This window comes from Cyprinus carpio, chromosome A19 (assembly GCF_018340385.1).
Source record: "Cyprinus carpio isolate SPL01 chromosome A19, ASM1834038v1, whole genome shotgun sequence".
Classification (NCBI taxonomy): Eukaryota; Metazoa; Chordata; class Actinopteri; order Cypriniformes; family Cyprinidae; genus Cyprinus; species Cyprinus carpio.
In genome coordinates this window covers 22,162,801-22,279,344 of record NC_056590.1, presented here as the reverse complement: position 1 = coordinate 22,279,344, position 116,544 = coordinate 22,162,801, and the positions used below count along the sequence as shown (strand labels likewise).

General features: G+C 37.5%; 8 protein-coding genes and 1 pseudogene across 22 annotated transcripts; 2 read left to right on the top strand and 7 right to left on the bottom strand.

Annotated features, from left to right (window-relative positions):
- The first annotated feature begins 7,359 nt into the window (after positions 1–7,359).
- Positions 7,360–18,196, top strand: LOC109085790 (protein FAM83H-like). Its single transcript, XM_042777073.1, has 6 exons — positions 7,360–7,771; positions 10,496–10,965; positions 11,551–11,715; positions 11,801–11,925; positions 12,022–14,809; positions 16,897–18,196. The coding sequence occupies exons 2-6, from the start codon at positions 10,516–10,518 to the stop codon at positions 16,915–16,917; spliced, it is 3,549 nt and encodes a 1,182-aa protein (XP_042633007.1). The 5' UTR covers positions 7,360–7,771; positions 10,496–10,515; the 3' UTR covers positions 16,918–18,196.
- Positions 18,135–21,279, bottom strand: LOC109085793 (synaptonemal complex central element protein 1-like). 2 transcript variants are annotated; one of them, XM_042777074.1, is made up of 10 exons: positions 20,703–21,263; positions 20,546–20,593; positions 20,320–20,379; positions 20,156–20,230; positions 20,004–20,051; positions 19,850–19,904; positions 19,464–19,553; positions 19,104–19,167; positions 18,907–18,973; positions 18,135–18,475 (listed from the first exon to the last, which is right to left on the bottom strand). In XM_042777074.1, the coding sequence occupies exons 1-10, from the start codon at positions 20,716–20,718 to the stop codon at positions 18,378–18,380; spliced, it is 621 nt and encodes a 206-aa protein (XP_042633008.1). In that variant the 5' UTR covers positions 20,719–21,263; the 3' UTR covers positions 18,135–18,377. The 2 variants fall into 2 exon arrangements, with proteins under 2 accessions (XP_042633008.1, XP_042633009.1); XM_042777075.1 differs by lacking the exon at positions 19,464–19,553 and having other exon boundaries at positions 20,703–21,279.
- A 15,106-nt stretch (positions 21,280–36,385) lies between these two features.
- Positions 36,386–42,572, bottom strand: LOC109111751 (CD164 sialomucin-like 2 protein). Of its 3 annotated transcripts, XM_019124751.2 has the most exons (8): positions 42,160–42,572; positions 41,847–41,929; positions 39,479–39,580; positions 38,780–38,884; positions 37,432–37,509; positions 37,307–37,339; positions 37,073–37,223; positions 36,386–36,904 (listed from the first exon to the last, which is right to left on the bottom strand). In XM_019124751.2, exons 3-8 carry the CDS (start codon positions 39,552–39,554, stop codon positions 36,889–36,891), a joined length of 459 nt encoding a protein of 152 aa, XP_018980296.1. In that variant the 5' UTR covers positions 39,555–39,580; positions 41,847–41,929; positions 42,160–42,572; the 3' UTR covers positions 36,386–36,888. The 3 variants fall into 3 exon arrangements, with proteins under 3 accessions (XP_018980296.1, XP_042633006.1, XP_042633005.1); XM_042777072.1 differs by lacking the exon at positions 37,307–37,339; XM_042777071.1 differs by lacking the exons at positions 41,847–41,929; positions 42,160–42,572 and adding an exon at positions 39,898–39,979.
- Positions 42,573–42,588: 16 nt separating this feature from the next.
- LOC109111754 (G-protein coupled receptor 12-like) lies at positions 42,589–45,797 on the top strand. Its single transcript, XM_042777070.1, has 2 exons — positions 42,589–42,797; positions 44,233–45,797. Exon 2 carries the CDS (start codon positions 44,235–44,237, stop codon positions 45,198–45,200), a length of 966 nt encoding a protein of 321 aa, XP_042633004.1. The 5' UTR covers positions 42,589–42,797; positions 44,233–44,234; the 3' UTR covers positions 45,201–45,797.
- Positions 45,798–49,304: 3,507 nt separating this feature from the next.
- On the bottom strand, positions 49,305–57,486 carry LOC109112303 (wiskott-Aldrich syndrome protein family member 2-like). 2 transcript variants are annotated; one of them, XM_042777068.1, is made up of 9 exons: positions 57,319–57,486; positions 56,353–56,510; positions 56,139–56,273; positions 55,037–55,190; positions 54,749–54,866; positions 54,513–54,637; positions 53,327–53,497; positions 52,779–53,236; positions 49,305–50,262 (listed from the first exon to the last, which is right to left on the bottom strand). In XM_042777068.1, the coding sequence occupies exons 2-9, from the start codon at positions 56,483–56,485 to the stop codon at positions 50,105–50,107; spliced, it is 1,452 nt and encodes a 483-aa protein (XP_042633002.1). In that variant the 5' UTR covers positions 56,486–56,510; positions 57,319–57,486; the 3' UTR covers positions 49,305–50,104. The 2 variants fall into 2 exon arrangements, with proteins under 2 accessions (XP_042633002.1, XP_042633003.1); XM_042777069.1 differs by lacking the exon at positions 57,319–57,486 and adding an exon at positions 57,056–57,227.
- A 704-nt stretch (positions 57,487–58,190) lies between these two features.
- Positions 58,191–62,435, bottom strand: LOC109111759 (annotated as a pseudogene).
- A 1,197-nt stretch (positions 62,436–63,632) lies between these two features.
- On the bottom strand, positions 63,633–86,813 carry LOC109111765 (AT-hook DNA-binding motif-containing protein 1-like). 5 transcript variants are annotated; one of them, XM_042777065.1, is made up of 6 exons: positions 86,036–86,813; positions 83,622–83,707; positions 70,484–70,579; positions 69,773–69,807; positions 65,172–69,600; positions 63,633–65,051 (listed from the first exon to the last, which is right to left on the bottom strand). In XM_042777065.1, the coding sequence occupies exon 5, from the start codon at positions 69,427–69,429 to the stop codon at positions 65,200–65,202; it is 4,230 nt and encodes a 1,409-aa protein (XP_042632999.1). In that variant the 5' UTR covers positions 69,430–69,600; positions 69,773–69,807; positions 70,484–70,579; positions 83,622–83,707; positions 86,036–86,813; the 3' UTR covers positions 63,633–65,051; positions 65,172–65,199. The 5 variants fall into 5 exon arrangements, with proteins under 5 accessions (XP_042632999.1, XP_042632998.1, XP_042633001.1 ...); XM_042777064.1 differs by lacking the exon at positions 70,484–70,579 and having other exon boundaries at positions 86,036–86,259; positions 86,383–86,813; XM_042777067.1 differs by lacking the exon at positions 86,036–86,813 and adding an exon at positions 84,914–85,148.
- A 1,221-nt stretch (positions 86,814–88,034) lies between these two features.
- LOC109060483 (proto-oncogene tyrosine-protein kinase Yrk-like) lies at positions 88,035–108,124 on the bottom strand. Of its 7 annotated transcripts, XM_042777062.1 has the most exons (14): positions 107,590–108,124; positions 98,527–98,563; positions 97,269–97,530; positions 97,075–97,177; positions 96,787–96,885; positions 96,594–96,697; positions 95,615–95,764; positions 94,003–94,167; positions 93,218–93,373; positions 92,458–92,637; positions 91,861–91,937; positions 91,032–91,185; positions 90,624–90,755; positions 88,035–90,264 (listed from the first exon to the last, which is right to left on the bottom strand). In XM_042777062.1, the coding sequence occupies exons 3-14, from the start codon at positions 97,477–97,479 to the stop codon at positions 90,056–90,058; spliced, it is 1,740 nt and encodes a 579-aa protein (XP_042632996.1). In that variant the 5' UTR covers positions 97,480–97,530; positions 98,527–98,563; positions 107,590–108,124; the 3' UTR covers positions 88,035–90,055. The 7 variants fall into 7 exon arrangements, with proteins under 7 accessions (XP_042632996.1, XP_042632993.1, XP_042632994.1 ...); XM_042777059.1 differs by lacking the exon at positions 93,218–93,373 and having other exon boundaries at positions 97,269–97,537; positions 107,590–108,123; XM_042777060.1 differs by lacking the exon at positions 93,218–93,373 and having other exon boundaries at positions 98,527–98,559; positions 107,590–108,123.
- A 458-nt stretch (positions 108,125–108,582) lies between these two features.
- LOC109060482 (sestrin-2-like) lies at positions 108,583–114,013 on the bottom strand. The gene is made up of 10 exons (XM_019077658.2): positions 113,858–114,013; positions 113,251–113,319; positions 112,411–112,596; positions 112,116–112,298; positions 111,537–111,746; positions 111,289–111,430; positions 110,856–110,968; positions 110,007–110,197; positions 109,608–109,752; positions 108,583–109,178 (listed from the first exon to the last, which is right to left on the bottom strand). Exons 1-10 carry the CDS (start codon positions 113,861–113,863, stop codon positions 109,092–109,094), a joined length of 1,332 nt encoding a protein of 443 aa, XP_018933203.1. The 5' UTR covers positions 113,864–114,013; the 3' UTR covers positions 108,583–109,091.
- Positions 114,014–116,544: the final 2,531 nt, after the last annotated feature.

The following is a 116,544-nucleotide window of genomic DNA, read 5'->3' as shown; positions in this document are numbered from 1 at the left end:
ATTTTAGATTTTTAGGTTTTGTAGCTCTTGTGCTGTGCTGAAAATCCTTTACCTAATTTTGGTAAAATAATGGCAGGCCTCTCATTATACTATTATATTTTCACAAAATCTTGGATTCAATCTTTTTGTCAAATGTTTTCTTTCAATTACCACAGGTTTTGTATTTCTTTTTGGAACGAACTGGCTGTAGGCCTCATTGATCAGATCTTATACACCTCAGTTTTTGAGTGGGAAAAAAATTAGTTCACACAAAAATGTATGATAATCTCAGATCAAGCCTACGATCAATCAGTTTAAAAAAGATATAAAAAACTTGCACTAAATGACAGAAAAAAACTGATAAAAATGATTAAATACGATATTTGGTAGTATATATTTGGTAATATAACATAATGAGAAATTTACAAGCAATTTTTTTTTTGTAGACCAGTCATTTTTGAACTGTAGCAAGGTGGGAAAAAGATCATAAAAAGTAAAAAAAATTGTCAATTTTTGGGTAAGTTGTTATACCTTGTGTGAACAATGTCTGTAAATTTGAGTCCAATTTGATAACATAACCTAGCACTTTCAGGAAAAAGAAAATCCTCTCCAGGTCAAAAAACTGGAAGATAACATTAGGGTTAAATTATAAAAATAAATACATAAATATAATAATAATAATAAAAAAAACTACTTGTTTAAGGAACAAAATTTACACTGCTGGAAACATATCACACCTATCACAGTCAAGTGAAACTGGAAAACTGAAAGTGAATAAAGTGTTTCTATAAAGATGAATGTTGAGTGTGAATGAGTGTGAGAGTGTTCAACGGATAGATTGGAAATTTGCATACGCCATATTTGTGGTATAAGTAAAGGTTTTTTTTGCCATGTGATTTGTGTGACCTTAAGTGAATGTAGGGAAGGTTATGTAGACAGAGGAAAAGAAGAAAAGTATGCTGCTGGTGTGTATGTGCGTATGAGGAATGAGCATGTCCTAGGCGTGGTGTATGTCTCTGAGTTGCGCTGGCACATTCTTCGGAGGGCCGCACCCTTTCTCGCACACCTGAGTTGCTAAGTTCAGTCAAATACAGACACGCTTACAACATTCAGATATATCAATCTCACAATCATAAACCTGAAGAAGGGGACATGAAACTGTTCTCACACAAATAAAAAGCAAAAAATCTTCACAGAATTCAGAGAAAACTTCCTCACACTGATAAAGGTGAAAGTCTGGCAAAATGAGGATGTGTTTAAGTCTTTTCCTTTCTAGGGTGGGGCAAATTCCTCTGAATTTCCGTGCAGAGACCTTTGGAGGGGCATGTGCTCAAAGTATAAAAGGGGCACATGGAACAAGGCTTTAAATAGGGCTGTGCTCAAAATATCAATACAACAATATACTGTGATGCAATCCTTGATGATACGTGTATCGATACGGATGCTTCTGTATCAATACCGTGACGTAGTTTTGGAAAAGAAACACAGAACAGAAAAGACCAGTTTAAAAATAAAAATAAAAATTCTTTGCACCTCTTCACAACTCTGGAATTAGAAGCTGATTTGTATTATTGATATTATTATTATTGTTGCTTTATTATAATTATTATTATTATTATTGTTGTTGTTGTTCTTGTTGCTGAGTTTACAGGGTATGGTGGTTTTGCTGTTGTAAACACTACTGTTGCTGTCGTAGAATTCTATTCTAATCCTGTTCTGAATTTATTCATTTTCTGAATGATAATAAAAATAGGATTGTTAAGTATGATTCAGAGGATGAGAAAATCAGTAAGCCTGTTTTACCAGTGTTGTGATAATTATATTAAGGCGATAGGTTTTTTTAAATAAATACTGTTATAATAGTCAGACTTGTAACCTGAAGGTTGCGGGTTTGAGTCTCAGGTCCGCCAGGAATTGTCGGCAGGAAGAGTGAATGACCAGCACTCTCTTCCACCTTCAATACAACGACTGAGTTAAGACCTTTGAGCAAGGCACTGAACCCCCAACTGCTTTCCAAGCGCCGCAGTAATTTGTCTGCCCACTGCTCCGGTTGTGTGTTCACGGTGTGCGTGTTTTCACTACTGTGTGTGTGCTCTTGGGTGGGTTACATGCAGAGCACATATTCTGAGTATGTTCAGTATTCCCAATCAAACTGCAAGCATGAAAGAGAACAGCCACCTTTGTTTATATTGCTGTGTGTAGAACTACGTTAGCTGCATTTTTAATATTTATTAATTATTTAATTTTAATAAAATGCAAATTCGTCCCCCGCACTTTCTTCAGGCAGGTGTGTTCACGTAGAGGTTTTCAAGGGCCAGTGTAAATAAATCTTGATTTATATTCAAAGAGACAGGATATGCATGACCTGATGTTTTATTCGCATCCAGAATGAGGTGATGTGAACATCATGGAGGGCTGAACACTCTCATGCAGTGTCTGATTCATTCATACTCGAAGCCGGAGGAGGCTCTCGAGCAGAAAGTCCAAAACAGACTCATAGAGGTAGTAACTTATGATGTGCCAGGAAAGCCCTAAGCATCCATTGCTGTGGGCAAACTAACATCTGCTGTAGCTGAGCTGAAAGCTGAATGCTTTGACTGATGAAACGTGAAGACAATAAACACTTAATTGCGAATAATTTATGTTTTATGTGTGTTTTTCAAGTCATCTCCAGGTAATAAAGAAAGTATATGAATAATGCAGTGCTATATATGTATATATATATATATACATATATATATATATACATATATACATATATATATATATATATATATATATAATCCGTGAGCCGTGTCCCGGGCACCTATCAGCGTCGCCCTGACAACGAAGGAGATTCACCTGCACGCAATCACCGCGGGCTGATCGGTCCCAGCTGAAGAGGATGAGGAGAGGACTATAAAAGCTGCGCTCGAAGATGACACAGGGAGAGAGGATCTCCAGACGACAAGCCAACTAATGTTGTGTCTCTTATCCTTCCAGAAAGCTGCTGACCGACCAGCCCGCCACCCGAGCACCGGACACCGAATCCCCTTGCACTCAGCCGGCCGGCGAACAGGATCACACAGCTCCGAGGACGAGCACCTGACACCTCTGGCACCTTCACGGTTATATCTGTTTGTCAATAAATACACCCTCCGGGGCTTCAATTTTCACTTCAACCTGTCGTGTGATTCTTCAGCCCGCTACAATATATATATATATATATATATATTTGGAACTTCTTAGGTCAATTGGCAACATGATTGGATGTAAAAAGAACCTCTCAGAGTGGCAGTGTCTCTCAGAAGTCAAGATGGGCAGAGGATCATCAATTCCCCCAATGCTGCGGCGAAAAATAGTGGAGCAATATCAGAAAGGAGTTTCTCAGAGAAAAATTGCAAAGAGTTTGAAGTTATCATCATCTACAGTGCATAATATCATCCAAAGATTCAGAGAATTTGGAACAATCTCTGTGCGTAAGGGTCAAAGCCTGAAAACCATACTGGATGCCGTGATCTTCGGGCCCTTAGACGGCACTGCATCACATACAGGAATACTACTGTAATGGAAATCACAACATGGGCTCAGGAATACTTCCAGAAAACATTGTCGGTGAACACAATCCACCGTGCCATTCTCAGTTCAGAAGCCTGCATCTCTGATGGTATGGGGTTGCATGAGTGCGTGTGGCATGGGCAGCTTACACATCTGGAAAGGCACCATCAATGCTGAAAGGTATATCCAAGTTCTAGAACAACATATGCTCATATCCAGACGTTGTCTCTTTCAGGGAAGACCTTGCATTTTCATACATGACAATGCCAGACCACATACTGCATCAATTACAACATCATAGCTGTGTAGAAGAAGGATCCGGGTACTGAAATGGTCAACCTGCAGTCCAGATCTTTCACCCATAGAAAACATTTGGCGCATCATATGAGGAAGATGCGACAAAGAAGACCTAAGACAGTTGAGCAACTAGAAGCCTGTATTAGACAAGAATGGGACAACATTCCTATTCCTAAACTTGAGCAACTTGTCTCCTCAGTCCCCAGACGTTTGCAGACTGTTATAAAAAGAAGAGGGGATGCCACACAATGGTAAACATGGCCTTGTCCCAACTTTATTGAGAAGTTGATGCCATGAAATCAACTTATTTTTCCCTTAAAATGATACATTTTCTCAGTTTAAACATTTGATATGTCATCTATGTTGTACTCTGAATAAAATATTGAAATTTGAAACTTCCACATCATTGCGTTCTGTTTTTATTCACAATTTGTACAGTGTCCCAACTTTTTTGGAATCAGGTTTGTGTGTGTGTGTGTGTATATATACACAGTCATAGCTAAAAATATTGGCACCCTTGGTAAATCATGGGGTGGATCAGTGATTGTTTGGGCTGCAATATCATGGCTTTCCCTAGGCCCAATACTTGTGTTAGATGAGCGCGTCACTGCCAACGACTACTGAACCATTCTGGAGGACCATGTGCACCCAATGGTTCAAACATTGTACCCTGAAGGTGGTGCCGTGTATCAGGATGATAATGCACCAATACACACAGCAAGACTGATGACAGAGTGGTTTGATGAACATGAAAGTGAAGTTGAACATCTCCCATGGCCTGCACAGTCACCAGATATGAATATTATTGAACCACTTTGGAGTGTTTTGGAGGACTGAGTAAGGAAACGTTTTCCTCCACCAGCATCACGCAGAGACCTGGCCACTGTACTGCAAGAAGAATGGCTCAAAATCCATCTGGCCACTGTGCAGGACTTGTATGTGTCATTCCCAAGACAAATTTATGCCGTATTGGCTGCAAAAGGAGGCCCTACACCATACTAATAAATTAATCTGGTCTAAAACCAGGTGTTTCAGTTTTATTGTCCAACCCCTGTAGATAGATAGATAGATAGCTTTTAATATATATATATATATATATATATAGATACATATATATATTTTATAGATATATATATCTATAAAATCTGAAATGATGGCAACGCCTCTTGCTGCAGCTAACATTACTTTCACAGGCTACATACAGCAATTTAAACAAGTGAAAGTGAAGTGTGGCCTAGTATGGTGACCCATACTCAAAAGTTATGCTCTGCATTTAACCCATTCAAGGGACCTGAGACTTGAACCTGCAACCTTCAGGTTACAAGTTTGACTTTCTGACCATTAGGCCACAACTGCCCCAAAGAGCTGCTGAGTTGGACGCTGTGCATGCTCTCTCCACATCATTCTTGTACACTGTAAAAAATAAGTAGTTCAGAAAACTTAAAAAAGTAAGGCAACTTGATGCAGTAAGACAATAGATTTTTAGTTCTGCTCAATAAATATACTTTGTTGAGCCAATGTAAATTTGTTTGTTCATGCAAATGCTGATTGTCTTATTTTACTAAAAGAAAAATTCTTGTCACATGTTTGTTTACAAATGACAGACGTGAAAGGATAAGTTAGTCTAATAAGCAGACAACATTGTATTTTTTTGTAAAACAACTTAAAATACCAAGATATCCAATAAATGGACATACCATACTCTAGGGCTCAAAACTAGACACACAAACCTCAAGAATGTTAAAAATGTTAAAAAGATGACCTCTTTACATCACAGTACAACAAATAACTAACAATAATTATAAAACAATAACAAAAAAGTTTAAATTAAGGCAGCAAACAGGAAAACAATAATGCTATAACAGTAACTGCATAATTTATTCATGCTGCAATGCATCCGGGGAACTCACAAAGCCTCAACATTTCAACAATATTAAATTCTTTGTTCGGACAACTGTGTTTAACTAGTTGGGGCAACATTTGGGGTAATTTTGTTAGTCTGACAAGGATTTTTATGTAGTTTCAAGAAAATAGTAATTTTTAGTATTTGAGACTCAAATTGCATTTGTTTTCAGTGTAAAATAATAATAATTTAATATTAAAAGTAATTTACTAAAGGTGTCTGAACATGAGGTCATCAGGTGAAAGGTCATCATGTGGATCATTTTATTAACTGCTAAATTATTATTCTTTAATTTAAATAATGCTTAGATGGGGCAGGCCTTCACAAATGGAAATTGCCTTTATAAAAGGGCACTTTGGGGATCAAGGGGAAAAGGGGCAGGTGCTCAAGCACCCCCCCCCCACACGTGACTGCATGCATATGTACTGTGCTCTTACTTTTACAAAATGCAATACATTTGCATCTAATCATTTAGCAGACACTTTTATCCAATGTGACTTACAAATGAGAACAATAGAAGCAATCAGACCAACGAGAGAACAACAACAGTATACAAGTGCCATGACAAGTCTCACTTAGTCTAGCGCAGTACACGTAGCTGTTTTTTTTTAAAAGAATAGAATAGAATAGAATAGAATAGAATAGAACAGAATAGAATAGAAAAGGTAATTGTAGTATTAGTTCCAGTTAAGTCACCAATAATCATTATAGCCTCATAAAGTATGTAGTGCATTGCTCTTGGAATGTCTTGAGCTTGCATAACAAATTGTACTTTGGTCTCACTTAAAAATAAATTTGTAACTAAAATATATTAAACTGTAGTCTATTTATTTTGAAATGCTGATATGTGGGCCGTTAAAAAATGGGTGACATTTACAATCTGAAAATGTGATTTATTAAATATATAGGATATATAAATTTAATTTTCGATTTTTTTATGTTATTTTTGAATAGTTCACTGAGGAAGGCTAAGTGCCAAAATATAATATGGAAAAAAAGAGGGGAAATGACTGGATATTTGATGTAAGGAAAAATCCTGTAATAAAAACAACCCATATTAACTTTTAATATGATTTTAAGACGGCTCTTGTTGGTAGTTGTTGTTTACACCTAGTATGTGCACAGCCACTTGTTCTGATGTGATCTTTAGAGACACGTTATTCTACAGAAATAGAGAGTTTTAAAACATTAACTATTAATGAATTTATCTTCTATACCATATAAAAAAAAGTGATCATGACCTGGGTGCGCCTTTGTCCTATGAGTAACAATCCACCATCTGTCTGTCTGTCTGTCTGTCTGCTGGCTGTGGAAAGAGGAAGAGAAGGGTGAGCTGGGATATGGAGTGCGCAAGGGGTGTGGGGAAGTCGTGGCCTAATGGTTAGAGAGTTTGACTCCTAACCCTAAGGTTGTGGGTTCGAGTCTCGGGCCGGCAATACCACGACTGAGGTGCCCTTGAGCAAGGTACCGAACACCCGCAGCATAAATGGCTGCCCACTGCTCCGTGTGTGTTCACAGGGTGTGTGTGTTCACTGCTGTGTGGGTTAAATGCAGAGCACGAATTCTGAGTATGGGTCACCATACTTGGCACGTCACTTTCACTTTAAGTGGAGCTCCACGGAGCAAATTTCTACCTGATTTGCCGTTTATGCAAACAGATCAACTGCAACAAAGCCTGCTGTAAAAGCCTCCGTTCTTTCTCTGCAGTGTATTCGGCTTTATCGTTGTCCGTTTTTGTGTGTGAGCGGTGACGCCGGAGATGGCTGGGAGGAGTTTCACAACTGAAATTCAAAGGGTTCAAAGTCGTTCATCACGAACCGAGCGCTGTTATCTTAACGGGGGTGAGACGCTCGGGCGGGCAGGACTCGGCCGAACGCGAACAGGTTTCTCCAGGGCTGGTTTTCGCCTTGAAGCTGAATAGCTTTGGGTGGGGTTTCGCCGACACCAGAAATGTACCACGGATGCGTTCGCTGAGCAGGGGGTGAAAATAACCGACTTTATCGGAACGGAAAAAAGTTTCTTTACCGGCGACTCCAAGTAACTCCAAACGTAAAGGTAAGAACGAGCGCAGGAGTCTCAGCTTTCAAAAAGACGAGTTTGAACGAGCATATGAACGTTGACAGTGCAGAAAGGTCTTGTAGACACACTCTACGAGAGCTGAAAGCTATTTTTATTCTTAAACGTTGTTTGCACCTTTATCTGATAAGAGACTCTACATACTATAGCAGCCCATTTGAAAGCCCTTTGAAGTAAACATGAACACAACTGAGAATTACGTATATAACTTGTTTGAACAGTCGTTCTGAAGATGATGGAGTTAAGTTTTGACAGCTGTGTGAAAATTATGGCAGTTTTCTTTTTATAAACTTTCTTAAAACTATAAGTAGCATATTATAAGTATTTTATTAGAGTATACGCCAACTATTGATGTTTGAAATGTTATGGGTCAGTGTCTTGGGTGCAAGTTTGGGTAAATCTAGCATGATTTTCATGTAGGTCTGAGATAATTATAGCCTATATATATATATATATATATATATATATATATATATATATATATATATATATATATATATATAGCTATATAAACCTGTTGGTGGTCTTTAGATCGACAAACGTTGGACACTTCAGGGAATATTCATTATTCATTCATTTGTGTTGGATATTGAGAAAAAATGGATGTTGCAAAGTGATTATGTACAGCATGCCAGGATTAGGAAAGCACATACCAGTAAACCTATTTTTCCATATTATGGCCAAAAAAAAAAGTTTAATTGAATTTAGGCATAACAACATTATTATATACACTATGGAAAATAGATACATAGAGATTAGCAAATTTTACATTTAACAGTGTTATTAAATGTTTAGTATTTCCAAAATATGAATGTAAGTGAGGATTAGGTGATGGAAAAGTTAATCTAAATGGAAAAATGGAGGAAATGAGTATGCACAATTAAATATACAACATCGGGTGATGTCAATAAATAAATAAATAAATAAGTCAGCAAAATACACAACATGACATAAAACAAAGTCAGTGTTCAAATATAGATGTTTATATAAATTCAGTATTTATGAAATTATACTTTATTCTGCCTGTGAATATTACATACAATTTGTTGCAGCTGCAAATGTAAAAGAATTTCACAATGAGCCACATAATCATAAAAAAGTCAAGGGGTTCATTTAAAAAAAAAAAAATTGGTTATGCAAAAAACTCTGTTTGCTGAAAATAATTAAGACTATTGCAAAAATTAAGCAACAGAAACACTGACTGCCTGTTATATGTCAGTCTCACTGCGTGTTGTTAAGGTTATCCCAGGAATGTAAAGCATTTTCTGCCTAGGTCTTTTCTAGTAATGTTCTTGTTCTTTAATTTAAAAAGAATGTATGTACATGAGCGATGTCTGTGCAGACATGTGTATAAATACATATCTTCTCAAAAAGTAAAACTGATTTATATAACTATTGGCACTTGCAGTGTAGATCCGCAGGTATAAAGTTTCTCTGCTCTGGCTTAATGTAATTTCATAAAATGTCTCTTAGTTGTTTTTTTTCACATTGTGCCACCCATTTGTGAGACCAATACAAATAAGCTTGAATTATTATTATCAATCAATCATTGTAGTAATAGATTTCAATAAAGATTAAAGGCTTAAAGTTCAGTCTTAATAAACAGACATTAACAGAGAAGCAGTGCATTGTCTGGTAATCTTGGTTGAATCCACTCCAAACATGATTTACTGGTCTGGGTGTCAACTCTCAGAAGAAAACATGCTGACAGTGCAGGTTTCAGATTAGATGAAAAAACAGATCATAATCAAGACTTGTTATGAGTAGATATGAATATTGTTAAACATTTGCTAAAAGAAATGTTATCGGATTGTATATCTATCTGTCTATCTATCTCTGTATATCTATTTTTTTTTGAGAGAGATGTAATCCGATAATGCTTCTGTTAGCGAAAGTTTAAGAATCTCTTGTTCAAATGGGAGTTTACATTATGTGATGGACATGTTATGAATCAGAATGCTCAAAGTCTGATTCTAATGTGCATAGTTAACTCAGCGAGTATCTTTCACAAGTGCATCAGCAAAACACTCCATTCTTTGATTCAATCACATATTTCTTGAGTTTTTCCCTTTCGGTTGATGTCTTTTTGCTTCCCCCTCTTGCCCACAATGAGTCACTCACCAACAGGCTGACAATGTTTCCATGGCGATATCTAAAATATAAACAAATGTACACAAGAGCCCACAACCTTCAAAAACCTTCATACTGGGGCCTTACCTTGCTAAGGGGTCATTGTCTGGAAGATAACAGAACAGTTAGGAATTTATGTACACAATGAGTCAAACAGCTAGTTTTTCAGTGGGTCAATCTATACTAGCATGCAGTAGTGCATTTTTTGGGTTACAATAATATTTCAAAATACACTTGTTGACTGATTGGTGATTTAACATCTGTGTTATGCAACATATAACATGAAAATTTAAAACACTGGCTTGACATGTAGAATTTGTGTATGGTAAATTATAAAAATAAAATAAAAATACAGTGTGCTATTTTATATTTGTTATTGTATCCTGATATTAAAAATCTTTTTTTTCTTTCTTTTTCTTACATAAAAAACAACTAAAAAAACTAAAATATAAACACTTTCTGAAAGAATTATTATTGATAAAAATAATGAAAAAAAAAAGAACAAAATTTTAGTTTACATATGCTGTTTTGATTATTCCACATGCTTATTTACTGTAAAATTTTGTTTCTCAGGTTGTTTTCCCTGCTCCAACATGACCCACCGCTCACAGAGTTCTTCATTTGGCGACGACCCCCGGGATCCCAATTACTTGCGTCCACATTACAAAGAAGAGTATCGCATGGCTATTGATGCCCTGGTGGAGAAGGACGTTGAGGGCTATTACAACTTTTTACAAAGTGCTAATGTAGTTGACTTTTTATCAAGGTCAGAGATTGAGCATATTAAAAGCAATGTGCAATCACCACAGAGTGCTGGAAATGTACCAGAACTGCCATATCGAGAAATAGATCAGGATGGGTCTTCTGACACCTATTGGCCACTGCATTCTGACTTGGATGCACCAGGACTAGACCTTGGTTGGCCTCTGCAGCAACATTGTTTTGTGGGGCCCACAGAGGTCACAATGTTGGTAAACCCTTCTGACCCTGAGCGACTTAGCATTAAGCAGCAGGCACGGCAGCTCATCAAAAAAGCTCACCAGGTTAGTGCTTTCAAATTTATAAATGTTGTCAGGCTGGAATCAAGAATATGAAAGGTCCACTCAGTAATCATTTTCCTCAGGAAAAACATTTTACCTAAAAATATGTTTAAAATGACGTACACACATGAAATGAAGACTATGACCAGCCAAATACTACTAATTTAATGTCAGTATTGCTCATGAAATAAATGAATCCGAGCAGGCTGCGAATAGGGCATTTCTGCAATGGTTTAAATGAAAACATGTGAGTGAGGCTACTGTACATCAATGCTGATCATGATAGTACAAAGTCCAAGACCACTGTGTTATTGGTTACTGCAACAAACAAAAATTACTGATCATTTTTGTGCCATAATTGCATGTCATGGAAAATCTGATTTTTAGTCAGCATCAGTTGGTTCATCATCTAATCTTCAGTTGTTTTTTCTTTCTTACAAACTTTATTTGTATTTAAATAAGTATCAAAGAAAGCAAGTCTATAATTAAAGTACATTGTAACTAAACTAGTTTTAAATGTCAACTCTCATGCACAGCTTGAGGTCTATCTGTATTGCTATTTTCATGTTTATTTCCTCTTTCTAACAGGTAATTGCAGTAGTAATGGATATTTTCACAGATGTTGATATATTTGCTGATCTTTTGGATGCTGCAGCACGTCATGTGCCTGTCTACATTCTGCTGGATGAACAAAATGCCCATCATTTTGTTAACATGGTGGCAAGCTGTAAAGTTAACCTGGATATGATCCATGTAAGTTCAATTTGCCTCAACTAACCCAAGTTTTAATTTGAATTTTAAGAAAAAGCAGGCTTAATGGTGACTTCACTGGTTACAGATGATGCGGGTACGGACAGTGGCAGGCATTACCTATTTCTGCCGCACAGGAAAATCATTTAAAGGTCAAGTGATGGACCGTTTTCTTCTGACAGACTGCAGAGCAGTGATCAGTGGAAACTATAGGTGAGCTCAGTGATAGATAAGAATTCAACTCTAATGCATGCCCAATTGAATGTGACACAGATGACACAGAACATATTTCTTTCTCTCTTTCTCCAGCTTTATGTGGTCTTTTGAGAAGATCCACCGCTGCATTGCCCATTTGTTCCTTGGAGAACTAGTTGCCACATTTGATGAAGAGTTTCGTATCTTGTTTGCTCAGTCTCAGCCTCTTGTTATTGAAAATGCCCTTGTACCCATGCCACAAGACAGAACAAGTAGTTACCTTGGCAACCAGTTTGGCTTAAAAAGGATTTCTTCACTAAGGAATCCCAGAGAATATCTTCGCCAGCCTGAACTTACTGGTTACCCATTTGGGGATCGTCCTGACACCACACTACCTTTTCGGCGGGATGACCCATTCCGCCATACACTTGAAACAAGTGCAGGTCCTATGCAGGTCGCAAAATATGCAACACAGCAGTTCAGGATGCAACAGTCATTCTTGGATCCAGGACACTCAATGCTAGCCTCCAGGCAGCTGGAAATGAATGCCTTTAAGAGGCACAGCTACGCCGAGGGCACCCGTGAGACCTATGCCTCCTCCCGTCAGTACATGAAACAGCGCGTAATGAACAACTTGGAAGAGACGGAATCACATTACCAGCGAGAACAACATTACTATCATAGTGAAGGCAAGGGACTGGATTCTGAGCGCGGGCACAATGACCGCCTTAACTATGGCATGTACCAGACAGATCAACACTCTGATCCTGGATATCCTCCTGAACTTGAAGCACCAGGAAATCTGAATGTTTTATCCTCTGACGACCTCAAAAGTGATTCAGAAAAACATTACATCTCAGGAGGGGGACGCTACGGTCCACAAACCCACAAGAGGCCTGCTGCGGGCCACGCATATGCCTGTCAGAGTTCGCCGACTCAGCTACATCCTCCAGACCACAAGCAGTTGTTCTCCACTGGAGAGCAAGTACAGCAGTCCCAGGACCCCACTGTGAAGCAGGGATTGCGGAGCTGGAGAATCAACTCTTATCTCAGCACTTATGAAGATGCAGGAGAGGAGGGCCTGCATCAGCCAATGGGACCAGATGCTTTTGATGAGCCACATCAACAACCTGACAGCAGACTTTATAGCTCAGAGGGACCAGGTCTTCATTTAAGAGAGCGTCCAAATATCCCAACTAAGTCAAACCTTGACTTGCGGCCACGTTTTGGTAAACCCATCATACAAGATAGGAATCAAGTGAAAGATATTAGCTCTGAATTGGGTCCCACAAATACTGACACATTAAAGCCAGCCATTTCGGGTTCATCACTAGCATCTTCAACAGACAATGAGAAGGAGCCAGAACCTAGGGAACCAAGGGAAATCAGCATTACCAAGCATGAGTCGTTCCGATCTCGAATTAACCCAATGCTACAAAGGAGCTCAAGACTAAGGTCTTCTTTAATCTTCAGCTCCTCAAAGCTGGAGCAACACAGCTCCTCTCAAACCAAGTCTGGTGGGGAGTTACAGGAGGAGAAAGATGAGAGTGAGCCTATTCGATACTCATCTATTGTGGCAGAGATTCTGGAAAAGAGGAAATCGCTGTCTAGAGAGCCGTTTGACTGGAATAAGCATAAAAAAGCAGATGAAAAAGATGTTAAAAATGCATCAACAAGAGATCTGACTACGATCAGGGACGCCAATGAGAAGCCCATCAAAGAAAAGGAGCAACCTGAGAAACATGACAGCCCTGAACCTGAGGACAACAAAGTTACACAGCCAACAGAGCCTTCGAGATCTCAGCAAACAACTTCTTCCCTAAGTATGAATGATCCAGCAAGCAGACTTCAGTACTTCAAAGATTTGGCAGAAAAGAGAAAGAGCTCAAAATTAGAGTTAGATTTGGGTACTAAAAGTCGAGAAGCAGACATGAAAAAGCTAGACCTCTCTGATTCAGCAAAGAAAGTTCCAAATGTGCTTGTTACTTCAGAGGAGTCCACTGTAAAGACACAAGAGCCATCAATTACGCTAACAGATCCTGTACCACAGCGCCTGGTGATTGCAACAAAACCATCTGAAGTCTGTGTGGACAGGCCGCTCACAAACAGCAAAACAGAGAGCACAGCTGATGCATCAAAGAAAGAGCCGACTAAGGAACCAACTAAGTCACTTCGGCCTTTCCCTACACCTAAGTTTTTAAAACCATTCAAAGCCTCTCAATCTTCTCATCGTCGTGTCTCATGTGGCGAGGACATTCTTACAGATGCAACAGATGCTGAAAAGAGCGAGTTTAAGAAGTCTCGCAGCTTTAGCTCATCGGGTATCAGCCGTGCAGAGTCCAGAGAAAGCCTGAGCTCCCTAAACCTTGGGAACTCTGATGGCAAAGATACAAAGGCCCTTGATTTCCTCAAGAAACAAACACAGAGATTAAAGGGTTTCCTTGGGTCAAAGGGAGAAAAGAAGCACTCAGGAGTCTCCAACTCTCAAGAGGACAAGTCAATGAAAACAGTCCCTGAGGTGCAAGAAGAGCCCTCAGACAAAGAGAAACCATCTGAATCCATATCATCTTTAACCACAGTAGAGAACACCAAACCCAATGCTAATCCGACTCCATCACGCTACCAGTCCTCTACCTCAAATGTGATATTCAGCAGCAACCTCAGGGATGACACCAAAGTGATCCTAGAGCAAATCTCAGCAAATAGCCAGAAGAATAGACAGCAGGCTGAAGAGTCTGGGAAAGGTGAGGGGGGCAAGAAAGAAGACATTTCCAGTTCATCCTTCCAATTTCAAAACCGGAGCCTGGTCAGCCGAACTACAGTAAATCTACAGGAGAGGGACAGTCTGCTGAAGAGAATAGAGAGTATGCGCAAAGAAAAGAAGGTCTACAGTCGTTTTGAGGTACTTTATCATAACCAAGTATTGCTGGGACCAGGGAAGTGTAGAGAAGGCAGAGCAAAGTCTGATTAGATCAATCACATGAGATCCTTGTACAATATTTATAGTGAACTTATATCTTATTTCTGCTTCTATCTTATAAATGAAGTATATTAGGGGTGTGACGAGACACTTATCTCACTAGACGAGACGAGACGAGACGAGACACAAGACTGGGTTCAAGAGAACGAGATGATACAAGATGAGATTTTTAGACTTTTTTAAAGAAATCCTCGATGAAATATATAGGGAAAAATAGTATTTTATTCAACTGAAAAACACAAAATGCAAAAAATTTAGGTGCATTTTGAAATCAAATTGAACTTTATGAAATTAAAACATCTATTTTAATACATTTTATGCAGCAATAAACAACACGTAAACACTGCAGGTTTTGCCACAAACTCCACTGACAGGCAAGTAATTGCACAAAAATTATAAATAGTATAAATATAATAAATAATAAACAACACAAATATCCCTTTAAAGTGGAAGTGAAGCAGTCAGTCAAGTTTATTATTTAGTAAACTGATTTCCACTTTAATAAAAATATATATATATATTAAACACGATTAATGTATCCATTTAAAAGAATAAAACAGTGATTCCCAAACTGGGGGGGCACAGTATAATTAGGGCACTATGAAATCCATTTGATCCATTTGATGAAATCCTGTTTTTTTTTATTCTTTTTTTTCCGTTTTAATTGTTCTGTATTGTTATTTAATTGAAATTTTTAAAATTAACCCCTTTTTAATAGTTAAATTAAATTTTATTAATTAAAAAGCATGTCTAATTAATTAAAATCATGAAACGTATACATTTTCACATCATTTTATTAAAAGTTTAACAAAAATTATGTTTAGGAAAATATGATTTTTTTTTTTTTTTACTGTATTGTTTTAGCATGTCTTGAATGTATAAACAACTTAATTGATTAATATTATTTTTCAAAGTAGCCTTCTGATTTTTCCCCCTCAGAAATTCTGTGTTGTTTATTTACATTTTTCTGGTTATCAAATGAAGGCATAAAACATTAATTTAATTTATCATTTATCTTTTAATTACTGGAAATTAAGCAAACTTTATTTTTTTTTAAATGAAAACATGGAAGAAATGTTGTGTGATTAATCCTTAAAAAATAATGTTTGTTTCATTTTAGTTGTAGTAGAAGTAGTAGTATACCTTTACAGCTCTGCGTATGTGCTAGTTTTACTCAAATCAAATGTAAATTGCTCATAAAGTGAGCAGTCCTGGAGATGTTGTTCATGTTTTTCTGTCCTCATTTATTGAGACGACAGACGCTGAAATCACCAGAGTCAGGTGCGCTTCTGTGTGTAACGTTAGTAAGTTAAATGAAACCTTGCGTCTGCGCCATTCATTAATAGAGACATGCGGCTTTATATTTACAGATACATATCGTGATTTGATTTAAGTGTCCTAACCTACTTTTGATTGATTAATTAATTCAAAGTTTGACAAATTCCATGACATTCCGCGTTAAACTGTGAATTCTGTTTTAATGACTGGATAAAGACTACACTGCGTAATTTTACTGCTTATCATGCGTCCACTTGCCTGATGTGAACATAAAATATCTTACATACCACCACTGGTGAAAGGGCCAGTGTAATTGAAATATATTTGAACGGTCTGGGCGAGGATATTGTCACGTTCTCGCGAGACACATCGGATCTCGTCACACCCCTAAAGTATATAAATTCTGAGCAAAGCATGTAATGTAGCATTTCATGCCCAGGTATATTTATTGACAAATTATATTTTTACTTTTACATGTTTATTTATTATTTGACTTTATGTCCTTTTGTGGTATGCCTAGAATTTAAAAATCTCTTTAAATTTCAACATATTAATTCAGTGTCATTATATGCCATGACATTTAAGTATCAGTTTGTCCAATCTATTTGTTTTAATTTATGGTAGAAATAAATGAAATAGACTATCACAGAATCTCCTGTACAATTTGTAGGTTGATGGATAAGAGATTAGTAGGATGTTTCACTCACATATCTGTCACTCTACTTCAACAGATGGGGAATAACCTGGGATAACAAAATATGGATGAAGGTGGCCAATGTTCTTCACAGAGAACTGTAAAAAGAACCTGAAACCCTACAAAAAAATTGTACCAAACATCCACAGTACTCCTGTGAACAAACAAAGAGGAGCAAATAAGTCGCTTCACATAGAAGCATCTACTAAATGACTAGTAATCTACATGGTCCATGGATCTCATACAAACAGACCACGAAAATAGCTCAACCTCAAACATGAGGATTCTTGCTGCAGCAGGAATATTCCTTGCTCTGTGCCAATCTGAGCCCACAGATGATTCACTTTGCCCTTATAAGGCATTACGGCATACCTCATAACAGTAATCACACACCAACCCTGCAGAACATAGAAACGCAAATCAGGACAAAGAGGGTTCAGACTTCGAGGATTTTCTCACCTTTATCTTTTTCTACCTGACCTTATAGTTATATATGATGTGTATGTACAAGTGAACACAATTTCCAACTTCCAAAGGAAATGAACAAGTCTGGGCAGAAGCTGAGATATGCTACACTGAAGGCACCAAAACACACCCTCTTTAAAGTACACCACACAAATGCCCCAGGATATGTCAATGCTGAAATTATGCTTTGGGGGTGACCGTGCCAATGGATCACAGGCATAAAGGAAACCAGAGATGGTTGGTATACAACGCTTGTACATTTGAAGGCAAAGAACACAGAAACTATGGAACCTGAAACTGTCAAGAGATGACTGGAAAGTATGTATGGGATGTCTGAAAATAAAAGGAAGCCTGTTCATTCACTTTTTTCCTCTTATCAACAGTGTGCTATCAAGAAAGTAGATTGAAAGCTGAGAAAGTGATGTAAGGCATGGAGTTTGAATTAATTTTATTTCACTGGGAATCGGAACTTGCAGCATAATGGTTTCAGACATTCTACACGTACATTCCTGCATGAACTGTGTTGTCAGGAGAAACTGTAAAATATTAGGCTGATAAAGATATTCTCAGGACTGGGCTTTAGCCTGTATTTTGTCAATGCAAAATTTAAGATAGAACGGTATTACTGAACACCAAAGATTTCCCAGAGTTCCCTGCTGGATGTGTCATAGGACTGATTTATGGAAACTGGAAGCTGATCTAATGAGGAATATCTGATCCAGAAGTATGATGGAATTCAATTTTGATAGTGTCATCAGTACTTTTTTTGTTTTGTTTTGTTTATAAATGCAAATTTGGGGGAATTTAGACTTGTTTACAAACTTTTTTTATTGTGACTTAGAAATTCTAAATAAACGGTTTAAAAACTTTTATATTCAAGGTACAAGTTGATTTGATTAACAGCATTTGTTCACAAGTATTTGTTGGTAACAAGTTAAATTAGAACAATGGAACAGAATGGAAAGGAATATATACGCTGCTTCTTTGTAATAGTCATATTTGTTGGAAGAAATTAGATACTCAGCTCAAGTTTGCAAAATCTGTTTGAGATATTCATGGTGCATTTTCACAAGTGTCCATGCACATCTCTGCATTCTGGGTGCAGCTTAACCCGCCCAGAAGCTTGGTCAACTGCTCCAGCTTCTGTTGTTCTGTAGGGATGGACACACAAACACAAATGAAAGTATCACATTACTCTGATAATGATGTTGGTCTCTTGTTTAAGGGCTGTCCGTCGAATGTTACAAGTTCAGTTCTAGATCCGACACTTGGGTATGAGGTTAGATTCCTGTGTCATCCCATCAGTGCCTTAGGATGTTTTAAAATTGGCTGAATTCAGAATAGCTTATTACACTTAATATGTCTGCCATAAATTTATTCAGCAGAGTAGCAATGCCAATATGCTATTCCGAATTCAGCGACTGCATAATTGACCGGCCAAATGACTGGACTAATTTGACTTTTACATCTGAATGAATCCAGAACGCATCAAATGTCACACTAAACACGCAACTACACACTGGTTGTACTGGAGAGGACCATAAATCCTAAGCAATGGCAAAAAATTAATAATAAAACATACCAGCCTTCAGCAGCTGCTCAGTGGTATACTCTGCAGACTGTATTTCTGCTGGAAGTCTTTGTGGAGTCTGGATAAAGAGAAGAAAAAGAAAAAAAACAAGAGATAAAAGCTATTATCAAATGCTATAGTTCTACAATGAACAAATAAAGAAAGCTCAATTGTTTTTAGTTTAATATCCATTCTCACAGGCCACTTACAAAGACATTGGACAGGTTTTTATGCTGCTCCATTAATTGCTGAAGCTGATTCTCAAACTTCATCCTAAAATTAAATTAGTTAAAAATCTGTTAGAATTTCAAAAGCAGTCTCTCTTACCAATAAAATATGCTCTTATATTTTAGAATGGTCAATTATTCCTGATACCATCAGTAATGGCTTGTGCTGCTGAACTTGTTTTGGCATTTCAGTTTGAATGAGGGCATTTCAATAAATGTTCTGGCGATACATGGAATGCAATTATAAGAAATGACACAGCATCTCACGTCTATTTTCTAATATCTAAAGAGACAACAACTATTAAACTATTTCCCTTCGCTGTTAAAAACAGTAAGTCATACCGACTCTTTCTGTGCTTTAGTTTGGTCTCCTGGATCTGAAAGCAGTACTGCTTTACTGCTTCCTCTTTCTGATGGTTCAGCTCAAGCTGCCTACAGAGTTACAAGTTAGATCATAAATCAAATAAAATGATGCCGTCTAGTTCATCTCACAAACATTTGTGTTAACATTAAGTAATAAAAATGACAAAACGCTGCTCTCAACGTCATCCTATTTTAATATGATTTGTGTAAGGTATTGAGTGAATACACACCCTTTTACCAGACTCACTGACCTAAGACTAAAGCTCAGAGTTTTGGTGACTCGTGGGATTCAGCTTCCATATGAAGTGCAGAAGTTCAGTGTCTAAATACCCATAAGTGTTGTATGGATATCCATGTATGCTTACCTTTGTGCCTCCAGCTGGAGGTCCTCACATTTGAGCTGCAGAGATCTGTTTAACTCTTTATGACAAGATTATGTGTGTTAACACTGTAAATATATCTGATTACACAGCTTACATGTAATTTATGGGCTCATTGTTTGGTTTTAGACTAGAGTACCTTCCTTTTCATTCAGCGTCCCCTCCAGCTGTAGGGCTTCAGCAGTTACTGCAGCAAAATAAGTACACTGATCTTCACTGTTTTACTCTCATTGGTACTGTGTGAATCATACTCATTTACACCAATTGAGGGTAATGTGAGTATACACATACATGCATCTTCCTCCTCCTTCCTAGCACATCTGAGGAGCATAGTTTCCTTCACTTCATCTTCAAGGTTTTTCTTGGCTGAAATCAATATACGGGTGTTAATTTTTGCTTTATAAAATGTGTTGATTTACACTCTGATTGAGTGACTGATTTTCAGTCTAATTGACCTTGTTGCAGCTTCCTGAGTTTGATTAACAGGTCCGCTGGTTTCGGTTCTGCCCGCCTGCCTATAAAAAGACCAAATGTTGTGTAAGACATACAAAGGCATTCAATCCCATTGAGTGGACAGAGATAAAAGATCTGGTTTATGGGTAAGGCCATCACCATGTAATGAGGAAAATTGTAAATTAAAAAATAATGAATATATTAGCTTGTTAATGAATCATGTCATACCTGGGCTTTCTGGAGTCTTTATAATATCCTTAATGTTGAATGATGACTCTGTACAAAATAATTATCAAGCTGCAGTACTCGAAAATCAAACTCAACCTGTTTAACTTAGCTTACTAGCCAACTCTAAAACAAACAGGCAAACAAAACAACAACCCACCAAGTATCACACTCATTACGACGCCAGTTGATAAACTGTACTATATTTATGATATATATCTAGATTTGTGAGGTAAATATATCGAGGGGGATGTGTTCGGTTTTACGCGGTTCTTTTGAAGTCAGTTGGCAGGTCGCGCACGTTCAACTGCTGTTCACGCGCATGTGTCTTTTGAACAAACTGGTACTCTTCTCGTAAAAACCCGTTTGATTTAAATGTCTGTGTAATAGAAATTATGTGCTGAATTAAGTTTTGATTCATTTGAAAAATAAATAAATATTGATTTAGCAATAATTATAGAATTTACTTCACTTCAGTCTTTACTTCACGTAACTTCGTTTGGTTGGTTGTAAAATGGTCATTTGGCGCGATCAGCTGGTAAAACATGGTACTGCGAAAATAAATAAATAAAAGACACCGTGGAAAATGGTACTTTTCCTAAATTCTTCCAATACCTGGTTTGCAAAACAAAAGCTGCACTAAACAAGCTGGACTACTCACCACTGCAGCCTTTTCTAGTAAATAAATATTTGGCCTACAAAATCTGGTACATTATCACACAATTCAGATTATAGGTTTGTGAAAAGAATTTTATTAAAGAAATAAAATTAAATTCAACATTGTTGAAGCCTCCCTAAATGAATAACAACTTGATCACAATGTTTCTTGTAAAATCAGAAATATATGCATATCTGTTTGTATCTCTGGTTGACCTCAGTTGTGACACAGGACAGTATACTAGAAAGACCTGTTGTTCAATACTAATCCAAAGTTAATGTTACTGATTGCAAGTTAACAGATATATATATTCACTGGTTACACAATCCCTGTAACAGAGAATATTTATGTCTGTGAAGTGACACACAGCAATGCTATTTGCTATTTTGAATCATTTGAATTATCAAAAAAGTGCTATTTGTCACTGACTCTTTAAGACTCATTCTCATCAGTACTGCATGTAACTTGCACACTCAGAACGATCACTTCTGTCTTTGTTTTGCCTCGTCACAATCCATTGTTGTTACTGCAAGACCAGTCCTGCAGTGGGCAATCAGCATACGTGACAGTGACCACCTCATCCACTGGACCACAGTCCTTAGGTCTGAGAGAAGGCTCGACAGTTTTAATAACTTGAGACGTGTCAAACTGCTCTGAGTATGCATAATGAGCAGGATTCGTGAACTGATCCTCATACATATAGGTGTGAATGCACATTTGAACTTCAGAAAGTGTGTTAGTTGCTAAAGGCATTACATCATTGTCTGTGCATGTGGTCGTAGGGCTTTGGTCTTCAATCTCAGGTGCCACTGTGGTTGTGTCTCTTAAAGATGTTCTCTCAATGACAACAGGTCCCTCCTGCAGTGACAGGCTTACCTTAAACACAGGCTCATTTACTTTGTTTGTGCATATTGCTTTCTTAGGATGACTCTTCTTCATTTTTTTGGACATCTGATTGTTTGGAGGACCATCAGGAGATATAAAAGGCCATGCATCAGAAGGGTGCAGCAAAGACTCTGCTGGACATTTAAGAGTCTGACTGTGTCCTTGAGAAACAAAAGAAAATCCATCAATATCTGCCTGTAACATCCTTAAAACAAAATACATTTACTTCAGGAGAAATATTACATAAAATAATAAAACTTTTTAGAAAAAAAAAATCAAAAGGCATTTTTCTTTATCTTGTTGGTGTGAAAATACAGACCCTACCCTTGAATGAGCACCTTTCCCCTTACAATTTCTTGTTTAGAACAAAGTAGCTGTTTTCCATTTTATTTCTCTAATTTAATAAAACCCTAAAATTCAGTTTTCAGTCTTGATGCAAAAATGAGATTCAGTCAGATGTGTTGATGCAGATGAACTAAAATTTATTAAGAATTTCTTCCAATAAGTAAAATAAAGCATAAATGATAATGAAAGATTATATTTACTGAGATGACAGTAGATGAGATGCCTACCATTTTGTTAACACAAAGGCACAAATATATATATATATATTTTTATATATACCACCACACACCATGTCTTATCCCACTGGCAATTGTGTAAACCACAAATTTCTTGTTAGATTTATACTTAAAGAAAAATATTATTTACCAATGGAGTAAAACAATTTTAGACTTAATACACAATATATTTTCTGAAATGTATTCTTAAGAAAACAGAGACAGATTAAAAACTTTCTTTCAAGTAAGATTGAATTTTACCAAAATACTAAAGAAAACTAAAGAAATTATTTCGATTCAGAACATAAAAAGGATAAACTCTATACACATATACTCACCAGTTGTGTTGTTTTAGAAGGTGGCAGCAATGACTCTGCAGGACGTTTAAGAGTCTGACTGGGACCTTGAGATAAAGATGAAAATCTATCAATATCTGCCTGTAATCATTTTAATCATCATCATGTTTTGCTTTGTTTTCCAGTATAAATATCAAAATATCCTTGAAACAAAGTGCATTTACTTCAGGAGTAATACTACATAAAATAATAAAACATTTAGAAAAAATTATAAGGCACTCAATATCCTGTTGTGTTATTTACTATTTTTTCTTTAACTTGTTGGTGTCAATTACAATCATTACCCATGAGCACCTTTCAATCATTACAATGAGCACCTTTCCCCTTTTTAAGATTATTTGTTTAGGGCAAAGTAGCAGTTTTCTATTTTATTTTTCTATGTTAAAGAGGCTATGTAGGAATTTTCATGTATTCATCACTATTTTATTGCCAATGTGAGAACAGATTGTTACTTAAAAGGGTCATATGATGCGATTTAAATTTTTCCTTTCTCTTTGGAGTGTTTCAAGCTCTTGGTGCATAAAGAAGATCTGTAAAGTTGCAAAGACTAAAGTCTCAAACCCAAAGAGATATTCTTTATAAAAGTGAAGAGTCAACCACTCCTACCTAAAAAGGCTCGTTCTAACACGCCCCCACATCTCTACGTTACTGTGTGGGAAGATTTGCATAATGCCACCCAAATGTTCACGCAAAGAAAGAAGGTGCAACTTTTATTCTCTCTGTAGTATTGTTGTTGCCGCCGCTGCCATGTTGAGGAGATGCTGTGTTTCATTGTGAAAGTGAAACTATGTTTGGCCTTCCAAAAGAGGACGATATCCACTTTGTCATGCCTAGAGCAGATCCGTGCTGGTCGCTGAGGAAATGCATCAGCTTCGCGCTGTGGATTGCCCGATCGGCTTTTACCATGGATGAAGCAGAATCCAGCCCGGGGTCGTCTCATGTGTCCTTCATCGAATCCGCCGGCCGTGCCATTCTCAAGCCGGCCTCCGCTCACTCAAGCTCGCTGTGTGTGACGCTGTGTTTCGTTGTGAAAGCGAAACTACTTTGTTTGGCCATCCAAAAGAGGACACAACTAGAAATCAGTGGTTAAGTTGTATTTACACTGTTCCAGAACAGTTCAACCCAAATATTCAGATATGCATTTTATGGAGGACTGTTTCCTGATCCTGGGAGAGTAGGCTACAATTGTTCTGTCTCACAGACTGTAAGTAAGTTTTTTATATTTAAAGAATTTGCCACTGATGATTCAAACTCGAGTTTTGAGCAGTGTAGAGTAGCACTTGTTGTTTATCGTTTCTCCGATCATGATTTTATGTTTACACAGTGCGATACAACGCAACGCGTAAAAAGACAGTATAAGTCATTATAATCAGTAATTATGTCCCCACTGGATGCAACAAATGCCTCGTTTGTAATGGGTTTTATTGTTTTTGTCTCAGCGCTCCAGTGTTCTGACCGGGACACGGCATGACAGTATGGTAAGGGGCATAACATTTCTGTCACGTGCTTGAGGGATTCGGCCAATCACAATGCACTGGATAGCTGGCCAATCACAGCACACCTCACTTTTCAGACCTTTGTAAAAATCGATGTGTTCCAGAAAGGCAGGGCATAGAGGAGAAACAATAATGTAATTTATGTGGAAAATGTTTTTTTTTTTTACTTTAAACAGCATAAACGCATTTCATTACACCAAATACACCAAATAATTTTCTTGTTAGCAGCATCACATGACCCCTTTAAAAAACAAGACCTTTCCCAACATTCTAGGTTGTCTAAGAAAGCCTGTAGACTCTCTCTGTTGCTCTCTCTTTCTTTGTGTATATATATATATATATATATACACACACACACACACACACATACATACATATTTTCTCACAACTCTTTATCTTTTCTGACCCACTTCAGGTCTTAAAGTCTCTACTGATCTGACAAGTTGAATTGGGTTTGTTAGATGAGGGAGACAGTGCTGGGGTTTTGAAAACCAGTTGTTCTTAAATGTGACTCATATATGGCAGCTTTAATCACTTTTTTGGTAACTTCATGACTTAACTGAAGACATAACTACAACATTGCATGCTCATAGTTTCTTTCATGCTTTAATATTAAATGATACAAGATATAGAGTGTTCCGCGCTGCCGCATTTGTGCCTGCAATTGAAAAGCACGTGCTACCAGCACAGGATAATGGTTGACAGAACAGGAAAATTGGTTTTTACTGACATATGGCCTGGCAACATCTCATCTGACCGCAGTTCACTGTTGTTCTACTGAATCTCCCTCGTCACCTGCTTGTTTGACTAGCACCTGGTGGTGAGGCCAAGTTGGAGTGTGGGCCTGAAAAGTCACAAATTTGATGTGGTCGTAAAGATATTCTGTCTAAATACTGTACATGGAATTCTTGTCAAGAAAAAAAGAGACAGAAGCGGCAGTTGTAAGTGGGGTGGCCAACCCTAGCTCCACCTATGTGTTAATTGCGTTAAATATTCTTAATGTGTTTAAAAGATACTAGAAGGTGAATGCTAAAAATGCCACCAAAAAAGAAAGAGGAAATCTAAGATACAAAGAAATCCCTTGAGTTTTTGTCAAAGGAAATTGCAACTGCAACTTTTTCGAAGCAGCAAAAAAATTACAATGGATTTAATGAGTGAAATAAAAGAACTTTAAAAACAAAATGAGGAGAAGGATAAGAAGATTGCTAGCTTGGAGTACCGCGTGACAGACCTGGAGCAGTATACCCGCATGAATGACATTGTTGTCAGCGGCTTGGAGATCAGACCCAGGTCTTACGCCAAAGCGGCATCAGGGGTTGGAGTGTGGGGATCTCTGTTATAGATATGTGATCTGTGTTGAGAAAGGTGTGTGTTTTTTTTTTCAGTGGAGGGGTATCAATATCCAACACAGACATTGAGTCATGTGATCCTTTACCCAGGAAAAATAAAAACGACAAACCTGTTACAATAACTAGTTTTAACAAAAGGAAAAACAAAATTGTTCTGCTTAGACATGGGAAAAAACTCAGGGGTACAGATGTTTATATAAATGAGCATTTAACAAAAACATAGCAAGAAGGGCTCACCTGCTAAGGAAGCAGAATAAAATCCAGTCAACCTGGACAATAAATTGTAAGGTGTACCTAAAGCTTAATGGGGCACTGGAGGAGGCCAGAGTGCTGACTGTAAGATATATCGAGGAGCTGGATAAGTACCAGTGATTTAGGAACATGCAAAATTCTAAGGTAAAGAACATGTATATATCAATGTATGTGATCAACGTGAACTAAAATGTATATGGACACTATAGTAGAGCTTGACTGTTCAAACTTGATAACTGCTGGAAATGAGTGACCATGAATGTGAAGATTGGAACTTTAAAACATTTAACTGATCATAATTGACATGATTTTGAACAAGATATTGACCCTGAAAATAATTTTCTTAACAATATAAATAACAACTGTTGTTATTACTCTGAAGATCAATTTAATATGAACTTAAAATTTGTGCATGGAATGTCAATTATTCAATTTAATAGCAGAAGCTTATATGCAAATTTTCAAAACATTGAAGAATACTTAAGTCGTCTAAACAAACCATTCCACGTGATAGCCATATCTGAGACCTGGCTTAGTAATGAGAAGGGAGTGGATTGCGAGTTGAATGAATATGAACTGAATTACATTAATAGAGAGAATAAAAAAGGAGGTACAGTGGCGTTGTATGTGGACAGGAGATTAAATTATACAATTTTGAAAAATATGACTAATATTGATGATGAAATGGAGATTATAACAGTAAAAATTATTCTGGAAAAAAATAAAAATTGAATTATAAGTTATGTATATAGAGCTCCTGGTTCCAATATTGAAATATTTAAGAATGGTATGGAAAGGATATTTGCTAAGAAATATTATAAAGATGTGTTTATATGTGGGGATTTTAATTTAGATCTTTTAAGTCCCAACAACCATAAACTGATTGATGAGTTTGATTTAATGTTTAGTATGAGTTTTATTCCACTAATAACTAAACCAATCATAATAATATCTTAATATCTTAAAATTATTTAAATTATTGTGTTAAAGTATGGGGCAACACCTACAAAACCACCCTACAAACACTAAGTACAATTCAAAAAAGAGCATTTAGGATAAAGTAGGATATTATGAGCATACTAATTTATTGTTTTTAAAATCTCATACTTTAAAGTTTAATGATCTGGTAGAATTTAAAACTCCACAAATAGTTTATAAAGCAAAAGTAAAACAGTTGCCTAGAAATATACAACAATTATTCACAGATAGACAGGGGTGTTATAATTTGATGTGCTTTAAATATGAGACAGCAAAATGCACGGACAAAACTCCAAAGTATGTGTATTTCGATTTGTGGGGTGATATCATGGAATTGATTAAACGGATGTATCAAAGAAAGTGTTAATATGTTGCAATTTAAAAGAAGTTATAAAAGATTTATTTTTGATAAATACAGAAGTGGGGGGTGAGAGTGAGAATTTCAACATTGTTGTTAATGCTGCTTGATTTTGTTTCTGTTTGTCTTGTTTATCTTAATAGATAGATAAAGTAGGATGTAATTTGAAGTAGTATTTCTGTATTATTCAAAATGGTATGTATTATGGCTGATTGTGATTTGGTATTGGTAATTACTGAGGGTAGGATAATAAGCTTAGGGCTTCTGCCTACACTTTTTTTTATTTCGAACAGGTTGAATATATGTAAAAGAAAGGGGAAAAGAAAAAAATTGTATTTGTTGATTTGTTTTTGTTTTGTTTTTTGATTGGTAGTCATTTGTATATTTATTATGTGTTTTTTTTCCTTTTGTATTTTTAATAGTTCGAAATAGAAATTTATAAAGAAATTAAATAAAATGAAAACTGATTTTTTTTTTAATTAAAAGTAATATTTACAGCACTATATATATGTACAAACATATATATATATACATACATACATATATATATGATATATATATATATATATACATATATATATATATATATATATATACATATATATATCTATATATATATATACTATATATATATATATATATACATATACATATAGATATATATATACATATACGTATATATATATATATATACAATATATGTATATATATATATCCATATACATATATATATATATATATACATATATGTATATATATACATATATATATAATATATATATATATATACACATATATATATATATATATATATATACATATATATATGTGTATATATATATATATATATATATATATATATATATTAGGGCTGTCAAATGATTAATCACTTTTAATTGAATTAAGTTTTATAGTTTTGTTTTCATAATATATGTTTTTATACTGTTTATTTTTATTTTGTTTGTATGAATACAAAATAAAAGTTGTTCATATAATATGTGTATATTGTGTTTATTTATTTAATATATTTATATAATATAAAATATAAGAATATAAATATATAAATGTATATACATGTAAATATTTTCTAAATATATAATTATGTGTGTGTGTATTTATATATACATAATAAATATACCCTGTACACATACATATATTATGTAAACAAAACTTTTATTTTGGATGTGATTAATCGTGATTAATCATTTGACAGCCCTAATATATATATATATATATATATATATATATATATATATATATATATATATATATATATATATATATATATATATATATATATATGTATACACACACATATATATGGGCTAGCCCGCATTTTTACGGTATTGCGCATCATAACCAATCACAAACTACTCCATTGACTTTATGAATGCAATGGCCACTCAGAAGCGTTCAGATGAGTCATCGCTGAAACGCTGGAGTTCGCTCTCAAGTCGGTCTCTGAATACTGCATCACTGAAGATGGCGTTTTGGGGTTATCCCTTTCTTCCTTGAATATACTTACTTAATAATTCATGCAGGAATTAGTTCGCCAAAGGTGGTTGGTTTGTTGTGAGAAGAGGATGGTTGCTCAGCAGTATTTTATGGCGCCACTGAATGCCAGTGCCTCAGAATTTTCTCCTTCAGCTACAGCTCGCCGTTGAGGTACGTTCATTCAGGGGACGGTGCCTGAATTGATGCTCCACTGCAGCATTCTGGAAAGTATGACATTTCTTTCAGATGCCTTTCGGACCGTGGTGCTCCTGCCTGGGCGATGCCCACTCAGAAGCAGCACTGTGTGAGTCCATCTGCCCTCAATAACAGCAGTGGACCTTATGGACTCCAGTGATGAGCTCAAGCCAACAAAGCATCCACATTCCTTTCGCCCATCCCTTCAGGAAGCCTGGCTCTACCCGTGTGGTAGAGCTACAAGCTGAGCGCGGAGACTGCAGCTAGGGTTCTCATACTGGCACAGGTCCCACATGGCCCTTGATCTCAACACAAGCAGCCCCCGCCTAGAGCGGCGATCTGCCATGTACAAGGCACAAATCACTTCAACTCCTCATTCACATGATATAAACAGCCCCGTCTCACTGCAGTGGTCTACCGTGTACAGAAGACAAAATGCCTGGCACTTAAATTATATAAACAACACCCTGTTCCAGTGCAGTGGTCTGTCATGTACAGAAGTCAAAAGTCCTAGCATTCACACAATATAAACAGCCCCTGTCACAGTGCAGTAGTCTATCATGTACAGAAGACGAAATGCCAGGCACTTACATGATATAAACAGCCCCTGTCTGAGTGCAGCAGTCAGTCGTGTACGGAAGAAAAAATTCCCTCCACACAACATAAGCATCCCTCTGTCCCAAAGCAGCACTCTGCACTGTTCAGACTCAAGGCATGGTCTGCTGTGTACAGAAGCAAAGTAGCCCCCTGCCTCAGAGAAGCGGTTTACAATACACAAATCTCAGTGCTGTGACCTGCTATGCACAGATAAAGAAGCGTTTCAGTCAGTCACTCACTCATAAGCAATAAGTAGCCCCCACTGGTCTGCCTTAAGCATTGAGCTTTGACCACTCACTCACTCTCTCATAATATGCAGCTCCCCGCCTCAGAGCAGTGATCGGTCATGTATAGAGTACAAAGCATTCCAGTCACCCACACGCTCATGCAATATAAACAGCCCCCTGTCTCGAAGCTGCGGTCTGTCCTGTATAAAATGCTCCAGCCACTCGATTCCGTTGAGGTTGTGTGTTGAACAACAGCTTTGCCACTGTTCTCTCATATGGGTGTAAAGTATTGCTTACACTATCCATAATGCATGCTGGTGCGGCTGCTGTTCATCACCTCCTGTGATAAGCACCGGCGGCGCAGCTGTTGTTTATGTGGGTGTGTAGTGCTGAGTACATTAGCTACTGTGCATGCTGCCGCTGCCATTGTTCATCAGTTTCTATATTAGCACTGGCTGTGCTGCTGCTTTTGTTGAGGAGGTGTTTGTGAGGAAATTGCTGTAGCTGAATAAACAGAAGATTTAACTGCTTTTATTGATTCAACGTGACTAACAAACACAGGACTACGACAATATATGGTTAATCTGAGTTTTTTTTTTTTTTATTTTTATTTTTATTAAGTTTTTTATAATGCAATGCTAATCAACATAGACTTTATTTATCACTGCTTAGAATACCATGAAATATTGCATGCCTTATCATGTGTAAGAAGCCACATCATCTCACAGAAGGATTTATTTCAAACACTCGGCTCCAGACCAAGGCCGATTGATGGTTGTTTTGTCTAATAAACTAATAACTAATCTGTGTTCCTCATGGGCACATAACCAATCTGTGGGAGCCAGAATTCTTGCTGGTTGGTAGGGGGTCAAATACTTATTTCACTCACTGAAATGCAAATCAATTTCTAACCTTTATATAATGTGTTTTTTTTTCTGGATTTTTTGGTTGATATTCTGTCTCTATCTGTTAAAATAAACCCACTGTAAAAGATACAGACCCTTCATTTTTTTGTAAGTGGGCAAACTTACAAAATCAGCAGGGGATCAAATAAATATTTGCCCTCACTGTACATACTCATACTCACCTGTGGTGTTGTTAGTTCTTTCCTTGAAAGACATCAGACCAGATTTCCACCCCACTTCAGGTCCACAGTTCAACACATTCATGTCTTTTTGATAAAGAAATGATGCATATAATAAATTATATAGTTAGACAGGTTTGGCCCTCACTCATGAAGTATAACAATTATGTATTGTGCTTTCATCTGCTGTACTTACACCAATGATAATCCTTGTGCACTACTTCACTTATGAGACATGCAGACAACCTCATCACCTTTAGAACAACATAAAGTTACCATGCACCTCTGCACAATCACATCTAATTTCCATTAGACTATGAAAATAACAGTAGATTATTTAGATGAATGTAGGTAGTACCTTTATATGTCCTCTTCCATCCTCTTTCTCCAGCTGGATAGCAATATTCTCAAGCATCTCATTTGTGTTGCAGTGTTTACGCTTTTTGGTTAAGAGCTGAGGATGGAGAGCTTTCTGCCAACATGAAGATATTCGCAAGAGCATTAATATAGTGAAATAGCAACAGAAATATGGTGCCAGTCTGAAGCATAAAATCGTAATCAACACAGAATAATTTGCACTGAAAATTAAAGGTGCTGTGAGCAACTTCACATGTAATTCTACCAAACTGCTGCTTCTTAGTGAGTGAATACAAAAATATTTTTGTGCAAATGGTGTTTGTACAGATAAGGAGAGTTCACTAATTTAGCTGCTGTCAGAGAGTAAGTTTCACAACCTAAAGAGACACTTACTAAGTAGTTTTGCTGGTGATCACCGCCAGTCAGATGGCTGAATATTTTTTTCTTCTTCAGCTTCAAAGAACACAGCTGACAAAGGTAACAGCATGGAGGTGGATTCCCATCCACACTCTGGCACTTGATAATTGCTTGTAGACCTGTGACAAACATGCTCACACACAGTTTGGTGCAGTGAATTTAAATCAGTGTATCATCTTTGAATGTGATTACTCACCGATAAGAGGCTTTCGACCATTGTAGTTTTCTAGAAAATCTTCTATTGATTGAAATTGATCAGAATGACTTGGAGTCTGACTAAGAGGAGACTGGGCAATTGGGCTTTGTGTGAACAGAAAGGTGTTTTCTCCTGCTAAGGTGTCTGACTGAGCCTCCTCTGTAAATATAAATGAGAATTACACAAAAACCAAGTAGAATGGTATTGTAAATTATCTGCTAATTAAAAATATGTGCAATATTTAACATATTTGGCTCTGTTCAGTAATATCAAAGACAATAACATTTATGTGTATCTATCAAAGTGTTCAAGTATGATTGAATCCCAACAAGTCTCTAGATAAAGGAGCATAATTGATGGAGTATCTAGATGTTCTAACCTCAAATATGAAAAACTTAACATCAGATTTGCTTAAAGGTGTTATAGCATCCACATGTACTATGGAAGGGTCCATGCAAGCATAAGACAATTGTGTAGGGTTTCTACATTCTTCAATAAAGAGTAAATTAATGCATTAAATCTAAACAAAATTGTTAAGCATAATTTTAAAACAATATTATAAGTTAAGATATTTTATTAAGGCATAATTGTTGTAAAAAGTAAATAATATATTTTCATATTTCCTTACATAATTTTGATATTTAATTATATAATTTAATATTTTATATATTTAATAAAGACACTTAATGTAAAAAGTAAATAATATATGAATGCTGCCCATGATGTGGTTTCTGATTCGGCCTTTATTCTCAAAAAAGACATCACAGAGATAATGCAAATCACATTGAAAATCATTCAAAACAGGTTCACACAAAAAGTGCTCTGTTTTCTGATTGTGCATTTTAGATGTTGGAACCCTCTCTTATGATGGGTTTGTGGCTCTGTATGAACGTATGGAACTGTACAACTGACTGTAGCACCCTGGAATGCAATACAGTACAATTTTTACCAAGAGGTCAAATATGATAAAATATAATTGCAGGAGTGTGCTAGAAACTGTGATAGAACAAACCTGGGCTGCTGGCAGCAAACATAACTGGACTGCTGAGAAGACAATGAGCAAAAATCCTCTGAAACAACTAGAGGGCAAAAGAGAGAGAAAAAAAGATAGTATCTATACGGGCTAAACTTACAAACTATCCACAGGTATGTTTAGAATAGCATACTAACATCCTAGATTTACTATATATATATGCAGTGTACTGTATACTGAGTGGAATATGCCAATTTTCTATCACCAATGAGGTCGTCTGGCAATGTCTTTGAATAAAATCTTTGATAATATGTACTGTTTTAATATTTTTACAGTGAAGTACAGAATATGATGTAAGCACTAACTAGTTTTCCATTGCGAACGTAAGGTAAGATATGTCAACTTTTGCAAGGTGTGAGTGCAACCGTCAAAAATAACTGCAACCCATCGTTATCTATTCATTCTTACTCATAAGTTAACTATTAAAGTTTTAGTTAATTAACAGAGAGAAAATGGCTATAAACCAACATGACAGCAAACCGCATGGGTGTGAAAATGGATGTAAGCAAACATGAATGAAGAATTTTTTAAGTGTTTTTTGATGTTTGATTTGATGTTTGATATCTAAGCAGCACGTGTGATAAGCTTGTTTATTACTTCCGATAAAATGAACTCAACAAACAAAAATGGTTAAGAAGTTGTTTTTCAAAGGGTTAAAGTGATAGGTTGCTTGCCTACCTGTATTTTTCTCTTTAGTGAGGTGTAATGCTTGCTGCGTGGTTTGGAGGTCTGTACAGAGTCATGAATATTAATTAACACGTCAGCAAAGCATCATGAATATTCATACATAGAAATGTTCATAAATCCAGTTTCCTGAAATTAAACTAAGAATGAGGAAGCTGCGCTTCTGTAGACTTTCAAGAGCTAAAAAGGGGAGTATTTAAAAATTAAAACGTGAACGAATTTGAATATTCTAAGGGGGAAAAACAACGAAATACAAACAATGGCCGAACTCTTTGTCTATATTTAGCCTATATAGACCTATGTAAGATACAATATCATTATTTCTTGTCTTTTTAATCTTATGCATTGTCTTTACATTTCACATTAATAAGCACGTTTATTGCTCATTTAATGTGTTTTGCTGTGAGATCTTCTTCCCCTTCAAGGCCGAGGAAGTGATAAATATCCAAAGTACTGTGTTGTCTCTCTGAAGGCCAACGTGACCTTCTCAGCCTCTCTTCTTGGCTTAAGTACAAGAATGTACCTAAATGCGTGTTTGTGTTCCTCATCTAAAAAAATTTATGTTAAGGTAAATGTTTCTACCAAAATATATTATTATATAATCTAAAGTTATTCACAGTCTTTTTACATGCATTTATTCATGCCATTTTTTATTGGAGAGGTGAATGGGGGTCTGGCCAAAGGGAGGAATGCTTTTGAACCCCACACATATAAAGTCCAACTATGCAGGCAGGTCAATAGTTCAGTCCACTAACACATATACATTCTTACAACTCTTTCAGATTTGTCAGCTTGATTGGTTTCTTCATACTACATTAATGACGAGAATGTTTTTTATAAAGTCTGCATGGAAGTGTTGTTCTCCATTTTATGTCTATGTTTTGATTCACTCCTTTTTAGCTGGTGGATGTCTGTCCTGATCACAGTCAACCCTGAATCGGAAAGATACTACTATGTTGAGAATAGAAACAGAAAACTGATTGTAAGCTATTTTAAGTATGTGACAAGCAACAAAATAATTTCCTAGTCTCTCATGCACAACAGTGAGTACTTTAACTGCAGACCAGTCAGTCTGGGCATGACTTTGAGGTTGGCGGGCATCAAATCAGCAACATTCCAGTTTTCATCCTCAAACAAGCCCCAAACAAGCCAGAAAATGGGCTTGTTAAATGCCCAAACAAACACTAATAAAACTCCTGAAACAGCTTTCACTCCACCTCATTTGTGCTATTAGTTGTGAATTTGATTGGGTGCTTTTTTATTTGAGTGGCAGTAGAGTAGATGTCGAGAGTGAATGCTGGATTTGGTGGCCTCATATGAACTTTTTGATGAATTCTCAGGAAGTGTTACTCCTGAAAGCAGTACGACTTGTTGATGTCCAAGAATGCTGTAGTTAATGTAAACAATGGCACCTTTGAGGAAACTGCTTGATTGTTAGTCCTGAAAGCAGTACGACTTGTTGATGTCCAAGAATGCTGTAGTTAATGTAAACTGTACGACCTCACTCGTATATTTCGTACGATTTGGCTAGACCCCATGACGGGTAGGTTTAGGGGCGGGGTTTGGTGTAGGTCATTCGTACAAATTCATACGAATGTGCAACTCGTAAAATACGTACGATTTGTACGAGTATGGTCGTACGAATTCGTACGAATTTGCCACCTCGTAAAATATGTACGAATTGCCGTGAGATCGGGCTTGATAATTCTTATTTACTTTTATTCTCTGATCATATGCATATTTTTTATTTATGTGTTTAGGAGTTTTATTAATGGTTCAAATATATATTTTCCTTCTCTTGTTTCTTTAAGACCAGACACAGAGGCTTTGACCTTGAATGTTATCTGAGCGAGATAATGAAGAGTTACTCCTCACTTTTCGCTGCACCTGGTGTTTAATTTTATCTTTCTCATTATAGTCAGAATATCCATTTGTTCACTGCATACCATATTTTCATAATAAAGTCACTGTATCATATATTCACTGTATTCCTTATATCTTTCATAAATCTTTTACAGACAATATTATCAGTTAATCGTTATATTTTAAGGATATAAACACATGTTTTTTAATGCTATAAGGATATGTTATATCCTTAAGAGATACTCCTGCTTGTATCTCCATACACAGTACAGTCAATATTTTTCTGTTATATGTCCATGTATATATTGTTTTTAGAATGTTTATCCTGTTTACTTGAATATGTCCTTATACTGGTTCACAGAGTATAAGTTTTATGACCTAGCAAGGTTAAAAGCTTAAGAGGAAGTTGATGCTCAGGTTTTTTTTTTCAGTGGAGATATTTCATTACATGCCCATTTCTTAAATGGTATTAATACTCAATCACTTAATTCAGTACTTTGTTTGACTGATGAAAAACATTGTCACAAGGACCTGAAGTGTCTGCAAGAATGTTTCAACTTTGAAACGTTGCAAGAAAACTACAGGAAAAAAAGTATTTTGTAAGATTGAGGTAGGCTGGGGAAAATTATGTTGAAAGTTGATTAAAGAGAAAATGATGGACCCTTTAAGATACTGTCAAAAGCACAAAATATGTTCATTCTTGTAAATGGTTTATTAAGAATGCATCCTCCAGGCCCAGAGAGGTTTAGGTTGTTAGAAATGTCGTTCTACTGACATCTACAGGGTTAACGCTGTATAACAATCCAGAATGTAATTACTTTATTGCTTCAATTTTCATTCAAACTCAATGCTACACGAGTCTAGGTAACTATCTACAAAAGATAGCATTTAATAAAAAGCAGATAAAACGGCATGCAATTATTCAAAATATTCAACAATCTTTCAAATCAAATTAACAAACAGAAACAGAGCCAAACCAGATATTTAAATTACCTTAAGCAGTTAAGAACTCACTCCACAAGAGACAATTATATACCCGTGCTCAAATGTGAATAATTCTGTATACACCACATGTCTATATCATTTGCTTTTCACATTTCTCTCTTCTGTACACAAAAATATTTTTTATCATTCAAGAACATGTGATTTTACCAAAGCAGTTAACAGGCTAATAAGGTGTTAGGACAAGCAAAAAGAAAAAACAGTGTCTACAGAGTTCTCCCCAATGCAGTATACATTATTTTGAGTATCTGCTTTCCTTTGTATTGTTTCATAATTTTCTCTCCCATTCTTGACTCATTCATGACTCACTGAGGTTGATCACTGTAAGAGAAGGGGACAAAACAGTTAAACATTTAATGATCTACACATACAGAATTAATCCCTCTGCATCTACGTGCCCTTGTTGTTCCTACATACTGCATTAAATATTGAAGACCAACATTCATCAAGAAAAAGCTCACATTCAGTTAATAAATTATTATTACTCACATAGTTTCATAAGAGCTGTCTTTCGTTTTTAGGAACCGCATGGCAAAAAAAGCCCCAGCCTGCAACACCAGTACCAGGATGATTCCTCCAATGAAGCTGGACAGGTCAAATGATGCTTGAGAGAAATCAGGGCCTGATCCAGGGGTTGTATCTGTTGTGTTATGAAAGAAAATGAAAAAGAGACAACAAAAATAGGCATAATAGGATTTATATAGTGGAAATCAAATGCCTCACCTTTGCCGCCACCATCAGCAGATCCACCATCTGCTACAATAAACAAATACACACACACACACACACATTCGTTTGCATACACACACAACACACATTCATTTGCAAGTACACACATTTTTACTCACTTTGGCACATGCCAGTCTCATTGTAGACAGAGCAGCCTCCAGAGTCTTCAGTGTCAGACATGCACCTTGTGTCATTTCCTGAAAATGAAATAGATAATACTGACATTCAGTCACCGTTAGGTAAGGGAATTTATCTGCTTTATTAAATGGCTCTCTGGAACACTTGATTCTGATCAGTAGAGGTCAATAATAAGGCCAATAGACCATAGTCTGGGTAGATGCCAAAACATTAAAGCGATATTGTGAAGAATAGACTTGCAGTCTTTACAATTGCCCACATTTGTATAAAAATCATTGCTAAATCACGTCATTTTCACAATGACTTTCAAAACAATGACTGAAAGTTTTTTCTTCATAAAGACGTTTCGTCAGCTGAAACAACAACAACAACAACAACACACACACACACACACACAAAAAAAACAATATGCTGGTAAGCAACAGTACGACTACAACCTTCTTTCCCTCATTGTTGTTTTATGTTGTTAATCATACACACACTGGTTTGTTGAACAACTATTTTTACCATTTACAGCACTTGTTTAATAGGCAACTGATGCCATCTCACATCTCAGTAATGGGCTGCATACATAATTTGAAACACAGTAGGCGAAAAAACAGTATGTGATAAGTATAAAGTAGTATAAGTAAAACAGTAGGCGAAAAGTTCCCGGATGACCTTCTACTTCTAGCGAGATTTTACTGTTGCATGAGGCCACAAGAGAGGATATGTAAATGGAAGTGAAGTGACACAACTGGTAGGTAACATGACAATGAAACCATAATGAATTTAGGATTTCAATTATATAAAATAATATAAACTTAAATCAATATTTGACAAGTAAAATGCGCTATAATGTCATTCAATCTTTGTGTTCTAAACATCATGTTGATTGTTTATTTTAGTGTGTGAAGCAAAGTGAGCATGTAAACCTAGTTGTATTTTAGATATGGGTTTAAAAGAGCAAGAGAGAATGGGTTACAGAGTTGGTTGCCTTGGCAACAGAGCATGAATAGACTAAACCATGCTGCTTCTTGTTGAACATCTCTCTCTCTCTCTCTCTCTCTCTCTCTCTCTCTCTCTCTCTTCATGTCTCATCACATAATTCTAGGAGGGTGGATAATGGTGTTGAATTATTTACTAAGACTGATGTCTGTGTGGAGGGCAGCTGTAACTGCGCGTGTGCTTGTGTTTGAATAATTCACTGGGCTGTTCCTGAGATCGCTCTCCGTGGCTAGGATCACATGTCCTTCAGTGAGATCCTCTGTAAGTGTGTGTGCGCACAAACAACAGAGACATTGCACAGGAGAATACATTTAAACTCATATGCTACATGTGTTCTTTTACCGTCATTACAACTTTGCCACACACATCGTGTCAGGTTGAGGGCCGAGTCTCCGTTGATGCAGCCATTACAAGAGTCAAACTGAGAACAGTCCCCAGTGGATGAATCTGTCAGTCCATCGAGAGATAAAAAGTGTCAGCTTATATTCTCACCTGCTCACATGACACTTACATACGTCTGAGAGAGAAAGCTAGAAATGTTATTAATTAAATGAAAGATGAATCACATTGTAAAAGAAAGACATTTTGTGCTGTTCTGAATTGATACAGATGAATCTCTTAATAAATTTAAGAGTTGTTCGGCAGCACTCAAATGCAAAAGAACAAAACAGCTTTACCACAAGACCTGCTTTTCTAACTAATGCTGACTTTTTTTCAGACTTGACAAATTTGACTCTAAAGACATGCTTTAATACAAGAACTGATTTATCAAAACTCACACATAAAATATTTAGGTTGATGATTAAAAGTTTTTAAATAACTAAAAAAAAATTTATGAGCTAAAATCATTAAATAGAATGATTAAAATAACAAAAAAGAAAAGCTGCAATTGAATATGACTGAGAGACATCAGAGCAAGATTTTTAGGCCAGAATAATTTGCAGAATGTTAACATTTTAGTTAAAAAATAGCTAAAACATTTTTTTTTAAGATTAAGATACTTAAGCAATGATATACAAGTTCATTGTTGTTGACACTTACCCGAGGTTTGTGAATTGGTTATAATAACCTGCATTAGCAGTACAGTCCCACAGAGCGCAGCCCACACACACCTCATCCTCAAAAAATCGTCAGTAATCCCACCTGTAATTAACACAAACTGTGAGCACAGTGCTCAAAGCTCCTCATTTAGAAAAAACAATGTGGATTTAAATATCAATAAAATGACCACATATGAATGAAACACTATTTAGCTCTGAAACAGTCTAACAATCTTAACTTGTTCTAGTCAGACTTACTCTGCTAAACACTGACCCCAATAATGCATCTAAAGTTTGATACAAGCACTAGAAGCCAACAAATTGAAAATGAAACACTTAATAAACTGAGCAACAACTTAAGTTTGCTTCAGAAAGCTTAAAACTAGTAACTTAAAGAGTAGAAATCATAAACACACATGCCTGTCAAGCTAATATCCAGTCCTAAATGTCTGTGTCCTCCAGACGAAAGGTCGTTGTGAACTGTGAGGAGTGTGTGTGTGTGTTGACGTCATGCCCTCTGATTCAGTGAGACTGGAAGGTGTGTAATGTGAGACAGGTAACATGGCAACCAAATGGCAAATGACCATGTCTTGATATCCACACCATTGAAGATATTCTGCCTTTTAATAAGCAGACTGCAGAAATTTGTCACACCTCACTTCCAGCAGATGCTGTTCTCCTGAGCCACACCAGACCATTATAAACAGTCACCAGCATGTCCATACTGGTTCTTTCTGTTTGACTGTCTCTATGGTGGGCCAGAAAAGGTTTTGAGATAAAGCATTGTAGTGTAATAGGCTAAAATGCTGTGTGTATGCCATGTTTTAAATATATTTTAAATACACAAAAATTGTTATATTGCTAATGTAGGTTTTTAAAATATATTTGCATAAATATATTAGTTACTCATATTTCCTAATTTATTTTTTGCCCATTTTGGCCATGTGATTTCTTGTATATTTTCACATAAAATATATGACTATATTTACACAATCAAACAGAAATAAAAAAATATATACATTTTGTTTTTACCCAAAATGCATTTAGAAAATTTAAATGTATTTTCTTGCCCACTAAAGTACATTTTGTAATATTTTGGCATTTGAAGGTTTAAACGAAAGCTGTGCTTTGTTCAACACAATTATTGTACATTTGAAATATATTTTAGCCAGGAATAGTTACATAACAAGTTCTCCTTTCTCTATCCCTCAAGTCTTCTGCATCCTCGCCCTCCTGGATGCTCATTTTTTAAATTGTAATTAAAAGTCACAGCATAATAAAATGAGCAGAGGAGGCGATGATATAAGGTACGTATATGTGTAGGTGTGGGAATGCATGCTTATGTAGGAGGAAGCAGTCACCACTATCGTTGCCACATCTGGGATCAGTGCAAATCAGATCAGCATTTGCTTTTACAATAAATTCAGTGCCTACCCACTGTTCAATTAAAACCCACTGTAAATCTCCCTAACCCACACCATCACTCCTGTTTTGTAATGTCTCACGACACACAGACAGATCAATAGGTAGTGGCAAACCATGTGAATAGAGAGAGAGAGTGGGCGTCCTCGTCTATGGAGAACTAGGTGCAGAGAGATAAAGCCGCGCATGCGCTCTGCAGATATTAGGTAACTAGGAGAAATTCCGCAGTATACCCCCCACCACATGCACACACAGACTTCCCGCCAAATAGAAGCTCAAGGAGATACAACAGTGAAATGTTAAACAGTGTCTCTGGTCTTATTTCTAAACATCCTTTTCAAATGATTTTCTCATTGAAATAATCCCACAGAATCAAACATACTGAACCCCAGAAATTAGCTTATGCTATATATTTGATTGGTGGACACATGAAGTGCATCAGGTAAATAGTGTTTTATAGTATAACAAAATATACAAAATGACAAAATATATTTATACAGGTTATCAGGGATGGATAAAATAAACACTCAAAGGGCACCAGCTGGTAATCCTGGAAAGCAGTTAGCTGCATTTAGAAACCTGTAATATTGTGCAATGACCTTAAGGAGGTTGTTCACACTGATCCTTAAAATTTAGTCTTGTTGGTGTACTTTAGGTTGACTGAGTGATTTCAGATTATATATAAGAGTTTGAATTTATTATTAATATTTTATTGTAGAACATTGTCTTACCCATAAGACCCCAGTTTAGTCAGTCATAGCAGTTCTTAAAGATGGATTGTTCAATAAATTGTTCAGAATCATCAACTGACACTTACAGCTACTCTCCCTGACCACAGAAAGCTCAAGGTAGTATTGCTTATAAGATTCTCCAGCTGGTGACCACCGGAAGCGCCTGTCCTTTTATAGAGAACAGGAGAGTTCCCCAGTATTGTAGCGCTCGCCCACCTGCTTCATTGAAATGCAGAGCCACGCGAGCACTGCGACGCCCACGCGCCAGATCTGCCGGGAAGCGCCATAATCTCCATCATCTGCAGGGAAATTATGTCATAGTTATAACCTTCAGTCATCCGAACAGTAACATTTAAATAAATGGTAAATTGGGCATATGTGCGTGCGCGAGTTCCTTGTTTGCGACAGTGTACATTTTAGCTTTGCCACTTATAAAAGGTTACAGAGGAGCACGTGGGATTTTATGGTAGAGGTAAAATTTATAATCGTAGAGTTGTCCCACGTACCCCAATAGTGCGGCACAACTTACGTCACAATCAACGAAGCAAGCAGATTTTCAGCACCATGGACAGCAGTGACTCACGCTCACATTCTCACTCAGTCACACTCGGTCAGGCGCATGCAAATCGCACGCTTGATTCGGCCAGCTTTTTGTATTTTGAGATAGGTTTACAAGTTATAAATGTTCATCAGTGATTTTTTAAGAAGGCCCAGTGTATTTTGGTCCACGCAGGGACTGCCTTTGACAAGGCCGTTTGATTACACTTTTGTCCTCTCTCCCGCCGTCGCAGTGGGCGTGGTGAAAGAATGCGGTATTTTTATGAATGAAATTACGACAGAGGCTGGTGTCCATGAGAGTCTCCTGATTGGTCGACCGGGGCAGATTCGCCCATCATCATCGTAACTGACGTCAGAGGGGAATCGGTGAGGGTATAGCTCAGAGCCCACCGGAGCTGAGTGTTACACAGAAGCGAACGAAAGACCGAATACATAGGAGCTACAAAGGAACCTCGCTTTGCAGGAAGAACAAGATATCGTTTTCTTAAGAACTGGATTTGCCCCGTTTCTTTACCGGCAGATCGAGCTCAGATTTCAGCGCGCGCTCCAAGAGACCTTCAGCTGGATGGTGGTGTGAAGAGTTGTCCTTTGCAATCTTCTACAGCTTCCGTAAGTCTGTTTTATGCATCTTTATCTACTATGTGAATTCTTGATAAATTCAAGGTGACTATAGTAGATTTGCTGTCAGAAATTCGCTGTGCAAATACAGCGAGAATATTCAGGGCAATACGGGATGGTATTTTTGGTGCGTGTTGTATACACAACCTTGTATGTCTGCTTGAAGAGCGCTTTGAACTTAAAAACGGTGATCCCCAACCAGGCGCACGTTTAACCCTGCAGGATTCAGGGGATACCTGGACATATTTAGTTCGCTTATAAACCTATTCAAATTATGACTTGTGTGTAATTGTTGCAAGTTAATTTAAATTAATATGAATGATAATGCCATATGAATAATTTGAGTTAAAGACATTTCAGTTTTGGATGATGAAAATAAAAGGTGGCAAATACACGTTAGCTTAAAGTTCAAAATTAGCCTTTCCGTGAACAATGACTAAAGAAACATGAACGTAAATGCACATTACCTATAGGCTACATAGACAAAATACCACATGACACTAAAACACTCAAATAAGGCAATATGCAGTTAATACACAACATTAAATGTAACTTTCAACAACCCAATATGCATATACTTAATATACAGACAGAAAACCCCCCATAAAATATTAACATTTTGTTGTATTATATTAATATAGAAATTGATGGATAATATATTATAATGTGACAGCAAAGTCATTTAGAATTTTTTTAAAAAGCAGCAGCTGTTTTCAATATTAATAATAGTAAGACATGCTTCTTAAGCAGCAAATCAGCAAATTAGAATGATTTCTGAATGATCATGTGACACTGAAAACTGAAATAATGGCTGCTAAAAATTCAGCTTTGCCATCACAGGAATAAATTATGTTTTAAAATATATTAATAGATGACAATTATTTAAAATTTTTATATTTCACTATATTACTGTGTTGTTGATCAAATTAAAGCAGCCTTGGTAAGCTTAAGAGACTTCTTTCAAAAACATAAAAAAAAATCTTACCAACCCCAAACCTTTGAACAGTAGCATATATTATATTATATTATATTATATTATATTATATTATAATACATTATGTAACAGGTTCATATTGCAGAGTTCTAACATATATTATAATTAAATATACTTTTTACATTAAAATTTATTGAAATTGTAATGTAAACTTAAAAAATCTAATCTAATGAGCAATGTATGCATTTTGAGACTGACTAATAAAGTGCTTCATTAGCTTTTGCCTTTGCCAGCATCTCCAGTAGTACAGTAGTGTGCAAACTAGGGATGACAATTTGAATACGATGTTGTAAACTGCTGTTCATCTTACTCTGCATGTCATTATGAGGTCAGGCCCTGGAGTGGAGCGCAGGAGCTCTAGTGCTCAACAGAATATGTCACAGTCACTGTGCTGTGGATTGCATGACTACATATTTTCTCACTCTCCCACAGTAATGGCCCTGAATAACTCTGAAGTGGGCTTAGAAGTCATCATGGCGATGGACCAACTGTTGGAACTCACCCCTAAACCCCTGGAGGCCACAGTGATGACTCCATGGGACGTGGCCCTGTGCATATCAGGAGCCCTGATTTGTTGTGAAAATGCAGTCGTCGTGGCCACCATCTTCTCCTCGTCATCTCTGCGGGCTCCTATGTTCCTGCTAATTGCCAGCCTGGCCTGGGCGGACTTCCTGGCAGGGGTGGGGCTCCTTTTGCACTTCCTGTCTCGTCGGTGTGTGTACTCAGAAGCTCTAGAGCTGGGGAGCGTGGGTCTGTTAGTCAGCGCACTCAGTGCGTCCGTGTTTTCGCTGTTGGGAATCACCCTGGACCGTTTCCTTTCACTACATCGCGCTCTGACTTACGGATCCCGCCGCACACACACGCAAACACGCTGCGCTCTGGCCGTCGGCTGGACTCTTGCGGGTCTTCAAGGTGCCCTGCCTGCCATGGGCTGGAATTGCTTGCACGATGGAGAATCCTGTAGCGTTCTTCGCCCTTTGACCCGAGTGCACCTGGCAACCCTGTGCATTGGCTTCCTGTTGACCTTGGCTTTGATGCTGCAGCTCAATGCCCGTATCTGCCGGGTCGTACTTCGTCACTCACACGAAATCGCCCTCCAGAGACACACGCTCCCATCTGCACGCACGCACACGCGCCGTCGGGTTCACACACTCGCCCTCATTCTCTTCACATTCGCTAGCTGCTGGATGCCCTTTGCCTTGTATGGTCTCTTGGCCGACGGATCGTCCCCAGCTCTGTATACTTATGCCACATTGGTTCCGGTCACAGGAAACTCTATGCTGAACCCACTGATCTATGCCTACAGAAACACGCACATACAGAGAGTGCTGCGACAGGCCTGCTGCTGTTGTCTACCTAACACACCCAACAAAAACACACACACTCCCAGTGATGTCTAACATCATGTGCTGTAAGCACGTCTGAACACTTTGGAAGATTCTATGGTGCCATACAAGATTCCGTTTCACATTTTATGTCTGTTCCTGTTTGGGAATATCACTGTGCCAGTTGCCAAATCTCCTGTCTCAACAGTGTTAACATGACCACTGTCAGTGACCTGATCTCATCTGCTTCATTTTATTAAATGGTAAAAAGGTAACTGTGTGTGCCATTTTTTATTTTATACTGAGCAGACTGCCACTGTATCCTTTTAGCTAGTTGCCAACTAAAAGGGTTCACGCAGAAACCCTCCTGTCCGCTTTAATGTCTCAGATTTGTGCCTCATTCTACATCCTCTGAAGTTCAGAGTTTACTGATGGAATCAAAATCATTTGCACTTTACAACAATGACTTGACTTTTAAACTGAAACTTGGTTGAATATTTTTTGTATTTAATGATCAAATTATTTGCCAATTGTTATTCTGACAGATGTTTTTTATACTTCATAATAAATGTCTTGTTTGCACTTACAATGTATTAATGTTGCACAAAATGTCCAAATGTACGAATGAATGTTATGTTGTTGAAATGAGATGTTTTATGGAAAATGTTTAGAATCAATAAATTGTAACTTTTGTACAATTTTCTGTTGTATTTCTTCAGCAATTTTTTTTATCATATCAAAATTAAGATTTGAAATATTAACCCAAATAAATTGGCTGTTAAAGTTAACTAAAACCATTAAAAAAACTTCCATTACTCGAAACAAAATATTGAAAAACATGTCTAATTTCCATTTAGTTTAACTAAAATAACTTGAAATTAAAATTAAAATATATACATTGCATGAAAAAGACATTTAAAAATGTTTAAAAAGAAACTATTAAAAATGGAAAAAAAACAACAACCCTATAACAGTATCACATTACTAAAATAACACTGCTATAAATATCTAGAATGATGTTACATGGTTTTTAACCAATGGTAAAAATCAACCTAGTGTGTCATTTATTGTGCAGCAGATATTTTTAATAACTGCAAGGTTGTGTTACTGAGTAGGATACGCAAGCTACACAATATCGCGTTCATTATCGAAAGCGATTCATCTGCGATAATGAACGCGATATTGCATAGCTTGTCAGTGATCTACGGCTCTGTCTATTAAGTGCCGCTCCATTTGAAAGCAGGTGATGGCGATTTAGCGGTAATCACGGAACCAGATTTACTGACTAAATGCGCATGATCATATCGTTAGATATATCGCCCAGCCCTACCAAGACTGATAAATATAATGACATTCTGTATAATGACGACGTTCTGTTTATAAGTGTGTATTTTGGCGTCTGCTACTTAATGCTTGTGCTCTTTAAAGGGGTCATCGGATGCCCATTTTCCACAAGTTGATATGATTCTTTAGGGACTTAATGAAAACTCTATAACATAGTTTGGTTAAAATTTCTCAATTGTAGTGTAAAACAACACCCTTTTTACCCTCTCTTCAGAGAAAACCATTTTGTAGCATTTTCCTTTAAATGCAAATAAGCTCTGCTGACCCCGCCCCTCTCTTCGAGCTGCTCTCTGACAGTTTACTTTATCCGCTTTCATCGTGGAACTTGCTAATTAGCATATTATTAGGAAAAGCGATTTGCAAAGATTCATTAAAAAAACCTTATACTCACTTCTTCTGTAGGTGAAGCTGGATCACAAATGATTCACACGAACATAGACGCATTTAGGTAGATCGGGGGCGCATTCCCTTCAAAAACAAATGTCACAACAAAGCACCTTCAGCGGCTCAGATGTCAGGAGTAAATGATGACTGCTATGTTCATTATTACATCCAACAACAGAACACCTCAATTGCTTAGGAGTCATTCTTGTCTACATCCGTTCCAGTGGCGAAACAATGGCGGACTAATGAAAGATGCCAGTCCAGTCCAAGCGGCAACCTTCCGGTCTCTCTCTGAAACCAACACGGAAGTAACTAAAACTGCAATTCATCGACTGGCCGCTAGAGGCTGGCTCCAAAAGGGAGTCAGTCTCATAGACTCCCCATGTTAAAATGCCCAACTTCACAGCAGAAAAAAAATGTTTACAGCCTGGTACAAAAAGGATGGTTTTGGTCTATACAGCTAATTTTGCCCTTCATAACAACTGCGAGGCGGGTGATTTTTTTTTATAATTCATCCATTTAAATTATATTAAGCCTTAAAGTTCTACATAATTAAGGGCGTGGCCACTTGAGTGACAGGTGGATTGCTGCTGCTGTCACCACCGTCGAGCTAGGTGGGTGTGGTTTCAGCATTATCAGCATTAGCTGGGACTGACATGCTGCCAAGATGGCAACAGCCGGCTCCGCCCACTTTAGGCTTCAAAAACACTCTTCAGAAACCTACTGGTGACATTACGGACACTATGTCCATGTTTTTATAGTCTATGGTCCAGTCTGTGCTGAAACGCCACTGTCAATCAAACTATCGTGGGAGGGACCTGTATGTATTACATCACAAAGATAGGCATCTGAGAACAGCTCGATTTGAGAAAGGGGAAATTATTTAACAAGATAAAAAAAAAAAACACTGGGTGGATTTTTATAATTATAGGGTGGTTGTGTACACATACTGCCAACACACATTTCAGTTCAAATAACTTCTAAAAGTGCATGTAGCATCCGATGACCCTGTACGGTCCACGCACATGGTCCAAGGAAGGTATCCGGTGCTGGCTGAAGGTTTCCTGCGTGTTCAGTCTTTACAGCGTGTAGAGTTATTCAATTTAGGTTAAACTCAAATCTGACTCCATTTAATGATCTAATCTGACTCCATTTTAGTATGACCTCGAATTTAGGTTGAAAGGCAGATTGGTTGTTTGTCTGTCTCTAATAATTATTATTCTCACATTTGATTATTCTATGTATTCTTTAATATTATTGTACTCGTTCATTCAGGTGCTCATGTCTCTAACAAGGATACAACATAATCTACTAGAGTCAATAATTCCAGAGTAAAACAGAATAAAATCAAATGTAACAATTTATTATCAGTCAGGTAAATATGTATTCTGCCAATTACATACCCAATTCAAAGATATCAAATCAATACAAGGCATCATATTCTCAAAGATGAATCTAAGAGTGAAAGATGCATACCTGACTTCTAATGAAATACATAGTATGAAGTGAAGAGACACACACCACACTACGGGCTTTCTGGTTACAGAATCGCGCTGATCCTTTTGCTGCAATCCTTTAAATACCTCAGACCAAGATAAAACATCCCCCGAGATGAAGACAGAAACTAACAATTGGAATTTGATTAAGTCAGGTTCCAGACCAGTGTAGTTTACACCTCATAGGGAACAGAAGGTAATTTACATGGAAGACCCTGGAAAAGGGCACTTCCATTACAGTAATCAAAATATCTCTTGACTCTTAGGATCTGTATTATCTTTTAGTCTACTTTTGAAAGGTTGAGACCATTGTACCAGGCACACTGAGACATTTCAAATGATACCAAGCATATATAGTCACTTGTTGTATACACTTAACATTGCATAGATTAGAGTGAGTTTCAGGTGAGGGAGAAATGATGGGGATCATAGTGTGAGGAGGGAGTGTGATGGTGAGGTGTGAACTGCTAGGTGTGGTGCGTCTCCGATGGCACTGTTACTTATGCAGGAGGGTGTTCAAGAGAGTGTTCAAATGTTAATTATCAGGAAAGTCCTTTGTTCTCTTAGTGAGAAGTCGTCCCTCAGTCCAGACGGTCCGACTCCACCCTTACAACCCCTTTAAAGATGGGTAGATTCTGATTAATAATTTGTCAAAAAAAAAATTATAGTTCTGAAAGTTGTTTCAATGATATCGTTCCTCTTTGTCATAATTATAGGTGTAGTGTGAACTTTTCTTATTAAATTAGAACAACTGTTATAACAATGTTACAGTTATCACCATTAGTGAATGGGTTTAAAATCTCATTTACAAAGTATAAAATAATCGCCATGCTGTTGTAGAGTTTGAAGTCTCTAAAAACCTCTGCACATGCAAGCTCAAAAATGTAGAAAAAAAAAGTTCAGCTATGCACAACACTTATGAAATATCTGTAACAGCAGCCAGACAGACACAGTATTATATTTAATATTTTATTTCAGTTGCTGATAGAAAATTCTCGTAATTATTACCCACATACATCAAATAAAACAATCTCACCTTTCACTGATTTCAAAATCTTGCATAATTTCTAAAACTTTGGCATTAAAACAGGAATTATGAAGCAGGCACTTGGGCTAAACAAAGAAAAAACTACTGGTAGTACTGTAAGGCTGACACAAACATCATTCAGTCAGACCTGAGGGCTGCCAAACAGTACAGACACAGCCGGATGCCAATTATACATAAAACTTTTGGTCATCGAGCGTGAATACGTGCTGCAATGAAATACAAGGTTATTTCATCCTACAAGGTGCAAGAACTATCATGGACACAAAACAACTTACTATTTTAAATATCTGCATTATAAAGTGTCTCTAGTCTCGGCTGTAAGGAAGGCTTTAGTTGATTAGTTAATACAGAGTAATGTTAATTCATGTGGGATTATAATAGAAATGATACTGATGCATCAAAAGGAAAATATGGAAGTACACGTACACACACACACACACACACACAGTCTCTGTTTACCTTTGGCCACATTATACAGAGGCACAGGCACTCTGAAAAAGGAGAAGGCTTATCAACTAAATAATTAATTTAGATTAGACTCAACCATCTGGACACACAGATACACACACACACACACAATGTTTGGCCCTCTTCCCCTTATTTGCTTTTGGCCTCACTGCAGGTAAACAGGTAATATGAGAAGTGTGAGGTCTAAAAGGAATGATCTTAATGACATCACACAGGTGATGAATAGCAGGGCGATAGCTTTAGTCAGACCACTCATCATCATCAAATTCGGATGAATCATCCTCAGAGTCGCTGCACTCCACGGCAATGCGACGAGACAGGATGGCTGCGACATCATTGCCCATGTGATCTCTCTTCTCCTGCTCTCGCTGTTCCTCCACTTTACGCAGGTTAAATCCTACACACAGACACAATTGCAGCAAGCTCAGAGACATTTTAAGAAACATTTCACATATGTAGAAATGATCTGAAATCCTTGTGGTATTAACATCTGTTTTAGGTAAGATAATCATAAGTGTTCAGTAAGACATTACTCTTCAAACATGTCATAAACTACTGTTTGTGGTTTAGCTGCACAGCTATTTTCAACATTGATAAGAAAATGTTTGCCAAAAATGAGCACCAAATCAGAATAATAGAATGATTTCTGATGAATCATGTGACTGAAGATTGAAGTAATGGCTGCGAAAAATTCAGATTTGTCATCATAGGAATCAATGACCTATATTTCTATTTATATATATATATATAAAATATACATAAAGAGAAAACAATTATTCTATGTTATAACAATATCTCACAATATTACTGTTTTTACTGTATTTTTGATCAAATAAACACAGCCTTGGTGAGCGCAAGAGACTTTCAAAAACATTAAAATCTTACAAACCCCAAATAAATGTTTGAATGGTACCATATACAAACATATTAAGTGCATCTCAACCCTCAGTGATAAGATTTTGCTAAACTGAATCACAATAAATACTGCTAAATTAAAATTTTCTTTCAAAGGCATTTAAAGCCATAGTTTTAATAAACAATAAACAGACAGGTCTTCACTTCTATCCATGAAACATTAGCATTTACAGTACAAATGCGATGGGGCTACATGCATTTCTGACATCCGAATGCTGAATCATGCACAACCATGAAATGTTTCAGATCCCATTCACACCTAAATTTAGCTCTGACCAGAAACATGTTAATTTCAGTTCTAAACAAGTCAGTAAATTTACAGTCAGTATGTGTACATGTACAGTTATAATCAAGCAGCAGCAAGTTTTTGCTTAGTTGAATTATAAGCTGTCTGTCCAAGTAAACGAGATACTGTCGTGGCAATTTTCCGTTTCAATTAAAGGTATGAGACAAAAGTCTTCTGAATATTTATTTCCCTGCAGGAAAAGGTCTACATTCATACAGTCATTCAGGGTTGGCTCTAGATTAAAAAATGAAGAGGAAACACCCCAACTCAACATTTATAACTTCATCAAATGCAGATGCTTTGATCTCATCCAATCATAATGCATATTCAACATATATGTCCATTTAAAGGGTCCAACCATGTCCTCCAGATGAGTTTCTAAGAATTTAATGCAAATCATTTTCTAAGTTTCTAAGTAGTCTAAGAAACTAAAATAACATTTCTGTCTCACACACACACATCAAATAGATTTCCTGTTATCCCTCAGCTCATCAAAATCTCAAGCATACTGAAGCACTCAGAGACAGTCTAAAGAGCACTCTTTAGTGCAGTAAAGCAAATAATACACAAAATACAATTTCCTCCACAAAGACAAAGTGTAATCAAATATTTGAAGAATTAAATACCCAATGTGCATTGTTTTGGGAGCGTGCATGCAATGCAAAAGACAACTGTAGTCCAATTAATGTGTATAAATGCTAGATGAAGCCAAGCTACAATCACATTATCAAGGTCTGTTAGTCCAATTTCACGAAAAACTTTTCAGGCAAACTAAAAGTACAGTCACATTAACGCAAAAATGTTCAATATCAATAGTGTAAAGATATATAAAACACTTTCAAACCAAGCAGATGTCTGACGGTCTGCACAGCAAATTCACAAAACCAATTTGAACATGAGTGAAATCTGCTCGAAGAACTTATTTGTCTTCACGCTTGTGCTGATTCCTATTGGAATGACTGGATTTCACCCACGAAATTTAACTTGGCAGTAGGGCTGCCCCCTAACAGTCGACTAACCGTTAGTTGACAAGAAAAGTGCTTGGTCGACCAAAAGTTTATTAGGTCGCAGCAAAAAATTTTTTTTTTAAATCCACAGGAAGTGGATCACCTATCATCAACCTCAAATATGGCTTATCACCTGAAATATGTCAGTAGCAGCAGCTTTAAATGGCCGATCAATCTAATGTTAACCTACAAAAATGTGCACTATTCAAGTGTCTGTGTGGAGTGTGGAAGCTGAACAGTATAGCATGCTCACTGCATGACAGATGGAGGTGCCGGTGCACTTACTTGCTCTTACAATAGGCTACTCCATAATTTTTGGTCATACAGATAAGAGTAATACATCTTTCGAATCTTTAAAGACTCTACATTTATTAGTGTGCACTCACAATAACAACAAAATATTGAACTTTTGTAAAATAATGTAAGCAAACAGGGTGCATTTTCTGCCATCTTGGTCTGTAAACTTGAGCGCGAACTTTTAAATGCCTACTTTTAAATGAACCAATTCAAATGGAAAACAAAAATTCTCAGATTATGTAATATGTATTAAACATGCATGCAGGCGCATCCTCTACTGAGGAGATGATGTGTCAGTGTCGCCATCTTCATCCCTACTTAGCAGTGGTAAATGTGTTTATGTTCTAATTGTTTAATCTGACTGAATCAAACTTTTAAAGAGTTTGTAAATGTATGTAGTTATGTTACCTTGACGGATAGCTGAAAGAAGGTCGCTGCGAGCATCGCCCTCGGCTGGAGCAGGCTGGGCTTTGGGTGCGGCAGGAGCAGAGACTCCTGAGGGCGGTGGGGCTGGAGCAGAGGGTGGAGGAGGGCCTGGAGGAGGAGGGGGAGGGGGAGGAGGAGGTGGTCCACCTGCCATGGGTGGAGGTGGAGGACCTGGAGTACAGGCTTCCATGGGTGGTGGAGGTGGGATGGAAGCAGAATTGGTGGAGAATGGAGGGGGAGAGGGGGGTGAATCGAAACCTAAAGGTGGTGGTGGAGGTGGGATCATGCCACCGGGAGGTGGAGGTGGTGGTGGTACCAGAGGAGGAGCCACAGTCGGACGGCCTGGAGAAGAAGACATCGCTGGTGGAGCTGGTGGAGGATGACTGGGGCTTAAAAGACTGCCACGCTTCGGAGGAGGACCCCCAGATACATCATTACATCTACAAGAGGATAAACGTTTGTCAGCTCAAAAATGAATCTGCACTTGATTCCTCAACAAGAGAAATGGCAAGCTATTTTAAGACACTCACGGCACATCTGGAGGTGGTGGTGGTGGTGGGAAGTCCTCTTGCATTGGAGGTGGGAGAGGAGAGCCGGTATCATAGCTGTAGGAGTTAGTGCTTTGGTCCAAATAGCCATCAGAGTGATTAAAACCATCATCACCAGAGCCAATACTGCCATTCAACACTTCTGAAGAGTTGCTGTTAGTGACACATAAACAGTAATATTAAAGATAGAGATCAAAATTATCCTCCAACAGTCATGCGCCATGCTATTTTTATTAGTGTTGGGGTATTGACAGATTTCACAATCCAATTCTATTCAGAAACTTTTTAATCGATTAAATATTAATTTGGACATATTGTATATCAGGTAGAGCACATGCCAGTTTACTTAAGCAATACTCAACTCAAGCTGTAAAGTAAACTAGTAGATTGCTATAATACTATTAAAGGTTAGAATTAGCATATATATTTATTTTTTGAATTTGATATTAAATATTTTGAATTGCACAAATATTTGTAAATATTTAAATAAATAATAATGTTTCTACTCAAAATATAAATATAAAAATATGAATGGTGGTATAAATGATTTATTTTAACTTAAATTAAATATTGAAGACAACATCTTAAGTAAAAATAATGAATAATAATAATAACAACTTGTAATACAGTGCATTTGTTTAGCAAAAGTTCCTCCCTAGAGTTATTTTTTCTAGCTAATTAACAAGCTATGGACACTTTCCTGAGGTAAATGTGGTATTACGTGACATGCTGTTCACAAGCAGTCTTTCCACGGCTGAAACAGTGATGGAGTTATTGCATGAAACATGATATATTTTGGTAAGTTGTACTGTTTCTTTCAATATAACTAGTAAAAAGGAAGAGATGATCGGTTCACTGCTGCTTGAACTGAGGCGGCTACAGTGATCTGTCACGCCACATAAAAGAGCATCAGAATGACATCTATGGTTTGAATCTGGTATAAAATTGACAGAATGTGGAATTTGTCACAAATCAAGTCACAAAACTTGTTGCAATCATTGGAAGGGGCATGTACTTCAAATAATGTTTACTTCAAAGTATCAACTGAAAAAAGCATAGACCCAAGACAGATTTTTGGGATTTATAAATCGATATTGGATCATCAAAGTTAGTAGATGGATTAAAATCAGTTAATCAATATTGTCAGTCTGGTCCTAGTTTTTATTACCCCATGGTATCGTGTTTGGGTACAACAAACTCCTCCCCCATTTTCCGGCGTTCCCATTCATCTTTACGTGTTTTGATTTTTCTAGGGTTCAAGTTCCTTCGGTTAGGGTTGTCATCTTTCTTCTTCTGCTCTCAATAAACACAGAAATAAACAGTTAAAGAAGCTCATGCAGTCTGGAAGGTATTTTGAGGTGTTGCAATACATGTGTACGCACGCATCATACTCTTATGTCCCACCTTATGTTTGCGTTTCTCTTTCATAATGTCCTTGGTATCTTGAAGCATTTTCTCTTTCCAAAGGTCAAAGAAATAAGACGGATCAGTGTAGAACTTCAGAGCCTCCTTACCATCCTCCCTGAAAAACAGAAAACCCTTTAAGCACCTTATACTGAAACAAAATAACCATATTCTGAAGCAATACAGTTAATTTATTGTTATGAAAATAAAGAGTTTTACATGCGAATACTATATTTTATTGCCTTTATATGGTCAGTAAATGGAGGTCAGATGTGATCGTGTGTTTACCTGTAACAGCTCAGATTGTTGAGGGGGGGTGGCTGGTTGCAGGTCAGATAGGTCTCATGGATAGGTTGCGGTAATGACGCCCTAATGAAGAGCTGCTGGTCCTGGATGAAGTTGGAGTGGAAGGCTTTGCGGCTGGTAATTGCCTGAAGAGAAACTGGAACAAGAAAGAAAAATAGGAGAAGAAAGGAACAAAGAAAGATGATGACATTAGGAATTAATTAATATTTTGCCTCATTGCTTAAAAAAACACAAATTAAGACTTCATACTGCACACAGATATTTATTGCTACTGTCATTTTGCAAGTGATTATATCAAATCTGTGTTGCCATAGTGATGACTATGACGCCAAGAAATACAGGGGAGTAGATTGGGAAAACCACTAATTTTGCCTCTACTTGATATGAATGTCACATGAGCAAACAAGAGTGAATTCAGATACATCAACAGTCACGCTTCTGCTCTTTGTGTATAGTGTTACCATGACAGGTAATGAGAAAGCACATGAAATCTGATCTGATGGTTCACACTGAAATGCAGTTAAAAAGTTTTTTGCTTGAAGAAAAGGTTTAACACTGATGTTTTTTTTTTAAGAGTAAAATCAATTAAAAAGGTTTGAGACACATAAAAAGTAAATGAGAAGAAAATTTAATAAAAAATAAATAATATAAAATTGTAATAATAATTCAAAAGAGCTAAACAAAAGAGTTGAATATGTTAAAAAAATTCCAAAATAACTTATAGGAGTTGGTTACACAAAAAAGAAAACTAAAAGAAATTTAAATACATAAAATAATAATAGAAAAGATAAATAAAGAGTGTTGGTTAAAGAAACAAGATAAATGAAAAAATAAATAAATAAATAAATATTAATACAAAACAACTAAACAAAAGTGTTGTATGCTGAATAAATAAACAAACAATCATAACAAAACAAAATATGCAATAATACAATTGCACTTTGCAGGAATCAAACACAGCATTAAAAATTCTGTAGCAAACAAGTGTGGTCCAAAAAGAGATTTTCTAAACCCAAAGCAAAATATGACTAATACTCCACATCATTATAATGAAAAATGTTGAGCATAACCCTATATCTCTCACCTTCCTCTTCTTTAGGGTCCAGCTGGGTGACTTTGACCTGCAGCTTGTCCACTCTCTCTCCCAGTGTGTTGACCCGTTCAGCAAATGAGCTGGCCTGGACAAAGAGTTCACCGAACACATCCTCTGCATACCTACCTGTGATTAAACCATGGCTTTAAAGCAGCAACACACAACTGATTTTCTTCAGTATACACCCCATTACACAAACACTTACTAAGTGATCCAAGTTGGCGAATGATGTTGGCAAGTGTGATGTTGGTCACACACTCCAGTTCGCTCTTGATCGTATTTGGCAGTGACTCGCGACAGAGGTTGCGTGGTTCGATGTTTCGCGTCACCAAAGGCATGATGAACCTTATCTGTCACCTTCCTCTGAGACCAAACAAACAAAAAACAATGCGTTACAAATTCTGACATTAGCTGGGCTGGAGGAATCTATGACATGGGCTGTTGCCTTTCCCCCACACCGACACCCAGACGCTTATATTTGTCCAAAGCAGAACCAAAACTGCTGCTGTTTCTTCCACCAATACGCAACTTACATCCTAATTTCTGCAAATAACACCAGCGAGCAACAACCCTTTAACACTTTTTGCCTTCGTGCTATTCATATTCTATATACATTTTATTTTAAAAGTGGTTTCATTTGTGGTTTTTAAAAGGTCACCTTTGACCCATTTACAAACAATTAACGTTAGTTATAGCCTTTCACCATGCTATGAATCATTGTATATAACCTATTATATATATATCACTGTTAAATGTACAGATAGGAATCATTTTAAACATTTAATTCCGAGTTTAATATAATCCAGGTTAAATTCAGAAAATAAAGCCGTCCATAAAGGAAACACTGTTCACCCATCAGACTTCCTACATTGGGAGGGAGTGGAGGCTCTAGTTCACAACACACGTACCAGCCTAACTCTGTTGGTGACAAGATAAGATCAAATCAAAGTTGCTCCTAGTTAACTGATTTCCAGTCCAAAGTTAAAGCTACGACGATATCAAATTGGCATAGGCTTATTCGTCACGACAGTTTAAAATGCTCCAAAATCTAGTAGCGGAGGCCTAAACTCCGATGCGTCTGTGCGGAGCAGGAAGTGATTAGCGTTAGCTGCCTGACCCAACTGCGACTCTTTAAAACTTTACGCACATATAAAGTACATTTCGGTCTTACCTGAATATATAAATGGATTTGGCCTTAGATGCCGACGTCTTTTGGCTTTTCAACGAGGTCAGCAATACCATTCCCTGAGTTTAATGCCGTCCATAATTTTCTAAGCCGACAAAATGTCTACATACAAGAGCTGAATGGCAGCTACAGCTCAGTCCAGCGTTTGGTAACTTTTCATTGGACGGTGAGTGTTGATCCAATGATACTATTGGCTAAAGCGTCCGTCAATCACAGAAAAAGGGCGGATATGGAAACTGGAATCTTGAATGCGCAACTCCACCCTAGCGGCGTGAAAACATCTGTTCTCAGTTTCTACACAGAGGGGAGAGCTAATCAACATTCCTGAACATCGGGCCAGTCCGAACAAATCCGAAACATGGCGAAATTCAGGAGATGGTCCTCACTGCAGAACACAAGATCCAGGGGGCGTGGTTGGATCCAGGTCCAACTCCTCCCACCTTACATATACCTAAACATACATATACCATCTTACATATATACATATATATATATATATATATATATATCTTATATATATATATATACATATATATATATATAAACTATATAGGCTATATATATATATAAACCTACCCGTCTCCATCCCCTGATTCCTAAACCTACCCATCTCCACACCTAAACCTACCCATCTTCCAGAGCTCCGCCCCTAAATCTTCCAAACTCCACCCCTAGATGTGGATCCAACCACGCCCCCTGGATCTTGCGTTCTACAGCGAGGGCTACTGAAAATCAGTGGAGAAAAAGCGACAGGTGATAAAAGATCAAGGAATGCCCGTGATTTGTCTTTTATCATTTTTTGTAAATTAAATGCAGTCCAGCATTTTATTACTCACCGAAAAACAAACAGGACCCAATTCTAATAAACATTTTATTGTGTACAGTTTATTACATATAAAACAATGCACTTGTAAAATATTGCACGTAGTCCTGTTGTATAAAAATGACGTTAATTTAACATGGCTGTTAAAGGATTATCACAGCGTGATAGATTTAATCATTGCAGTACCGTTCACAACCACTAGACGGCACTTCTTAGACTGTGGAAAGAAACAAAATAATACTACTATGCAACTTTACCTCTTAAAAATGTCTTGCCTGTTTGTATGTATTCAACACGTCAACATCATTAAACAATGCTGTTTTAGTTTAAAGTACTCTTGGACACATAAGAGTTTTGCTTCTGCATCTAAGTGTCTTTTGCAGTGATGTTGCAGTTGGTTATCTAGGCTACTGGCTTGTCCTCATCCAGCTGAGTGTGTATGAGCTGTGAGAGCGGGCCAGTTTGTGTCTCAGCACTATGTGTCCCGGGCCATGTGCTGAATGCATGAGTTGGAGTCCTGAGATGTGGAGGGCTCTCAAGTACACTGTACCAGAAACGCACCACCTCCTCTTCGACACCACCCACCTCAAACCCCGCCCACTGCAGATCAATGGTCAGAATGAGCTGACTGATCCTTCTGAGAGTTCCATCCTTAATCCAGCTTTCTAATATGCACCATTCAGCACTCTCCAAATCCATACGCCCAACATCAACCTACATAAACAGACAATAAATGAATGTGACATAATGGGAGCAACAAAAAAAAAAGCAAGAGATTACTCTTAAAAAAATATTGTAGTTGTATGAAATCTGTTTGTTTTTTTTAATGAGTAATGATAAAATGTAATACACATATACCCTGAAGTGCAACTCATCTTATGAGTCACTGTTGTGATGACGCCCATGTGTGAACCCAGACTTAAGTACATAAGGTGGTGATTCACTACTGATTCAGCACTGGACAGTGAGTATGAAATTATTTGTGACTTTTTAGTGCATGTAAGAGAATCTTAAAATGAGTGTATTTGGTTGTAGATACCATGGTGTGGCCCAGAGAGTTCCATAATGTCAAGCAGCCTGTGTTGTACATTACCCACGAGGCATGCATGATGGTGTGGATTTCTCCAGTCTAACCAAGCCCGATGATTCTTAATAGATGCAGGCTCTCGACTCCCTCGACTGCCGGGGTCAAACAGATGAACCTAACACCCTGCAAACAACATTGTGTCTAAAAACACAGCATCCTTCCCATCCAGACTACAACGATACAGACAAAAGATTCCACTCATTTGGAACAGCCTGAAACATCCCAATAACACTTCAACCAATCACTGTTTCCCTGCATCAGTCATGACATGTCGAGGTAAAAAGCTGCAGAATCTGGGGCAACCTTCAGCTTTTTTTCTTCTTCTAGAGATTATATTCAACAAATCCCACCCTTCCAGCCTATAAAGGAAACAAGGATGCCTAAATGGCCATCATTCTTTGAAATAAACAAGCCTGGTTTTAAATGTGCTGGCTGTTTTAAAGAATACCTAATGTTAAAACAGAAGAGACTGTTAGATCAAGTATTACCTTATACACACCTCAGGAATTAGTATTTATAGCACTAACAAGCATACAAAAATATTAACAGATGTCAGATGAGATGATATATTTTCCCTAAATGTATGTTATTAATCTTCAATGCATTTTTAACTTTTTTTGGACCGCATAATTACTTATTCTTAGAGTTAGATTTTTAATTAATTGGCTGAACTAAACTTTTTTCTAGTGACATATTACAGACTTCTTAAATAATTTACTCTGCTTAAATTCCAACCTACCCACTTTTTCAGCAGCCTTGGTTCCAGAAGTATATTCCCATTCATTTTTCAAACAGGGATTTTTTTAAAATCTTGCTTTAAGAGTAAAAAGCCATGAATCAAATAAACCAGCTACAAGGAAACACACATTACAAATTTGATTTGAAGCACAAAAGTATTTGAAAATCAGACAAAAAGATAAAAGTACAACACTGTGTACCTAATAGCATCAATGAGGTAAAGAACTATCCCATGAAGCATTAGATAAATAATAGATAAATATAAAACTATTAATTTAAAGATGTTGATTACCTACATAGAAAAACAATATTTCACCAGGATTTTCACTATTAAACAATTACTTTAAACAAGTATATTAAAGGAAAAATATTTTAAATAATGGGCTAACAGCTTCAACAAAGGCATCTATTAACAGCCTCGTAGCTCTAAGCAGGTCTGTCTTTAAAGATTCACAATTTGCCTTATGGAGAAAATAAAAGGAACCAGGCTGTTGAACTCTATAGACTGCAAGGTTGTATAGAACCAAGTCCCCATCCTACATTGGTTTCTTTTTCCTTTATTCATTTCACCTGGATGTACATCACAATATGAAAGAAAAAAAATAATCGCTACTTCCATACTTGCGTTTTTCAGGGGAACCTTCAATTAAATAAGCAGTTTGTGGTGTGTCTTTTTGCTGCAGTGTAACATATATGTTTACCTGAATGACTATAGGGCCACACAACCCCGTTTGCCCTTCCAGTGGTTGATGCACAAAACATGTGGGTGAACAGGAGAGTGTGTAGATGTGTGATTTCCATCTGAACAACAGAGCATAAGAAAAAGGTTTTCTTTAAAAAGTCAAGATATATCACTTTGGAAGTTACAGTCCATTTTTATAATATGCAGTCCCACAGTGTTATGTAAGACAGTTGTAAGCATGATCAAGCAAGGAAACAAAAATATTACTACGGTATGTTTGTGTACCTCTGTTGTGGTGAGGGACTGGGTGAGACGCTACAACTCTGCAATAAACGAGGGTTGTTCTGATGCCCATGGCTGCAGTATCAGCTCTCTAGCCACAACCTGTAAAAACACATAAACATAAAGCTTTCTCTCATCTGGCCAAATTTCAGATGCACATAAAAAACTGTAATAAAAAAAAAAAAAAAGGGATGCAGTGAAGAAGGGTCAGGCATTTAATAGCCACTGAAAAAACTGTGTGAGCGTGTGCAGTGCTTCAGGCAAGAGAATTTGCAGCTCATCTGGGGTCATAGAATGTGCCCTTTCGAAACCAGAGGTTATATGAGTGAAAACAAAAGAAGCCGAGAGATCCATTAAAACCTGGGCTGTTGGAAATTGAGCCTCTCCCAAAACATACAACAACCCTGTTTAGTAACCATGGAGACACAAGACTAGAGGAAGAGGGGATATGACTCACTGAGGAACTCACTGTTCTGAGGGAGGCGGAGGTGGGGGCGGACAGTGAGATAAAACAGAAAAAGGGAGAGTGAGAGACTTTATTTTAAAAGATTTTTTTTTTCTTGTTAAAGTGTCCAGAAGGGAGCCCCGTTCATTTTGCCAAGTCAAATATACGTTTTCCAGACCCTCCAGATAAAAAGCTACAACAGGGCATTCTATTCTTATTACAATTCAATCCATTTATTTTATTGAAGTGCACGTCAGGAAGACCCTCCACCTAAAACTGAAAGATACGAAAGTTTCCTGCATCACTAGTGAATATGAGATTACCTGGCGTTCTTCAGGCTCTTTTTTGTCCCTGTATCCTGTCAGTCTCGAATCCTCGTCAGTCCAGAGACCCAACACGCTGATTTCCAAATCCCCTTCATTTTTTCTAACCTCAGACGACGCTGATCCGTCACTCTTCTCTATGCTCAAGACGAGAAAAGCAGGCTCGTCCCCGCTCGTGTTATTATATGCGCGCGTGGCACCGTTAGTTGGACTAGCAGTAGCACCGGCAGACCTATAATAAATATACGATGGGAAATGCCTCTCAATCTGCTAAAATTACAAGCGGCCATACCTCCCTCTCTTGGGTTTGGAGTGACCCGTTGGAGCGCACACACCAGAAATGAAGAGTCTGCGCCGCCGTGACTCTCTGGCTTGATTGAAAGCTTGGCTGGACAGTCTATCAATAAATGTTAGTCAGTGTTTGCCTGCACCTCCCAATATTCCACACGAGAAAAAAGGGGACAGAAATTAAAACAGTAAAGATAATAGAAGTCAATGGAACATCCCCGCACACGTGCGCGCAGCCAGATTCTTACTCAAACAGACACGCACGCACACACCACCCACGCGCGCGAACATATTTCACTACTATGTAGTATGCAAAAACACCTCGTCAAATGAGTAGGATGTCCAGATAGCCACTATTCATAATGCAGTAGGTGAGTAATACCCTCATGACGTAGCCTGCATCTGCTGGGATTCTGAAGTGTGCAGCCAGTGGTCACTCCCACTATTGTACTAGTGGCCGGGAATTTAGTTCATAAATTTGGATGCGGCTCATCTTTATAAATACAACTTTTCAAACCGACAATAATAGTGCAATTACTAGAATTTATCTGAGTTATTGTCTGACTAACAATTAAAACTCTCAAGATTAGCCCTATTGGTGCATATTAATTGCATTTAAATATGTAGGCTATATCTGAAATTGGCAGTTTATGACGACGTTGGCTCGATTTGATGTTAGAATGACATGCAGCCAAGTTTTTTATTTTATCTTTTAAGTTTTTTTGCATTTCTGTAAATGCAAATGGACAATAAAATAATATAAAACAATATGACATGTTATCAGGTACTGCAAAGCACATTTTTGTTGCATATATATTATTAAACATATAAGTGATAACCAAGAAACAGGAGTACACTACTGCAACCAGACAGTGGCAACACAACTATCAAGCGACTGGCTCAACATAGAGAATGCACAGAAAGTGGCAGTGAACAGAGTAGGCCTCTTTCTTTTTTTCCATGCATCAATGTAGACCTAAAATGTAATATTAGACAAAAAGCCAAACATTTGTCTTTCGATGTTCAAGTCCTTTGGGCTAATCTGTTGCAGATAACTGTGTTGTAATTGTCCAATATTTTCACATTCTCAACACAGTGGGGCAGCAAAAGGATGATAAATGTAAGTTTACATTTATCACACACACACTCCAATGCCACACATTTACAAACAAGCTGATCAATGAACAAATACAGAATGAAAACCTACCACACAAATAAAAATTCTCACAGCCTCCTTTATATATAATTTCCTTTCCATAAATTTCATAATTCCTATACAACCCCCTTTTTTCCCCTCCCAGATCTCTGCTTGTGTCCTCATCTGAACTCAACTGAGCTCCTGCTAGTATGTCTGACGTCAAAAGCACCATTACCTCGTTCCAAACGCCTGAGTGGTGCTGCATGGCCCGGAATGCAAAATAGGCATTAAAACCACTCATACAAGAAAAAAATTTTTTATAAAAAAAAGAGCACAGTTTTGATAACATTTCAGAAATGTTATGGAATATAACATTATAATGAACCAAACATGATCATGCTCATGCCACACGCTCATTCATTCATACATCATATGATGAGTAAAGTTTTTATCATCAAGTGCAATTGGACTGTTATCTGAATGAGATCTGAAACTTTGTTAAACATTTTATTGAACATAATAATAACTGTAGGTTATTACCCATTGTATTTTCCTGCTTGGCCAGCGTTGGATCTCATTTCATTTTCATTGTATTTCTCCAACCACAGAGTAGAGGCAGGACAAAATTAAACAATGATCAGAACAGAATGTGTATTTAAATATTTTCACCTCAGATACAGTATATGGAACAGACAGATACAATATTTCATCACAAAAAATCACTGTACGACACAGCGGACCACAAGAAATACGAACAGAGGGATGAAAGAAAAAGAGGAGGCGAATATGCATTGTCCACACCCTGAGTTCCAGGCCATCAAATCCAGGGTGGAAAGTGCCCTGGCCTCTAAACATGTTGACAAGGACAGCATCATTCGGGGGCAGTGCATGGGTGTCTGTCCTCCTGTTGTGATAAAAACACACAAATGAGAGTTGGATGTTGGGCACAAAGTGACCATGCTGCAGATCCAGAGCGACGGTTGAAGGGATCAAATTTAGACACATTCCTGTGGGACCAGACCAGGCCACTGATAAAAAAGATTACTTAAACTGTACTTGCACAAACCCAAGATGAACAATTTAAAGCCACATAAAACTGGTATTTCCCTCATGTGTCCTTACAGCCATTCCAAAACACTGTCATGACATTGCTGCTTTAACGTATGTCTCTTTCAGCAGGACTCTGAGATTCAGTTGTTTTCATAGCAGTGTGCTCCTCAAGTGATGGAACCATTTGAGTAGCTTATGTACAAATGCTGTTTTTTAAAACGGTGAATTTAAAAGTGAGATGAGGGCAGAGTTTGTGTGGTCACCATTTATAGATGCTGAAGGAGTGGACAGACCTTTAGGAATAAGTAATCTCCCCAGTGACAAAATCACAGGAGGCTTTGGGACTAAAACAGACAGAGAAAGAGGGAGCAATATCAGGATGTAGACAAAAACCTTTTGTGTGGTCTCTCACATTAGTTTAGTTTTTGGGCATCACTGAAATGTGGATATGTGTGAATCACATTTGCACAGCTGCACTCTAAAAGAAAGGGACTAGGTTGTTCCCTGCATTTCATCAAATTGGTTTCTTCGTTAAACTAGCAGTGTCCATTCTTTGTTTAATAAGTCCCTAGCCCAAGCTGTATAGCAATATTAGTTATTTTTGTGCGTGCATTTACAGTTGCAAGTCAGCGTATGAAAAGTATATGCAAGTATGTGTATGTTTTGTGATCACATAGTATGTTTGTGTTCGTGCATGTGTTTCTGTGTGTGTCCATGTGGATGGATTTGGATCTTGATTGTCACTGCTGGAGAAGTCTTTATTTAGTCCATAGCTCTGAAACTCTTCAGTCTCAGTAAGTGTCTTCCAAAGCTTATCCTTTAAAAAAGATTAAAAATATGAAAAGGGTACTGTCCATTTCATCTGTCAAGAAAAGAAAAGAAAAAAAGTATGTTACAATATAAATATAGTTTATGGCAGCATTCAAATATCTACTTTTCATACTGAAATCATCTGAGCTATGTCCCAAAATTAATGTCTTACCTCTTTAGGGATGCCAAGATAATTCCAACTACAGGCTGGTGACGGTGAAGCCTTCTTCGCTGGGCTGGTCAAGAAGCTGGCAAAGTACCCCTCCCCGGGCTGTTTGGGGTGCATAACGGTGTCCAATGGGTGCATAGCTGTCCAAGTTACCATGGTAACCCATCTCTTCATGCTGTGGGGAAGAGTCCAGAGTTCCACTCACACATGAAGTTGACATGGAAGGACCTCTTTGTAAAGGGGAAGGGTAGGATGAATGGGATGGAACTCTCATCCCAGAGACCATCAATGACATGTCCCGTTTGTGGGAGGGCAAAGAGACTGCTGCTGGTCGCTGTTCCTCATAGTTTTGGGGACTGCAAGCAACACTTCCTCCTTGCCCAAACCAGCAGGGAGAGCCACTGTAACTGGGGGAATCATACTGGGAGAACTGGTCTTTTGGGACCCGATGTGGACTCATGGCACACTGTGGCAAGAGGCGAGGGGTTGGCGAGAGGGTTGGGCTAAAAGTCCTGGCAGCATGCCCATAAGTCTGGGAGGGAGGAGCAGGTTTAGGGTACTGCTTTAGGGCATCTGACTGATTTGATAAACTGGGGGATACAGAGGCAGAGTCTGGAGGGTAGACATGAGCAAATCTCTCATCTGAGGAGGGAGTAGAAGTATGGACAGAATATGGAGAGGGGTATTCACAGGACTCTGGGGCATGGCTGAGAGGAGACAGGCTACTACTATCTCCACTGTAGTAGTCCAATGCTTCCTGGTATACACCCCCTGAACCCATCTGCCCTGATCCTGATGGGGCTGAAGGCTTTTGAGATTTGGTTTTTGGTGGTGGTGGACGATCCCTTTGGCAAGGAGAGAATCCTCCCCTTCCTCTGGCTCCTCTCGGCTGTCTACCACCTGTAGCACTACGTTTTGGCCCTCCACCCTGCATAGGAGGGCTGGCAGGTGATCCGGGGGGAACAGAGCATGCTTCTTTCTCGTTGTGTGCCTCAGACTTTTTTCTTCGCCCACGACCTGGTTTTGCCCCCCCTTGGAATAGTACATTCTGACTCCAGTTGTAAGAAGGGCCTGCCGAATTTTCATTCCAGTCAAGCATTAGCTTCTCCAGGCTTGAAAGACTAGACTGACCCTCAGGCATAGGAACATCCCTTGGGCGAAATGTTCCCCCCACAACACCCATCCCTCCTCCACCAGTGTGAGAGGAATCTGAGGAGGATTCAGAGAGTGTGTCAGGGCAAGGACGCTGTTTGGCTTTTTGGGGTGTGTAGTTTGAGATGTCCAGAATGTCTTTGGATTCTGATCCAGTTCCAGCTACCCCATAGTCAGAGTAACCATGAAACTGATGAGTACCATATGCATCACCACCCCAGTTATTTCCCCCTTGTCTGTATCCCCACTGAGCTGTAGAGGTGTACTGTCTGCAACCCTCAGGCGGAGAAGAGGATAAGGAATAGGGGCTAGACTTTGACACTGACATATAACTTCCACCCGGTGAGGCTGGGCCAGAGTCCCCTCGCTGTATGGTTGAATGGGGTGGGCATGGATATCCACTATAATTGCGCTTGGCAGAACCCTGGTAGTTGGAATAACTCATCTGACACTGTGCACTGGGAACAGAGGGAGTTTTTGTGCCATATGTAAAACTACAGTCACTTGGCCTTTGCTGTTGTTGCTGCTGTTGAGGCAGGGGGTAAATGCTTCCCCCTTGAGGAACCCCAGCGCTATAACTAGTTGGATATTGAGGATAACCTCCAGATGGATGTGGAGAGCTGGGTGAACGGGAAAGCAAGAGTGCAGGGGATTTAGGGAAGGATGGGGTGGGAGAAGTCTGTGAGACACTGTATGAATGTGATGGTTTAGTTGTCGAGCTACCTTGAGTTTGGGGTGAGGGTAATGGCGCCCCTTCCCCAAGACAGGCTGCTCCTTTAGGACTTCTTTTAGGAAAGGCAGGAGACCAACGATGGGCTGCACCAGGGCTACTACCCTCATATCCTGGGGTGAGCTTACGACCTTCCTGCCGTCCAGCAGGGCTGGACATAGAGATATCTAGCAGGTCAGATGAGTCATCAGAATCAAGAAGAGAGCGAAAATATCCTGCAAACATTCCCTGAGACTCTTCTCCACTGCCTACCCCTCTCATACCGGAGCTGTGGTACATCCCCCCTTTACTAGCCTCACTGCTTTGAAAACTTCCACGAGGGGAACAAGGACTCTGATAACTGCTTGCTTTCTCAGAAATATCTCTGTCACCTTTCCCTATCCAGCTACTATTCTCATTTTGCCAATCTTGCTCTTGTGCACCTGGACCATTTTTTAAAGTGCCATTCTTTCGTGATCGGCGTTTTCTAACCTTCTCACCTTGTGCAGATTCACCTAACGCTGCCCTACTTATTCCCCCAGCAACACCCTTGCCTCTTTTTCGAGGAGTTCCTGGTTCAGATGCAGGGACCTTCCGCTTCTTGCCAATTGTTTCAAAAAAGTCACTGAATGACCTCTTAAAGGAATCAGAGGATCCAGCTGCTCCCCCTCCTCTACTCCCCATACAGCCTGCACGACCACCTCTCCTGCGGAATCCTGTGAGGCGGTGCAAAAGAGTGGAAAGAGATGGATTTTCTGGTGGTATGTGGAAAGTTTCAGGCTCTGTTGGGGTCCAGCAGCGTGGAGGAGAGCAGCGGCCTGTGCTGGGAGGTTGTCTGTTCAAGAAGGCCAGTTTGGAGAGGACATCTGCATATTCTACTTTAACATCATTGGTATCATTAACATATGAGGGCTGTGGAGACGGTAGCTTTACTGTTCGCCGCCTCCGAATTTTTTTTGGCTCTGCGGCACTGGCTGCTCCCACTCTGGTCTCATGCATGTCAGGTTGTCCTGGTAATGCCTGTTTAGGGGGGCGGCCCCTGCGTCTCTTCAAGATTACAGGAAGCTCTCCTGGTGGAAACATCACCATCACGCTCTTTCCATTGTTTTTCATGCGGAGTAGTGCTGTGGGCTCTCTTGAAACATTAGGTCCTGGCTCACCTCCTACAACCCCCTCGGGCCCTTCTCCTGTTGTGACCCCTTCCCCACGGGGTCCAGCACACACTGGCTCCAGGGATGAGATCTTGTAGCTTTTCTGTCGTCTACTCATGTGAACAGGTATTCTGGCTACTTTTACCACAATCTTCCTCACACCTAAATAACGTCCCTGTCGCCTCCCTCTAACTGAGGGGTGAGTAACAATGCCCTCTCTTTCTGATGTTCTCATGCTATGATTTGGTGTAACACCTGCTGGTATAGTTGATGTTGGTAAAACATCAAATGATGAGGCAGCATCACACACCTCTGGGGGATGCTCCTCCATTGGTCTTATGTCCTCTGTTCTCCAGACTCTATTCTCCTCCTCTTCTTCATCCTTTTGGTCCATTTCTCTTTTGAACATATTTTCCTCAGCAGCTCTACGTAAACGGGATGATTTACGAAGATGGCAGGGGAAACGTGGCCGGCCAGAGCTCCGTAGGGTATACTTCCTTTCAGCCTCCACAGAGGTCATGACACTGGCTTGGTCTATTATACGAATGTGGTCTAGGTTGCTGGTGTGATCCATTTCTGGCTTACATGTTGAATTTTGTTCTGTCTCCTCCTTGGGTAAAGTGGAAGGGTTGTATTGAGGAGGTGTCAAATTGTTTGGGGGAAGGGTGGTGTGTAACAAAGGGTCTGACAGAACATGTACATTATGTGTGTCAGTCTTGGAAGGTAAAGACAAGTCTTCTGGAATAAGGGAAGGGTCAAGCTCCATAACTGTGGAGCCAGTGTCTGTAGGCGTGCACATGGCTTTCTGTGTGCGCTTGTGTGTTAGCATGTTTGTGTCCATCCACATATGTGTATCCATTGGAATGTGGGAATGAGGCTGCAGGTGTGTGCTCGACTGTGTGAGTGAGTGTTGTGTTGTGTGCATCTGTGGTTGTGTGTTTTGCTGAATGAGCATTTGTTCTTGTGTGTGTATTTGCTCCACATAATCTGTCTGCCTACGTTTCCTTGCTCTACGTCGAAGTTGCTCTTCATGGTTCCGCAGACCATTAGCTAAAGAGGGAGGTGAATAAAAACGGTAATGTAGTGAGCTGGCTGGATTAGAATCAGTGGGTCCTACAGATGTGCCCCCAGGCTCTTCATCCCCCACCCATAAAGAGGGGCCCTCATCATCACTGCAGTCCTTGTCAGCCAGTGCCTCACAAGTCAAACGAACACCTCCAGAGCGTAGGCGACCTGACAGACGGCTCATTACCCCCAAAATGGCAGTTCAGGATCTTTGTATTTTTATATATGTGTCAGTTATAGTTCCGTGTTAGGTTTAACTGTGAGTTGGTCCAGTTTAGCTGGTAGGTTGATTCATCTCTTTCCTCTCACTGTTATTCTTGACCAGAATGAATTGGACCATCAGGCTTCACACAGTCTTGGGGTCCCCAGTTTACAGGAGTGCAGATAACAGGTTATTTCCCAGGGAAAAGGGGACAAAACACACACACACAAATTTTTTTTTCATATTTACTTAGTGTTGAGGAATGCAAACAAATACTGTACAACATAGCTGAAAATGCTATTGAAATAACTGCAGTTGTTCTTACCATGTCTGCTGCCTTGGCCATGCTTTGTGTTATCCCTGTGGGCGAAAGGACACTTGTCACTATGGCGATACAGTTACAGAACAGTTGTAACCATGGCAATAGGATATGAGTGGAACGGTAACCATGGTTACATAGTTTTCCTTTCCAATGCAATAGACTGCAGGCCTCACTATGGCAATACAACATATGTCTCACTGGATAGGCAAATGTTTTATATGCTTCACATTTGGCAATTTAAAGCATTTTAAGTAAACTTTAGTGCAGAAAAATGTAAAATAACAGGCCCGCAAAATCTTGTACACAGTTTAACAACTGTGATCACTAGCAATAATCAATAATCACTCAAAAATCCTTAGGGCAAAGTCTGAATTTACAAATTCAGAGGAAAAGGAGAATTACCGACACCATCTATAAACTGTTGAGAAATGTCCAAAATGAAATGTACATGTACAATATTCATAACAGTATTTGATGATGAAAGGTTTGCCTGCCGCAGTTTATTACTTTTCAGATGTGTCATGAGGCCTCACTATCATTGTTTTTAAAATACATGGTGATATCTAAATAAATATCTAAATAAAAAAAAATCTTGCTAAATATAAATATCTAAATAAAAAAGTAATGAGTCTATTTTTTCAGATCTCACTAACAAAAACCTATATAAATACATAAAAACCCCAAACATATTGGTGAGTGACACAAAAATATAACCTGCAGGGAAAAGGCTAGAATGCAGAGAAGTTGGGACATGGCAGCAGGGGGCAGCAAAGAGACGAGCGGAAGGGGATGTAGATGGATATAGAGTTCCTAAAGAAAGAGATGGATGGATGAAAGAGTATGTGAATAAAATAGGGGAATTTAGAGTAAAAAACACATTTTTCAAATTGCAACCTGAAAAATAAAGAAAAGTAGATAAGTGCATGCAAACATTTTTCAAACAAAAGGAAAGCTGTCATATTTACTCACTCCCATGTAATTCAAACCCTCTATTATTATTATTTTTATTCTTAGGCAAAATAAATGTAAATACTGCATGAACCACAATCAGTCAATCAAACAATCAATCAATCAATCCAATACAGCCTACACATATGCTATATTCCAAGTATTCTGAAGCTATATAATATTTTTGTGTGTGCAAAATACTTTTCATGTAGAAAGCAGCAGCCTTGACATTTAGACTAACATCTCATATTGCTTTTAGAACAATATAGCACAGGATCGAAATGAGATTGGGGCAAATAAATGACAAAATTTTCATTTTAAGTGAACTATTCCTTTAAGAACTGAATTTCATTTGTGATAAACATTGTAGTGATGTAAATAAGTCCAGGGGCTGGACTCTCACACACACATTACAGTTCTATCCATCTCTCAGTCTGCTCCACATGGTTTTTATTACTAACTGGCAACGACAGAGAAAGTGCAGAAAGAGAGAGTGAGTGAGTGAACCAGAAACATGTGCTACAGTACATGGTGCCGAACAAGCTGCCACACTTGCATTCTTGAAGACACTGATACAGAGACAAATATACATAAAACATGCACCCTTGCACATAACTCACACATTTTTGCTAGAAAATGTTAAATATTTAGTCTCCACAATCCTTTATTTCACTACAAGTGCCGCTGAAACTTTACATTTGCTGCACATAATTATTTCTTCCATCTAGAAAACAAAACAGCATTCCCCCGTACACTTAATATTCTGTGGCACAAACAGAATTTCCACAATCAAGTGTTTAGAGCCATGGATAAGCTTCCCACACTACTGTATTGCCAGTTTGGCCTGATCTTCTTGTGCTTTGATTCTCCCAGAATTCAGTACTGCCTGCTCACAATTTTCTTTTCTCACAGGTTTTCAGAGAGATTTAGATCTGAACACATTGCTAGTTGCTTCAGAACAATTATTTTTTGTGTGTGCTGGAAGGCCCATGGCTTTCACTCAATACCAAGTTTCTGACACTTCTTTTAAAAGTGCTCTCCAAAATTTTTCAGTCTTTGCGTGACATCTTGAAACCATGCACATGTTCACGATGCCAAGGGTAACAAAACAATCCAAAACATCAATGAAACTCTCTTGTGTTTGACTCTCCTCCTCTTCGAAAGCTTACTTTTGTTGTCATTAAACATAGTGATATTGATGTACTATACCAAAATGGTCTGATCTTGGTCATCAGACAGATTGCTGTAAAGGCATGTTCAGGCATGTTTTGGCTACTATCCTGCACTTATGTTTCTTTCACTTTTTGGTTCTACCTGAGACTTATTACCCTTTCATTGGGCTGGCAATAGATGGTGAAAGCTTGTGTTTGAAGGTCAGCTTGAATCTGTGTGTCAGTTGAAGAAGTTTTTCTACCATTTGAAGTATTCTGTTGTGAAATCTTCCTCTAATGGCCACATCCTGTGATGCTGACTACTGCTCTGTAGGCCTTAATCTCCTTGACACCATTTCGAACACTGAAAACAAGAGCACCAAGGTCTTTGAAGATCAACTTGCTGATTGTCATGCCTGGCATCTATTGGCTTGGTATCTAATCCATTTTACATGCTAATCATACACCACACAAGAACTCAGAGCAGGAATCAGACAGCTTGAATGAGCTATTTTATAGTGCATTTTATTTGTACTGCTTTCATACAATCTATCACAAATTCACTTAAAAATTTCCTGAATAAATTTATTTGATCAAATAACCTCAAGTAACAAGCTAATTACTAAAAACATTAATATACCCTAAAATAGTATGGTACAATTTAATTGAGTATTTTGCTGTTTATGTTTCATGTTTAATGTTTGTTCCCTTGCCAAAATTTCAACAATCTGCTGAAAGATTAAGCATATTATTTGGACAAATTATTTGCTTAGGCAAGGTGCCATTTCATTACGTAGCTGACAGTAACATCTCAAACCTCTATATCTTTCATTCATTGACTTTCAATATACATAAAACAACAACAACAACAACAACAAAAGAGTTTCAAACACACATTTTCCAAAAAATCTTCTTGTGTTTCAGAAAAGAGTGAAAGTCTCACAGATCTGGAATGACATGAAGGTGAATAAATGATGACACAATATTAATTTTGGGGAGAACTATCCCTTTAACTTGTAATGCCAACTACAAGGGTCAAGTCCAGTACATATAGCGAAGAAGCAGAGAGGAGTATCAGATAATCACATTAATAAACATGTGTGCTTAAATCTCAGCCAGTCCTGTATTATCTGTCTGCATCTTGAATCAAATGTAGATAATGTTGTCTGAGGTTCAACAGCTAGGTGCACACAAACAAATATAGCTTTTAGATCACCCTTAAATTCCATCTCTCTAATTCGTTCACACTTTAAATTTGCTGTCTGCCTCCTTCTCTCTCCTTCTCTTTCTCTAATTAATACCACTCATTAATTAAGCATCAGTCTCACAGAAGACAGGAACAAGCACAACTGCAGAACAGCACTTTAATTACAGTCACGCACACACCAAATCGCTCACACAAAGTCTCTCAGATATTCACACACATTCCTCCTCCTAAGCGTTTGAGAGAAAGAGATTGAATGTCTGGAGCTTCTCTTACTCTTCTCTCACAGTTCTGGCACCATCACATATTTGCCTGCCAGGACAGACTAGTGAGCTGGATTAAGTCAGTGATGAGTGTGTGTAAAAGAGAGAGAGTAGACATGAGTGAGGCTAGCATTGGTCTGCTTTGTGTACTAATTAAATGTGGCTTTCACTCTTTCCAAACTAGTGGCGTGTGGTAGATTACTGAAACGAGGAAGCAATGACACCTTGGGTTTGAGGAATTGTGATGTTTACATATATGTGATGTTTACACACAATTTATTATTTATTAAAAGTTTTAAATTTACAATTTGTTTTACATAATTACACAACATATAAGTATCAAATTGGTTATTGGCAGATATTACAGATTTTGTATTTACAATTAAACAATATTGAATATTTAATTGTGCATGCTAATTTGCTCATTTAAAGTATATATTAAAAAACACTTATAATTTAATAACATGTAAACTTTGCCACATCTAAAAAAGAAAATACATTGTTCATACTATTTCAGACATGTTGAGATGTCTAGATACATTTTTAAATGACTGATTTTATTTATTTATTTTTATTAATTAATCATTAAACACATTATCTGCCAGAATTTTTATTTTGATGTAATATCCCCTTTTTTTTCTACTGCCTATAACTATTATTATAAGTAACATTTTATAATAATTAGCATTTAATCCTAATAATCAACAAATCCTCTATTAACAATGAGCTTAAGGGAGACAAAAGAGACCATGCCTTACTGTAAAACGTTATCTGCTGATTCTGCTCTTGGACAGTGCAACTTCAGAAAGATGAGCAGTTTACACAAAATTTGATCTCAGGTTTGTTTTTGTGCTTTTTTTGTACTAACTAATAATTATATTCTCTCCCTTGCCTCCTCTGAGAAAATCCATCCCTTAACCCCTTTCTGTAGTTTCACCTTTTTTGAATACTGTATTTGACTATACAGCTCCCTCTTTTTGTCTCCCTCTGCTTTTTCGATTCTTCACACACGTTTTGTCTCTTTCTCCATTGATCCAATCCTTTTAACTGCTGGAATGCCCCCCAGGGGATCCAAACAGCTGGTAACATTTAGCCAATCACACTACTGCCTTTAGATTCACTGTCCAATGACAGACATGAAAGTCTACACTGGTGCCCACCTGTCCATTGGCAAAATCAGCCATGCTGTAAACAAATACCACAGCACAAAACAAGATTATCAGCTGACTCATCCTGCAAAAAGACTGAATGCTCAGAATGGTATCTTTTTTAGATCTCATGAAATTTCAACCAATCACAACCTAAATCATGACCAGAAAGTCATTTACAGTACATCAGACATGAAGGGGAAATAACTCATAAGCAACATGTAAACAATAGAAAATAATATGAATAGGTAAATATAGATCCTAAAAATAGTGTAAGTGATCTTGTTCTGCTCTGAACTGTATAAAATTGATTATGTTATACAGGTACAGCAAAACCTGAAAGACGCAGTGATCGGAAATACTCCAAAAACACTTTAAAATGCGTACACATGCTCAAACACACCCATGAATGCACACACATGCATTGTCTGGTCTGTATCTCACACCCAACTTTTTTTGAGTGCAATGTGCAAGTATGTTTGCACAAGTGTTTGTGCTGAGATGTGTGTCTGTTTACATGAGTGCAAAGGAGTGCTTGTGCGAGTGTGTAGGTGTGTTTGCACAAGTGTGTGTGTCTGCGTGTCAGTGGGTGTGTTAGGGCTCACTCAGTTCAAATGAGAGTGCAGTTGTTGCTAAGATACAGACAGCAGCCCCGACAGTGTGTGAGGGCGAGTGTCAGAGAAAGAGAGGGAGAGAAACAGAGAAAGTTAGAGCAAGACAGGGTGAGAGAGAATGTAGGAGAAAGCTTAGAGGGGGAGGTGGGGGGCTGGCAATGAAGAAGAGGGGAATGAAAGAGAGAGAGAGAGAGAGAGAGAGAGAGAGTAAGAGAGAGGTAGAAGTGGGTCATAAGATCCACAGAGACACTCCAGTGACACTCTGCAGAAACACAGCTGTCATCACACACACACACACACACACACACACACACACACACACAAAATAGCTCTGTTTCAAAACCTAGTCAGCTGCCTCACTGCCTACATAGTCAGCATCCTAAGTGGAACCTCATAAGTCAGGGGTTTACTAACCTTTTAGTGTCACAGACCCCAAAACATGATGATTCCCTTGTGTTCCTAAAATACAGCTATATATTTTCATGTCTATATCCCTTTTTTAGTGTTTGTGAAAAAATCATGATATTATAAAAACAATGTGACTGACCACATGATTTTTGGGTAACACTTTATTTTAAGGACCAATTCACACATTTAACTAGTTGCTTATTAGCATGCATATTACTTGCATATTGGCTGTTTATTATTACTTATAAAGCAAACATTAATCCCTTATTCTAGATCCATTAACCCATACCTAATACCTAAACTTAGCAACTACCTTACCAACTACTTACTGAGTTTTTTACTGAGGGAAAACTCTTAGTTAATAGTGAAAATGTGTTCACTATTCTAAAGTGTTACTGATGTTTGTAGTATTCCTAAGAGAAATAAGAGCAAATATGTAAAGGTGTGAATGACACATAAAGCGTGTACAATTAATGTGTTAACATCTTAAGTTTATGCAAACTTTGCCTAAAATATATTTTGTAATTTCTCTCTTTCTTTTTTATTTTATTTTATCATTTGAATACCCCTGTTGTAAGTGATTGATTTGGAAAGCTCAACTAGGCAGGAACTCAATGTGTCATATAAATAGTGTTAAGTGCATAAAAGACTTGTCTCTCAATTTAATTCAATACAAGTGAATTCAAACAACACAATACTCTACTACCCATAAGTACACAATGCCATTCAGAAGTTTGGGGTTGATAAGATATTTTAATATTTTTGAAAAAAAGTGTCTTATTCTCACCAAGGCTGCAATAATTTGATCAAAAATAAAGTAAAAACAATTATAATGTGACATATTATTGAGCAGTCATTAGTCCAGTCTTTAGTGTCAAATGATCCTTCAGAAATCATTCTAACATGCTGATTAACTGCTCCAGTAATTTCTTCCTATTATCAATGTTGAAAACGGAAATAGTTTTTGGAAACCATGAAATATTATTTTCAGGATTTTTTGATGAATAGAAAGTTTAAAAGAACAGTATTTATTTGAAAGAGAATAATTTGTGATATTATATATGTCCTCACTGTCACTTTTAATAAATTGAATGCATCCTTGCTGATCAGCAGTAGTAATTTCTTATTAGTATCTAAAGAATTTTATGTACATTTTTCAACAACATTTCTATGAGTTTTGATAAGTTTTACTGCATTCTGGGGGAAATTGGGGTGCATGTGATGCTGCCTTAAAATTCAAATGAACAAAGGTATATCAGGATGAGCATAATTAAGTGTGCATGACTTAAAATGCTTCCTACAGGCAGCTCATTGTCTTTCTTCTGGTTTCCCTCATTTGCTTTCAATGCCTCCATCATTCCTCAGTCTCAATCTCAAACTCTTTTCTTCTTCGTTCTCATTTGCATTCTTAATATCTCCTGCATCTCTTCCTCTTCCCTCTCTATAACCTCTCATTCCCTCCTCCCCTCCTCTCTCTAACTTTCTCCTTCGCTCCCTCTTTCTCTTTCACTTTCTATCACTTGAACACTCTCTCTTGTCCTCAGCTGCAGGAAATTCCTTATAATCTTCATCACCAGAGACTGCATTCAACACTCAGCCCAGCCAAAAACACACACACCACATACACGCACATATCTTCTACTTGTTGTATTTTCTTTTTACTTTTTGCTTTCCTTATTTTTTTGTGCTTGTCTACTTGTCTGCTTGTCTTGCTGACCTCCCGCCCCTCCACTTGGTCATATGACCACTGCACCAGCTGGGAACAGCCATCCAACAGCAGCTATAAGTGAGAGGCAGAGACAGAGTGTTTGGTACACATACTAGGGATGTGAATTGTGGTCATTTAATCTATTTGAGTACTAAACAGCTAAATCAGGAGAGTTTTCAGGTACCAGAAATGAAACAAGGGCATTCCTGTTCTGTGTACACCATGTGCTGATGACACCGCACATGGCATACCTTATTTTTAGCACCAGTCATTCGCTCTTCACATTTGAATGAAATGCTCAAGAAAACAGGATTGTAAAGCTGAGGACAGGTATGAGAGTAGAGACAACACAATTCAAACACACTCACTATCAACCTTATTTTAAAAAAAAAAACAGCAGGAATGGGCATTTTTAACTTAAATGTGCAATGTTTTCAATGTCAGCCACTTTCAGTTATTTTTGTTTTCAGTTACTTTGTTATTCTTCTAGTTATTTACCAACATGGGGGAAAAAAGACATTATTCATTCATTTTACAGACATTTCCGTGAACTATAAAACACAACGCAATGCAGTGCAAAATTCACAATACAGGTAAAACATATGTAAAAAAAAAAAAATCGATATACAAAATTCCTATTAATACTGTGCCCTATTTTTGCTGATTTTTTTTAGTTTATGTAAACTAATGCATTGGAAATATTGCACATTCACAGAAAATGGTTTTCTTCCGTGTTGAAAAATAAGGTGGAATGAACATTACAATGTGAGTAGAGACAAAGACAAAAAGTTGAGTACGTTTTACTGTTTTTTTTGTTGTTGTTGTTGTTGTTTTTTTTAATATGGTCCAATAACAAGAAACCCCCAGACATAATCTTTATCATTAGAGAATATCATGAACAATACAAATAAGTTTTAATAAACTACACTAACAAATATCAACAACTGAGCATTTTAAAACTCCAGAACTAGTTATGCAATTTTGAAACCTGTGGACAAATATAAAGACATAATAAAGATAAAATAATTTAGTAATAATAATAATTTAAAATAAAATAACTATTTATCCACTCTTCTTCGAATTTCTGGTTTTCATCATTGTCAAACACACCAATTTTTAATTTAGAGAAGAAGTGATGAAATACATGCCATAATTTTTTGATGTGAACTCGCCTTTGGAGCTATTTTGATTTACCGTGGTGTTTGAAGCAGAAACTTGTTTCCCCGCGCAAGTTTGGGCTGAGATCCAATAACTATCCAAAATAACTACTTTCCTTAATATTCAAAATAATGTGTGATATCTTTGTTCTTAATAATGTACAACACATACATATATCAAAAGATGTGTTTTAGAATTTCATGTCAATTTGAATAAATTTTGAAAAATATGTCCTGAGACCAATCTATTCCATTACACTCCAGGTTTTCTTTTTTTTCTTTCTTTAAATCTTTTAAAACATTTATTTTAATGTAAGATTGCATCGTTTCTAAACCAAGTAGGTATATTACATGTATATTACCTGAAGAAAGCTCATCTCATCTCAATGTCAGTTGCTTATCTATTCACAACCAATCTTGAGCTGTGACATGGAAAAAAAAAATCATTTTATGTTTTTGAGAGCCCTTCAAATAGAATTGGCCACTAGTAAACATCTAATCTAATCTAATCAAATCAAAAATTAATGATTTATATCTTGTTTAAAAAAATGTATTTTGTCAGAATACATGGCTAATTCTGTATGGCAGCCAGTGGAGAAATATGCTTTTTATAACCAGATGGCGTAGTTACAACATCTACCAGCAGGGGCTAAGCGGCAAAACCTTGACCTCTTCTCATCCCTAACACATACCTGTGTCTCTGTCCACTCACTCCATCCACACCTCCCTCTCTCTCTCTCTTTCTCATTCATAATCCAACTCATATTTATCTGCTTCTCCTGTGGTGTTTATCCATTCCCTAATCTCCCCTTTCCACCTGATATTCAGTAAACAGCTCATCAACCAATCAGCTCATACTTACACCATCATTTCAGCCAGTGTGTCTCTCTGCACACAAACCTGGCTGCTTTGGCGTATCACTCTAACCCACCTCCTCCTATCCCTCTCTGGATTGTGTCTAATGCACAGCCGTTCTCTCACCCGCTGGCTCTTAAGAACACACACACACACACCCTACACATACAGATTTATGGGCGTACGGCACACACATCCCACAGACACGGACGCACACACACTCACACATATTGAGTTAGACCTTGAGGCCAGTGTTTTGTAGAGGGGCCTCTCCACTGCGGCCCTGACTTCCTGACTCCCCCCCCCCCCCCCAGCACCCCTGTTCCACTGTTGCCGTGGGAGACGCTGCTGCAGAGCCCGTTGCCAAGGAGAAGGGCTGCTGGCTGGCTGTTTAAACAACAATGGCCGCCTTGTGCACATTCCAACTCTAGACACTGACAGCATGTTAAGACCTGCTTCAAAAATACACATATGTGCTCTCTCGTCCTATCCGTCTGTGCCTCGCACACTAGTATGCACATATGCAGATATTCCCTTGACTTTTTCATGTGTTCTCTCACTCTCACTCACAGTCTCTCTCTCTCACAGGGGCTTTATTCAAAAGCATCTGTTTCTTTTTAGCCTGCACAGCTCATTCTCTCTCTCTCTCTCTCTCTCTCGCTTGCTATCCCTGTCTCTCATTCCCTGTTTCCATGGTCTAAATCTCTCCTTTTCATTCAGGATGGGAGTGTGTAGTGCACTCATCCATCTTTCTGCTGTACACTCCCTCTATCATCATATCCAGAAAATTCCACTCCCTCCTACTCTCTCTCTCTCCCCCCTTATCGGCCTTCAGTACCTCTGCTCTTCCCCCACTCTCTCACTTTCTTCTGTTTCTTTATCTCTTTCTCCCTCTCTCTTGCTCACTCTTTCTCCTTCCTCCCTTATCTCCCCATAGTACCCCTCCTCTTCCCCACCATCTCTCACTTTCTGCTATGTCTCTCTCTCGCTCACTCTCTCTGCACTGTGTAATCTCACTCGCTCTCTCCTCTGTCTCTGGCAGAGGAAGTGTGTGTTCCCCAGGGGGAGCTGGGCTCATTAACTTCCAGCAGACAGAGAGAGAGAGAGAGAGAGTGAGGGGGAGAGAGAGTGCAAGAGAGAGATAGAACAGGAAAAGGAGAAACAGGGGGAGGGTGAGAGAGTCTGCAACAGAGTCTGAAGGTGAGGAAAAGACAGGAGATGGAGAGATAGGAAAAAGAAAGAGAGATTAGATAGAAAGAGACAGGATAGCTAGAGAGATAGACATCTGATCAATCACCCAGGACTTCATCATATCCTGTTTTAATGATCTTTAAATCACACAGTTTCATACATTGTATTATTATTAATACTTCTTTTGCAAATTAGTTTATTTAGTCTCAGCTATCTATCTATCTATCTATCTATCTATCTATCTATCTATCTATCTATCTATCTATCTATCTATCTATTTTCAGTATGCATAATTCAATTAGGGTCAGCAAATTTAGTCTCTAGCTTTACAAGAATATCCTGGGGGCAAACAGGTGTTCGAAGCTTACTACCTGACACAACAACACCCACAGTCATGTGTAAGAAAGCAGAGGTCACCGATGTAAATTTAGCACTGGGACCAATTTTAATCATGATTTCATTAAAAAAAGCACCATGCCTTAAAATCTGAGGAAAGATGCAGTGCTGCAAAGTAATGTAAATGGGGAACTGAGTATACAGAATTGATGATCTGTGGACTCCTGAGCAGGTGGAGGACAGTTTTCTGCATGATATTGAAGCCTGAACAGATTAATTTGATTCTCAAGAATGTTCTGTCCTCCTCAAAATTTAGCTTACAGTCATGGCCAAAAGTTTTGTCAGTGACATAAATTTTGTGTTTTGCAAAATTTGCTGCTTCAGTATTTGTAGATTATTTCCCCACATGTTTCTATGGTATACTGAAAAACAATAAGCATATAAGTTTTAAAGGCTTTTATTGGCAAAAAAATATAATGAGTCAATATTTACAGTGTTGACCCTTGTTCTTCATAACCTCTGCAATTTGCTCTGGCATGCTGGATATTAGTTTATGAGCCAAATCCTGACTGATGGCGCTCCATTCTTGCCTTATTAGTTCTCGGAGTTGATCACAATTTGTGGGCTTCTGCTTGTCCACTCGCCTTTTGAGGACTGACCAGAGGTTCTCTATTTGAGATCTGTGAAGTTTCCTGGCCACGGATCCAAAATTTCAATGTAATGATCTTTGAGCCACTTCTTTATCACTCTTGCTTTGTGACATGGTGCTTCATCATGCTGGAAAATGCACGGATCATCACCAAATTGCTCATGGATCGTTGGAAGAAGTCGCTCTTGCAGGGCGTTTTGATACCATTCTTTATTCATGGCAGTGTTTTTTGAGAATTATGATATAGCCCACTCCCTTGGTTGAAAAGCAACCCCACACATGGAAGGTCTCAGGATGCTTCACTGCTGACACATCATAGGACTCATGGTAGCGTTCACCTTTTCTTCTCTAAACAATCGTTTTTTTCAGATGTCCCAAACAGTTGGAAGGGAGCTTCATCAGAGAAAATAACTTTGCACCAGTCTTCTGCTGTAGAAATCCTTGTACTTCCTGCAGAATTTCAGTCTGTCCCTGATGTTTTTCTTGGAGAGAAAGGGCTTCTTTGCTTCCCTTTTTGACACCAGGCCGTTGTCCAAAAGTCTTGGCCTCACTGTGCGTGCAGATGCTCTCACACCAACCTGCTGCCTTTCCTGAGCAAGCTCTGCACTGCTGGTGACACGATTCATCAGAAGAAGATGGTCCTGGTGCTTGCTGGACACTCTGGGATGTCCGGAAGACTTCTTCATGAATCTCTCTCCTTGAAGTTCTTGAAGATCAGGTAAATGGTTCTTTTAGGTACAATTTTCTTTGTAGCAATTTCCTTACATGTGAGGCCATTTTTGATGCAAAGGGATGATGGCTGCATGTGTTTCTTTGGATGTAACCATTGCTAACAAGAACACAATGATTGGAAGGACTTCTTCCTTTTATAGCAATCAGTCTGCTCTTAAAATCTATTTAGTATGATAGTGATTTTATCTGACTAGTACTCATTCACACTTTCACATGCGCTGCTGATATGATTAGTCAATTAATGTTAGCTGGCCATTTTGTGTCAGGATCAAAAAATAGTGAAATTAGTTTTTTTGTGAAAAGTTTGTTTTTTGTCCAATAAAGCTTTTAGCAATTATTTAAAATGCATCTTATCACTATACAATAATCTAGAAGCAATGTGAATGAACACCACAACAGCTTAAGCAGCAAACTTTGCAAAACACAAAATTTATGGAACTGCCAAAACTTTTGGCCATGACTGTACTGCACATTTATTACTTTGCAGCTGTTTTTTCTTTGTACCTTTGAGGTGAATTAATTATATTTATAATAATAGAATCTATCATAATTTATAATGCATTAATGGTAAAAATACGACACCTGCAACATGTGTTATAACTATAAAACATTGATGATACATTTTAACCCATTAATGACATGGAATTTTTCATGAATGACTTGCAAGTTAACAAGCAAGTTTACAACCAACTTGATATTATAAAATATTTATTTAATAAAAAAAAAGTAAAAATCAAAGTGAAATTAAAGCACAGCTACCAAAAATGATCGAACTCACAAAAATGTATCCTAACTATACTGATACATTCAACCTGCAAATAGCAGCCTATAAATGTGCAGAACAATATTGCAGGCACATTACAAAACAGATCCTGTTCACTCATGCTCATGTAGAAGTTGGTACTCTTTATCAATAATAATTTTAAATAATTTAAATTTGGAAAAATATATTTTATACTCCATCTGGAATATGCTCTGTTCTCCTAAAATCTTAATCTGAATGACAACTGAAAGATTTTGTTTCCGTGATGCAAGAATTGTCACCATATTTCAGATAGCACAGAAGTAACTGGTTTTGTTAAAAAAGCCTTCCTCTGCTTTCATCATTATTATACTTTTTTACTAAATATATACAATTTAACTAAAATGTAGCTGAATAGATTGAAAATTCAAAAACTATTGTGAAACTGAATGTGATTGGCAAAATTTGGAATAAAAAAATGTTTAGTCTATTCCTATGTCTTAAAATCATGCCAAAAGGGATGCAAAGGATGAAAAGACAAAGTTTGAAAAGACCCTAAAGAAAAAAACATGATTGGCTCAGGTCTCGAACATGCCTTATTCACTTTTCTTAATGAAAGCACATGAACATGTACAAAAATCTGTGTTAAATCAGTGCTTCAACTTCATAATTGAAAACAATGAGCATGTTTGAACAGGCTGTCCTGTGTGACCTAAATGATGTATGGAATGAAAACCCACACTTACCTTAGACATTGATTCTCTCAATCATTTCTTATCTCACTCTCAAACTGCATGTTTCCATGGCAATCTTTAGCCAGGCAGTTTGTTACCTGAAAGAGAGAAAGGAAGAGCGAGAGAGAGGAGGGGAGAAGAGGGAAAATGAGAGAGAACAACATATGTCAGTAAAGAATGCATTCAAATGCATATCCTCAGTATGCAACATACTTTATCAGCTGATCTGTACAAATAAAGTCTATTGCAACAATATCATGAATGAAAAACCGCTTGAGCTGCTTTATTTTTCTGTTTTATTAACATCTCAATAACAATCCAATTTGTGATATTATATCGTTCATTTAAAACCGTAGATAATAAGCACTTCCATGCAGCATGAAAGCTCTTAATGGATGAGTTTTAAACCGGAAAATGTAAAGATGCACAAGAACCGTTTCCTGTGAACGGTATGAGCTTTAGTCGTGTATGTGATATGCTATCTGTGTATCTCACAGCATGCATGAGCTGCTGTTTATGTGATGTATATGTGTTGCTCTGGCTACTGCTGCTTCTCTTCTCTTCCTTGTTTTTTCTCCCCTCCCTTTTCTTTCTCACTCTTTAATAATTGAGCTGGTTCTGTCTCTTGTTAGAGTTGGCTCGTTACTGAGAGACACAGAAACCAGCCAGGTATACAGAACCCCTAGATATTCGCTCTCACCTTCTCTCGCAAGTTCTCCGTGTCTCTCTCTCTCTCTCTCTCTCTCTCTCTCACACACACACAAAAACTGATGCGGATAAACTTAGCAGCCTGCAACCGAATGCCTCCCCCTTCCTCCTTAGACCGAGGGACTGAGGTCAGAGGTGAAAATCTCTCCCAAAAAAAAAAAAACAACCCAAAAGAGCGCTCCAGCCAGCCAGCGAATGGAAAAAGTAGATGGAAGAGAGTGAAGCTGTTTTCGCGCTAATTATGTGCAGTGTGCATTATACTAGCTGTGGCCAAGGTCAGCTTGAGCCATTGCTGTCTCTCAGCTCTGCCAATCAGAGGTTTCCAGCTGTTGTAGGAAACCAAGCTTCCTTTACAGAATAAAGGTTGCCATGGAGACCAGAGCTATAAGACTAGCCAACACTCTCTGACAGGTGGACAAAGTAGGCTAACACATGCACAGAGTCCCCCCCACTCCCTATTCAACCTAGTGTTTCCCCTTTAGACACAACACTCGCTAAAACACATTTACTAACTCATACAGCCTATGTGACCTATGGAAATATACACTTTACATATCATTTCAATGCGAATTTAGCATCCTCACGCGTGAGTTTACCTCGTTATCTGTCAGTCTCCATGACAACACGCCATATAGCTACAGAAACGATGTAGTAATACATTTCCTCGTCTTTAGAAATATCCGCGTTTCCGTGTTTGGGGAAGCAACGTGCGCGTTTTGTTAAGTTCCAAGCGTGTGGCGTGAATAATCGCGCCTGTCACAACATAAACATCTTCGCGTCACCGTCGCGCGCACAGCTAGAACCGAAAGACTTGCGCCAACGCGCCACTGCAATGCTCATCATTGCCCACTGTCAAACAGAAGAAAACACAATGAAAAATAAAAAAATCTTTAAATGGCATGTTATGACAATGCTGCATAAAAGAGTTTTTTTTATATATATATTAAAATCAGGACTGAATTAACATGAGTGGCTTTTTTTCTGTTTCATTACGACAATTAAAATTTTTTTTTTTTTGTTAGTTTTTCTTTCTTTTTTGTATTGATGCTTTAGAATTGTATGTAAAACAATCATCTCAATAAAGTACTTTGAAATAAAAAAAATGACAGACAGAGGCTGAATAATTAGCCAGACTAATCAAAAGTGCAGTCACTGGCGAGCTCCAGGCAGGCGCGTGAGGCTGCTGTCGTCTCCCCATAATAATAATCACCCAACGCATCACAGACGTTCATACATGCCGTCAGTCAACGGCCACTTACGATCACTCATCAGTATGCCATAGTCAGTGGACACTACATTTATGTTTGCCCTGTGTTACAGCTACACATTCACGTCTTACAATATATGCATGTCAAATGGTCAGTTATTTCACATTGGCTATACGAACGAAAATTCTTGTGTAGCTTATTTGTAAATTCTTATATTAAAACGTATATCGCACACGCGTTTTTATTCAAAAAATAATGTGTGTCTGTGATATTTAATAATGGCAATCTTCAGCTAGTAATATGTCTGATGTAGCGCGGAATGCAGGTGAGCGTAATCTATGTACCTATAAGTGTGTGTGATTGCGAGTGACCTATCGCAAGCTCAGTGAATGGCAGCGACGAGGTTAATAAAAATTCCTTCAATAGAAAACACAAACCCTCGTGAAATGCGGCGCGGCGCAGGGGAAGACTATGCAAATTTTGGCTGTGAAGCCAGACGCGCGCACTCACCGGGAAGCGCCGAGCTCCGCTGCTGCAGCTGTGGTGCTGCGCTCCTCACGCGCTCATCAGGCTTCTCGCGACCGGATCACAGAACGCTCGGTGACATGCAACATCCTAAAAGCAGAGGTGTTTGTGTGAAGAAGTAGAAGAAAAAAAAACTATGTATGAATGTCGGAGGTTTCGGTCATCTCGATCCTCTTCTGTCTTGCGACGCCAAACAGTCTGTTCAGCATCTGGTTAAAAAAAAAAGGAAAAAAGAAAAAGAAACCGCACAAAAAATATTTGCAGAGAGAACAAGGGAGAACTCGCGTGTTGTTGTTGTCGGATAAAAAAATGAAATTGTAGTAAGAGAGTACCGCAGTTTGTCACAGGAGCGCCGCGGGAGTGCAGCGAGCGCGAGAAATTGGAATGAGCGCCGTTCTGCGCCGTTTCTCGCCCTCTGCAAACCAACTCGGAGAAATCTAGTCAGAGAAGGCTGTAGACGTGCCTTGTCGACGGGGTCCTCCGGGCCTCCGTAGATTCTTGTGTCTAGATTTTTTTCCTCCTCTTGAGGACTCTGGGTACTGAAGTTCTGCTCATCGTGACTTCATTCATTCTCTCTCTTCTCTCTCTCTCTCTCTCTCACTGTTTGCGTATGGGTTGCATCAAATATATAATAGCCAGACAGTGCGACGGGGCTCTGTAGAAATGCCATTAGATTTGCATATGTGACACAAATAATTTTCATATTGCACATTACATAAAGGATACACCAGTGATCTTGTTCAGATCAGAGAGGATGTTTCCTCAAAATGAGAGATGCCACTAGACTAGCACCCATCCGCTTCGAATGCTTCATTCACTCAAAAAAAATTAAATTCTGTCAGGATTTACTCCCCCTCATGTCGAACCAAACCTGCATTACTATGAACACGAAATGGATATTATGAAGAATGTTGGTAATCCGTTTTGGGCTTACATTGCCTATGACCAAAAAAAAAAAAAAAAAATTTCTGAATGTTCAAGATGAGAAAAAGAGGGTGAGCAAATGATGACAGAATTTGCATGTTTAGATGAACTATCCCTTTAAGAAAGTACATATGAACTCATTCATTCACTCAGAAAGCCCATGATGGTGAGTATAAAGGGATAGAGATTCTCTCCCATGACTGTGAACATGTTGTCATGTACTCATAGAGCCTTAAAAACCTTTTAAAGAAATAGCACATCAAAATTGAATCACATCAGCCTCACGTTGTTTCAAACCTGTATGACTTTCTTTCTTCCATGGAACACAAAAGAAGATGACATACTCAGTCATTCATTCACTTTCATTGTAAAGGTACAATAAAGGTGAAGTGTGACAGAGGCTGTCAGTCACTAACATTATGCCAAACATATTCTACTGTGTCCCATGAAATAAAGAAAGTCATACAGGTTTGGCACAAACATGAGGTGATTCATTTTTGGTTGAACTATCTCTTTAAAAACTGAATGATGATGGAACACAATATATAACGTCCTTGATAAGAACTGTGGGCCGTGAATAATATAATAGCCGAATCGATTAGAGATCTAGACATTGTCAAAGATCACATTCCAATAGTGTCTCTGCTCTGCCCTCCAGTAATCAAATTTTCTTCGAAAATCCTTTTATGGCCAAAGCTCTTTCAACATGCCCTTTACCATTTAAACTGGATTTGGAGAATTATATATATTCTTTAGTTGTCCTAATAGAGACTGCACTAACATCACACTGTGACTAATTGCAGTTTTATTTGATTGCATTGATGTATTCAGTTGGGCTGTTCCTACAGCACCCGGTGGGCCCACAGAGAGATTATAGCATTATATAGGCTCATACACAATGATAGTATTTTGATATAAGTTAGGGAATATTAGCTTCATATGTTGGAAAAATATTACATTTGGTACCTTACTATAAAACGGGGGTAGAGATTTAAAAGTGTCTGTGTGCAAATGAAATTTCATTAAAATAATAATAATAATAAAAAAAGAGACAATTAAATCACTTTGGGAAGAAATGTTTACTTAATAGATGTGTACTCTAAATAAAGATCTAAAAACGCAGACTGCAAGAACATATTCAGCTCAAAACAAAGTCAACCTACATTAATCTGCATATCTGAAGCTAAACAGCTGTTAAGTTCCTGCTCCACCACCTATATTCCTTTTTTTTTTTTTTTTTGGTAACATCTGATTTTTATAAACAGACAAATGCAGAAATGTGCTAGAAATTAATCATCAACACACACATCCCCGAGGCTGCAGAGGAACACGCTACCCTGCTGCAGCAAAATGTAGATGCAACAAGCTGTTTAATTTATAAACGTAAAAATCAAATCTGCAGCAAGAACAAAGTGCCAGCTCAGTGCAGGTACGGAATGTACCATCATGACTACAAACCCCAGAAGGATAATTAATAAACCAATACAGCATACTAAAAACCCTGCACATCTCCCAGACTCCACATTATGGTTCTTCTGCCATCTTGTGGACAGCAAACTGGAGAGCAGATGAATGCAGCCTTGAGCAATTGAGCATTTGTCTCTTTCTTTGAAGCACACTTGGGTTTATTTGAGATTCTTCACAGCAGAATTTGGATTTGCCTGTTGCATCATAGATTCTGTTATTTTCTGTTTATTACTGAAACTGCTTTAAAACCATCTATATTGTATAAAGACTGCATAAAGCACTATACAAGATTCTGCAAGAGTGTATGATGTGCATGCAGAGTAAAAGAAACTTGTTAGATGCATGGGTTCAGCTCAGTAAGCACAGTATAATAAAATGGCACAAACATTACATAACTGTAATACACATTCTTTAGTTCAGGGTTACAGTCTAACCCTGTAGAACATCACTAGCCCTGAATAAAGGCACAGGTTTGATATCCACTTAAATTATAATCCAAATCACTGAGAGATGATGTAAAATGTACAATACAGTGTAAAATGCAGGAATCGAAATAATAAAAAAAAGTTTTTCGTCTCATTTTAAAAGACAGCTATGATTTTTTTTTCTGAATGTCAATACTGTCTCTTTAAAACCACAATAAAGCCCACTATTATATAATAGAATTGCTCTCTTATATGATAATACAAGATTGTTAGCTTCAAAGTTAAACTTAAAAGTTAAACAAAAAGGATTATTATAAAGCAATAACACAACTAGCTAAGTGAAAATGGCTCAGAGAAACAAATGCAAGACTATAAAGACATTTCAAGGCACATCCTGTTCAGCTGTGCATTGAGACAGATACACTGATATTTCAAGATTTCATTTTTGGCATTCAATTTACTTTTGCCAGACAAAAAAAGGAAGATTGAATTGTTACATTCAAAAATGGCCACTCAGAAGCTGAATCACATGTAGAAAATAAAAATAAAACTTTGTGTAGCCTTGCTCTTGAGGTGAAAGAGCTTTCTCTGTGATTGGAGTTTAGACCTGTATATCACATTAATCACGAAATATACCACCAATTAGATAGGTCTGTAAAAAATCTCAGTTATCCAGGTCACATTTGAATGTCTAGTAGAGATTTTCTGTTCCACCTGTATATCAGAGCAAAATGTTCTGTTTGCTAGAATAACTTCACTAGGCACCCATTAGAAATGACTTGAATAGTCTACACGTGACAGAACATACAGATACAGTGGTGCATGTATTAATATGATTGAATAGGTAACTAATTGCTGTTGCTTAACGGAGAGATAAAACATTAACATGCTGTATTATTATGTGCTGTTGTATTTTAAGTTAAAGAACCAATATTAACATTGACCACTGTATTAGCTCAGACTTAAGTGACCCAATCTTGCTGTTTGAGAGCAGTATCTTGGAAAGTTTTTTTTTTTTAGTTTGAAGCTCTCAAGTTAAAGCACAGAATGAGGAATTGCACTAAAGCATGCTCATTTGGAGCTTGTGATTGCAGGGCCATCAGTTTATGAAGGTATTGTGATAGAAAGTAAAGGCAACTGCATCTTTCCTGAAGCACTGAACTAATGCACTTAGGTGTATATGCGTCTATCACAGGTTTTCTCCAGGCTGGTACTGGGGTTCAGTAGCAGTAAAGTAGTCCTCCAGGAAGCTCTGCAGGTACTCAAAGGTGTGCCTCTCGTCAGGATCCTTCCGCCAGCACTGCAGCATCAACTCATGCAGAGATGCTGGGCAGCCCTGCGGACTCGGCATTCGATATCCACGCTCCACCTGCTCCAGAACCTCTCTGTTGTTCATCCCTATGCAAATTCATACACAGAGAAATAAAAATAAACATATTTGTAGTGCAACAGGTGATCCACATGGCTCTTTCCATTAATAAGAAAAAAAAAATCATAAAATAAACTTTTTTTTTTTTTAAATTAATATTTTTTATGATTTGACTAATAAAAGTGATTTCAAACAAATGATGTGCTTAACCTTCAGAAATGTTGATTGTCAATCACTATGGTTGAAATAGTCAAAATATTTAAAAAGGCTTTAATATCTATTAATTCATTCTTTTTCACAATTCTAAGTGTATATCTGTGTACAAGAGAAAGAAGCAAACAGACAGTGTGAATAAAAGTGTAGTCATAGTGGTTCAGCGAGGACACACCTGGGTAAGGCACTCGGCCCTTGGTGATGAGCTCAGTCAACAGGATACCAAAAGACCACACATCTGATTTGATGGTAAATTTACCATAAAGAGCAGCCTCTGGGGCAGTCCACTTTATCGGAAACTTTGCTCCTATAATACGATAATCAAGACAATTAGTTCAGCACATTTAATAATGATTTATATTACAGATCAAACAGAAAGTGCTGAACCGAAGTACTGCGATATAGCAGCCCAAAATAGAATAATGAAAGATGAAAACTGTAGTGCTGTAAAATAAAAATGAGAACAAAATGAGCTGGAATGAAATTGAGTAGAGGCCAAGGAAGAGATAAATAACATTTGATAGTATCAAGTAAAGGTAGGTTGTAGATTAAGATTAAGTTTGTATCACAGATTGTGAATGACCTTGTCTAGCTGTGTACTCATTGTCCTCGATGAGTCTAGCCAGCCCAAAGTCTGCAATCTTACAGACCAGACTGTCTCCAACCAGGATATTGGCAGCTCGCAGGTCTCTGTGGATGTAGTTCATCCGTTCAATATAGGCCATGCCTGCAGCAATCTAGAAGAAATAAAAGCACTTTCATCACAATACTAAGAAGGGAGATTGATATTAGTTTGAATAAAGACATGCTCTCAAGATGCTTTTTAGAGCTTATCTAAAGGTTTGGCACAAGTGTCTTATTTCTTCTATGGTTCAAATGTTTAAGGGTGATTGACTGTACAGAACGGCAGTGTAATGTAGTTCTCTTATAACCAGTTTTGTACATTTTATGCTAATATAAATCCTGCAGTTTGAATCTTTAACCAATCCAGGATCTGAAGATCTACTGTGGCCTTGATCCTGATATATTACAATTTATAGAGATGGGAATGATTCTGGTTACGCTGAATATTTTTGATCCACTATAAACAACTGACTGAAGTTGTCATTCATTCGAGAATAGCACTACACAGGTCGAGCTGTTTGTTTTGATTTTCCTTTATGACTAAGAAAAAAGTTCAGGAATTCAGCTTACGGATCTCATTGTATTTTATTTTATTCTTTCTTTTTTTTAATTTTTTTGATTCACTAGACAGAACACCGGCTCATAAGATTAATCTGTTCAGAAATTGTTCTATATAAGAAATGCTCCTTGGCTCCAACCTTAACCATTTAACGTTTCTGGAGGATTGTCCCAGTAATGGATAATAAAAGTTTTATAAATAAAATATATTTTTCGACTAAGAAGCTTACCTGGGCTGCCATATCCACAAGTTGAGGCAATTTTAGATTTCTGCCATCTCCATCTTTCAAGAAGTCCAACAAGCTTCCTAAATCACAGAACAATCAAGGCAAAAATGTATATGTATGTTTATATGAATTATTTAAATTATTTTTGTAATATTTATATAAATAGAAACACATTATTATTCAATCATTTGGGGTCAGCAAGTTTTTTTAAATAAATTAAAACTTTTATTTAGCAAGGAGGCATTAAATTGATCATAAGTGACAGTAAAGACATTTATAATTCTATTTCAAATAAATGCTGTTTTGATCTTTCTATCAATCAAAGAACCCTGAAAAAATGTATCACGGTTATCACAAAAATATTAAGCATCCAAAACTGTTTTCAATATTGATAATAAGAAATGCTGAGAATGCAGCTTTGCCATCTCAGGCATAAATTATATTTTTAAATATACAATAGACAATAATATTTTACAAAATTAATTACTGTTTTTGCTGTATTTTCATAAAGTAAATGCAGCCTTGGTGAGCATAAGAGGCTTCTTTCAAAAAAAATTAACAACCACAAACAACAGACGACATTCTCATTATTGTCCATACCTTGAGTCATGAACTCAGTGATGATGTAGATGGGCTCCTCAGACACCACGGCATACAGCTGTACCAGTTTATCATGACGTAGCCTCTTCATGATCTGGGCTTCATCCAGGAAGGCCTCTGGAGACATAGTGCCTGGCTTCAGGGTCTTCACTGCAACTTTAGTTGTGCCATTCCACATGCCTATACATAGAAACGGTGTCAGACACAGCTGGAAGAGCCATCTGATCATGGCAAAGTTTAAGGGATTAAAGAAGGTGATAAAGAGAAACAGATGGAATATGGCCACACACCAAAGCAACAGGAAGCTGGGATTGCTGCAGACAACTCAATACTCGGCTCCTGGGAAAGAGCTGAACTTTGATTTTTTTTTAATTTATGCAACTGTGCTGTTGCATTTTTAATGTCACAATAAACATCGACACAGTGCTAAAATGCTATTGAGGTTTAGCTGACATAGTGCTATATTGGGGATTAGCTGACAGTTTAGATCCATAGACTGATGCTTGGCAAAGCAGGGTCAAGCACAGCATTTGTGCTTTAAGCATTATGGGATGTTCAGCCCACAAAAGGACACCTTTTCATATTCTCTTGTATTAATGACAGCACTGACCAAATTTTACAAAACATATAGATTGAAACAGACATAGGAAAACATGCTAAAGTGGCGAAGAAGGCTGGTGCATCCTTTGGAAACATTGGCTGTAACATTAGCAAATGCTGACATGGACATCCACACTGGGTATCATCGTATCCCTCTCACCCATCCAGACGTCGCCAAAACAACCCTGACCCAACTTCCTGTTGAGCTGCAACGTTTCCCGGGCGATCTCCCAGGCATCCCGTCCTAAACCCATCGTTTGGGGCGTGGCATTTGGACAGGCTTTAGTCAAGTAGCAACATAAACCATCATTACTACCTGTTTAGGGTGTTGAAAGAGAGAAAGAGTGGGGGGGGGGGGGGGACAGGGTGGCATGCAATGTTAGAAGGACCAGAGGGAGAGAACAAAAACAGCACAGCCTTTACATTATTTCCCTGACCTCCATTCTTTCATCTTCAGCGAATTGCAAAATACTTTTCACAGTTTACTACAGTCGAAGTCTTCCAAAAATTTTTTATTGTAAAATTATTAGAATGTTTAAATTTTTTTTTTTTACATAAATACACAGATGACAGTTGCCTTATAATGAGAGAATCATTTAAAGTTAATTTAAAATTAAAAAAAAAAAGTTTACCCTCTTGTAACTTTCTTTCTTCGGTGAAACATAATAGAAGACATTTTAATTATTATTATTTTTTTATTTATTTTTTTCATACCAATCCATACAATTTAAGTCAATGGTAACCAAAACTTTTGTGTTTCACAGGAGAAATAATGTCGACATGAGGGCAAGTAAATGATGACAGAACTGTACTTTTTGGATGAACTATCTCTTTAAGAGATTTAAAATAATTTCAAGGCTTTGTACCACAGGCAGGGTGGGCAAGGTGTGCAAGGTTTGTTCCCTCCTTCCTGCAACATGTTCCCATGCTTTTTGTGGTTCCTACCCATCCACACTTCACCAAACTGGCCATTGCCCAGTTTTTTAACAAGCTGAAGGGACTCTCTGGGAATCTCCCAAACGTCCTTAGTCTTCACTGACAGGTCAGCCAGCTTAGGCATTCCCCGCCTACAGCTGCCAATCAAACGGCAGCACAGCCCTGCTGCACGCTCTAAAGAACAGAGTAAGGAAAAAGAAAGACACGGACAGAAACAAGAGGAGACAGAGATGCAAAGAAGACACAAAAAGCAGACTATATAAAACAAATATTTACAAATACACAAAATGCTGCCCAAATCAGATCAAATAAGCACTCACAAGCAAACATTTGCATGAAAAAACGGAATGATACATGTTCACTCAGCAGAGGGCGACAGAGATCACTGACAGTCGATAGCTGTAGCATGTCAGATATCACCACTGGTGGAGTGTTGAGTCATGCTAAAGGATGTTAAATGTTAAGTATTATTTTATAGTAAGAATTCTATAAAATATAATAATTATAGTAATTATTATTATAGTATAAAGACACAATGGATTAATCAACTCATATCAACACTGATTGTGTTAACATCAATTTGTGGTTGTGTATTTACTGTCTCATACTACACTACTGTTCGAAAGTTTGGTTCAGTAAAAAAAATGTAGGTCTTTGAAAGTAGTCTCGCCAAGGCTGTATTTATTTGATCACAAATACAGTGAAACAGTAATATTGTAAAATATTACTATAGAATATATTTTAAAATGTAATTTAATCCTGTGATGGCAAAGCTGAGTTTTCAGCAGTCATTACTCCAATCTTCAGCGTCACTCGATCCTTCAGAAATCATTCTAATATGCTGCTCAAGAAACCGTGATACATTTTTCAGAATTATTTGATGAACAGAAAGTTCAAAAGAACAGCATTTATCTGAAACATCATAAATGTATTTACTGTCACTTCTGTTCAATCCAGTGTGTCTTACTGACCACAAACTTTCGAACGGGAGTGTACATCAGTGTATGCTAGTGTTCAGTCAAACTTATCAGCTAATGATCAGCACTACTCCAGTTTATTTCAAATAAAGCATCAGTCTTGTAAAATTTTGAATTAGTAAATGTGGGGAATTACATATTTATGCATATTTACATTAGTACAGATTAAGGAAAAAATATTTAGCACTTAAAACCGAAAGTAACTGTTCTACGGTAATGGTTTGCCTCGTATTTGGGGTGGTAGGTGGCTTAATTTAAATTTTACTGATGAAGTGGTCTATCTGAGAACAACCTCTGTATATTCATGAGAGTATATGTGCGTGTGGGGGTGTGTGACTGACTAGATTCAACAATAACAGCGAAACAGGAAGGCTGATAGCACCAGACTGACAGTTTGAGTAACAGAACTGATAAAAAATTATGCACTCGGTCGAAGCAGAAAAGTCATTCGGTCGACAAAAGAGGAAATGAAGATGGACAAAGATAAACTGACCTGCTGATAACTTTATTCACACTAAATATCAACACACCACATAAAGAGCCAATAAACAATGCTTCATTCTGAGGAAAAAACCTTTAAAATGAACTGTCATGCATTTTTTATTTAGTATGTTAAGGGTGAGGTTTACATGTATTGCACTGACCTGTATAATGCTCCACCAGCTCCTGGACGGTATCAAACTGTGTCCTTGTTGTGATGTAATAACCACCGTTGTCCAGCTTCCTAATTTTATAGTGCTTGACATGATCGCCCTTTGCATCATCCCAGTCTCTGACAGATAAAGAGTATGCTCCTAAAGAGGGGGGCGAAACGATGCTCTCAAATGTTTGAATTTGTTGGTGAGACATGTTCAGTGGATTTAAAACCAATTTTATTAATAAAAAATATCAGAAAGAATGAATAAATATGTATTTTCAAAGTAATTTCAAAGCTGATTTTTCAGCATCATTACTCCAGTCTTCAGTGTAACATGTTCAATATTCTGATTTGCTGCTCAAAAAAATTTTTCATATCATTATTATCATCTTATTATTATTATTATTATGCAGAAAACAGCTTGAGTAGAATATTTCAGGTTTTTTTGATGAATTTGTTGGGGAAGTCATGGCCTAATGGTTAGAGAGTTTGACTCCTAACCCTAAGGTTGTGGGTTCGAGTCTCGGGATGGCAATACCACGACTGAGGTGCCCTTGAGCAAGGCACCAAACCCCCAACTGCTCCCCGGGCGCCGCAGCATAAATGGCTGCCCACTGCTCCAGCTGTGTGTTCACGGTGTGTGTGTGTGTTCACTGCTGTGTGTGTGCACTTTGGATGGGTAAAATGCAGAGCACAGATTCTGAGTATGGGTCACGTCACTGTATGTCACCTCACTTCTTCTTTTTACTTCACTTCTTACTTTTGAATAGAAAGTTCAGAAGAATTTATTTATAGCATTTATTTGAAATAGAAATCTTTTGTAACATTATAAATGTAATGATAACATAACTTTTGATAAAGAAATGTTATAAATAATAAATGTCTTGGTGAGCAGAAGATAATTCTTTAAAAAACATGAAAAAATCTTACTGTTCAAAAACGACTGGTAGTGTATATACTGATAAATTACCATTAAAATTGTTTACCTTTTGTTGTCTCGCTCTCTCGTATTAAGAATGTCCCTCTAGGATTGTCCTGCGCTAACAACTGTCGTTCTGCATCCTTACGGCCCATCTTCCCAAAATACCATCTGCATGGACAAATACCAATAATGTACTTTAAAGCTTGCATATAATGTCATTGTAAATTGCTGAAATGGCATGTTCACATGTAACTCACTCCTCAGCTTGTATGGAGTCAACTGGGGCCACATAGTTACTAGGAATGTACCCAGACTTCCCTGTGTCCAGAGAACGAGCCTCCCACCAGTCACCCTCGCTGTGGAGGGACAGGGGACAGAGAAAGACATATCAAAAAGTGGTATAAACAGTATAAACGAAATGAGACAGAAAGAGGGACAAGGAGAACAACAGAGAAAGACATATCAAAAAGTGGTATAAACAGATGAGGAGAAAGGAAATGAGACAGAGTGTGAATATTATTCTGAATGTGATGATTTGAACTCACGTATTGTTGATAATATGGAACTTTTCTCCTTTCTGGAAGCTCAGGTCATCCTCTGTACGGGCATCATATTCATAAAGAGCTATAAAGAGTGTTACACCACCCCCTGAACAAACAAAACAAACAAAAAATATCTGGTTTCAGTAAGGTAAGTAAACAACACTGAAAATCACATCTCAACACACACTTTTACACACCTGTGATGGGGGCTGGGCGGGACGGGTTGAGAGTGGATGAGGGAGCAGAGTTTGGAAAATCATTAAAGTTTGGGATCATCCCAGTGTTAAAAGTGGGATCGACGATGTAACGGGAGGGTTCTGATGCCTGGGTCCCATAGCCTGTGTCACACGAGTTGGGATTTGACACAGCTTTACTGGCCTTCCTCTGCTTACAGCAAGCACAGCCCATAATATTCAATATTTTTAAAGCACACAGCTCATCACCGTGGAAACAGAGCTTCTTCCCACAGAAACAAGATAAAGAGGAAATAATTAGATACAGTAATATTGAGTAATTTACTTGATATTTAATGCAATGACATTGTTTTTAAGGTATGGCTTAAATTAGGATTGCACAATCTGTAGAGAAAAAAAACCTAATTGTGATTTTTCTGATAAAAATTTTGATTGCGATTAAAAATGTGATTTAAAAAAGCTCCAAGTTTGCTGTGCTTGTTTGTAGGGCTGCATAATTTGACCCAAAAAGTTGTAATTACATATCAATGATAATAATAATAATTACAAAATACAAACATTAAACAAATAAGTTAAATAAGCATTAAACATTTATTACTATTGTAATACTGTAACATTTCACTGTCAAAAAACAAATTTAGTTTTTATAATAATAATAATTTCCATAATAACTGTAACATTTAAATATTTATATTTATGGCTGTCTTAATTTCTTTGCTTTCAAACGTTCTTTCAAACCATCAAGCTTTTATTTTCGTAGAAAACCACAGGGAGACCTTAAAGCTTCTCTTTTGTTGACAATAGCCGGTTTATAAGCACTTCTCACAACAAGTTTAGGAAGATGGTGGGTGCATGTTGTGTTACCAAATGCACGCTACAAGCCCCAAAACTCACAACACATGCAGAGAAGTTTGTGTGGCTCAACATTTACTCCAAACCAAACCTCTGAGACACCAAAGAAACACTGAATCATGTGCTGCTTGCGTGTAAAACAACATTCTAAAACACAGAGCACATGTATTTATTTAATTTGCGATTTGATAACCAGTCATAACAAGTCATAGCATGATTTTAGTTTTTTTTTTCTACAATTTATCGTGAAGCCCTAGCCCTAGTGTTCAAATTGATTTTGGGGTCTCTTTATAATAATGATGTAGTTTGTCAGTGTTGAGAAGGTTTTCTACTATGTTTCTCTCAGCTGTCGGTGTGTAAATGTAATGAATGAACTGTGGTAGTGTATGTAATCAGATTCGGCTCTCACCAGATCCTCACATCAGCTTTCAATACACACCATCTTCCTGGGGAGAAAGATAAAGAAAAAGAAACACACAATTAATTTATATAAGTAACAGATTGTAAGAAAGTGAAATGACTTTACATCTAACTTAACACTTTTTAGCGTTACTTCCTCTTTCTTTCCCGTCTAGAGAAAAGGAAGTTCTCTGTTAAAATTCCCCTTGAAAATGTACATGTGTGTGCAACGTCTTTCACTGTATTAAGCTGTTTCTATCTGACTGACCATCAGTGGATCAACAGGATGCTAGTTTTGTGAGCGTTTCCTGTCCGGCTCACTAAAGCCTCCCCCTTATTTCCTGCTGAGAGGGGAGAGGGTCCAGCTGCAAATGGGCAACACATTAACAACACATAACGCTCCACCCCTCATACAATCTGCCCAATCTATGCTTTTCTCTCTACCTCATGAAAATATTCCAAACTTACTCCAAGATACACATAAACATCCCATCAGAAGATATTACAATGCAGACACACACACTTGCAAATGTGACAGACATCATGCTTAACAAATCAACAATGACAAGCATTTCTCTTCAATAGGTGTGTATCATTTTTGCTGGAGAAAACAATACTGAACTGTTCACCACCCATGCTTATTGTTTCCATTTTTATCATGTCTCTTCAAGAATTTCCTGTAATTGCACAAGCCTGTTGTCCATTCATCTCTTCAGCCGATCTATATGCAGAATTACAATGAATAAATTATAAGTAATGATAAAGAACACATCAAATAAAAAAAGGCTTGTGTTCATATCTTATTTTCTGTTCAGATAATCATGTGTAATTCGATCTGCACTGAAGCAATAGTCTAGGAATAGAAAAAGTGAGTACTGAAAAAGTCCTGACCGATTTTGAAATATTAAAGGGTCATATGATGTTGCTAAAAAGAACATTATTTTATGTATTTGGTGTAATGAAATGTGTTTATACGGTTTAAGGTTCAAAAAAACACATTATTTTCCACATACTGTACATTATTGTTTCTCCTCTATGCCCCACCTTCTGAAAGTGTTGATTTTTACTAGGCTCATTGCTCTGAAAAGCGAGGTGTGCTCTGCTTGGCCAGCTATCCAGTGCGTTGTGATTGGCCGAATGCCTCAAGTGTGTGACGGAAATGTTACGCCTCTTAACATATTGTGATGCCTTGTCCGGCCGAAGCAATGAAACATAAACATAAAACCCATTATAAACGTGATATAAACATGATTTCTAGTCGTGTCTTCTTTTGGAAGGCCAAACAAAGTAGTTTCGCTTTTACTGGGGTACAGGGCTGGAATCCGCTTTGTCCACAGTGAAAGCAGATTCGGCGATCCACAGTGCAAAATTGATGTTTTTCCTCAGTGCCCAGCACGGATCAGCTCTAGGCATGATGAAGCGAATATTGTCCTCTTTTGGAAGGCCAAACAAAGTAGTTTCACTTTCGCAGTGAAACACACAGCGTCTATACGACATGGCGGCAGCGGCAACAACAATACTACAACGAGAATAAAAGGTACACCTTCTTTCTTTGCGTGAACTGACATAGATATGTGGGGGTGGGTTAGAACGAGTCGTTTTAGGGGGGTGTGGACGAGTCTTAACTTTTATAAAGAATATCTCTTTAGATTTGAGACTTTAGTCTTTGCAACTTCACAGATCTTCTTTATGCACCAAGAGCTTGTATCACTCCAAAGAAAAGGGGAAAAATTGAAATCACATCATATGAACCCTTTAAATGCTTGTTGGAAAGGACTGAACATATAACGGTCTTATTAAACAGCTGACCACAAAAGAGAATAGCTGTTGACACAAGTGAAGAAAAGCAAATGAGTATATGTTTAAGTAACGACAAGCAGCTACTGTTTATAGAGTTTTCTTTAGGTTTTGACAACTGGAAATACAGGGAGAGAAACGAGGAAACTTTCTGAGACTGCATCAAGTGCAGAAAAAAAATCATAATATGCTAAATGTGTCAATCTTGCCATCAAGCTAAGCTTAAAAATAACAACAAATAACAAATAACAATGAACAAGTTATTGTAATAATGTTAGAGTATAGAGCTATGAAATATATGCCAGTTTTTTTATTTAATTATGGTATGTTTGCACCATCAACCTGACTACAGTCTCATTTAAATTGTGCAAAAAAAACAGCTGGTCACCAGGACAGTACCCTTGAAATACATCTTTGTACCTAATGTACCCGTAAAAGGCTCAAAGAAATACTTAAGTGTGTATTACTACTCTAAGGTACTAATATACCCCTTTTAGCAGTAGATAGAGTACAGAGTTGTTCCCTTAAGGCTACTACCCCTGTGTCAAGCTGTTGTACACCTGAAGGTACAATTTCAGCACATTTTTTTTCTGACAGAATACCACTGTGAGTACTAGCGGTATCTGTTTGCCACAGTAGCTAGGTGAAGGTTTAAGAGAACCCATTTTCTTATTGAAGCATTTCTCTCTTCACCACCACATCTTAAACAGAATGGTACTTGCGCAGGTGCATAATAACAGATGAGAAGAATACAATATGCTCTACAAAGGCCGAGACAAGCAGCTACATAATGCACAATAATGAGTGCTAGATGGAGCATGAAAAGATGAAAATTATGTGTCATCAATAGGTTAGTGAGATTGGTTTCATTCCAATTGGAAACTGCACCATAGGTCACATGAACCATACCTAGGTTTTATAATCATCACTTTTTTAATAAACTGAACTCTGAAGTCAAATGGACATGGGTCCGCACCAAAAGCTCTAGTGTGAAGCTGGCCTTCATTGCAAACTTTTGTATCTTCTGAGCCCAGATGTTGTTGAGATCTCTTCTATATACACATTAGATTACTGGGGTCTATGGCTGCACGATTATGACAAAAATCATAATTGTTGATTATTCCCTTGAAATTGTAATTCCGATTATTAATTACGATTATCACAATTTACAATGAATGATATTTATACCATTGTTTGATGCAACTGCATGCCGTATTTTTATATGAAAATGATCAAGCTGAAAACAGAAAACTGAAAAACTTTTCATGCTTTTCTATAGTAATAAGCCTCAAATGTCAACTATAATTCAGATTGGTTTCTTCTTTAAATTATGAAAAAGCAAAAATATGAATGGTAATATAAAGTCATACTAAAACTAAAATTTAAATAATGGGAAAAACCCTTAAGATGCATCTTAAAAAAAATGCATCTTAAGCACACAGAATAACATAAGAGGCCTATGAACGATTAATTGCCGCTTTGAACGATTACATTATTGTGGCATCCATAATTGTAATCGCGATTCGAAATTTTATTAATTGTGCAGCCCTACTGGGGTCTTTTTCTAGGGAGAAATATCAGAGGCAGGAGACTTTAGCAAAATTCTCAACTTACTCTCTGTTTGATCTCAGTGCTGTTTATGAGAAACAATCGAGAAAAAAAAAAAAGAAAAAAAAGAGGAAGCCAAATGACGCATCTCTTCTCTTATTGTACGATTCACTCTTTTTAATGGAAGCCATTTTAACAGAAGTGATGAGACGAGTTTACTTTCAGTGTTTAAATATATTCTAGACCAGAGAGCACAGACACCACACTTTTTTTAAAAAGAGGTTTGACACGTACACATGCATTAGCACCATCAGTCACACGACAAAAAAAAAAAAAAAAAAATTTAACGTGACAAAATCTTGTTATCCAACAACAAATAATAGAATAGAAAGAGAAAAACAGAAAATAGAACTGGAAGAATATGAAAACTTAAACAATGTAAAAGCACCCTGGGCTGAACACTAGCAAAATCAATATGTCAAAATGTCAGAGTACTCTCGCATTCTCACCAACTGTGGCATTTACAGCTTGTTGATAAGAGGAAGTTGCATTTGAGGGTTTGAGGGCTTACCAACAGCAAATGCAGAAGACCATCTAGTTTGTAAGCAAAAAACCTAATTAGACTACAACTGAAACAAACCTCATGAACACGTATTCAGGTCGTGTGATGAGTGTTGCATCACTTTTCTGAATTCTAGATGGAGTGAGATTCTTCACCTATGGGTTAGGGGTGTGCGATTTAATGATTTTTGATCATGGATGATTAAATTGTCTCCACAATCTGCTTTTGAAGAAATATCGTAGTAACGTGCTTCAGCGCACATTCTATCAGTTGCAGTTCTGGCACCTCTGTCTCAATATACTGTGCAACACGACATACAATCACATTAAACATTAATGCAGAAGTAGGGATACACTTAGGGGACACTGTATTTATTTGCAATCAAAAAAGTACATTATTTGCATGTGCTTTAAAGCCTTGCCTGTCAAACATTTTATTCACATGCTTTTATGACTTGCTGTTTTTATGTTTGTTTTGTGGTCGATTTTGTGAAGTGTTTTTTGTGTGTGAGTAAGCATGTGGTTTGTGGACTATGTTATGTTTGTTTTCTAATTGCGCTTTATTGGATTTTTTGAATAAACAGTTAGTTAAAGAAAACAGTTGAGAGAAATTGGATGCGTGCCTGTATATTAGATGCGTGCAGGTCTTAAAATGACCCCAGACTAATAGCACTAAACATGTTGCCGCATGTCATTAAAGGGATAGTTCACCTAAAAATTTTCTGATTCTGTCATTATTTACTCACTCACATGTTGTCCCAAACCTGTATTAATTTCTTGTGCTGAACACAAAAGAAGATATTTTGAAGAATGTGGGTAACAAAACATTTTATTGCTGGTTCCTACTGACTTTGATAGTAGGAAAAAAATACTATGGAATTAACTGGGGACCAGCAACAGTGTGGTTACCCACATTCTTCAAAATAACTTATGTTCAACAGAAGAAATAAACTCACTCAGGTTTAAATCAACTTGAGAGTGAGTTAATGAAAACAGAATTTTCATTTTTGGTAAACAATTGCTTTAATGTTAATAATACAACAAAACACAAAGAGAAGAATCACTTACTGCTTGACTGAAAAACTTTGATACATTTGCTTTAATAAGAATCAATGTATCATTTATACAGTGAAGTATATATAGTGTTTTATTTTAATATTTGTTCATTCAATTCAATTCTTGAGTCCTACTGCTAAATACACCTGCTATACCTTAAAAATAAGCAGTTATTATCATGTATTTGTAATGTGTATCTTTGTTCATATTTTTTAATAACAAAGATAAAATAACAACAAAGATTTTTTTATTTTCGCCCACTTCGGCCTAAATATCTGCCAATCCTTTTTATTTTATATTTTGTTACCTTGTAAGGCTTTGTTTTTAAAATAGGGAAATTAGTTTGGCTGTACTGCCCAGAGAACTTGCAAAATAGTAAAACCAACATGACAAAGAATCGTGAATTGTCATTTTCCTGAAAGAAAAAAAAAAAAGAATTGTGATATGATATTTTTGCCCCTACTACAGGCTGATAGATTACTTTGATTATAGCTGCATGGAAAAGTGGAAGGAAGATGGTGAGAAACTGCGGCTGGACAAAGATGTTCAGCAATTATGGAGGCTACTGTAAATTATGAAATTCATTAATTTCCACCCCCTCACACTGACACATTGCAACATACTGGAAGAAATTTCACTGAAACACTTGGACACACCTTTCCTGTGAGGTTTTCAGTGGATAAGATAACTCTGCTCTTTCTCGATTAATAATTTCTTATCAAAGTAAAACAAAAATGCTGAAGTCTTACTGCTGGACCAATATATAATATATAAGTAACACATCAGTTAACAGCTGATATTACAAATTATTAATTTATTCATATCAGTCAATATAGGATGTTTAACTGAACACACTAATTTCCTCAGTTTTTACATTTAGATTACATTTCCCATTAAACACACCGTTAAAGTTAATCATTACACTAATAATTTAAAAACACTGTTAAATGTAACCGGATTTCAACATGCATATCCTGTTTTCATACTGTACATTATAAACATTATAATGTCTGATTTCACTTGTAGCATTAAAAAAGATTTTCAATATTTTGTCCTCAATTTATTTAGACAATATAGCAAAGCGTTTTATTATCAAACATTCTTAATCTGTAATCTACAAAAAAAAAGTAAAAAAAAAAAATTACTGGCATATTGGAAAAACTTTTGTTTTCAATTCTTTGCAATGTAACATGCTATATTAGATCATTGTGTACATCTTTATTTTTTGAATCTATGTTTCCACTTTTTTGAGTCCTCATTCTTCTCAGTATTGCCTCTAAGCAAAAAATAAAATAAATTAAAAAAAATAAAAAGAATTATTTATATATATATATATATATATATATATATATATATATATATATATATATATATATATATACACATACACACATACACACACACACACATATATATATATATATATATCACATACATATATATATATATACTAAACAAATACTAGACTAACTTTCAAGACAGCTTATACATGCAACCAAAACATGTCATACAAAAAAATGTGGCAAAATACACAAACTATACATATACATACAAATCTGTAGAGTTTTATTCTGAAAAGAGTGACCACTAAAATTCATGGGCCTGAGACAACATATTAATTGTTGGGCCCCCTCTTTTTTAGGGCTGGGCAAAAAATTACTACACAGAGCTGTAGTTCACTGACAAGCTACACAAAATCGCGTTCAAAATCGCTGGTGATTCATTGCTCCCGGAGCGGCATTTACATTTACTGATAGCGGAGTGATTATTAAATGCTCAGAGCGCGGAGGGGAAATTGTTGCCACTCCACTCTGCTCACATACTCTGATCTGAGCGCACGTGCTGGAGATTAACTACTAATCACAGGAGCGGCTTTATTGACGAGATGCGCATGAAAATTGCATTCGATTTTTTGCCCAGCCCTAGCCCAACAAGTGCACTACACCTTACATGATGACAGGCACCAGGATGACACTACAGGTTGCCCCACACAAAAGGCTTTAGCATACTTTCTTTTTATTTATTTATTTATTTTCTTATAGCCCCTTCATTCTTTGCTTTCCTTTTTCCTCACTTCTCCTATTCTGATAGGACACCGGGACTGCAATCCTCTCTCTCACACACACACACACACACGCACTCATACACACAAAAACTTTGGACACTCTCTGAACTAATAAACAAAAAACATACATACAGTGCATGCAAGCAGACAAATATGAGCCTCTAGACAAACCTATACAGTAGACAGACACACACATACAAGACCAACATTAGAGAGAAACAGAGAGATTAAGTGGTAAAGAGGGCGACAGGAGGAGGACAATAGCAAAGTGTGTCCTGGGAACAGTAAGTCGGGTGTCACAAACACAGCTACTTCCTTTTCCACATGATGTCAATTTCCTCCAAAGTGAGATTCCATGAACAGGCCTTTTATGAACAGCCAGTATTTTAGCCGTGATGCATTTGAAAAACAAAATATGTGTACTTTTTTCTCTGAAAACTCAATCGCTTCTTTCTAATGAAACCAACTGTGCTCTTCTTTTATTTTACTACTAAAAGGAAGGTTGTGAAGTTCACATGACTGAACTGAATGTCAGACAGACCCTAACAGACAAGAAACTTTTGCATACAATGTAATTAATTTAGCGAAGTTTATTATCTTTTTCTTATAATTGTCCTGCATGAAAACAACAGGTGACACGACAGTACTGAGCTACTCACAAAAATGCTAATGTGTATCAGAATTTAACTTGGTTAATTTTACCATCTTGCATTTTGGTCAGTTTTACTGGACAGCCGCACCCACTTCCTCCCATAGCGCCAGAGGAGAGCAGACAGGAAGTGACCTTGTATAGAACAGGAAGTGATGCAGCCTATGGCCTAATCTAGTCCTAGAGACATTCTATTCTGTTTTTCATTCCAGGACAAACTCACTGCTATTTGATTTAATTAACCAAACCACACAATGATTTTAAATGACAGTATCACTGGTTACGAAGAGCTCAACAGCAAGAGCGCTCAAGATTCACATCATCAGTCCAGTCTTTCCTTTGCTATTTCTCTTTAGATTGCCAAACTGGAGAGGGAGGTGCTTGGTACAGTCCTCAACATACACCAAAATTATGAAATTAACCAAAGAATCAAAATGACAAAAACAGTATAACAGACTCCCCGTGAGAAAAGACCAATACAAGACAATTAGGAAGAAAAGCAAAGATAAACAGCACATGCATTTAGACATCACGTCAGAGACTGAAACTCTGAAACCACAGCAGCAAACTTCTCATTTTTCTGTTCTCATTATCTTGCTCTCCATCTTATTTAGTTCATCCACACAGCTTTAGGCAGAGACAAATCGGTTGCTTAACGCAGACAGCAAAAGCTGAGTAAAGAATGCAATGCACTGCAAAGAAAATTCAGTGCACCTGCTGCCGAATCCTTTGCTCATCCAACTCATTTAAAGGTTTCAGATCATCTCAGCGCTCACTTTCACCTCTCACAATCTGTCTCGACCCCCTTTACCTCTCGGTTGTGTAGACAGAGAAGTCAGCAGACTCCCTAGGCCCTAAGGGAACTAACAGCTTCCACCACCTAAACCAGTTTAACCATTCACCGCACTCTTGAAAATTATTTAGTTAATCTCTGCTGCTATTTATATATACAAACAATCTTAAGTGAAGTTAGAATGATGTAAATTGTCACCATTATAGGTGTGTATATTTAGGTAGGTTAGTTTTTTAGATGGATATTTATTGGAGTTCAAATACAGATACATATATATATATATAGATAGATAGATAGATAGAGAGAGAGAGAGATAGATAGATAGATAGATATTAAACACACACACACACACACACACACACACACACACTAATTGAACAACTGAAATGCATCACTAAACAAAGCATTTATTCCCGTTAACACCCATATCTGTGAGCAAAGGATATCACTAAACAAATTAATTTCTCATAGACCCTCTTATATGAACCAGCCACTGACATATGGCACTTAAGTAAAAAGACTTTTATTATTTCACATCAACTTCTTATTAACAAAAGTAACTGTTAGTAAGTAAAATACGTAAAAAAGAGTAAATAATTCCTACCTTTACGAATTTGTAACAGTGACAGAGGTGGATCAGGCAGGACAGTGTGAATTGTTTTAAACGGTAGACAGACGCAAGTGTCCGTGCGGCGCTCAGCCGGCCGCGGATGCGCTCGCTCGAGTCGCGCGGTGTCCGGAAGGGCTGAATTCCGCGCGCACTCTGCGCCAGGCGAAGTGCTCCACCTCCTCTCTGCTCAGAGCTGCACGGTTGTACATATTAAAATTATTTCCGGGATTTTTTCTTGTTTTTTTTAGCTAAATGCTTAACACGGTGCTGAAGTTTTACCACCTAAATAGATCGGTCAAGTGTCATGACTTGACTCATATCAAAAACCGCAGGTGGCATTAACATTTTAGTCCGTTTTATGGAGGCTACTTATAGTAGTTGGCATTTTCTTAGGAAATAAAAAACCCCGCGTTGGTAATTGACTGCACCAAACATATTAATGCGATAAAATATTCATACTTCGTAGTTGTGTTGTAAACACTACTATAAGATATCCACCCGCGCTGGTTTTGAAACCACTTACTACCGGAAAACGTTTCTTCGTCGTTACTGACCCCTGATGGCTGTTTGGTGGTAGTGCAGTTATGCCTGGCTTTAACCAGTGACGCTGAAAAATACCTTTATTGCACAACTAGAGTTCAAAATATTACATTAAACTCAAAATATGCTCAGTGACCGGAGGTGCTTAGTTGTAAGGAAATTATGATGTCATTTATTGTTTTCTATTAATTTTTTTTTTTTTTTTTTTGCAAATTCTACTTATAAGACATACTGTAAGACAATATGTATACATTTAAAAAAAAACAACAGTGCTATTATAAGCAATATTGATGGTAATTTTATATTAGATAATAGTTTATCAAGCATATTTGGGGGCTCATAAAAACGTGCATTTATTGCTTAAAAGAATCATGGGACATGTGGCAAAAGTGCATTTGTGGAATTTGCCTTGTGCACATTACATACAAACAAATCAAAACAGTAATGTCATAGTAAAATATTTTATTATAAATAAAAATGCACAAAAAACACCAACAACAAAATGTGCTTTTTCATCCATTTTAGCTCACATTAAATCAGCTCTCAGTCTGCGAGAGAAATAGGCAATGTAGAGTTCTTAGTGTTAATATAAACATTGTCAATATCTTAGTGAATATAAAACATTCATCAAAATGCACAAACACACAGAACAAAATACTGCAGCAGGGCAAAAACACATTCACAGTATGATAAGAGAAAGAGCACAACGATCAAATTTATTCATAAGATGTGCAAAAATTCGCTGTCTCCCAAAACCAATCATGATCCAGTAGCAGCTGATCAACCAGCCCACATAAGCCTAAAATATTGCAAAAAAAGAGAAAATGAAACTAAACTGCTCATGAGACTTTGTACTTTTAAAGTGTGATTGTGTGCAATTTGTGTCTCAACACATGCTACAGTCAGAGCATAATAGTGTAAACAGGTAATCCCGTTTTAAAGCTCTTGTGCGCATATTAGGTCATGTAGCGTGTAATTGCTCTGAGAGCATAAAGTAAAGCTGCCTGCAGTCGCGCCTCCATCAGTAACAGGTTCACATGGACCTGCATAAAAAGAACAACACGTCTTAAACCAGAAATATACAGGAATTTTACTACCCATAAGTGATAAATCCACTTGTGAAGTCCAGCAAAAAAATATAGGCTTCATCATTGTTATGAAACCTCTACTGAAACTATTTTTACTGTAACATTATCATCAAAGCAAGTCACCAGCCACAATGAAAACTTGGCCATATGATAAAACGTTTAAAAGGAGTTTTTGGTCTGACATAACTTGTCAAAAAAAAAAGTTTAACTCTGAGGAGAACCACTAGAGGCCACTAAAACATTACTCCAAAATGGAAATTAATTCAACAATTTAGAAAAGGAGAGAAAAAGCATAATTCAATACAGCTGCTGAAGCAAAAGCAACTTAGAATTAAAATATGAACACACTTGAATCATCAACAAGAAACCTCACACATCTTGTACCTTTTCTGAGTGGCGGAACTGCCTCCAAAAAGAGAAGTACATTCTTGTTGTGGTTTTCTCCGGGTGACAAGCCACTGTCTTTACGTACACTTTTAAACTGCGTTCCAACAGCTGGTTGACATCCCCATAATTATAATCATCATACCTGTGTAGGCGAACATTGACGTGCAAGTGCACATTAGACCACATTAGATTCGCATTAGAGCAATTTTAGAATTTTAACCACCACAAGTAATGCATTTTATGTCTACCTTTTTCCTCATAATGTGCAGTTTTTATACATGATTATGGCGAGGACCATTTTTCCTTCTTATATAAGCATAACCCTAACCTAACCTTTGTTCCATATGGGTGAATGTTTTAAGCTTGTTTCATGACTATGATGCATGCATGACTGACCTGATGCCGTAGATGCAGTGAATGTAGTTCCAGATGGCTTTGCGGAGTGTGGAGGTGTCCACATGCGAGTGCATGGCCATGGTGTGATACGTGAGTGCACACACCACCTGAAATTTCTCATCCAGAAGCTGTGCCATCTCTCCATACAGCCTGTTCATAAGAGAGAAACCGTGATCTTCCCATGAATAGTCCTGAAAGCAAAAAATCATACACAAAGATCACAATATAACCAGTGCTGTTATTGTTCACTAAAATGATTAAAAATAGCTTTCAGTAATTGAAATACGGCTGAAATAAAATATAAATATTACATGAAAAACAAAAATTAGAAATGTTGCCTTGGAAACTAATTTAAATAAATACATTAAAGTTGAAGTATTAAAAGGTCTTAGTCTAAAAAAAAAATAAAATAAAATAGCAATATCAACTTAAATGAACTAAAGTGAATATATATAAATAGAAGTGATGACCCTGTGGCTGGCCCATTGGCACCGGCGGAGGTGTGACGGGCAGAAATGCCTTGCGGTTTTTCAAAGGGATACTCCACCCCAAAATTAACATTTTGTCATTAATCACTTACCCCATGTCGTTCCAAACCCGTAAAAGCTTCGTTTGTTTTCGGAACACAATTTAAGATATTTTGGATGATATTTATGGGTTTGGAACGACATGGGGGTAAGTGATTTAATTTTGGGGTGGAGTACCCCTTTAAGGACCTGTGCTACTAATTAATTAATTACTACAAGAGTACATGAATAATATAAAATAACACTGGATGTAATAGCACTGTTTATAATACATATTATATACTTCTTTAACACTGTGTGAGAATCATTAAGAGTACTAAACCTGAGCTCTCATGGTTGGGGGGGCCTGCACTCCTCTAGGACTAAAATCCTGGTAAGTAAAATCTGCATCCACAACAAACCGCGAGAAACAATCAGGAAGGACACACCGCTGAACTGTACAGGAAAAAAATTATGACAAAGGTCAGGCAGTGAAGAAACAAGAAGCAAAAAAAAGATGTGAAAGATCTATTATAAGGCATTTAAAATTGCAAAATACATTGAATGTTATAAAATTTGCCCAGGAAGGCCCAAAATTTCACTTGGTGGCAGCCTAAACAAATTTTATTATATTTAATGTGATTTATGGGATGTACTGTAATTCATCAGCTTCTCATGTGAATGACAAATGTTCAGAAGCTACAACAGAAGACTATTTTGCTCCGAGAGAAACCCTGCCTTTGGGTGTATTGAATTATGTATGTGTGTGTTCATACCATCAGCAGGTTCCAGCAAACTCTCAGTCCTTTCTCTTTCAAAGCGAGTAACCATCTCTTCTTGTGTAAACTCTTCACCTTGCTGCTGAACCATCATCATCTTCTCCATCAAAAGCTTAACCTCGTTCACAGCCTCAGACCACTGCGCACAGACACACACATATATACACATTAAAGAGATTTACCTGGGAAAAACAAATGAATATTCTCTTTTACTTGTGATCAATACATCAGTCACAGTTCGATACCTCTTGCTGATTTCTGCTCTTATCTCTGGCAGAACAGGACTCTGTGGGTGAACACAGGTTTAGCGACTGATCTCCTAACTGCTCAGGCTCTGGGAGAATACCACAACCCCAAACAAATGAGGCTAGAGAGTGGGCATGGCTCATCAAAACAATAGCCTGAATCAGTTCTGCCAGGGACCACCGAGCCTCTGCACCCGGACAAACTAACTCCTGTAAATATATAAGATTTTTTGAACACGTTTTTAAAAGCTTCATAACTGAGTAGTATTAGTAGTACAAAAAAAAAAGTGTCGACTGCACAATATAAAACACCATAGCTAACCAATCAGAGCCCAGAGCCTAGAAAAAAAAAACTGTGAACAACCCCTTTAATGGCTATCTGTAAAATGTGTTGCAGAACAATCACATTAACTTGCAAAGCATAAAACTGAGATAAACTCACAACAGGAAATATTTGTAGTTGAGCTATATACCTTTTTAAAAATATTGCTTGACTGTCTACTTTAAATTTCCACTAGTCACTTAGAAATTATGGTTTTCAAAGTAGCTTCCCCAACACTGATGATCTGTGTTTTTTACCTGTATATGTTCCTGGGTGATGATCCAGGGTCTGTGTGCAAGCAGTTTGTTGAGCATCTGCAGGTGCTGTATTTTGGGTGGTGCACAGTGAAGTCCTCTAAGCCAGGACTTATCTCCACCAGCGAGCAGAAAAGCAGAGCTGTGATGCTGCACTAGGTACGAGCACTGGTGACGTGCAGACGCCTGCACAGACGCAGAAGATTACTGTTGTGTATATTATAAACATACACTCATTTGTGTATATTTAAAACTTGCAATCTAAAGGTCCCAGACAAAAATATGTCTCTTCCCTTACCAGTATGATTATAAAATGTCTCCATGACAGAGGCAGAGGGCCATCCAGCTGGAGCAAAGCATTCTGTGTTTGCAGGAAACAGGTCAGGTAGGTGGGATGTAGGCCCATCATCATTTTGATATGGTCTACACGTCCTTCTGACAACAGATCCTCTGACATCACCTGTGCTGCCCCTTCCTCTAGAATCTGAAACAAACATATGCAAAGAACTCATTTTTGTTCTGTAAACATTAAAAACAATAATACTATATCTATCATCTAAAGATGCACTTTTACTGCTGCTCAGCACAAATTGCCAGTAGATTCAGTCTTTTTAATAGGAATCCGCACGTTCGGGAGTTTCAAATGCATTTCCCGCACAGATTTCGCTCATGTTTAAGATGCTCGTGTGAATTTGTCATGCTGACTAACAGTAAGCTGCTTCATTTGAAAAATGACTTCTGTGAGCAGTGTTTCAAACATTACTTTGTGATGTTCACATCACATTATTAACTACTGCCAGTGAAATTTTGCATAAAATGAGGCTGCACCTTAAATCAGGGATTCACAAATTTTTCTGTCAGCCGAGTTTTGACCTAAAATATTTACTTGAAGTAAGCTTTAAATAAGTTTAAGTTACCACTTTAAATATTTTAACACATTTGCACATTCACAGTAGTTTTATTTTTACTTTAAAATATTTACTTGAAGTAAGCTTTAAATAAGTTTAAGTTACCACTTTAAATATTTTAACACATTTGCACATTCACAGTAGTTTTTAAAAAGTTTTTATTTATCACATTTTTAGTATATAATTAATTATTAGCATTTAATACACGTTAAAAAAAACAACACACACACCTCTTCAATTGGGACAAAGGCACTGGGCCCAGAGGGCAACGCCTGGGGCAGGTCAACTCCTGCTTCCTCCTGAGAAAAAGAAAGGGTGACAACAGACAGCAATAATGATATAGAAAATATAAAGTCCTCTGTTGTCCAGCTGAATAGTTTGGAAAAATATGAACCCTATCAAATTGATATTAATGCGTATTATCATATAGATGGCACCAAGCTATCATATACATATTTCATACGGCTTATTTTAAGCTATACTTATCGCCTCGAACTGTTCACCTCAAATTCTGTTATCAACTCATTTATCGGTGGTCGTTGTCCGACGGCTGACCGAATGAAACGGCTCTTGGTTCAGTGAGTTTTTAACGCGAAACTGTTCGGACCGATTTCAGTCCGATTCGTAAATTAAAAATTAATTAAGTTTGGTTAACGCCGGGTTTAACAGATTCCCTCAATACAACAGTTTGATAGCTAAATGTACATCGCTAGCTCAAATGGACCTTTATCAAGACTTTAAACTTTATTCGTGAGGCGTACAAACAGACAATACTTGACGCCGGATTCCAGACATTGAACATTTTGTGAGATGGTCAGACCGGATAAATGAACTCACCTTCATCTGACGAACATAAGTGTTCAGAGGTCACAGTTTTAGCACAATAATGATGATGAAAAGTCTGTGCTCTATGACTTCATCGCGCCTGTAAGAGTCTGGCTTCTGGAAAGCAGGAAACCGGGAGGGGGCGTGGCGTACGTGAACACACAACTCCGGACTCTTGCATCACCTTTCCGGTGCAGCATGACGCAATCCGCCGGTAACGGAGATCAGAGCGCCCTGCTCCAGCTGTAAACGGGTATACTGTGTTAACATCATGTATGACCTGCCGATTTGGTTCTGCTGTATGGACCAAACTAAGTTATCATCTTGACATAGCTTGAGGGCCTGATTCTTTTAGGGTTAGGTAAAAATAAAACAATGTAGCCTACAAGTCTTGACGCTTTCATAGTTGATGAAATGAAAGTGTATGTTAGATCATTTTGGAAATATTATATTTATTCCTAAATCTATTTTTTTAATTTTAGCCAGAAGCTTCAAGTTGGCATCATCTGGGGTCTCGCAGGGGTTCTGCAGCATCATTTCTTCAAAGGTGTTGGATCATCTGAAGTCTTTCTATGAGGCTGGATCCACACTGGAGCAGGCGTAATCTCTAGTTACCTCAAGAGGGGCGTCCCAGGGTAGGAGCAGATAGAAGAGAATCGGCGTGGCTGCGGTTCATAATGTTTCAAGCAAAAAATGTTTGTGAATTTTATCTGATCTAACTGGGAAAAGGGTGAGATTGAGATTGGTTATGCGAATGCTTGGCTGAAGAGATGTGTCTTTAATCTAGATTTAAACAGAAAGAGTGTGTTTGTGCCCCGGGCCAGACATTATCAGGAAGACTATCTCAGAGTTTAGGAGCCAGATGGGAAAATTAACTCCCTCCTTTAGTGGACTTATATCCTACTCCTAGGTAGCTACTACTAAAAGCCCAAAGTTTCGTGACGTTAAAGAGCATGATGGATTATAGGGCATAAGAAGATCAGTATTATCAGTAAGATCAGATCATATTTTCTTGACCTGGTAAGAACTCTAGCCGCTGCATTTTGGACTACATGTAGATTCTTTACTGATGATGCAGGGCAACCAGCTAGTAGTGCATTACAGTAATCTACAGTAATCTAGTTGAGAGATCATGAATCTTACACAGATAACACGTTCCGTATCTTAGAAATGTTTCTGAGGTGAAAGAAGGCTGTTTTTGTAACATAGGAAATACGATTATCGAAAGATAAGTTGCTGTCTAATATAAGAACCAGGTCTTTAACTGCTGATGATGACATAATAACAGTACATCCTTCTAGTTGCAAATTGTATTCTGAGAGATTCTGTGTGCAGGTTTTAGGTCCAATAAGTAATACCTCAGTCTTGTCAGAATTTAATAGGAGATTATTTACTGGTCATCCATTGTTTTATATCTGTAACACCTTATATTTTAGACATAAACGGAAGATTTGAAATGGGTCTGTAATTTGTTAGTTTATTGCGGTTTCTTAATGAGAGGCTTAATAACTGGCATTTTAAATAGTTTTGGAACATGACCTAGAGATAGAGATGAATTAATAATATTGAGAGAAGGCTCTTCTGCTACAGATAACAACTCTTTCAATAGTTTAGTGGGAATGGGATCTAGTAAAAGTGTTGTTAGTTTAGATGTAATGATTAGTTTATTTAGTTCTTCTTGTCCTAGTTGTTAAACACTGTATTCAATTCAAGATTCAAGATTCACATACACAGTTATATAGAGCCGTAAAAGTGTTGTTAGTTTAGATGTAATGATTTGCTAAACGATCAAATTTTTTTAAAAAACAATTTTTAACAGATAATAATGTTCTTAACGATTACCAGTCTTTAGAGCAGGTCATAGTACCCTAACTGCAGCGTTTTATTAGTTACAAATGACCTTATAAACTCTTTAGATTGTAAAAAGTCCTGTGCCGCATTATTTGTCGACCTTTCAAAAGCCTTCGACTCTGTTGATCATAATTTATTATTACAGAAACTTAGATCTATACGGTATTAGTGAAGCTGCTATGAAATGGTTTGATAATTATCTATCAGAACCGAACTCAATGTGTGAATATAGAAAATTATAATTCTCCTTTTCTTCAAGTTAAAAAAGGAGTTCCACAAGGATCTATTTTATCTCCTATCCTATTTTCTATTTTTATAAATGATTTGGATTCAGGAGTAAGATTCTGCTAATGTGCATCTATATGCTGATGACTCAATTATTTATACAGCAGCAGCATCTATAAATCAAGCTCTGATGAATTTACAAAAAGCATTTAAATATACAATATACGTTGGATAAATTAAAATTAGTTTTTTAAATTCAAAGAAGACAAAATAATATGATGATTTAACCGCACTCACCGTAAGGATACAGACATAACAATATCAACTTTATGTGGTTCAGAACATTGAAAGAGTCGGTTCCTATAAATATTAGGTAATGGCTAGATGAAAAAATTAGCATTTAATGTTCACATTGATCAATTGCTGAAGAAGCTTAAATCAAAACTAGGGTTTTTCTATCGTTTTAAAATTGTTTTCCCTAAGGCCCGAAAGAAACTGGTTGAGAGAGCTACTTTTAACAATAATTGACTATGGTGATCTTGTTTACATGCATGCAGCTTCCTCTGTACTAAGAAATTGGACTCTGTTTTATCATGCAGCGTTACGTTTTTGTAAGAATACCG

Excerpts from the sequence above, each read along its gene's own strand:
- LOC109112303 (XM_042777068.1), bottom strand. The coding sequence starts at position 56,485 with ATGCCTTTGGTGACGCGAAACATCGAACCACGCAACCTCTGTCGCGAG. Across the intron at positions 54,638-54,748 it reads AAGAGAAACGCAAACATAAG|AAGAAGAAAGATGACAACCC; the intron begins GTGGGACATAAG and ends TATTGAGAGCAG. Across the intron at positions 50,263-52,778 it reads TCTTTCAGCTATCCGTCAAG|GATTTAACCTGCGTAAAGTG; the intron begins GTAACATAACTA and ends GTCTGTGTGTAG.
- LOC109060482 (XM_019077658.2), bottom strand. Across the intron at positions 111,747-112,115 it reads TCACCCAGGAACATATACAG|GAGTTAGTTTGTCCGGGTGC; the intron begins GTAAAAAACACA and ends ATATATTTACAG. Across the intron at positions 110,198-110,855 it reads CCCCAACCATGAGAGCTCAG|GACTATTCATGGGAAGATCA; the intron begins GTTTAGTACTCT and ends TTTTGCTTTCAG.
- LOC109111751 (XM_019124751.2), bottom strand. The coding sequence starts at position 39,554 with ATGAGGTGTGTGTGGGCTGCGCTCTGTGGGACTGTACTGCTAATGCAG. Across the intron at positions 37,340-37,431 it reads TGAGACTGGCATGTGCCAAA|CAGATGGTGGATCTGCTGAT; the intron begins GTGAGTAAAAAT and ends TGTTTATTGTAG. Across the intron at positions 37,224-37,306 it reads TGCTGATGGTGGCGGCAAAG|ATACAACCCCTGGATCAGGC; the intron begins GTGAGGCATTTG and ends ATAACACAACAG.
- LOC109085790 (XM_042777073.1), top strand. The coding sequence starts at position 10,516 with ATGACCCACCGCTCACAGAGTTCTTCATTTGGCGACGACCCCCGGGAT. Across the intron at positions 10,966-11,550 it reads TCATCAAAAAAGCTCACCAG|GTAATTGCAGTAGTAATGGA; the intron begins GTTAGTGCTTTC and ends TCTTTCTAACAG. Across the intron at positions 11,926-12,021 it reads GTGATCAGTGGAAACTATAG|CTTTATGTGGTCTTTTGAGA; the intron begins GTGAGCTCAGTG and ends CTCTTTCTCCAG.
- LOC109085793 (XM_042777074.1), bottom strand. Across the intron at positions 19,905-20,003 it reads GACGCTGAATGAAAAGGAAG|AGTTAAACAGATCTCTGCAG; the intron begins GTACTCTAGTCT and ends CTTGTCATAAAG. Across the intron at positions 18,476-18,906 it reads TGAGCAGCTGCTGAAGGCTG|AACAACAGAAGCTGGAGCAG; the intron begins GTATGTTTTATT and ends CCATCCCTACAG.
- LOC109111765 (XM_042777065.1), bottom strand. The coding sequence starts at position 69,429 with ATGAGCCGTCTGTCAGGTCGCCTACGCTCTGGAGGTGTTCGTTTGACT.
- LOC109111754 (XM_042777070.1), top strand. The coding sequence starts at position 44,235 with ATGGCCCTGAATAACTCTGAAGTGGGCTTAGAAGTCATCATGGCGATG.
- LOC109060483 (XM_042777062.1), bottom strand. The coding sequence starts at position 97,479 with ATGGGCTGTGCTTGCTGTAAGCAGAGGAAGGCCAGTAAAGCTGTGTCA. Across the intron at positions 97,178-97,268 it reads CCGCCCAGCCCCCATCACAG|GGGGTGGTGTAACACTCTTT; the intron begins GTGTGTAAAAGT and ends TTGTTTGTTCAG. Across the intron at positions 91,938-92,457 it reads CACTGAGTTCATGACTCAAG|GAAGCTTGTTGGACTTCTTG; the intron begins GTATGGACAATA and ends TCTGTGATTTAG.